At 42.5% G+C, this 122,099-nt stretch overlaps 1 protein-coding gene across 1 annotated transcript; it reads left to right on the top strand.

Moving 5' to 3' along the window:
• The first annotated feature begins 2,427 nt into the window (after window positions 1–2,427).
• On the top strand, window positions 2,428–112,317 carry Catspere (catsper channel auxiliary subunit epsilon). The gene is made up of 19 exons (XM_036202635.1): window positions 2,428–2,604; window positions 32,184–32,251; window positions 44,260–44,284; window positions 48,963–49,040; window positions 55,889–55,995; window positions 58,960–59,452; window positions 64,187–64,664; window positions 70,868–71,310; window positions 73,581–73,639; window positions 76,511–76,586; window positions 81,307–81,359; window positions 85,115–85,165; window positions 87,082–87,115; window positions 87,183–87,262; window positions 93,028–93,127; window positions 97,988–98,074; window positions 102,915–103,072; window positions 110,558–110,611; window positions 112,164–112,317. The coding sequence occupies exons 1-19, from the start codon at window positions 2,428–2,430 to the stop codon at window positions 112,315–112,317; spliced, it is 2,775 nt and encodes a 924-aa protein (XP_036058528.1).
• The last annotated feature ends 9,782 nt before the right edge of the window (window positions 112,318–122,099 follow it).

Below are 122,099 nucleotides of genomic sequence, written 5' to 3'. Positions count from 1 at the left end.
GAAAACTCAAAGCCATCTGATAGTAAACACAAATTAGGTTCATTCCTGATTATGATTAAACCTCTGTTTCTGAAAGATTGGGCTAAGCCCCACCTGTACCCTTAACTACAAATGGCTCTGTACTGCCTGTTCTAGGGAACAGCAACCATATTTTTGTTTCAAAGAGTATAATAACCATCTTGCAACCCTACCTTAGTTTCAAAAGGTTATTTTGCCACCCATGGCTACCTTGTTGTGACTACCTGCTGTTATGACTCCCTTGTTATGCCCACCTTGCACCCATGTCTTTGTTTCAGGAAGTTGTTAGGAGTCACTTGTTATGCTTATGCTCAGCTCCTGTAACTCTGACTATATGGTAGGATATTATTTTAAGGTGTGTTACTTTTTTTTTTTTTTTTTTTTTTGGTTTTTCGAGACAGGGTTTCTCTCTGTGGCTTTGGAGTCTGTCCTGGACTAGCTCTGTAGACCAGGCTGGCCTGGAACTCACAAGAGATCCACCTGCCTCTGCCTCCCGAGTGCTGGGATTACAGGCGTGTGTTACTTTTGTTTATGCTCTGGAACATTTGTTTAATGATGCAAAGACCTATTACATTTGTTCGACTGAATAAAACTAGCTGACAGGAAGTGGTAGCGAGGAACCAGGTGGAGAAGGGCTTTTAAGCGAGGGCTGGGAGATGGATGCCGCTTTTTGGGAGATGGCAGCAAGAAGAAATTAGCTACTTGCTATTCCACTTCTCTGAGAGAGCAGAATTCCACCTCAGCCTCTGAATCTTGAGTTTTTAGATGGACAGATTTAGATAAATTCGCTTGTAGCTTTGAAAAATCAGTGCCTGAGGGACCAAAATCCCTTCAGGCTGCGGCCCTTGCTGACGATTCACTGCTGGCAGAGGCGGCATTGCAGTTGCTATAGGAAAGCCATTGCTTTAAAAGGCAGCCACAGTTATAAAGAAAAACAAGATGACTACTTTGCCACCAAGTGCCCCATTTGGAAGTCCCCTACCAGTGAGTGACCTATAAAATCCTTGTCTTCCTCGTGTCCAGTGCTGATCTCTCAAACCCTGCCTTAGGGGGAGGCAGCCTGTATACACAAATTAAAAAAAAAAAAAAAAAAAAGCTTGCTTTCATTAATCTGGCTATGATGATTTGGGTAAGTGTTCTTTCTCCCATCTTTGGAATGAACACCTTTAGAAACAGTCTCTTCAGAGACAGAATTCAATGGATAAGAAAAGCACACCAGCCCACACTTTCCCTAGTACTAAACTTAAATAGTTCCAAGACCTCCAAATCACATGTAGCTGTTGGATGTGCTCCTCTCTTAACTGCCACCACACTTGACTCCCTCCCAAAGGATTGTGTTTTTCCATTTAACCAATAAACTAACTGCTATCCTTCCCAAATTCTTTTCAGTGGCTGCTTCAATGACAGAGGTGGATCTGCTAGCAACACTGGGTTGTGTCTCCTGCTTATAGTGACTTAGAAAAGAATAAAGATACAATTGCTGCTTTCCACAAGGAAACAAGTTATAATGCTGCATGATAATTGAGTTTGTCTCAATTGTATCACGAGATTACAAACTCTTTGAATGCAAGAATGCTGTCATAGGTGTTTGGTTTTTAATTGCAGGAACACACATGGCATTCATTCCTGTCCATTATTTCCCCTTGAAAATAAGAAAAATGGTTTTGTTCTATTTTTAAAGTTAGATGTGATATTTTTACTAATTACTTGAGAGTCTCATACATACATACATACATACTTTTGTCAACTTAACACAAACTAGAGTCACCTGGGAAGAGGGACCTTCAACTGAGGAATGGCCTCCATCAGATTGATCTATGAGCACATCTGTGAAGCATTTCCTGGATTAACGATTGCTGTTCCAGGGCACAGCTCATTGTGGGTGGTGCCACTCCTGGGCAGGTAGTCCTGGGCAAGCCAGTAAGCAGCATTCCTTCAGTTTCTGCTTCAAGGTTCCTGAGTTCAAGGTCATCAGTTACACAGAGTTTGAGGCCAGTCTGTGCTACATGAGACTATATACAGGGGGAAAAATCATCTGTAGTTTCTCTTTTATCGGGCCAACTCGGAATCTTCAAGGTGGAGGGATTTTTTGTCTGTTTGTTTGTTTTTTTGTTTTCCGAGACAGGGTTTCTCTGTGTAGCTTTGTACCTTTCCTGGATCTCGCTCTGTAGCCCAGGCTGGCCTTGAACTCACAGAGATCCTCCTGGCTCTGCCTCCTGAGTGCTGGGATTAAAGGCGTGCACCACCACCGCCCTGCAAGGTGGAGTTGTTTGTTTGTTTTTTGAGCTGAGTGTCGACCTAGGGCCTTGTGCTTGCTACGAGATGGAGTTTTTGTACTACAAATTGGGCTTATTTATGAGTTCACCCAGTGGCTAACTTTCTACGCATCCTGGGGGCATCCCCGTGCGCATGTGCACTCGCTCTCTCGCGCCGCGCGTGCACAAGCCGCCCGGGACCCCAGAGCGTGCTAACCGGGTGGCGCTGCTGAGGCGGTTGGTTGCTCAGAGGTGGAGTTGGCGCCATGTCGGTCCGGGAATTGATGGTGCTGCTGTGGTGGTGGAGCAGCTGCGGCTCCGCACTGTGGAGGTAGAAAGATGCACCCCCGGCTGCTGGCCTTGCAGACCCCTGCCTGGTCCCCAGCTCCCCTCCTGAGAGCCTTGAGAGATGAGGGGCCGTCAGCCCTCTAACGCCGGCTTCTGCCGAAGGGCGGTGGTACTTTCATTAAAAAAAAAAAAGTTACTTAATGATAGACGGGTGATAGATGGAGATACACACGTAAGGCCATATTCATGAAAGTATATGACGTATTTTGAGCCTGTCCTCCCCATACCTTGCTTCTGGGAATTGATGCCCAGCCCTCACCGCCACCCCACCTCTGCCCCCCATGAATTCTTAGGTTCTCGCTGTAGCTGTATGTACCCAGAGATGGCTAGGGAGGGGCATTTTACTTCTGACTTACTTTAAGAAGTTGAAACAGACTGGTTGGGGAGAGAGTATTTACTAACATAGAAATGCTGTATAAACGTAAAGAGTTTAATTCCCAAGTACTGATCTAGAGACTGAAGATGCTATAAAGTCCCGAGAGATCCTTAATGCAGGTTTAGTTGCTTTTGTTGTTCACTATTCAGTAATCACCAGCTAGAAGGGATACCAAAATATTTTAGGTTTCAGCAGGGTTAAAACTCACCTTTAAGCGGTGCGGTGGTGGCACACGCCTTTAATCCCAGCATGCGGGAGGCAGAGGCAGACAGATCTCTGTGAGTTCACGGTCAGCCTGGTCTACAGAGTGAGTTTCTGGACAGGCACCAAAACAACACAGAGAAACCCTGTCTCGAAAAACCAAACCAAACCAAAACAAACAAACGTGCGCCTTTAACCAGAAAAAAATCATAATCTTCAAGTATGCTATATGAAAATAAGTCCCCCCAAATTAATACTTAACACGACCAACAAGAAATCAAACACTTGCAAAGTTTTCTTTACCATGAGGAAGGGGTTCTCTTCTATGTCCTGTGACAGGTGAAGGAACAAAAGAGTGGCCATAGGCTGGCGCGTTGGTGCACAGTAAGCCCCAGAACTCAGCGGGCCAAGAATTCAAAGCAAAGTTGAGCTAAATAGTTAAACTCTGTTTAAAAAAAAAAAAAAAAAAAAAGTTAAATTAAAAATCCACTCCAGGGGCTGCAAAGCTGTTCCGTGGTTAGGAGCCCCTGCTCTTCCAGAGGACCCTGCAGCGTTCCCAGCCCGCTGCTTACAACTGTCTGTAACTCCAGTACCAGAGGATCTGGCGCCCTCTTCTGTCCTCCGCGGGCATTGCATGTATATGGTGTACAGACGTAAGCAGGCAACACAACACACATTAAAAAAAAAAAAAAAACTCTTAAATTTTTTAAGTTAAATATAAAAAAGAGTAGCCATTGGGACAGATCAGTGAGAAGGAGCAACAGTATTGTGTTCTGATAACTTTTTAAGCCTTCTTTTCACAGTGAAATGACATGGTTGAATGAAGTCTTACATTTAGAGTGCTCAGCACATGCAAACAATAAATCATCAACCATGAGAGTACTAAGGATGGCCTGTAAACCCAGGGAATTTGTGAGCACTATTGAATTTTTGTTGGCTTGTTTTGTCTTGGACACCAGACAAGTCACCAATGATATCTAAAAGATCAGATAGCAAATATATTAGATGTTTCTTAGCCTTAAAATCTATGCTGTAACTACTGAGACTTCTGCCTTACTAAAGGACAACACTCTGGGGGGTTATATGAAGATCAAATGTATTTACTGAAAGGTACAATTTGACTCCCAGGCTACAGCTAGTCACCCCTGGTCTACCTATATTCATGACTAGGGGAATGCTAACGTCCACTTCCACGTTGATGGGGAAAATGTCATTTTTTTTCCTCAGGGCTGTCACAGAATATCTGAATATCTGAATTGTATCTTTTTTATTTGTTTGTTTTGTTTGGTTTGTTTGTTTGTTTGTTTGTTTGTTTTTCTGAGAGACAGGGTTTCTCTATGTAGTTTTGGAGTCTGTCCTGGATCTCACTCTGTAGACCAGGCTGGCCTCGAACTCACAGAGATCTGTCCGCCTCTGCCTCCCGCATGCTGGGATTAAAGGCGTGTGCCTCCGCCGCTGCCACCACCACCACCTGGCGTCCCTGTTGTCTTAATTGATTGGACATATAGTGTCTGTCCCACACAAATCTTCAGTGTGGACTTGGGTCTGTTTCTGGGCTTAATGTCCTGTTCTGTTTCATTGCTGAATATGCCTATCGCCGCATTCTGCATTCTAATGCTATCATGTCATGAACTTGGATGGCTCCCAGGAAAGTCCTCCACACTATGGCCAGAAGCCTTAGTCACCCTGGGACCTGTACACAGTCACATCAATTTGAAAATAAGTCATCAACTATTACATGAAAAATTCTTTTATGATTTTTTTTAAATGAAAATTGCAATGATTCAAAATGACATCCTTAGGAATATTACATTTTCCTAATGAATCAGCATCCTGCATCCATTTATGTGTTCTCTCTGCTGCAGCAGTCATTATTACTCTTGCTGCTGGGACAGAAATCCTGACGAAAGCAAATTACAGGAGTAAGTTTCTTTCCTCACAGTGTGAGGGTTCAGCCCATGGCGGCAGGAAGCACGTGGCAGCGACAGCTGGGCACATTGCGTCTACTGCCAGAAAGCAGGAGACAAACGCTGGTGTCCATCTCACTTCTTCCTTGTATTTAGTAAGGATGCCCCGTACTCTCTCCATAAAACTCTCCACCCATATTTAGTGTGGGGCTTACTACCTGAATGAACCTAATCTAGAAACTCCCTCACATCATACCCAGAAGTTTGTCTGCTACGTGACTCTAGATTCTGTTAGGTTGACAATATTAAACATCATAAACCCTCCTCTTTAAGGCGTTTAAGGCGTGCCCCCAGGACCAAGTGCTAAGCACTTGCAGTTGATCTGTGCCCCCAGCCCTCTCCTCAATCTGTGGTTTTACTCTATTTTTTCTCATTGAATTTCCCAGGACCTCCAAGTGACCTTTCTCTTCCTCAAGACTTCTGTTGGAATGGCAGCCCTTGTTTCCCATTGAGCCAGCTGTTGTCTGCACCGAGTACAGGATAGGTGTCCTATCACTAGGCGGGCAGACACATTAAAAACACCGTGTTTGTTTGTTTTTGGTTTTTGGCTTTTGCCTTTTCAAGACAGGGTTTCTATCTATAGCTTTGGAGCCTGTTGTGGATCTTGCTCCGTAGACCAAGCTAGCCTCAAACTCACCGAGATCTGCCTGCCTCTGCCTCCTGAGTGCTGGGATTAAAGGTGTGCACCACCACCATCCAGCAAATACCCTTTTAAATTATGAATTCACATGAAAGCTTGTTGTTTACTCTCTCTCTCTCTTGAGGCAATTGTATGAGTTTTCTCTCTGTAATACTTGTGGTGTGTGTCATCTGTAGACTTTCCTAATTACGTTAACAGCTCCTTACTTGGTATACATCCACCTTGTCATGGTTGTTTGTGTCCCTGCCTTCTTGAATTCAGTCTACAGATATTTACTTTAGGATATTTGTATCTATATATTTGAGCTTTGAGTTTTGTTGTTTGGTTTGCTTTTAAAAAGAGACATGTATTTTTATTATTATGTATGTGTAATATATGGGACATGTGAGCAGATGAGTGCAGTGCCCACAAAGGCTAGAGGTGTCAGATCCCCTAGAGCTGGAATTACAGGCAGTTTTTAGCTGCCCAGTACAGGTGCTGGGAAATGAACTTCAGTCCTCTGTGAGAATAATATAGACTCGAACCCCTCAGCCATCTCTCCAGCCCCCTCTTTCTCCACCCCCCCCCCATCCTTTTCTTTTGAGACAAGGTCTCACTATATAGCTCTGGATGATCTAGAACTTTCTATGTGGACCAGGATATGGCTTCAAACTCACAGAAATATGCCTGTGTTTGCCTATCAAGTGCTAGAATGAAAGGCAAGCATCAACGGCTCAGTATATTTGGCTTTGTTATTAATGTAACACTAGACTTATGAAAACCAGTCACAGAATGTTACCTCTTTTCCTGCTCTTTGAAAGCATCTACCTAAGACTGAGATCATTGGTTCCATGCAAGTTTTAATAACATTCCTATGGAAAGCCCCAGAGCCCAGTGTTTCGGGTGAGATCTTGAACAACTACTTTATATCCTCTGGTAGCTATAAAATATTTAGAGTCCGTTTTAATAAGATGTAATTTTTGAAAGCTCTTATGTAATTGAGACGTGTGTGTGTGTGTGTGTGTGTGTGTGTGTGTGTGTGTGTGTGGATGTGTGTGTGTGTGTGTGTGTGTGGATGTGTGTGTGTGTGTGTGGATGTGTGTGTGTGTGTGTGGATGTGTGTGTGTGTATGTGTGTGTGTGTGTGTATGTGTGTGTGTGTATGTGTGTATGTGTGTGTGTATGTGTGTATGTGTGTGTGTATGTGTGTATGTGTATGTGTGTGTGTGTATGTGTGTGTGTGTGTATGTGTGTATGTGTGTGTGTGTATGTGTGTGTGTGTATGTGTGTGTGTATGTGTGTATGTGTGTGTGTGTATGTGTGTATGTGTGTGTGTATGTGTGTATGTGTGTGTGTGTGTATGTGTGTGTGTGTGTGTGTGTGTGTGTGTGTGTGTGTGTTGAGTGGGAGATGAAGAAGCATGAGAGAACTGTGAGGGGGTAAGTGAGTAAAGAGTGCGTGAATAATGGAAAGAAAGAGGTGTGGGTGAGTGTGGAAGAGCTGCTGATTCGTAGAGGAGCTGTGCCGAGGAGCTGTGCAAGTGCTGTATGGTGAGAGCGACGTGTGAATAAGCTGTTTAGCGGTAACTGTATGGAGACAAGGAAGATGAAGCTGTATAGAAAAGGGATGTAGAAGAGAAATGTATGTAAAAGAAAGGCAGGCGGATCTCTGTGAGTTTGAGGCCAGCCTGGTCTATAAAGCAAGTTCCAGGAAAGTCTCCAAAGCTACACAAAGAAACCCTGTGTCTCGGGAAAAAAAAATCAAAAAACTAACAGTAAGAAAGAAAGAGGGAGAAAGAGAGGGAGGGAGGGAGGGAGGGAGGGAGGGAGGGAGGGAAAAAGAAAGAAAAATGTGTAGCTGTAGTCAGAAGTTTCTCCGGTCCTGCCTTGCCCAACAGTCTGGACGAATCTCTCTCACCTGCAGGTCCCACAGTTGCTTATAAAATAATCACTCAGAGGCTCATATTAATTACAAACTGTATGGCCTATGGCTTTAGCTTATGTTAGCTAGCTCTTTCAACTTAACCCATTCTTATTAGTCAGTATATCGCCACGTGGCTGTGCCGTTACTGGTCTGCTGGCATCTTGTTGCTCCTTTGGCAGCAGCTGGCATCTCTTCCACTTCCGCCCCTCTTCCTTCAGTAGCTCTGCTTGGATTTCCTGCCCGGCTGTAAGTTTTCTTGCCATAAGCCAAAACAGCTTTATTTATTATCCACATATATTCACAGCATACAGAAAGACAATGCCACGGAACTTCCCCTTTTCTGTCTAATCAGAAAGGAAGGTTTTAACTTTAACATATAAAACTATAACAAAACAGTTATCAAACAGGAATATCTAGTCTATTTGTATTTGGCAAAATTAAAGAAAATATTCTATCTATCCTATTTTTTTAAAAGATTTATTTATTAATTATATATACAGTGAGTGTTCAACCTGCAGACCAGAAGAGGGCACCAGATCTCATTGTAGATGATTGTGAGCCACCATGTGGTTGCTGGGAATTGAACTCAGGACCTCTGGAAGAGCAGTCAGTGCTCTTAACCTCTGAGCCATCTCTCCAGCCTTATCTATCCTATTTTTGTGAGTCTAAAGTTTTATATCTAGTTTTCCTTTTATCATGACTAGGAAGAACTATAATTATAACTATCTAGTCTCCAACTCTATCAAAGACCTCAGAAGGATATAATATTACCTGAGTAAACAGGAAGTGCCTTGCTGCTTACTTCATACTTCCATATGGAATTACTTGCATAATTCTAGAAATGACAGAGACATCTGGCTGCCTGGACAGTCATCCAAAGTTCCTGTGCAATGTTGGGGCATCAGTCTTCCACCTAAAGACCTAGAATCTCTGGCAGACTTTTCAGTGAAGTAGGAAATTCAAAGGATTGTCGCTTTTCCCTGTGTCCTCTGTGAAGCAGGAACCTTTAGGACCATCTTGCCCTGTTTTGTCAAAGTTCAGTGGTCATTTTCTCATGAGTCCTGCATGTCCAGTTTATATAACATATTGCCAAGCAGTCCAGGCAAGAGCAGTTTTTGGCCCAAATGGCTAAAGAAAGTAAACTCCATATAGAGTTTCTTCAGTGCTCATCATCTTCTCTGAAGTAGATTGGTGCTGCCAGGAGCAGACATGTCTCAATGTCCAGAAAAATCAAAGTTCTTAAAACATTTCAAATGCCATATTCTGTAGGTCTTTGAAGTGTTTGATGATTACTTACCTAACTAAAAAATATATATGTATACCTAGAAAACTTAACTAATATTATTATAAGTTTGATTATCATAAATGACTAATTATTAATTTGTATTTCTTAATTATACATTACAATTTTAAATGTAATGTATAATTTACATAATACTTTAAACAAGAGTAGACATATATAGACAGTATAACAAAATGAACTTTAAATCTGTATCAATAAACTAAAATCCATAGTAATGTGAAACATTTCAAACAAGTTGTTTTTAAAAGTAGATTCAATAATCTACCCTTTCATCCTATGATATCTATTTCCTACATTTCTATATCATATTCCCCCTTCCTTCTTTTAGAAAGAGATTGACTATGATCAATAACAATTTGTAACCAAACCCCTAAACAAAGACAAACATTCATAATCCATTTTTTGGGAATATGAATGTAGTATTCTAGGCTACTTCCTACTGATTGGGGGTGCTATTAATCTTATGGGGATCCTGAGAAAATTCAAGATAATGGTCAAGTTCTGGGAAGGCTCTGACCTTTGTTGATAGATACCATCTGTCAAGGTTCAGAAGGTCTCGCTTGATCAAATCTGATGCATTTTAATGTGGGACATATCCACAGCCTCTTGCTTCCTGTGGAAACAGAAGCAGAGCTTCCTTTCCAAAGCAACATATCCTTAGATCCAAATTTTGAAGTCAAGATACCTTTAAAATATACATGTTGGTTTAACTTAGTAGTCCTTACAACCAAATGTCTCTCTGCGGTTAAAAATACCAAAGACAACACAATCCAGACTTGCTGTGTAATTTCCATCTTTATGTGGCTTATTATATTTTTATATATTATTTTATTTTTATGACTATCTATCTATATCCTTTCTCCTCTCTCTCTCTCTCTCTCTCTCTCAAACCTATGTACCTTTTTATACACATTGTAAACTGTCTAGAGTTTTATTCCATCTGAACCTTTCTTATTGTGAATCCATAATCCTTCTCTGACCAGGAGAGATTTTAAACTGCTAAACTATGTGACTAGGACCAACACAACAGCTTTGGCTGCTAACTCTGCCTCTCTCAGCTTTTTAACATGGTGGAGGTATGCTCATCACCAACTCTGGGAAGCAGTGGGTCTGTGCCTCCATCAAGCAATGTTTAGCCCAGAAACACCCCCCTTTTTTTGTATTAGCAAAAGCTAAATTCACCACACAGTGCACTGAGCAGCTTGGAGACACCTCTGGGTACTGTGGCAAGAATTCACCATGCTGTGTTCAAGCTTGAACGCCAGAGTGTCTCTGTAAAGCAGCATCTCTGTACCACAGCCCCTGTGAGAAATATGAACTAGGAAGCTGCTATTAGCTCTGTTTTAGTAAGTTCTCTCAGGTTTTAGGTAGAAACTCTTGCCATCACGTTTGGGCATCATTTGTAATTGGAAGGTTTCCTGTGCCCCGCCTGGTTCCGAAGCTGCTCAGTCCCAAGTAAACACACAGAGGCTTTTGTTAATTATATACTATATGGCCTATGGTTTCAGTTTCTTGCTATCTATCTCTTTCAGCTTAAATTAACTCATTCCTGTGCATCTATATGTTGCCAAGCAGCCGTGGCATTACCAGTCTGCTGGCATCTTGTTGCTCCCTTCGTGGCAGCCGGCATCTCCCACTTTCACTTTTCTTCCCTCTGTGTCTCGGCTTAGATTTCCCACCTGCCTGTACGGTTTCTTGCCAAAGGCCAAAACAGCTTTACTTATTATCCAATGGAAGCCACGCATATTTACAGCATACGGAAAGACATCCCACAGCATGTAGCCATGTGAAAAGATATATGTATATAAAGATATGCAGCTATGTGCAGCAGTGTGGAGACAGAAAGAGTCAGAGACCATTCTTCAGATGAAGTAAAAGAGAAAGTTAACATCAGAAAGCATGTGTGTTTCCTTACTTCACCAGTTATAGATAGATTAAAACTTCCAGGGTCTGGTGAGGTGGCTCAATGGTTAAGAGCACTGGCTGCTCTTCCAGAGGTCCTGAGTTCAATTCCCAGCACCCACATGGCAGCCCACAACTGTCTGTGACTCCACTTCCAGGGGATCTGAAACCTTCACCCCATTGCACAGAAAACAAAATTAAAAATAAAAATAAGAAAGAACTTACTCCTAATTACCCTCAGATAAACAAGTTTCCTCTCCCTCGCTACCCTGAAGCACTCCTTTTATTACCCTGAGCTGGTTGTGGGAGCTGGTCTCCCATGGTCCGCATTACTAACTGACTTACAGGAAAGAGAACAACATTATTTAGCCTCCAGTGCATTCACAAACTTAATTACATACTTTAACTTTGTCAGTTAAAATGCCAAAACTGCCACTTATATTTTTCCTCTCTCCTAACACTTCCGAATACAATGAAAAGGATCTTATATTAAATCCATAGGAAGTACTGGGAGAGGGAGGAACCTATGATGAAATTCTATTTCATTTTAATTAACAGGGCTATATAAAAGCTTGTGTTTTCTTATTTGATCTGTACATGTCCATATAAAAGGTGCAACATTATACTGCTGGATATCTGTTGAAATAAGAAGTCAGAGCACTATTGAGGCCTGTGTAATTCTGATAAAGAAACTACATAATGTCATCCTAGCAACTTCCCCTTACTCACAAGAAAGATGTTTCCGACTTAAAATTTTAGGGGTGGACTCATTCCAATAGCAATTAAATATTTGGGTAGACATGGAGTGGGTTATCAAGGGGGAAGGAACCCGAGGGATTTTAAGATGTTTTATGAACTTGTGACTTTTTTTGTGACTTGTGAGCTCTTGAAATACACTTCAAATTGAAATGGACCTTAAATGTAATTCACACATCAGATTTCAAAGAATTAATAAAAACAATTTAAGTTTCCTTACAAATCATTACTTTACAGCGATTACATTTTGGATTGAATATATTATGAAAGTGAATTTTGTCTGTTCTTGTACTTTGTAACTACTAGACAAAGTTTAATTAATGACATGTACACAGTGCCTTATATTATATTTCCACTACATTAATGCCACCTGCGATGGATGAGTTATATAGGATTTAAGGTACCCTGGATAATGAATAGTACAAAAATGGTCATGAACAAGGGCTTAGAAGTTTTATTTCTAGTATTCAAAAATGAAAACTATTGGGTTTTGAAATTTCAGTCTTTGGTTTTCTGAATTTTAACTAATTTCATAAGTGAAGGAGCCAAACCTAACATATTCAGTAGTATTTGTTCTACAAAATATATGTAACAAGTATTTACTTTCAGCCAGGCATGGTGGTAAGTGCCTAAAATCCCAGCACCTAGAGGAGTGAGGCAGCTGGTTCATCATGAGTTTGAAGCTAGCCTGGGCTATGTAGTGATTTCCAGACTACTCTGGGCCATGTAGCAAGATCCTGTTTCAAAATCTAGAGTGAGTAAGGGGAGGATTTAATTCTCATGTCATTTTTGCCTTGTGAACTGAGCAAGCCCTAACCAGCCAGACTGATGGGTAGCGGCCATTGTTAATATTATTTTTAGCTCTAAGTTCACTTTCTAGGGAGGGTAGAGCCCTTGCAAGCCCATGTATCCCCTGACTGATATAGAAATAATAGGATGAAAGGGTAGATTAATGAATTTACTTTTAGAGAACAACAACATGTTTAGAAATGGTTTACATTGCTATAGATTTTTAGTTTATTGATACAAATTTAGAGTTGATTTTGTTTTATTGTATATATATTTCTACTCATTTGAGGTATTATGTTTATGTAACTCATTTAGATTGTGATAGATAATTAAGAAATACAGATTAACAATTAGTCTTCTATGATAGTCAAACTTATAGTCAAGCTAAGTTTTCTAGGTATACATAGATATAATTCAATTAGGGAGGCAATCTTCAAATACTTCGAAGACCTACAGAATATGGCATTTAAAATATTTTAAAAATTTAGACTTTCTGGACAATGAGACATGTCTGCTCCTGGCATCACCAATTTACTTCAGAGAGGAGGATGAGCATTGAAGACACTCTATATGGAGTTTATCTTCACTTTGGCAAAAATAGCCATCTGGGCAAGAAACTGTTCTTGCTTAGACTGCTTGATCGACTGGACATGCAGGACCCATAGAAAGGTGACCACTGAACTTTGCTTGGCAAAATGGTCCTTCAGGTTCCTGCTTCACCAAGGAAACTGCCAGACATTCTACAGGACACAGAGAGAAGTGACTGAGAGACTCTAGACCTATAGGCTGAAAACAGATGCCCCAACTTTACAAAGAAACATTAGGTGACTGTCCAGGCTGCCAGCTGTCTCTGTCTACTCTTGCAAGAGAGAGAGAGAGAAAGAGAGAGAGAGAGAGAGAGAGAGACAGAGACAGAGAGAGAGAGAGAGAGAGAGAGACAGAGACAGAGACAGAGACAGAGACAGAGACAGAGAGACAGAGATGCTGCCAGCCGCCACCATGACAAGCAACATGTAAAGATACCGGTAAGCCACAAGCCATGTGGCAACGTATAGATTAATAGAAATGGGTTGATTTAAGATATAAGAACAGTTAGCAAGAAGCCTGCCATAGCCATACAGTTTATAAGTAATATAAGTCTCTGCATGTTTACTTGGTTGGGTCTGAGCAGTTGCAGGACTGGCAGGTGAGAGAGATTTGTCCTGACCATAGGCCAGGCAGGACCAGGAAAACTCTAGCTACACCTGACCATGTATAGAATCCCTAATATGTAGAGGAGAAATTACTGTTAATATTCACATCTCATCTTTTCCTCCACAGATATTACATCAATAGCTCGGACTATACCATTTTTAGTACCAGGAGTTCTGTAAGTATTGAACATTTCTAAAGAACACTGGTATTTTTGAACCTTCAAAGAGTTAGTCATACTCTGCTTTATAGCTGTCCCATCTGTGCCTCCTTTTTCTCCTCATTATCATTACCACCTTACTGTTGGTGCCCTTGCTGATACATGTCATTAAATATATGTACACAGTGCCACGTCTCACATGGCTTCGATCTGGAACCCTGACTCAAGGGAGGACAGACATGCATGGTAAAGATGTGGCCAGGTAGGCTGTGACTCTAACGGAGTTGCACCTACTAATGCAACAACCTGGGGCCTCAGCTTGTTTCTTTTTTTTCTTTCTTTTTTTTCTTTTTTCTTTTTTAATTAAGAGATTTTCTATTCATTTTACATATCAATCACAGATACCCCTGTCTTCCCTTCTCCCACGCCCCTTTCTTTGAGGGGGTGTGTGTTTTTGTTTGTTTGTTTTGTTTTGGGTTTTTTGCAGCCTATATTTATATTACATTAAGATTACTTTTTTTAAAAAAGATTTATTTATTTATTATGTACACAGAAGAGGGCGCCAGATCTCATTACAGATGGTTGTGAACCATGTGGTTGCTGGGAATTGAACTCAGGACCTCTGGAAGAGCAGTTGGTGCTCTTAACCTCTGAGCCATCTCTCCAGCCCCAAGATTACGTTTTATTACATTAATTTATTTATTTGAGACAGGGTCTTTTTAAAAATATTTTTATTTTATAATTAATTTAATTTTACATATCAGCCACGGATTCCCCTGTCCTCCCTCCTCCCACCCCCCCCTGTTTGTTTGGGTTTTTTTTTTTGTTGTTGTTGTTGTTTTTGAGACAGGGTTTCTCTGTGTAGCTTTGGAGCCTTTCCTGGAACTCTGTAGCCCAGGCTGGTCTCGAACTCACAGAGATCCGGCTGCCTCTGCCTCCCGAGTGCTGGGATTAAAGGTGTGTGCCACCACCACCAGGCCAGCCTGTTTCTTATGCACAACACAGGGGAAGGGTTTGCTAGTCTGTGTAGGAAGTCCCCATAGGTGAGCAGTCTCAGGCTGTGAACACAAGAGGGGAAGGCTGCAGTTGCTAGTGTTCACACATACTGAACAACTGTCTCTGAACACCCATCCACGGACCAGAGGAAGATGGATTTGCCAGCTTTGAGCCTGACCCATATGGGGAAAGGCTGTGCCAGTTTCCTGTGCTCCAGAAGCCCTGATCCTTGTCACGGCTGTGCCCCTGTCTACCATACACATTCACTTAGGACATTACATACACATTCAAGGCTTCCTCAGCTCCTTATAGGGTAGCAATAAACAAACAAACAAACAAACAAACAAATAAAAAGCCCAGTGGTGGTGGTGCACGCCTTTAATCCCAGCACTCCGGAGGCAGAGGCAGGTGGATCTCTGTGAGTTCAAGGGCAGCCTGGTCTACAGAGTGAGTTCCAGGACAGAGAAACCCTGTCTTGAGAAGTAAAAACAAAACAAAACAAAAAATAAAAATTAAATAAACTTTAAAAATAGGCAGTGTTATTTTATGTGTTTTGTGATTTAATAGTCACAAAAGTTATGATATATACATATATGTTATACATACTACATTGCCCATTGAGAAAGAGAATAATAACTATTAGTCAACAGATGTAAATTTACAGCAGATGTAAACACCAGAGCTATAAATATAGGACCCTCTCAGCTATAGACCTCAGCCTCTGTATTACTTTTTAAACAATTTAATACCATATCAAGTTTATTTCTCTCTTTTTAAAAATTTTATGTATCTGGGTATTTTGCCTGCATATATGTATGTGCACTGCCTGTCTGCAGTAACCTTGGAGACCAGAAGAGGGCTTTGGAGCCCCTGGAAGCTGCAGTCAAAGGCAGTTAGTTGTGAGCTGTCATTTGGATGGTGGGAACCAAACTTGGGTCCTCTACAAGAGCTGCAAGGGCTCTTAATGGCTGAGCTGTCTCTATAGCCCCATAGTTCATTTCTCTTAATCTGTCTACTGACACTGATAATTTATGAATTCAAACGTTGCTTATTTATTTATTTATGGTGTGTGTGTGTGTGTGTGTGTGTGTGTGTGTGTGTGTGTGTACATTTTCGTGGTTATAAAGTTGTTTCCTCTGTGTAGCCTTTGTGTTTCTCTTCAGGAGTCTGGTGAGTTTGAAAGTTTTACGCCAGCCCAGCCAGCTAGAAATGCAAGCAATTGTTAATGCTGTGCTCTTGAGACAGCACTCAGCTCCAGGAACCTGTTATTGCTCTTAAGGCTTCCAATTGGCTTTGGAGAGTATTTTCTCATATTTAAAATTGATTACAGATGTAAATCATATCTACAACTTGCTATAATTAGTCAAATTCACAGGAAAATCTGCCATTCTATTTTTTATTTATTTACTTGTTTGTTTGTTTACTTATTTATTTATTTATTTATTTTTGGTTTTTCGAGACAGGGTTTCTTTGTGTAGCTTTGCGACTTTTTCCTGGAACTCACTTGGTAGCCCAGGCTGGCCTCGAACTCACAGAGATCCACCTGCCTCTGCCTCCCTGAGCGCTGGGATTAAAGGTGTGCACCACCACCGCCCAGCTGCCATTCTATTTTTAGGATATAGATTTTGTTTCTTTATTGGAAAAAAATCTATTCATTTGTTTATTTATTCAATTTACATGTATACATGTTCATGTGTGTACACACATTTTTCAGGTGTGTATGAACATACATGTTCATGTAGAGGCCAGAGGTCAACAATGGATGTCTTCCTCAATCATTCTATACCTTTTTAAAAATGATTTGTTTGTATGAATGTTTTGCTTGCATGTATATATGTTTACCATGTATATGCCTCATACTGTAGAGGTCAGAAGAGGATGTTGGGTCCCCTAGAACTGAAGTCATGGATGATGGAGAAACACCACCGGGTCCTTTGCAAGAGCAACAACTGTTCTGAACCCTGAACTGTCTCTCCAGCCCACTTTTTTTTTTTTTTTTTTGAGACACAGTCTTTCACTGAAACTTGACTTCTCTGGCTAGACTAGCTAGGCACCAATTTATCAGGGATTCTTTAGTCTCTGCTACCACAATGCTGGGATTACAGATATTACTCCCCTACCCAGCTTTTTATCTGAGTGTTGGGGATTGAATTTAGGTCTTCATGCTTGCATGGTAAGCACTGTAGGGAAATCTTTGTTTATTTGTTTAATAACTGTAGGTCCAGGGTGTAAACAGATGTTTCCTGTCCCAACCGCCTGTTCCCAAATACCCAGCAGCTGCTTCCCATATTACCAACAGAGGATTCTATTAATTATAAATGTTCAGCCAATAGCTCAGGCTTGTTACTAACTAGCTCTTATATTTTAAGCTAACTCATGTTGCTTATTTATGCTCTGCTATGTGGCAGTCCTTTATTAGCATAGCATATTCATCTCCTGTTCCCTCTGCATCTGGCTGGTGACCCTCTTGACTCCACTCCTCTCCCTCCCAGCATTCTCAGTTTGGCTCTCCCGCCTAACTTTATTGTGTTCAGCTCTTGGCTTGTCAGCTTGTTTATTAGCCAATGAGAGCAATACATATTCATCACTTACAGAAGAATTATTCCACAGCACCAGGAGAAGCTGCAAAGAAGTACGAGAACCTTCACTTAGCTTCTCTCAATAGTAACGTCTTGTATAATTATCATAAATACTCAAACCAGGAAACTAACATTGACACAACATTGAATGTATTCAGATTCATTTCCTCATGCACACATTTGAACATACAGCTTGGTGCAGAAACTGTTCTGGCACTTGAAGGCTCCTTTCTGCTGTTCTCATACAAGATACACTTGATACACCTGCTCTCCAATCCTATTCTCACAAGCTAATTCTCCTTTTCTGTATTTTGTTATATGTGTGTAAAAATGTTTACAGTTACAGAAAACATCATAATGCCCTTCTGTGGTGGGCTTTTTAACTACCCATCATTCCAATCAGGTCCAACCAAGTTGCTCATTCAGCAGTCCATCCCTCTTCTTCTTTGAACCAAGGGCCTTAGCGATATAGCATGAAGCCGCACCTCTGTTCCATTTTAGACTCACTTCCTTTTATCTTTTACATAGTGACAAGTGACCCTTCTGTCACCTCCTGTTGTTACTCCCCCAACATGTTCCTCTACCACCCCCATTGTTGTTGACTTTTCTTAAAGCCCTCTGAGTCCACTTAGCGCCACCTGGTTGGATGTCCACTGATTACGCTGGCTTGATCTTGTGCAGGGTGGCATGACTACAACAGTCATGTCCAAAAGACAGGGCTTCACAGGACTCCTCTACATCTTCCATCTCTCCACATCTTCCCATCTCCTCTTCTTCAATGTTCCCAGAGCTTGTGGTGGTTTGAGGTGTCCCATGGAGGGCTGAACACTCAGCAATCCCTTCTCAGGACTTTTTTTTTTTTTTTTTTTTTTTTTTTGGAGCTGAGGACCAAACCCGGGGCCTTGCACTTGCTAGGCAAGTGCTCTACCACTGAGCTAAATCCCCAAACCCCTTCTCAGGACTTTGACTACTTGTGATTCTCTGCATCAACTGCATTAACGTCGGTGGTTGGGTAAATCTGTGCTCTTTCATAGATACCGTATTTCTCATCGCCTCTTTTTCTGACAACTGTGTGTTTTGACTTTCTTCCTGTTGATTTTTCTCTCTAAAGGGATTTTATTTTATTTGTAATTGGATGTGTTATTATGTGCTTGGGGAGGGGCACATGCCATGGCATTCCTGTGAAAGCCAAAGGACAACTTTATGTTTGCGGGGTGTGTGTGTGTGTGTGTGTGTGTGTGTGTGTGTGTGTGTGTGTGTGTGTGTGTGTGTGTGTGTGTGTGTGGTGTGGTGTGGTGTGTGTGTGATGTGTGGTGTGTGTGTTTGTGGTTTGGTGTGTGGTGTGTGTATGTGTGGTGTAGTATAAGTATATGTATGTGTGTGGTGTGGTGTGTGTGTATGATGTGTGTGTATATGATGTGTGGTTTGGTGTGTGTGTGGTGTATGTGTGTGTGGTGTGGCATGTGTGGTGTGTATGTGTGGTGTGTGTGTGTGTGTTTGTGTGGTGTGGTGTATGTATATGTGTGTGTGTGTGTGTGTGGTGTGTGTGTGTGTGTATGATGTGTGTGTGTATGATGTGTGGTGTGGTGTATGTGTGGTGTGTGTGTGGTGTGTATGTGTGTGGTGTGGTGTGGTGTGTGTGTGATGTGTGGTGTGTGTGTTTGTGGTTTGGTGTGTGGTGTGTGTATGTGTGGTGTAGTATAAGTATATGTATGTGTGTGGTGTGGTGTGTGTGTATGATGTGTGTGTATATGATGTGTGGTTTGGTGTGTGTGTGGTGTATGTGTGTGTGGTGTGGCATGTGTGGTGTGTATGTGTGGTGTGTGTGTGTGTGTGTGATGTGTAGTGTGTGTGTGTGTTTGTGTGGTGTGTGTGTGTGTGGTGTGGTATATGTATATGTGTGTGTGTGTGTGTGTGTGTGTGTGTGTATGATGTGTGTGTGTATGATGTGTAGTGTGGTGTGTGTGTGGTGTATGTATGGTGTGTGTGTGTGTGTGTGGTGTGGCATGTGTGGTGTGTATGTGTGTGGTGTGGTGTGTGTGTGTGTGTGTGTGTGTGTGTGTGTGTGTGTGTGTATGTATGTTGGCATGGAGGGCAGAAGAAGTAGGATCCTATTAACTGGAGTTACAGTTACTTATGAGCCTGATAGGGATGCTGGGAACTAAACCCTAGTCCTCTGCACAAGAAGCAGTCTCTCCAGCCTCAAGTGTATTGACTGCTGATGTGTGACAATCAGTCCTTGTTTTTTGACATTGTACTTTGCATAATATCAAAGGAACTGAATCTTAGTTGTTGTTGTTTTTTTAAGCAATAATTGAACCCACAACTGAACACCAAGATGAACAACAGTGTTTGTTTTGTTTTGTTAACGTGAACTTTCATCTCCTTTCTTAGATTATGATAGAGTATGAAGGGCCGTCTTTTTCAGTCTGGAGACTGTCAAGAACTTGTAAAATTCAAAGCTTAAGGTAAGATTTTTTTTTTGCCATATATATATATATATATATATATATATATATATATATATATATATACACTATATATATATGTGTGTGTGTGTGTGTGTGTGTGTGTGTATCCATTTCTTTCCTACGATGTAAAAAATGACATTCATTCACATAATGCAGATGTTCAGACTCAAAGCCCTGATTTCATGTAAATTTCCTTCCACTAAGCACATGTGAAAAGAAAGGCTACCTTACTTTGAAAATAGAAGTAAAATGTGCTGTGGCGGTTTGAATGAGAAGGTCCCCTCCGCTCCAATAAGTTCATATATCTGCATGCTTCGTCCCCAGCTGAACTGTTTGCAAGGATTAGGAGGTGTGTCCTAGTTGGAGGGGGTGTGTCACTTGAGGTGGGCCTGAAAGTCTCAAAAGCCCAGGCCTAGCCCAGTGTCTCTGCCTGCTGCCTGTGGGTCACCATGTCAAGCTCTCGGCTACTGCTCCCCTGCCATGCCTGTCTGCTTCCCACCATGATGATAATAGACTCACCCTTGGAAACTGTAAGCAAACCCCCAATCAAATGCCTTCTTGTACAAGAGTGGCTTGGTCATGTGTCTCTTCATAGCATGAGGACACTGACTAAGACAGTTGTTATTTTAGAAGGTTTTTTTTTTCTTAGTCTAGCATAAATTAAATTGTTTAAGCTTAAAAGTTGTGGGTGGAGTTTTAATCAGCCTCAAATACATTTTAATGACTTCTTCTTTGTACTTTTTGAACATAGGTCACCTAGGACAAAAATACATTGTGCTTCTCCTGGCGTTCATACTTTAAGACCAGAAGCCAGAGGCCAAGTAAGTTGGTTTTAGTGACGTTTTATTGACTCTTGAAAAATAATCGCTGTTACATTCTCATTGGCCTTTCTAACACAAATTGTCTTAAATAGTCTTAGTCATAACTACAAGTAAGAGCTATTTTAAAATTACAGTCACTCTGTCATTATTTTCCATCTCAGAGTATAAATTGTGAAATGATATCTGATTTTTACTTCAGTTTCCTGTTTTATTTGTTCATTAATCCATTCATAATGCTAGAGATTGAACCCAGGGCCTTGTACATGCTTGGCAAATACTGTACCATTCAACTAACACTTCAACCCTACTATTTAGCCTTGTCATTAGTTAAGTATGCTATCGTCCTGAATGTTAATGGTACTCTCAGATGAATGTTGTGTGATATTTTGTTTGTGTTTTGACAAAGCTTGCCTGGAGACCAGAGGGCAGAGCTAGCCACTAGTTAACCATAGGGGCCCAGCAGTGGTGACTCATGCCTTTAATCCCAGCACTTGGGATGCAGAGACAGGAAGTGACAAGGTGAAGTGGAGACAGGATCTTAGCCCTTGTGGTCAGAGGATCTGGAGAGATAGGAAGTAACTGGTGGCTGCTCCTCTGCTTCTCTGATCTTTCAGTTTATTACCCCGATATCTGGCTACTGATTTTTTTTTTTTTGGTTTGTTGTTTGTTTGTTTGTTTTGTTTTTTTCGAGATGGGTTTTTCTCTGTGTAGTTTTGGTGCCTATCCTGGATCTTGCTCTGTAGCCCAGGCTGGCCTCGAACTCACAGAGATCCATCTGGCGCTGCCTCCCGAGTGCTGGGATTACAGGCATGTGTCACCAACACCCAGCTTGACTACTGGTTTTTACTGATAAGATTAATTAGATTAATGCTTTATCTGGCATCCACCTTTTAGGGCACAGATTCACGAAAAAGCCACTAGCTCATAGCTTTGCAGCCATTGGCACATACCAGAGCAGCACACAGGGCTTCCCACCAGAGTCACCACCCTACTGGCTAAGTTTCCTTCCCCCCCTCCCAAGCCCTCTTTGTGAGTCTGGGATTTTTCTGTTGCAGCCTCTCTACAGCAATCACCACAGGCACTTGGGCTCCCAATGCTACTAGAGTTAGCCTCCTTCACGCAATCCCCCAAGCAGAAAGCTGGTTCTTTGGCTCTTTGCCCCCCATGGGTTGTGGGCTTTCCCTGGACCTACTCCTCTGCTCACAGCTACACTCTAGCAGCTGCAGCTTCCCCAGCCAAGCTGTGCACCACCTGTGTTCTTCACTCAGACATGCTGCACAGCAGCAGTCAGTCTCCCCCTTCACCAGCCGCAGCAGCAGGTTTGGTGAGACAATTGGAAATTCTTAAAGGGGTGAATTAGATTTAAAGAAAAGAGTGAGTTTATTTCCCACATAAATAATGGGAAATGATATTATGATAGAGGGCGTTAAATCTCTGTATGATTACACACTGGATGGTTTTAAAATGAAACAATTAAAGGAGGGAATAATTAACTTAGCTATGATTTACATAATGTTAATTATAATCATTATCAGTTTGATAATTCTTGTTTTAGTCCTAAAAAAAGTTGGTTGATATGAGTGTGAAGATACAGGCCTTAAAAAAGGCTACTATTGGTAATATGCATGCCTTACTAATAATTACTAAGGAGAATAATACAATTTTGACTGACAAGATAAAAGCTTTAGAAATATTCACTGTTGAAGAGAACAAAAAGGTGACTGATAATATGCAAACCTTAGAAAAACTTACTACTCAAAAGTTATAAGCCTTAGAAAAACTTATTAAAACAGATATTAGAGATATTCAGAAACAGACAGAGGAATTTAAAGGAGAACCAACCACACCATTACATTATAAAATTAGAGAGGAAAAGCCCAAGGTTATCAAACAACCAACCTTAATTTATCCAGTCTCCTAATGGGAACAATTGCCAAATGACAGATATCCCCAAGGCTATGTAAGAGCAGACTGGAATCCTGCGAAAATATTAGATTTGAGGAGATTTAAGGAAGTGATAGTCTCATAAGGTGTGCATTTACCTTTTGTGAAGCAGATGTTAAATTCATGGTCAACTAGTAACAGAATTGTCCCACAAGACTGGAAAGACTTGGTTACAGCAGTCTTGGAGCCTGGTCCTCAATTACACTGGAGGACCTGGTAGAAAGATGAGGCTAGGACAATTAACAATGAAGTTAGGCTAGGGGTATTGAAATCTCCCAAGACCAACTTCTTGGAGACAATGATTATCCAGATATACAAAGACAGTCTCTATATGATGACCATATCCTGGTTCTATGCCATGCAGCAGCTTTGAATGTTTGAGACAGAATTGAAGAAGTCAGAAAGAGAACTGAGTCATTTAGTAAAGTTATACATGGCTCAAAAGAAACCTTCACTGGATTTTTACAAAGATTGACTTCAGCTGTAAATAGAAGGATACCAAAGTCAGAAGCTAGACAAGTAATAATTGAATCTCTGGCTTTTGAAAATGCTAATCATGGGGCTGGAGAGATGGCTCAGAGGTTAAGAGCACTGGCTGCTCTTCTAGAGGTCCTGAGTTCAATTCCCAGCAACCATATAGAGGCTCACAACCATCCGTGATGAGATCTGGTGCCCTCTTATGGCATGCAGGCATACATGCAGACAGAACACTGTATACATAATAAATAACTAAATTTAAAAAAAAAAACAGAAGAAGAAAAAGAAAATGCTAATTCTCATTGCAAAAGGGTAATTAGGCCTTTAAAGGCAAGATCAGCACCCATAGAGGAATGGATCTGAGATACAGTCAATATTAAGTCTCATAACCATGATGATGCTTGGACAGGAGAAGTGATTTCTAGAGGCTTGAAGAAAAATCAAAATGTCAGCTGTTTTAATTGTGGCAAACAAGGTCACCTAAAAAGGGATAATAAACAGGGTGTTCCTAGAAACAAAGTTTTTTTCTAGAATAAATCAAACAGAAAGCCCCCCCATTCTGAAGTAGATAAAAGGTGTGGCAAAGGCAGACACTGGACCAATGAATGCAGATCAACAAGGGACAGACAGGGTAACCCTTTGCCATTGAGAAATGCCTTGGGAGGCCTCTCACAGGCCCCCATGTTAAATTTGGTTCAGTAGTTCCCTGTCACCATAGGGAAACTCCTCCTCAGAGCAATTAAAGGACCTAATGCCTATTGTAAAAAAACTCTTACTGCCCTGGATGATAGAGCAGCTTTAGAATATAACACAAAAATTTCAGGAGAAACCATAAAGCAAATATTTTGGTAGACTTCCATAAATAATCAAAGACCAAAGCTAAAGGTGTGAATAAGTAACATTGTAATTAAATGTCTTGTAGACACAGTGGCAAACATAACATTATTGTATCTGAATGTGGGCATCCAAATTTTTCTCTTTAGGAGGTAAATGTTCAGCTTTTAGGGATTGGAGCTATAGTTCAGGCAAAACAAAGTCTTAGATGGATCAAATATATAGGGACAGAAGGACAGAGAGGAAAATTATAGCTATATGTGGGTAATATAGCAATGAATTTATTGGGACATGCTTTGTAACAGCAATGAATTACCCAAATTAACATTCCTCCAATCTCAGAAACAAACCATAAACTAATGTATGTTTCTGAGAAAAATATTAGAAGTTATTTTAAAGAACAGTTACCAACCATTCAGGTTGTACAAAAATAGAGCATAACAGCTGTTAATCATTCAAAGGTACCAAAGATTTAAAATGGTTGACTGACAAAACTATCTGGTTGGAACAATGGCCTTTGACATCAGAAAAATGATAGGCCTTAGAACATCTAGTATAGGAGCAGCTAAATGTACAATATATTAAATCAATCAGTCCTTGGAATTCTCCTGCATTTGTTACTAAAATGAAATCTGGGCTGGGCAGTGGTGGTTTAATCCCAGCACGAGGCAAAGATAGGCAGATTTCTGTGGGTTCAAGGCCAGCCTGATCTACAAAGTGAGTTCCAGGAAAGGTGCAAAGCTACACAGAGAAACCCTGTCTTGATAAACAAAAATAAAAAAAAAAAAAAAAACCCAATAAATAGTAATGCCTGGGGGGCGCTCACCAATCTAAGACAGAACGCCTGTGTGGCCTGGACAGGCGTCTCCATAACGGGTAAGGTGACCTGCTGATGTCCCACGCAACCTAAGTCAGAAGATCATTTTTTTAGTAAAAGGGGGGGACCTGTAGGTCCCTGGCCCCTGTTTTGGGTAACTGTTGCCTTGCTTGCTGATCTTGACCTTGATATCCTCCCTATGCTAATTCCCTGCAAGATTTCACCCTCTTGAATGCTTAAGGGAAGCTCCTTGTCTGTGTGTCCAGCATATTGGGCATTAACAGCTTAGATGCAAGATTGTAAAACATCAGGAATGGGGGGTGGGGGAGGGGAGTGGGGGGGAGGGGTTTTTGCTGAATGGTCAATGGTAGAGTGTTTGCCTAGCAAGCACAAGGCCTGGGGTTTAATCCTCAGCTTTAAAAAAAAAAAAATCAGAAGCGAACTTCTGCCCTCCAGGGTTCTCCCATTGTGCTGTAAGCCTGTATTTAAGACCTCCTCCCTCCTTCAATAAATGGCATTCAAAAGAAGAAGGAGGAGGAGGAGGAGGAGGAGGGATCAAGAACATGATGGGGAAACCCACAGAGACAGCTGACCAGTGCTAGTTGGAGCTCATTGACTCTAGACTGACAGCTCGGGAACCTGCATGGGACTAAACTAGGCCTGCTGAATGTGGGTGACAGTTGTGTGGCTTGATCTGTTAGTGGGGTCCCTGGCAGCAGAGCCAGGACTTATCCCAGGTGCATGAACTGACTTTTGGGAACCCATTTCCTGTGATGGGATACCTTGATACAATGGGGAGGGGCTAGGCTCTCCTTCAACTTGGAATGCCAGACTTTGTTGACTACCATGGGAGGCCTTACCCACTCTGAGGAGTAGATGGGGGCAGAGTGGGAGGGAGGTGAGGAGGCGGGAGAAGAGGAGGGAGGGGGAACTGGGGTTGATATGTAAAATGAAAAAAATTTTAATAAATAAATATATTTTAAAAATAAATAAATATGGGAAATGGAGAATGGTAACAGATCTAAGAGCTATTAATAGGTGATTCCAGGCTCTTTATAGTCTGGAATTCCCCTGCCATACCTAAATGGTGGTCTATAATAGTTATTGATTTTAAAAGACTATTTCTTCACTATACTTTTACAAGAAAAAGATAGAGAAAAATTTGCCTTCATGGTGCCAAGTTACAATAATTACCAGCCTGTTAAGAGATATCAATGGAAGGTTCTCTCACAAGTAGATTAACAACTCAAGAACTGAGTAATTTGTTTCAAACCTTACAAGGTGACAAGGACTTAAATAGTCCAAGAAAATTATCATCTGAAGCTGAGAGAGAATTGGCTTTAGTAGAAAAGAAATTACAGGATGCACACATGGATCATTTGGATCCAGAGCTTGATTGCATTCTGGGTATTTAACCTTCTACACATTCCCTACAGGAATTTTAATCCAGAGAGAATATAATATCTTAGATTGGAAATTTTTATCACACAAACATAGTAAGAAATGAAAGACCTGTGTAGAAAAGGTTTATCAGTTGATTCTAAAAGGAAAATTTAGACTTCATCAATTAGCAGGAATAGACCCAGCAGAAACTGTAGTACCCTTTTACTAATGCTGAAATTTCCTCTTTATGGGCAGAAAATGAACATTGGCAAAGAGTTTGAAGTATTTTTTGGGAGATACTAACAAATATCCCAAAAGCAAAATAATTCAATTCATAAAGAGAACTAACTGGATTCTACCACATATTGTAAGGGGAACACCAATTTCTGGAGCCTCTACATCCTATATTGATGGAAGGTTATAAATAAGGAAATTTGAATAAAGTAGCTCAAAGCCTTTCTGAGTCTCTTCAGAAGTCATAATTATATGCTATTCTCATGGAATTATTAGATTTTTTTCAGAACCTCAATATAGTTACTGCCTCTCAATATGTAGAAAGAGGTGTTTTACATATTGAAATTGCTGAATTTATTCCAGATGATACAGAATTGACGTTGGTATTTATTCAGTTACAAGAAATAATCAGAAATAGAAATCATCCCTTATATATAACACATATTAGATCTTATACAGTTCTACCAGGCCCTCTAGCACAGGTAATGATGAAATTGATCAACTATTGATAGGAAATGTGCTAGAAGCCTCAGAATTTTATTAAAAAGACCATGCCAATAGCAAGGATTTGAAAAAAGATTTTTCCATCACTTGGCAATAAGCCAAGGAAATTATAAAATGGCCTACAATCCAGGCGGTGATGGCACATGCCTTTAATCCCAGCACTCAGGAGGCAGAGGCAGGCAGATCTCTGTGAGTTTGAGGCCAGCCTGGTCTACAAAGCTGGTTCCAGGAAAGGCGCAAAGCTACACAGAGAAACCCTGTCTCAAAATATCAAAAAACAAAACAAAACAAACAAACAAAAAAACATACTGGGCTGGAGAGATGGCTCAGAGGTTAAGAGCACTGAATGCTCTTCCAGAGGTCCTGAGTTCAATTCCCAGCAACCACATGGTGACTCACAACCATCTGTAATGAGATCTGGCGCCCTCTTCTGTATACATAATAAATAAATAAATCTTAAAAAAAGAAAGAAAGAAAGAAAGAAAGAAAGAAAGAAAATGGCCTATTTATTCATTGTACAGGCAAATTCCACTACCTGCAGGAAGTAACCCAGAGAGTACTCAAAGAAATGAAATTTGGCAAATGGATGTGTTTCATTTTGTAGAGTTTGGAAAATTAAAATATGTATACCACATAGTAGATACATACTCAAGATTTCAATGGGCAACTGCTTTGAGTTCTGAAAAGAAGCTGATTCAGTAATCACACATTTGTTAGTAGTTATGGCCATCATGGGGATTAAGACTGACAATGCTCCAGCATATGTCTCTAGTAAAATCAAACAGTTTTTGCATATTATAACATAAAGCATATTACAGGTATACCACACATTCCTTCAGGACAAGAAGTTATAGAAAGATCTAATCAAACTCTAAAAAATATACTTAATTAACAGAAAGGGGTAATAAAGACCTCCAGAGATAGATTGCACAATGCTTTATTAACTTTAAATTTTCTAAATACTAATGAAAAAGGAGCGACAGCTGCGGAGAGACATTGGATAATAGAATAAACTGCTGCATTAAATCAGCCTGTGTACTTAAAAGATGTGTTGACCTCAGAATGGAAACTAGGATATGTGTCATGTTGGGGAAGAGGTTATGCTTTTATTTCCACAAGAGAAGAAAAGCTATGGATACCATCAAAATTGATGAAGATTAGATTCAAACAAAAGAGACCTCTTAGAAGTGGTGATAGTTCTTGCCAAAAGGAAATTTCCCAAAATTAGGGTTGGGGCAGGGCATTGTTTTGTCTTTCCAGGAGAATGAAGGCATCCAGCTAAGGAGTCTGAAGACCACTGGACAAATGAGACATCTGAAGAAAAAGGATGAATCATCCAGAGAAAATGTTCCCCCCCCTCAAAAAAAAAGAGTAAATAGGCCTATTAGTATATCTCATTTCCAACAGGATAAAATTTCATAAATCTTCCCAAATGTTTGCTTCTGCTGTTCTCTATAGACACATAATGCAAATGGTCTTTTTGTAGTCCCAGTTCAATTAAAAATTAAAGCTGGCTTTGGAGTTGGAGCATGGCTCTCTCCTTCTCTAAACCCAAGAATGCTTGTTAAAAGGAAAATCCAAAATCTCTGTCTCATGTCAGAAGAGATACCTGATATGGGACAGAAGAAAAACAAAAATTAAGGGACTATTCTATTGCCACTAATCTCATGATCCTTTGGTTTTATTTTGATTCTTCAAAATGTTTGTTAAGGTATAGTTATTATCTTAAAATTTATAAGATTAATATATTTTTTCTTCTTCTTCTTTTTTTTTTTTTTTGAGCTGAGGATAGAACACAAGGCCTTGGGCTTGCTAAGCAAGCGCTCTACCACTGAGCTAAATCCCCAACCCGAATATATTTTTTTCAACTTTTTGTCATGATATTAATGATCATATAGATTACTAATTCTAGAAAAGGGCTTCATCTAGCTTCCTGCACATGATTTTGGGTTTGAGTCTCTATCAGGTAACTAGGAATTAAGTTTTTGTACCCTGAATATACATAACAAATTATGGTCCTTCAACCTTTTTGAGATCTGTTTCATATGACATTTAAAATGTTTAAGTTTTCTGCAGTGAACCATGACCATGCCTAACAGCAACCTTTGAAATCTCCAAAAGGAGGAGGTGGCCCACAACCTGGACTGTGGTAACAGCACTAAGCTCACAAACACCACCTAAAGATTGGTTTTGAACTACAAACTGCTCAGGACAATTTCAGTGTGGCTAACTGAGATGGTCCAGCCTCACAGATTACTCTGCCCAGGACTTGAGAGAAACCCTGCGCTTTCCCATCATACAGAGACTGGACAACAAATGATACAGCTAGATCTCCCAGGATTCGACAATTATCTAAATTTTTTCAAAGTCCCCTAAAGATGTCATTGCCCCCAGACAGCAGGAAGTAATTTTAAGAACATGGTACCCATATTTCCAAGAGGTGGAATGGGTGGTTTTGGTCATTCAATGGGTTATGAATATTCCTTATCATTTAGGGGGGTTGGTTACAAGTTGTTATTGGTAATGGTCAGAAAAAAAGCTGAACAAAAGAGATTAGATTCAGGGATCTTGTTCTAAAAATAAAAAAGAGGGATATAGAAATACAATTAAAGGGTAGATATTGAATCTACTTTTTTGGGGGGGGAGTTCGAGACAGGGTTTCTCTGTGTACCTTTGCGCCTTTCCTGGAACTCACTTTGTAGACCAGGCTGTCCTCGAATTCACAGAGATCCGCCTGCCTCTGCCTCCCAAGTGCTGGTATTAAAGGTGTGTGCCACCACCACCCAGCCTGAATCTACTTTTAAACCAAAAAAAAGCAACTACTAGTTTTAAATATTTTACATTACCTTGGATTTTTGTATATTGATACAAATTTGAGGTTATTTTTGTTAGAACATACTGTACATACATTTCTTCTCTTATTCAAGATATTGTACCTATACAGCTCAACTAACAATGTAATGTAAATTTCTAGTCCTTGAAAGTTATTATTACAAACTATTTAGGATAATAAAGAAATGCAGGTTAGTAGTTAGTCACCTATTACAATCAAACTTGTAGTCATGTTAGGTGTGTTTTCAAAGTCAACCAGAGATATACTTTAGATAGGCAAGTGGTCTTCAAATACTTAGGAGACCTACAGAATATGGAATTTAAGATGATTTAATAACATAAGGTGTTTTTATTTATTTATTTATTTTCTGGAGCTGAGGACAGAACCCAGGGCCTTGTACTTGCTAGGCAAGCACTCTACCACTGAGCTAAATCCCCAACCCTGTTTTTTTTGTTTGTTTGTTTTTTGTTTTTTTTAATGATAATGAGACATGTCATCTCCTGGTAGCATCAATCTACTCCAGAGAAGATGATGGGTGTGGTGGCATTCCTGCTAAGCTGTACCTGGCCTGGCTCCAGAGAGCAGCACCTAGCCCTAATTCATCTTTTGTTCAGCAGACACCTTTTCTTTCCCTTGTTGCCCTCTATGTGAATCTTGTCTTGGAGTTTCCCAAGGATACAAAGTCCTATGCAAAACTTGATTCAAGAAATCCAGAAAACCATGATACCTGACAAATTAAGGAATTTTCACTTGGCAATGTATTGTTGGGATCCCCTTTCAGGTTGTTTTGAGCATATGGAAATTAACTGGCTAAACTGTTATGGAGAGAAATAAAAATGCCCGAGGCCAAGGGAAGGTGCTTCAGTCCTTCGAGAGTGGATGCCCCAGTAGCCAGGAAGGCTAGATTCATTCTTAAGATGCCTCTGAGTCTTCATTCCATGGACCTGCTTGAACCCACATACCTGTGTCGCGACATTCAGTTGCAGATGGGCTTTGAAGAAACTCCATATGGAGTTTACTTTCATTGTGGCAAAAATTAGCCACTGGGCAAGAAAGTGCCCTCACATCATCCAAGTGGCCAAGCAGGACAGAAAAGAATGTGACTGCCAAACTTTGCCAAGACAAGGTGGGATAGTCCTTCAAAAATCCTGCTTCACAGAAAAGTCAGTCAGATATTCTAGGCCTGCAGGTTGAAGATGGGTGCCTCAGCATTACAGAGGAACCTTGCATGGCTGTCCAGGCAGACAGCTGTTTCTGTCATTTTTTTTAATTTTTGAAGTTGTTTGCTCTGCACTTCTTGTTTGCTCAGGTCTCTGGTGGAGTTGAAGACTAGATAGTTATACTTTTCCTTTTTAACAAATTCAGAAAAGACATTCATAAAAGAGGTGTAAAGTGTATAAGGTTGAGAGACATAAAAAGATAGTTTTGGGTTGGTAATGCAAGTTAGGACAGAAAGTGATTTATGCTACACTTTGGATTCACCAAGATAGGATAGATAATGGAATATTTTCTCTCAATTTGTCAAATGCTAATGGACTAGACATTATTAATGTAATTATTGCCTATATATGTTTGTATATAGTTATTTTACTTATTGTATATAGTTTTTCTATGTCAGTTAAAAACCTTCACTTTTTATTTAGACAAAAAGGGGGAAATATGTGATATTTTGTTTGTGTTCTGACAAATAAAGCTCTCCTGGAGATCAGAGGGTGGATCTGGCCTCTAGTTAACAATAGAGGCCAGGCAGTGGTGGTGGTTCATGCCTTTAATCCCAGCACTCGGGAGGCAGAGCCAGGAAGTGATAAGGCAGATTAGAGACAGGATCTTGGCCTCTTTTCATCAGAGGATCCAGAGAGGTAGGAAGCGACTGTGGCTGCTCCCTTGCTTTTCTGATCTTCCAGGTTTTTGCCCTGATACCTGGTTCCTGGTTTTTGATTGGTAAGACTAATTAGGTTCATGCTTCTGATGAATAGGTCTCATATCACACATTCCAATGGCAATATCCAGGACCAAATGCAAATTGAAGATTTATCTTTTATTCTCCTTCCTTTTCTTCAATTCAAGAAAACCATTTGAATGCAGATGAATGAGAGTAACAATGAATCTGCTCATTTGCAAACAGATAATTTTAACACCCAAAAGCATTTCCACACATTGCCAAACATACCCTGTCTTCTGGGTGGTTGAGAATCGCTGATCCAGAAGATGAACAGACGTGTGTGTCCACGAGGGAGAAAAATAGGATAGACACAATAAGGATAGCAAGTTGCCAGATATCTCCAAAGTTTGCCATTCATTCTAGTAAATGCAGAGAAAGTGAGGCATTGAATACCTTCTGTATGAATGTTATTAATACTGGTCTAAAATCCATTTTTCTCTACTCTCAGGTAAGTAATAGTTCCCCTGTGATGTTCAAGCTTATATTCATATTTGTATCTATTTCAAATTTAACGTATTTTTTCTTTTGCATTTCTTTTTAGGATGAAGAGTCACGCAACCTGCATGTGGATAATTCTCATGTTTGCTTCATGTGGTATTATACAGTTGCGTAAGTAATGCATAGTACAAAGGTAATTAAGGCTTTTATTTAGCTACCGCTTGAAAAATCAATCACAGATTCATTATCCGCATCATGATTAGCATACAAACATTTACTCACCAACCAAAATGTCCTCAAATGTATTGCCAAAGTAGTATTGAATTAGTAGTTATAAAAATATCAACACAGTTTGAACACTTACTACATATACATGTCTGTCTGTCTGTTTCTTTATGCAGGGTCTCTCTGTATACCTCTGGCTGGCCTGTTCTTTTTCTTGATTTTCATAATGACAACAGATGTGTAAGAATAATTATCTTTATTTAATAGATAAGGAATGCTTTAGTGTCGTGCTGAAGGCAGTGCACATTTTATGGATAGGTGGAATGTGCCTTTCTTTTTATCTACTTTACATCTGTTTTCTTCAAGGAAAGCTTCCTTCCTCTTCCATAATAATATTAAATTCATGTGACTTACATGGTGATAATGCCACAACCCACTTTTCATCAACTGCATTAAGGACTGGCATATGCCCTGGTCAGAAGCAATCAGAACACTCACATCTGCAGTATATCATACTTATTGCCACTAGCTTCATTATCTTCTTCAACGGTCTCTTAACCTCAACCTCCCCAGTCTCACTGAAAAGCATGATTTGAATCTCTGATACTGATGAAAATGCCAGGCTTCTGTCCTTGTTCTTGGTCACTAGCCTCTCCTCCATGGGTTCTGAAACTACTGAGCAATTGACAAGGGAAAATTTGGAAGTAAAAACTCCTAGTTAGAGCTGGATTGGGAAATAGGACCTTCCACAGTGACCAAATGGGCTACTTTCTGCTTCTCTTAAAGGAGAGAATGTGGGAGCTACCAGAGAGGAAAACCCATCTCAATGGACTGAGTGCTTGTATCCCCCTCCCAAGTTCGTATTTTAGTAGTTGGTGTGGGGTTTTGGGGAGTGATTAGGTCATAAGGATGGAACCCTCATGAATAGGATTAGTGCCCTTATGACAGAAACTCCCTACCCTATTCACAGTGAAACACTATCATCTATGAACTGGGAAGTGGCCTACTCTGGGCAGTGAAGCCGGCAGCACACTGATGGTGCACTTCCCAGCCAATGGAGCAGTGAGAAATTAATGTTAAAGCTGCCCACTTGGCAGTTTTGTTATAGCAAAAAAAAACAAAACAAAACAAAACAAAAAAACCCTAAGATATCTGCCAAGAAACCCCAAGAATCACTTAACAGATTACCATTCTCACTGATGAACACTTGTTGCTTGATCCCAATGGCTCCCTCAGGGGAGGGAGTGAGAAGACACAGCTTCAACTACACAAATACCAGGAGTCGGTTGAAGGCAAATGGCAGACTTGTTTACTCAATAACAGAGAAGGCCTTATATAACCTCCTCCCAGCACCCAAACTCTGTCTTGCTCTAGTGGCATTGCATGGTCATCCCTCCTTGGCTAGGCATGATCAGGAACTCTTGACAGCACCTGTTGGCCAGGCCTTCAGGCAGACTCCAGCTTGGCTCATAAGGAAGTACATTATGTGCATGCCTTGGCAACTGGCTTGAGCCAATTTCCTTGACCCCATTGGCCTGTCCTACTATACACACTCAGCCCCAAAGGTTGAGACTAACCCAAAATGAGCCTTCAGGAAGCCCTAAGCCAGCTTTAACTCTTCCACAAAGCCAAAACAGATGTGCTATTCAGGGAAGTCGCTAGCTGGAACTCCCCAAGGGACTGTGTGGAATATTTAATAATGGATGAGTCCTTGCTTTTCTTTTAGTTTGCCCACTGTGCTGGCTAATTTTATGACAACTTGACACAAGCTAAAGTTATCTGAAAGGAGGGAGCCTCAATTGAGAAAATGCCTCCATAAAACCCTGCTATAGGGCATTTTCTTAATTAGTGATTAATGGGAGAAGGCATTTGTGGATGTGATACCATCTCTGGGCTGGTGAACTTGGGTTCTGTAAGAAAGCAGGCTGAGCAAGCCATAAGGAGCAAGCCAGTGAGCAGCACTCCTTGATAGCCTCTGCCTCAGCTTCTGTATCCTGGTCTCTGCCCTATTTGAGTTCCTGTCCTGACTTCCATCAATGATGAACTGTTATATGTGTTATATGGAACTGAACAAAATAAACCCTTTCCTCTCTGAGTTGCTTTTGGTCATGGTGTTTCATCACAGCAATAAGAATTCTAATTAAGACACCAACTATATATATATATATATATATATGTATATATGATAGTTATGATAGTAACAATTTCTTTTTAGTTTTCCTTTTTTTCTTTTTCTTTTTTGTTTTGTTTTGTTTTGTTTTTCTAGACAGGGTTTCTCTGTGTAGTTTTGGTGCCTGTCCTGGATCTCGCTCTGCAGATCAGGCTGGCCTCAAACTCACAGAGATCGCCTGCTTCTGCTGGGATTAAAGGCATACACCACCGCCACCCAGCTCCACATTAAGTTTTATATACCTTTTTTTTTATAAAGTTCTTAATCCACCTGGAATTAGTTTTTGTACAAGCTTCAAGGTAGAGATTCAGTTCTATTTTTTCAACATGAAAAAATTAACTTTCATACCATTTACTGAATAATGTATATACAGTGTCTGCTTGTTCACAGTACAGTTTTCCACATATGCCTGGCCTCCTGGACTGGCTATTCTGTTCAGCTGATCTATTTGCCTGCTATGTTTTCTTTATTACCATGCCTTTATTTATTTATCTATTTATTTTCAAATTATTTTTTAAAATTAGTTTACAAGGTATTAGGTATCATTATGACATTTTCTTTTTTATTTTATATGTATGAGTGTTTTATGTGTATATATGTCTGTGTACCAGACATGTGCAGTTTCTGAGGAGGCCAGAAGAGAGCATTGGTTCCCCTGAGACTGGAGTTACAGACAGTTGTGAGCCAACTTGTAGATGCTGGGAATTAAACCCCGGTCCTCTGGAAGAGCAGCCAGTGCCTCTTAACCACTGAGCCACCTCTCCAGCCCTCTTCATGACATTTTTTAAAGTGGGTTTTAATAGATTCCCCTCCCTTGCTCTCCTGTTCCCTCCTTTTCCTTCCCATGTGGCCTACACAAAGTTCTGTTTCACTTTCATGTCACGTGTCTCCTTTTGCTGCCCCTCCCTGCTTTGAACATTTTTGAGACCCTCTCCCGGTCTCCTTTCTTTTCTTTTCTTTTTTTTTTTAATAATTTATTTAACTTTATTTTATGTGCATTGGCATGAGGGTGTCAGATTTCCTGGAACTGAGTTACAGATAGGTGTGAACTGCCATGTGGGTGCTGGGAATTGAACCCAGATCCTCTGGAAGGACAGCCAGTGCTCTTAACCACTGAGCCATCTCTCCAGCCCCCTGGTCTTCTTTCTAGATTTTTAGGTTCTCTCTCTCTCTCTCTCTCTCTCTCTCTCTCTCTCTCTCTCTCTCTCACACACACACACACACACACGCACACGCGCACGCACACGCACACACACACACACACACACACACACACACACACACACGCACACACACCACAAGCTAAGATCTGCATATAAGGGACAATATGAACCATTTGTCTTTTGAGTTCACATCTTTGTTTTGAAAATCTGGTAAGTGTAAGTGGCCCTGTCATCCTTTGGGGGAGGGCTCCTGTTTTTATTGTATTCTGTTTGTTTCTTTGCTTGTTCAGTGCTGGGGACCAAACCTAAGGCTTTTCTTTTCTATACCTTCCAGTCTTGGTATTTTGGTTTTTTTATTTTCTTTTCATTTTACACACCACAAACAGTTCCCCCTCCTTCTCATTTCCCCCCGACACACACACACACCCCTCCCCTCACCCCAACCTCATCCACTCCTCAGAGTGGGTAAGACCTCCCTTGTGGAGTCAACAAATTCTGGCATACCAAGTTGAGGTAGGACCCAGCCTCTCCTCCCTGTATCAAGGCTCAGCAAGGTATCCCACCATGGGGAATGGGCTCCAAAGAGCCAGTTCATGTACCAGGGATAAATCCTGGTCCCACTGTCAGGGGACCCACAAACTACCCACAGACCAGGCCACACAACTGTCACCCACATTCAGGGGGCCTCATTTGGTCCCATGAAGACTCCCCAGCTATCAATCCCAAGTCCATGAGCTCCCACTAGCTCAGGTCAGCTGTCTCTGTGGGTTTCTCCATCATGATCTTGACCCCCTCCTTGCTCATAGAATCCCTCTCCTTCTCTTCTACTGGACTCTAGGACCTCGGCCCAGTGCTTGGCTGTGGATCTCTGCATCTGCTTCCATCAGTTACTGGATGTAGGTTCTATGATGTTAATGAGGGTAGTCACCAATCTCATTATAGGAGAAGGCCTGTTCAGGCACCCTCTCCACTATTTCGAGGAGTCTTAACTGGGATCATCTTTGTGGATTTTGGGAATTTCTCCCTAACCCCGTAATGGCTCCCTCTGTCAAGACACCTCTTCCATTGCTCTCCTTCTCTGTCTTTCCCCCAGCTTGACCATCCCATTCCCTCATGTTCTCATCCCCCATCTTTTCCCCTCTGCCCCCAGTTTACCCAGAAAATCTTATTTATAGGGTGATCCATGTGTCCCTCTTAAGGTCCCCTTGTTACCTAATTTCTCTGGGGCTATGGATTTTAGCCTGGTTATTCTTTGCTTTACATCTAGTATCCACTTACGAGTAAGTACACACCATGTTTGTCTTTCTGGGTCTGTTTACCTCACTCAGGATAATTTTTTCTAGTTCCATCTGTTTGCCTACAAATTTCATGATGTCATTTTTTTTTTTCTGCTGCGTAATACTCCATTTACCACATTTTCTTTATCCATTCTTCAGATGAGGGGCATCTAAGTTGTTTCCAGGTTCCGGCTATTACAAATAATGCTTCTCTGAGCATAGTTAGGCAGGTGTCCTTGTGGTATGGTTGAGCATTCCTTGGGTATATGCCCAAGAGTGGTATGGCTGGGTCTTGAAGTAGGTTGATTCCCAATTTTCTGAGAAACCGCCATACAGGTTTCCAGAGAGGCTGTGCAAGTTTGCACTCCAACAGTGGAGGAGTGTTCTCCTTACTCCACATCCTCTCCAACATAAGCTGTCATCAGTGTTTTTGATTGTAGCCATTATGACAGGTGTAAGATGGTATCTCAGAGTCATTTTGATTTGCATTTCCCTGATGGCTAAGGATGTTGAGCAATTCCTTACATATCTTTCAGCCATTGAGATTCTTCTGTTGAGAATTCTCAGTTTAGATCTGTATTCCATTTTTTAATTGGATTATTTGATATTTTGCTTTCTTGAGTTCTTTATATATTTTGGAGGTCTGCACTCTGTCAGATGTGGGTTTGGTGAAGATCTTTTGCCATTCTGTAGGCTGCCATTTTGTCTTATTGACCATGTCCTTTGCCCTACAGAAGCTTCTCAGTTTCAGGAGGTCCCATTGATTAATTGCTCCCCTCAGTGTCTGTGCTACTGGTGTTATATTTAAGAAGTGGTCTTCTGTGCCAGTGTGTTCAAGGCTGCTTACCACTTTCTCTTCTATCAGATTCAGTGTAACTGGATTTGTGTTGATGTCTTTGACCCACTCAGATTTAAGTTTTGTGCATGGAGATAGTTATATCTATGGAGATCTATTTGCAGTCTTCTACATGTAGATATCCAGTTATGCCAGCACCATTTGTTGAAGATGCTTTCTTTTTTCCATTGTACATTTTTGGCTTCTTTGTCAAAAATCAGGTGATCAGAGTTTTGTGGATTAATGTCAGGGTCTTCAAATTTGGTTCCACTGATCTACATGTCTGGTTTTATGCCAGTTTCAAGCTGTTTTTATTACTATAGCTCTATAGTAGAGCTTGAAGTCAGGGATGGTGATGCCTCCAGAAGTTTCTTTATCATACAGGATTGTTTTAGCTATCCTTGTTTTTGTTTTTGTTTTTTTCCATATGAAGTTGAGTATTGCTCTATTAAGGTCTGTGAAAAATTGTGTTGGGATTTTGTTGGAGATTGCACTGAATCTGTAGATTGCTTTTGGTAAGATTGCTATTTTTTACTATTTGATCATACCTATCCAAGAGCATGGGGGATCTTTCCATTTTCTGACATCTTCTTCAATTTCTTTCTTCAAAGGCTTAAAGTTCTTGTCATGTAGGTCTTTCATTTGTTTGGTTAGAGTTATCCTAAGATATTTTATGTTATTTATGGCTATTGTAAAGGGTGATATTTCCCTGATTTCTTTCTCAGCCTGTTTATCATTTGTATATAGGAGGGCCACTGATTTTTTTTTTTTTTTTTAGTTAATCTTGTATCCTGCCATATTACTGAAGGGGTTTATCAGCTATAGGAATTCTTTGAAAGAATATTTGGGGGTCACTTATGTATACTATTTTATCATCTGCAAATAGCAAAAGTTTGACTTTTTCCTTTCCAATTTGTATCTCCTTGATCTTCTTTTATTGTCTTATTGCTCTAACTAGAACTTCAAGTATTATATTGAATAGATATGGAGAGAGTGGACAGCCTTGACAGCTTTGTCTTATTCCTGATTGTAGTGGAATTGCTTTGAGTTTCTCTCCATTTAGTTTGATATTGGCTGTCGGCTTGTTGTATATTGCCTTTATTATGTTTCGGTATGTTCTTATATCCCTGATCTCTCCAAGACCTTTCATGAAGGGGTGTTGGATGCTTTTTCAATGAAATGATCATGTGAGATTTTTTTCAGTTTGTTTATATGGTGGATTACATTGACAGAGTTTGGTATGGTGAACCATCCCTGCATCTCTGGAATATAGCCTACTCTTGGTGGATGATTTTTTTGATGTGTTCTTAGATTCGGTTTGCTGGTATTTTTGCGTTGATGTTCATGAGGGAGATTGGTCTGTAATTCTCTTTCTTTGTTGCATCTTTGTGTGGTTTGGGTATCAGGGTAACTGTAGGCTCATAAAAAGAGTTTGGGAGCCGGGCAGTGGTGGCTCATGCTTGTAATCCCAGCACTCAGGAGGCAGAGGCAGGTGGATCTCCATGAGTTTGAGACCAGCCTAGTCTACAGAGCTAGTCCAGGACAGGCTCCAAAGCTACAGAGAAACCCTGTCTCAAAAAACAAAAAAAAAAAAAAAAAAAAAAGAGTTTGGCAATGTTCCTTCTGTTTCTATTGTGTGGAACAATTTGAGGAGTATTGGTATTAGCTCTTCTTTGAAATTCTGATAGAATTCTGTGCTGAAACCATCTGGCCCTGGGCTCTTTTTGGTTGGGAGACTTTTAATGACTGCTTCTATTTACTTGGGGGTCATAGGTCTATTTAAGTTGTTTATCTGGTCTTGATTTAATTTTGGTAAGTGGTACCTATCAAGAAAATTGTCCATGTCTTAGATTTTCCAATTTTGTGGATTACAGGTTTTTGAAGTATGACCTAATGATTCTCTGGAATTCCTCAGTGTCTGTTGTTATGTCCCCCTTTTCATTTCTGATTTTGTTAATTTGGATGCTCTCTCTCTGTCTTTTGGTTAGTTTGGATAAGGGTTTGTCTATTTTGTTGAATTTCTCAAGAACCAACTCTTTGTTTCATTGATTCTTTGTATTGTTCTCTTGGTTTCTGTTTTATTGATTTTGGCCCTCAGTTTGATTATTTCCTGGCATCTCCTCCTCCTGGGTGAGTTTGCTTCTTTTTGTTCTAGAGCTTTCAGATGTGCTGTTAAGTCACTAGTGTGAGATTTCTCCAGATTCTTTATATGGGCACTTAGTGCTATGAACTTTCCACTTAGTACTGCTTTCATAGTTTGGGTATGTTGTGCCTTCATTTTCATTGAATTGTAAGAAATCTTTAATTTCTTTATTCATTTCTTCCTTGACCCAGTGGTGATTCATTTGAGCATTGTTCAGTTTCCATGAGATTGTAGGGTTTCTGTAATTTGTGTTATTGTTGTATTCTAACTTTAAGCCATGGTGATCTGATAAGATACAGGGGGTTAGTCCAATTTTTTTGTATCTGTTGAGATTTGCTTTGTGACCAAGTATGTTGTAAATTTTAGAAAAGGTTCCATGAGATGCTGAGGAGAAAGTATATTTTTTCTTGTTTGAGTGAAATGTTCTATAGATTTCTGTTAAGTCCATTTGAATCATAACATCTGTCTTACTTCTCTGTTAAGTTTCTGTCTGCCCGATCTGTCCATTGGTGAGAGTAGGGGGTTGAAATCTCTCACTATTAGTATGTGGGGTTTGATATGTGATTTAAGCTTTAGTAATGTTTCTTTTACAAATGTGGGTGCCCTTGTATTTGGGGCATAGGTATTCAGAATTGAGACTTCATCTCAATGTATTTTTCCTGTGATGAATATGACATGTCCTTTTCTATCTGTTTTGATTAACTTTAGTTTGAAGTCTATTTTGTTAGATATTAGGATAGCTACACCAGCTTGTTTCTTAGGTCCATTTGATTGGAAAATCTTTTCCCAACCCTTTACTCTGAGGTAATGTCTGTCTTTGAGGTTGAGGTGTGTTTCTTGTATGTAGCAGAATGATGGATCCTGTTTTCATACCCATTCTGTTTGCCTGTGTCTTTTTATAGGTAAATTGAGTCCACTGATATTAAGAGATATTAATGACCAGTGATTGTTAATTCTTGTTATTTTTTGTTTTGGTGGTGGTGGTGGTAGTGTGTGTGTGTGTGTGTGTGTGTGTGTGTGTGTGTGTGTGTGTGTTTCCCTTCTTTGGGATTAGCTGATGTGAGGTTATCTATTGCCTGTATTTTCATGGGTGCAGCTAACTTCCTTGGGCTGGAGTTTCCCCTCTTGTAGGGCTTGACTTGTGGATAAATCTGGTTTTATCATGGAATATCTTGTTATATCAGTCTATGGTGATTGAAAGCTTTGTTGGGTATAGTAGTCTGGGTTGGCATCCGTGGTCTCTTACTGTCTGCAGAATGTCTGTCCAGGACCTTTTGGCTTTCAGAGTCTCTGTTGAGAAGTCGGGTGTAATTTTGATAGGTCTGCCTTTATATGTTACTTGGCCTTTTTTCTTTGCAGCTCCTTCTTTCTTTATTCTGTATGTTTAGTGTTTTGATTATTACGTGGCAAGGGGACTTTTCTTTCTTTCTTCTTTTTTCTTTTTTCTTTTTCTTTTTTTCCGTCGAATATATTTGGTGTTCTGTATGCTTCTTGTACCTTCATAGGCATGTCTTTCTTTAGGTTGGGAAGGTTTTCTTCGATGATTTTGTTAAATATATTTTCTGTGCCTTTGAGCTGGAATTTTTCTCCTTCTTTAATCTCTATTTTAGGTTTCGTTTGGTCTTTTCATCGTGTCCCAGATTTCCTGGATGTTTTGTGTTAAGAATTTGTTGGATTTAATATTTTATTTGACCAATGAATCTATTTCCTCTATTGTATCTTCAATTCCTGAGATTCTCTCTTCCATCTCTTGCATTCTGTTGGTTATGCTTGCATCTGTAGTTCCTATTCACTTACCTAGATTTTTCCAATTCCAGAATTCCCTCAGTTTGTGTTTTCTTTATTACCTCTATTTCAATTTTCAAGTCTTGAACTGTTTCCATCACCTGTTTGATTGTTTTCTTCTTGGCTCTCTTTAAGGGATTTATTGATTTCTTCCAATATTTTGTCTTTTCCTCCATTTCTTTAAGGGAATTTTTCATTTTCTCTTTAAGGGCCTCTGTCATCTCCATAAAGTTATTTTTAAGGTCATTTTCTTCTGCTTCCTCTACGTTGGGATGTTCAGGTCTTGCTGTTGTAGAACCACTAGTTTCTAGTGGTGCCATATTGCTCTTTATGTTATTGAATGTATTCTTACACTGCTGTCTACTCATCTCTTCCTCCAATCAGTGCAGGTGGGGCCTGTGGCTCCGGTGGTCACTGATTCCACAGGGGATGGTTGGTGGGGGAGGAGGAGGATGCTGCCTGATTGCTGGGGCTCTTCTTCCAATGGGTACAGGTGGGGCCTGTGGCACCCAGTGGTCTCTGATGCCACAGGGGATGGTTGGTGGGAGTTGGGGGTGAGGTGCTGCTCCCTGGTTACTGGGGCTGTGGTGGGGGGGAGGGGCACAGGCTGTGCCCCCAGGCCTAGAGAGCTGGAGCCCTGGGTTTTTAGAGACAAGGTCTTGGTATGTAGTACAGGGTGGCTTTGAACACATGATTCTCCTGTGTTGTGGAATATTAGTTTAAGATGTGTTATATTTGTTTATGCTGTGGAGTATTCGTTTAATGATGCAAAGATGTATGGCATTCTTTTATATTGTATTTGTTTAACTCTGTAAAGCTGTGTTACTTTGCCTACCTAAAACACATAATTGGCCTAATAAAGAGCTGAACAGCAAGTAGATAGGCAGGAGAAAGGATAGGCGGGGTTGACATGCATAGAGAATAAAGAGGAGGAGAGATCTAGACTTGAGGAAAGAGAGAGGAGGGAGAAGAGAAGGAGAGGAGTACTGTGGGCCATCCACCCACCCACACAGCCAGCCATGGAGTGAGAAGGAAAGAAAGACATATAGATTAAAGAAAGGTCAAAGGCCCAGAGTGAAAACGTAGTTAAAGAGAGATGGGATTTTAAGTTAGAAAAGCTTGCTAGAAAAAAGCCAGGCATTCATAAGTGAGTTGGTTTTCCAAGACAGGGTTTCTCTATGTAGCTTTGCGCCTGTCCTGGAACTCACTCTGTAGCCCAGGCTGGCCTCAGACTCACAGAGATCCGCCTGCCTCTGCCTCCTGAGGGCTGGGATTAAAGGATGTGCTACCACCTCCTGGCTTTGGCATATTTATTTTAACTGATAAGCCTATATCAGTGCTTTAGCACCAGAAGTCTAAAGCCTCCTTTACCAGGCAGTTACTCCTGGTATTGTGTTTTCTGAGCATAGACAAAGGCACAATGGTGGGTGTCATCCTGGTATTATACGTAATATTTTCACTATCCTAAAATACCTGTGTTCTACATGTCCATTCTTCTCTCCTACCTGGTGCCTAGCAATCAGACTTCTTTTTTTTAATTACCTCTTCCTATAGTTTTTCATTTTCTAGAATGACATGTAGTTAGAATTATATAGTCTGTAGCCTTTCAGACTAGCTTTTAAAAAAAAATCAATAATATGCATTTAAGACCCAAGCATCTCAGCCTCCTGTAATGACAAATGGGTAATAATTCCCTTGGTAAATAAGCAGATATATCTAGGGTTTATTTCGTTTCTTTTATATTTAACATCAAATTCTTTATATTTAATGTATCAAAATGTAAAAAGGATATCCAAAGGTTTAGAGACATGTATATTGTTCTTTCCACTATCTTGACATATCTTGACACCTGCAGAAGCCTGCTGGGAAAAAGACTTCTAAAAGGCAAATATGTCTGGAAGACTGTTGTGCAAGGCTCTTTTTGCTGGCTGTAAGTGAGGTCTCTGAAACCAAGGAGAGCACACAGCTCTTTTTAAAAGAAACTGAGTTCTACTTAGGAAAGAGATGCATACATATATATATATATGCCCTTGGTTCAATTCCCAGCACCACATATATATGTACACACACACACACACACACACACATACACACACACATACATATATACAGCACAATGACTCCTGGAGGCAAACCAAAAGCCAGTGTGACCGGGGGAAAGGACACTCAGTTGTAGAAACAGTGGCATGGTTCATGCCAAATTCTTTTTTTTTTTTTTTTTTTTTGGTTTTTCGAGACAGGGTTTCTCTGTGTAGCTTTGTGCCTTTCCTGGAACTCACTTGGTAGCCCAGGCTGGCCTCGAACTCACAAAAATCCGCCTGCCTCTGCCTCCCGAGTGCTGGGACTGAAGGCATGCGCCACCACCACCACCCGGCTTCATGCCAGATTCTTAACCAACCTTCCTGCAAAGGCCATGGGACACAGAGTCCACGTGGTGGTGTACCCCTCAAAGACCTCAGCTAATGAAAAATAAATAAATAAAAATGTATTTGTAAAAACAGACATGTGTATTGAAAATATAGCATTCTAACTAAGACTTACATGATGTTTATTAAAATGTATTTCTTTTTTCTCCCAACAGAGACGTTTATGAAAATTTAACCCAGGTAACTTTTGTCAATTTTTGCATATCCACCACATGTCATTATCTTATCATTTATGTTTCTAGAGGAGGAATTTCCCAAAGTACTTTTGCCATAAATTTTCCATGGAGCATCAGTTTTCAAAGTATGTTTTGAAGACTCCTTGGTTTGCCAGGAGGCATAGTCAGGGAAGTTCAACCATATATTTACACATGGTGGATTTTTTTTCCCAATATTCTTCCATTAAATAGCAGAAACAGAGAGGTTTATTCAAGTCTTCTGTTGAAACACTAAAGAAAATTTGAAACTATTAGCAGACATTTTCTTGGTTTTTCTTATTTGGTAAAATAATGATTTTTCATAAAATACATGTTAACATATTTTATGAATATAATGTAGCATGTATCATGGTTTTATAAACTAGTATCATTGAATGTTCCCAGTTTATTACATGATACACTTGATAAGTCTAACCCACATAATACAAAAGCCTTACAGGATCCAGACATGGTTTGTAGTCTGAGTAATCAGGAGGATGGTGCAGGAGAATTGGGAATTTGAGGCCAGCCTGAGGTACAAAGCAAGATCTTGTCTCAAAAAATTTTTTCATGAAATTAAATGTTTAAAGGCTGGAGATGTGGCTTATTTGGTAGAATACTTTCCTGGTTTGTACAAAGCCCTTGGTTCAATTCCTAGCACCACATAAATTGGATGTGGTGGCTGCTCCATGCCTGTAATGTCAGCACTCCAGAGACAAAGGTCCAGAGTTCAAGGTTATCCTCGGCTATACAGTGGGCTCAATCAGCTGATTATCTCAAATTTTATCAGGATATAGAACAATCAGTTTTGGGCTACCTGGCTGGCAAGACCCTGTCTAGAACACTGTACCAAAAAACAAGCAAACAAGCAAACAAAAACGAAAAACAAAGGAGACATAATTACAATTAGGCAAAATATATAATGTTTGAAACCCTCTAATAATGTTTTTTTAATAACTTATTTATTTTCATTTTATGTGCATTGGTGTTCTGCCTGTATGCATGTCTGTGTGAGGGTGTCAGATCTTGTAGTTACAGACAGTTGTTAGCTGCCGAACTGAACTCATGACCTCTGGAAGAGCAGTTAATGCTCTTAACCACTGAGCCATCTCTCCAGTCCCCTAATAATGTTTTTTAAGTCTAGATTTTTCTAGCAATATGTAGTAACTGATTTGACCACACAAAAGTAGAGCATTTGGCAGGGCCAAATTCTATGAAAGAGAGTGGGAGGAAAATTTACAGATATTTTCCAAGGCACCAGCAACAGATGGTCTCTCCTTGCTAGCCTTTACAGAACAAATGGTGCTAATGATGTCCCAGCAGATTATGACTATCTCATCTCTAGCATCTCTTAATCTAAGTAATGGGCACACAATAGCAGGCAGGACAAGTCCTTAACCTCACTATTGTGTCGCTACTGCTTGTCTAAAACATTATACAAAGCTGCTTATTCAATTTATAAATCCAGTATGACTCTAAAATGTAAAACAACACAGTTCCAAAAATTATCGACATCTTTTTTTAAATATGCAAAAAGTTGGAATAAAATAGCAAAAAGAAGTATCAACAGCAGGTAGAGGTCCTTGCTGTGCAAGCACCGTGACCTGAGTTCCATTCCCGGAACCCACTTAAATGTGCAAGGAGAGAAGCAACTCCAGAAATTGTCCTCCGACCTCCACCTATGCACCATGACACAGCCACCAACCACATACACACACACATACATGCACAATAACAAATAAAATTTTAAATGTCTGGAAGACATAAAACAATCACATACTGTTGTAGATAGGTATTATTCATCCCAGGCATCTGTCGGCATCACCTAGAATAGCATCAAAATAAAAGGATATAAAACATCATCACAGTGTTTAGGGACTTATCACTAAGATTGTCCAAAAAGAAAGACTCCATCCCCATATGGAAGAGACCTAAGAACCACAACAAAAGCAAGAAGGAGAAGCCTGCCACTCAGCTTTTCACAAGAAAACAGAGAGAAAGAAGCGAGGAAAGCTGTCAACGGCCAGACCATCTCAATGGCGAGCTCAGATGCAGCTAAAACCATCACCGGGGTCAGCAAATATTTAAAGGCCATGAATAAATTTAATATCATAATTATTGATAATACTGTAGTCAATATCTCATACTGTATACCCATCTCAAACATACGGACACTCAGCGGGCCGAACACCTCAACAAAGGCTCAAGGACTGAGACGATGGGCCACACGTTGTGTAACTGCTAGGCAATTAACTTAGGAATGAATGCTAGAATTACTAAAACAAAAACCACTCCAGGTTCAATTTTTTTGTTTTGTTTTCCTCTCTCACTAGGCAACCCAAGCTGGCTTTGAACTTGCAATCCCCCTGACTTATAAATTGCTAGGATTATGGACATTATATCATTACACCCAGCCTCCACCTTAGGGAAATTTTCTAATGTGTGAGTGTTTTGCCTGCATGTATATCTGTGCACTGTGCACATGTTAGTGCCTTCAGAGGCCAGAATAGGGCCCCTGATTCCCTGGAACTGGAGTCACAGATGTTTGCCACCATGTGTGGGAATCAAACCTGGCCCCTCTGGAAGAACAGCCAGTGCCCTTAAACACTGAGCAATCTCTCCAATCCCCATGTGATGGAGATTTTAAACACTTGTGTTTTAGGGGTTATAAAAGAAACCAAGGGGCTGGAGAGATGGCTCAGTGGTTAAGAGTACTGACTGCTTTTCCAAAGGTCCTGAGTTCAATTCCCAGCAACCACATGGTGGCTCACAATCATCTATAACAAGATCTGGTGCCCTCTTCTGGCCTGCAGGCATATATGCAGGCAGAACATTGTATACATAATAAATAAATAAATCTTTAAAAAGAAAGAAAGAAACCAAAATGAAAATTACAAAGTGTTTCTAATGTTTATTTGTTTTTATGTATATCGATTTTTTTTTGGGGGGGGGTCTGGGCACCAGGTACATGCAGTGCCTACAGAGGAGGGGGTGCTGGATCCTCTAGGACTGGAGTTACAGATGGTTGTGAGCCACCATGTGTGCGTGCTGGGAATTGAACCTAGGTCCTTTGAATGAGCTGTCAGCACTCTTAACCCCTAAGCCACCTCTCCAGCCTGAAAAATTGCAAAGTATTTTGAGCTAAATAATGACAACCTCCAGGCAGATAGAGAAGGACAGAAATGACAGCTGTCCCCATCTTAACCACAACCTAGAAGAAAAACAGGCAGGGGAAACTGAACGTGGACCTTGAGCACAGGGAGAGACCCCCACATTTTCCCACAAGACAGACCCAGAGTCAAACTACACCCAAACGCCATTCTTCGTCTATCTGAGCGGTGCGGTCAAAAGGGAGAAGGAAGGAGCTCTCCCTTAGTGCTGTGGAAGGTCCACCACTGGAACTGCTGTGCAGCAGCTGGGAAGAAGTGACAGTGTGGAGCCAGCAAGGAGGCGCAGTATGCAAGGGTGGGGGTGCTGCCGTACAACTTGCTGACTTGGGTTCAATCCCTAGAACCCGAGGGTCCTACTTAGCATCCATTGTCACCCTGACACAGCCTACAGTCCTCTGACAGGAAAGCAAACCTTGAGAGATGGCCTAGAGCAGATTGGCCCGTGGGCATAGTCAGGAGGAACCGTGCTGAGCACACCTTTGTATTCGAAGGCGGGAAGGTGAGATCTGTATTGGTTCTCTGCAAAAGTTTTCAGAACTTACAGGATTGGGACAATAGCTAAGGGGTTCCCTATGAGGGGGACCAAGTGATGGGGAGGGGAGGCTTTTGGTGGTTGTTCTATTTCCCATATAATTTGTTTTTGGCAAGGTAAATAAATTATTCAAGAAAAAAAGTAAGGAAACAATGGTATCTGTGTCTGTTGAACTGGCCATGCATGTCAAGTGCTAAGGACAAGTTAGGAATGATGTGCAGAGGGTGATTCCATTTCCTGTAAAAAGTATGGAAGTGTGTAGATGGCTGTTTATGGTATAAAGAAAGATGTGCCATCATTAATACAGAATATTATCATCAGTTCCTTCAAGGTATAGAAAACAATGTGTAACCTTTCATGGAATGCTCAACAATGTTATTGTTCTAGTTGTTAAAAACTACAAACACTGCTTTTGATGTTTGAAAATAGACAACAATGAAAACCTTTTTTCATTTTTATTTTTATGTGTATGCATACTTTGCCTACACATATGTCTGTGTACCACTTGCATGCCTGGTACCTTCAGAAGCAGAAGAGGGCACTGGATCCTTTAGAACTGGAGTGACAGATAGTTGTTAGCCGCCATGTAGGTGCTGGGAATTGAACTCAATTCCCTCTGAACAGCTGGTGCTCTTAACCACTGAATCATTGCTCCCGCCACAGTATTGAAAACTTTTGAAATAGTTAAGAACATTTTGAGTGGTTTTGTCACAACAACAACAACAACAACAAAAAGGAATTTCCATAAAATATAAGGAGTTGCAATTTTTATGTATTTTTAATATTCTTTGATAATTTTATATATACATAGAATGTATTTTGTTTATACTTACCTTTATCCCTCCCCCTAATGACTCCAAGATTCACCCTCTACCCCAAACCCCTCCCAACTTGGTGTCCTCTTTTTTTTTTTTAAATAACCTACTGAGCCAGATTTATGCCTCTCATGTTTTCTTTTATAGATTGTCACTATATGGGTATATGATCCAGAAAGTTCCAGCAAAGAAGAATTGCAGTGGACTGCAACAAGACCTTCACGGGTAAGTACAAATACCATCTTAGGTCAGATCACACAGTCTGCCTGTCTCTTTTGAGGAGTGGGTGTAAGGTATAATCAATGGATAGGATTCTAAGCTTTCTGAAGTCACCGTTACGGTGATTTGTTCAGCTGAGTCATTATAAGTGTCTTGAACTTGCACTTGATCTATGATTGTAAACCTTTCCGTCAAGCATTCTTCTCATGGGGGAAAGAGATGAGTCCTTCCTGTGCCTTAAGGATGTCCTGTGAATTTCTCTATTGTCATGCCTTAAGAACACAGCTAAGGTGTAACACAGCCAATGTGTCAGCCCTTCCTTCTATTTGTTACATATTTACTGCTTTGGAGACTTAAAAAAAATTTTTTTAAGGTTTATTTATTACGTATACAGTGTTCTGTATGCATGTATGTCTGCAGGCCTGAAGAGGGCGCCAGATCTCATTACAGATGGTTGTGAGCCACCATATGGTTGCTGGGAATTGAACTCAGGACCTCTGAAAGAGCAGCTAGTTAAGAAACCGCTGAGCCATCGCTCCAGCCCCCTGGAGACTTAAATTTTGTATTCTGTTACAACTAAACATACTGAGGAAAGTCAGTATAGGCTATTACTGTCTCATGAGCCTGTCGCTATCTTAACTGGTAAGGAACTGGGAGGGGTGTGTGTGTGCTTGCATAAGATGTTTTGAGACTGGGGACGTGCCAGGGCATGTGTGTAGAGGCCACAAGACAGCTTTGTGGAACCGGTCCTCTTCTTCCACGTTTATTTGGATTCCAAGAGTTGAACTCAGGTTGCCAGGCTTATACCACACCGACTGAGCCCTCTCAGCAGCCCGCGGAGGTGTTTTTTGACTGGCCCCAGGTCATTGGTCATGAACTCTTTCTAATTCTGTCTAAACCCATTCATTGGCATATCCATATCAGTGGCAGACATTTCATTTGGTTGTTTAACAAACCTCCTATTTCATGTTTACAGTTTCCTACTATTTAAAAATGTGTTCACATTTATGTTATAATTGAGCGCAGTAACCATATTAAAATAGAAAACTAGTGTGTAATAAATATTCTTTTTTCCTTATGCTTTTAACAAAATAGAAATATTAAAATATCCAGATATATATCTGCCTTTGAAATATAGGCACTTCACATGAAGCTTTTTGAGAGTTTTTAAAATACAGGCTCACATATTCTTACCTTCCATTCATTTGTTAAATACAGTTTTTATTTTAAAATGGTTTTATATTTATACAATTATTGCAAAGATAGTTCCTCCTATTATTCTTATACTTGTATATTGGTCATAATTTATGAAATATTGCTACAATGTTATTGACTGAAGACCATATTGGTCTTTCCCCAACACTCCAATTTTCTTTTCCCAAATCCCATCAGGGTAACACTTTACATTTGGTTGCCCAGTTTCCTCTTAGGTGCTTCTTTGTTGTAGAAATACCTAGATGCTTTTTGTGACCTTGACAATTTTGAAGATTCCCAGTCAGGTATTGTGCAGCATGTCAATAAATTGCTATTTATCTGAGCTTTTTCTCATAATGAGGCTGGAGTTAGACCTCTCAAGGAGAAATACCACAAAGGTCCAGAGCTTTTGCCATCAGGTCATGCTGAAGGTCTAGACTAACAGTGTGGCCTGGCAATGTGTATGGCAAGAGCACACATGTGGAGGCCAGAAGGCAGTTCTCCTACCATGTGTACCCCAGGGATTGAACTTGGGTCATCAGGTTTGGTGGCAAGTGCCGTTATCCTCTGAGCCATCTCCTGGGTTCACACTCAGCTGTCTTAAAGCAGAAGTTTACATAATTTTTTGTAATTTGTGTGTGTGTGTGTGTGTGGAAGACTTATGTGTTACTCATTTATTTGCTCAATTCTTTGTTTTTATCAGTACAGACTTACGTATTTAGTCCATGTTACAACCCATGGTCTTAGGTTATAACACAACACTGCCTATTTACTGGGATCCTTTCATTAGACTTAGGTATCCCTTTTGACATATTCCTACCATTGGTTCAATTTGGTCTGATTTTAACCCTTCTTTTTTCTATGTTCTGGCATTTTAAGGTGTTCCAAGACCATCTTGTAGACTGTGTTAGGAATCAAGATCTGCTTGTAAGGGTGTGCACTGATCCCCATAGGTTCATATATTTGAGTGCTTAGTTATCAGGGAGTGGCACTACATGAGAAAGATTAGAAGGTGTGGCCTTGTTGGAGTAGGTGTGGCCTTGTTGGAGTAGGTGTGGCCTTGTTAGAGGAAGTATGTCACTGGAGCTGAGCTTTGAGGTTTCAAAAGTTCAAGCTAGGCTCAGGGCTCCCTCTTCCTGCTGTCTATGAATCTGGACATAGAACCCTCAGCTACTTCTCCAGCATCATGTTTGCTTGCATCCTGCTATGTTCCTGCTGTGATGACAATGGACTAAGCCTCTGAAACTGTAAGCAAGCCCTCCACTAAATGCTTCCTTTTGAGGAGAAAGGAGTGTAAAGGCCAGAGGGGTCAAGGACACCACAGGAAGACTCACCATCAACTAATCTGGACTTACAGGGGCTTGCAGAGACTGAACAGACAACCAGGGAGCCTGCATGGGACTGACCTAGACACTCTGCATAGATGTTACAGATATGGAGCTTGGTCCTCTTGTGGTACTCCTAACAGCGTGAGCAGGGTCTGTCTCTGACTCTTTTATGGACCTCTAGGAACCTATTTCTCATACTGGGTCGCCTTGCCCAGCCTTAATACATAGAGAGGTGCTTAGTCTTACTGCAACTTGATATGCCATGTTTTGTTGATACTCATGGGAGACCTGCCCTTTCCTGGATAGAGATAGAAGAGGAGGAAATTGGGGAGGGGGAGCAGGGGTAGGGAGGGAAATGGGAGGAATGCCAAGGGCAGTAGGAGTATACAGCAGGCGACAACTAGTGTTTCACAAGTCACCCCACCAGATGTCCAACTCCCTGGTGGGGAGCCCCATCTGGCAAAGCCGTGGAGTTACTGACTGTTACTGACCTGTTGCTCCTGTATGTAATTTTTCTCATGTGCTACTGCATTTCTCTCCTAAAAACAGCTATGGGTGTTTTCCCACTGCTTGTGTGTTTATCTCGAGAACATAGTACATCTTTGGGCACACATTTAGCTGTGCATTTCTGTTTAAACTGTATAATTCTGATGAACAGAAATAATACCAGACTATTCTTTGTTACTGACACAAGAAAGTAACAATATTCTCAGTCTCAAAGATAGTCTTTTACACATTTTACAAAGGCAGGCTCAACCGTGTGAGAGCTGCAGAGTTAACTGCTGCCAAAGAGCTCTAAGTGGCGCTGGGCTTGCAATCTGTGTGTTCGACACAGAAAAGACCAACAGAAGTCTTAACCCACCCATAGCCGGTAGGCTAAAGGCAACTGAGCCATTCCCTTCCTTAACGAGCCTTACTGAAAATTGGAGTCCTTGTAAGATGATATCGCAAAAGCAAATGGAACTCGAGTTTATAAATTTATAATTTTCAAAGCCAATTGAAATGTATATAACTGTTGATTTTAATTTGTCATGCCCAATAGAATGAAAGATTAACTAACTGTGGTAGCTACTTTTGCTGCCAGGGTCTCCACTGTGCTAGCTGTAGTAACCAATTATGAAATGACAATCCCTGAAACAGTAGTAGCAGTGGTCATCACTGTTATAACAGCAACAATGGCAGCAGCAATGTCAAATTCTCTTCTGGAGCATGTGGGCATCCACTAGCATGGACACAACTCCAGGAACATGAACCGCCAAGGCCCATTTTTCTTGATCCCAGCACAACTTAAGCTGGCAGCTCTGCAAAAGAACAACTAAGAGCCATAAAGAATAAACAGGCAGCTCACAAGGAGCTGAACTAATGGTCTCATAATGGCTACATTCAGGCTCATAAATTTTAAGGTATCTTCAAAGGGGGCTAAATGAATTTCAGGAGGCCAATAAATGCTGCACAGAGCCACTCCTGAAGAGTAGGTACTGCACCAGCTTGAATGGGATTGTGAAAATGAAAAGGCTTAGCTGGCATGCTACTGTTAATAAATGGAGGTCAGTGACCTTCAAGGTTATCCTCACTCTCCAAGATGTCTTTGTGACACGTTCTCAAACATACTTGAAAAAGCAGTAACCATACATTACCTTCTGGAGACTCCAACTGCATGACTACAGTTCCTAGGCTTATGTTAATGCTTGCCAAAGCTGGCCATATTGGGCTCTCAATCCCCATTGGAATCAGAAGGGGAGAGTTTTTTATGAAGGCCCAATAGGTCTCTGCCATGTTGGGCTTCAGCAGCAGCCGCAGAGTGCACACAGCGCTCAGGAATCCAAAGAGGAACCTCATTGTCCTGAGGAAAGACACAAACAGAACCCCGGGCCCACACCAACACCAGATCAGGCCCCTTCCAAGTGCCAGTAGAAGGTCCCTTCCATCTCTCCAGAAGGTGATTTGCAACAGGAGCGGATACTCCAGCAGAATCCACCGATAAAAATTTTAAAATATATAAAACAAGGGAAAGAATAGAATGTGGAGAGGAATGATGAGCCCCTAGTTCCCCCTTTTTGCTTTAGCAAAATATGTTTGTTTGATTTTTTTAATAGTTCAAATTTTTCTTTTCTTTTTTTCTTTTTATTTGTATTTTTTAATTAATTAATTAATTTTTCTATTTTCAGCTTGATACAATATAAATTCTTAATAGTGAAATGTTTCATTGAGGCTTGCTCAGTAATTGAGTAAAACCAAAACTTATTATAAGCCACAGTCATCCTAGGGTCCCCCTGCTATGTATATAGCCTCCCTGGTTCTGTGGATTGCAGTCTGATTGTTCTTTGCTTTCTATCTAGAATCCACTATGAGTGAGTACATACCATGTTTGTCCCTCTGGGTTTGGGTTACCTCACTCAGGATGATATTTTTCTAGTTCCATCCATTTGCCTGCAGATTTCATGCTGTCATTGTTTTTCTCTGCTGAGTAGTACTCCATTATGTATATGTACCACATTTTCTTAATCCATTCTTCAGTTGACAGGCATCTAGGTTGTTTCCAGATTCTGGCTATTACAAATAGTGCTGCTATGAACATAGTTGAGCATGTATCTTTGTGGTATGATTGAGCATTCCTTGGGTATATGCCCAAGAGTGGTATGACTGGGTCTTGAGGTAGTTCAGTTCCCAATTTTCTGAGAAACTGCCATACTGATTTCCACAGTGGTTGTACAAATTTGCATTCCCACCAACAGTGGAGGAGTGTTCCCTTTGCTGTGCATCCTCTCCAACATAGACTGTCATTAGTGTTTTTTATCACAGCCATTCTAACAGGTGTAAGGTGGTATCTCAGAGTCATTTTGATTTGCATTTCTCTGATGATTAAGGCTGTTGAGCATTTCTTTAAATGTCTTTCAGCCTTTTGAGATTCTTGTTTTGTGAATTCTCTGTTTAGCTCTTTAGCCCATTTTTTAAATGGGATTGTTCAATATTTTGATGTCTAGTTTCTTGAGTTCTTTATATACTGTAGAGATCAATCCTCTGCCAGATGTGGGGTTGGTGAAGGTCTTTTCCCATTCTGTAGGCTGTCTTTTTGTCTTATTGACCATGTCTTTTGCCCTGCAAAAGTTTCTCAATTTCAAGAGGTCCCATTTATTAATTGTTGTGCTCAGTGTCATATTTAGGAAGTGATCTCCTGTGCCAATACGTTCAAGACTACTTCCCACTTTCTCTTTTATTAAGTTTAGTGTAACTGGACTTATGCTGAGGTCTTTGATCCACTTGGACTTGAGTTTTTGCCTGGTGACAGATATGGATCTATTTGTAATCTTTTACATGTTGACATCCAGTTATGCCAGCACCATTTGTTGAAGATACTTTCTTTTTTCCATTGTATAGTTTTGGCTTCTTTGTCAAAAATCAGGTGTTCATATGTGTGTGGATTAATGTCAGGGTCTTCAATTCGATTCCATTGGCCTGTATGTGGTTTTTATGCCAGTACCAAGCTGTTTTTATTACTATAGCTCTATAGTAGAGCTTGAGGTCAGGGATGCTGATGCCTCCAGAGGTTGCTTTATCATACAGGATTCTTTTAGCTATCCTGGGTCTTTTGTTTTTCCATATGAAGTTGAGTATTTTTCTTTCCAAGTCTGTGAAGAATTGTGTTGGGATTTTGATGGGGATTGCATTGAATCTGTAGATTGCTTTTGGTAAGATTGCCATTTTTACTAAGTATCCATGAGCATGGGAGATCCTTCCATTTTCTGATCTCTTCTTCAATTTCTTTCTTTTTTTTTCTTTTTTTTTTTGGTTTTGAGACAGGGTTTCCCTGTGTAGCTTTGCCCCTTTCCTGGAACTCACTTGGTAGCCCAGGCTGGCCTCGAACTCACAGAGATCCACCTGCCTCTGCCTCCCGAGTGCTGGGATTAAAGGCGTGCGCCACCACCGCCCGGCTCAATTTCTTTCTTTAGAGATTTAAAGTTCTTATCAAAAAAGGTCCTTCATTTGTTTAGTGTTAGCCCAAGGCATTTTATATTATTTGTGGCTATTGTAAAGGGTGATATTTCTCTGACTTCTTTCTCAGCCCTTTTATCATTTGTGTATAGGAGGGCTACCAGAATCAATTTCTTTAATTTTCTCACTCTGAACCCCAGGGTGGCCTCAAACTCACAGAGATCTACCTGGCTCTGCCTCCTGAGTGCTGGGATTAAAGGTGTGCACCACCGCCACCTGGCCATAAATAATATCTTAACTAAAAGAACAAATATAATATATCATTAGATACAGGAAAGTACTTCCAAATACCTTTGACTATGAAAATAATAAAAGAAACTTTATCTTTTTTTTTTTCAGCATTCCTTAATACTAACGAAGTTGTTGAACACCCTGGGACAGCAACCTTACATTCACACACTAATGAAGAAGAAAGTCTACATCCCAGATGCCCTAAGTGAAGATGGGTATTTACTTTTTTAATTCATCTTTAATTTAATAATCAGAAGCTTTAAAGGAGATTTGAAAACATTAGTGGACTTCTATGAAATGTATCTGACATGTGATTTCCAAAGAAGGAATTCCTTTATGATAACAGGGAAAAAAATTGTGACAATTTGTAGATGTAACCATCTTGTTAAATAAGAAACACAGAGCCAATTGCAGAGTTAAAAGCCAAGAGGTCAGAGCAATAGCTGAGAGCTGAAAACCTTACCCTTCACTGCTGCTCTGTCTTTCCTCTCCACAAGAGAGCTATTTCTATGTCCTGTCTTTTATATAAACTTTCTGTTCTGCCTTCTCATTGGTTGTAAACCCAGCCACATGACCTCCTCGTCACTGCCTGTCTGTACAGACCTCCAGATCTTCTATGGTTGGTATTGAGATTAAAGGCATGTGTCGCCATGCTGGCTGTATCCTTGAACACACAAGAGATCCGCCTAACTCTGCCTCCCAAGTGCTGGGATTAAAGACGTGCACTACCACCACCCAGCTTCTGCTATGGCTTGCTCTGACCCCAAGGCAACTTTATTAATATACAAATAAAATCACATTTCAGTACAAATAAAGTATCACTATAATAATTCCAACTGAAGATCAATCAACTCAGAAAATACCAGTCAGAATCTTGGATGATGGTGTCACTATTTGTTTAAAAACCTAACCTTTAATCTAAAAACCTTGTTAGGGGTGACCATGGACCTAAATGTTCCCTGCTCAGTCATGAAAGTGGGCTCTAGGAGCCTGACGGATGCAAGGGTCACTGCCTCCACCAATACACATTAACTTACCTGTTGTCTATCACACCAGTCCTCCTAGCCACAAGTCCTAACCAGAAAGGCAACATCTGTTAACTACGGAAGGTAGTACATCACCACAGGGTACAGATAGGCGCTCTTAACCTCCTGAGTGCCTAGGCACAGACAGGCTGCTTGTAACTAAGGGATACAGTTACTGTCTTCAACAAGGGAACAGAGATGGACTTGTAGAGTGAACCCAGGGTACTCTGTAACACAATGCTTGACTTAGGCCTGCAGGAGAGGAAGTAGAGAGTGCTTTCCTGAAAGTTAAGGGACCAAATCAGGGAGTCTTCTAAGTGTGTGTGGAGGGATGATATATACAGGAACCTTCAAACTGGGATTTGAGAGAACAGACAAATTCCAAGAGAGGCCGAAAACTGCATTGAATAGGTAGAATAATAAGTGCTACTCCGAGGATCTTCAAAGGAGTAAGTGGAACTCAAATTCTTCCTGCTTTTATAACACTTGGGAAGTAGGAAGGTAGGGGAAGCAGTCCCTATAAAACCAAACTGAAAGCCTTCTCTGATGGAGCAGTAGGGTGGGAAGGTTATGAAAACATGTTCCTTTCCTGTTTTTGTTTTCTGAGACAGGGTTCCTTTGTATAGCATTGGCTGTCCTAGAACTCACTATGTAGACCAGGCAGAGTCCTCTAACTCACAGAGATCTGCCTGCCTCTGCCTCCAAGTGCTGGGACTAAAGGCGTGCACCACCACCATAACAAGCTTTGTTGAATGATAACTTACCTGCCATATGATACACTGTTTTAAACTATGGTTGACACTAATTCAGAGTGTTCTGTACATTTACACTTCCCCACCCACTGCCACTATTACACAATCATGACACATGGTTTACTCAGTCTGAAGTTGATAAATAAGCGTCTTGGTTAATTTCTTCTTCAGCTGTGCTGTGTATAGTGCTGCTGGGAGCTTTTGTATGCAGATTTTCAGTTGACAATGTATTTTGTTTCTCCCCATTACATATAAAGGCATGAGACAGCCGGACAGTGGTAGCACATGCCTTTAATCTCAGCACTCGGGAGGCAGAGGCAGGTGGATCTCTGTGAGTTCGAGGCCAACCTGCTGAGTGAGTTCCAGGAAAGGCACAAAGCTACACAGAGAAACCATGTCTCAAGGAAAAAAAAAAAAAAAGAGCACTGACTGCTTTGCCGGGCGGTGGTGGCACACACCTTTAATCCCAGCACTCGGGAGGCAGAGCCAGAGGTGAATCTCTGTGAGTTCAAGGCCAGTCTAGTCTATAGAGCAAGATCCAGGACAGCACCAAAGCTACATAGAAAAACCCTGTCTTGAAAAAACAAAAACAAAAACAAAAACAAACAAACAAAAAAAGGCGTGAGACTTCTAAGTCCTATGGTGTCTTCCATATTTGGTTTTTGAGGAATGGCTAAACTACATAGTCCCAAAGTCACTGCCCTGTTTATATCTCCCTCAGCAATATATAAAGTTTCCTATTTCTCTACACCCATTGCATAATACCTGCTATTGTCTGCTTTATATATTAATATCCATAGAAGGACTCACTGACAAAATGAATAAGTAAGAGATAGTTAACTCCAGAGATAAGGACAGGCATAGCGAAGGGACCTGCCGAACGAGAAAGCAATAGGTGATAGGTAAAACTGTATGTTAAGGAAGAAGGGGATGGGGCTGGAGAGATGGCTTGGTGGTTAGGAGCACTGGCTGATCTTCCAGAGGACCCAGGTTCAATTCCCAGCACCCACAGGGCAGCTCACAAATGTCTGTAACTCCAGTTCCAGGGGATCTGACACCTTCACACCAATGCACATAAAATAAATTTAAATTAATTTTTTTTAAAAAGAGAGAGAAAGAGGGGGATGGGACTGTTTATGTGGAGTTAGGGAGACACACTGTAGGAGAAAAAAACATCAAAAGTCAAGATTATTTTCCTCTTTCAGAGTGAAGAATAAAAAATGGAGCCATGGCAGCCTATGTTGATAAAAGCTTAGAATTCTTTAAATGCATATAAACTATGGGAGATGCATCAGAGGGAGGAGAGATCATCTTTCTTCTTCTTCTTCTTCTTCTTCTTCTTCTTCTTCTTCTTCTTCTTCTTCTTCTTCTTCTTCTTTCTTCTTCATTTTTTCTCTCTTAGAACCTGGGTCGTCCACCTGCCAATGTCATCAGATGACTTAATGAAGGAGATTCGAGGAAACAAGGTAGCGTTCCAAGATTGCTTCATCTCAAACCTCAAGTTCTTGCTGACATTTCCTGTGGTCACCATAGCTGAGAACCCTAAAGATTTACCACTCATGCTGCCACATGGGAGTCCATTGATGTCTACCTGGGATTCCTGCATCCCTACATTTGCTGTCCTGGTCACTGACAGGGAAACCTTCCAAACAAATAATTCCTTCCATACCTGGACCAGAATAAGAGTCCCCCCAGGTATCCTGAGTGATGCTGAAAGGCGCAATGTGAGCGATGTGGCCCTGTTCAAAAATGGAATTATGTTTCTAATAAATGGTGCTATCTATCTGAAAACTAGAAAAACATTTGAAAAACTGGACTCAAGTAAAGGTGTTCCTGAAACCGAAATTATTGGCATTCAAAGAAGAAGATGGTGCACGGTCAAATATTTATTTAAGGTTAGTGAAAGATGATATATGTGAGTATGTGTGTTATCAAACATATATTTAGACATATTACTATAATGTCCAGCTATGTATCAGGGGCTCTACCAAGCAGCTGTTGCATGGTTATTGTCTCTCCCAGCCAAGTATTAACCCCACATAGCTTCTAAGGCCATACGTGATCCAGCATGTTCAAGCTCATATGGGGCTATAGACACAGTTACTTTATTTAAAGGTGTAGACAGTTGTATCTCTCAGATTCGAGTTTTCTGAGGTCTCTTAGCAGTAAAGATGCATCCCCAGGGGCAAAGAAAAAAAAATCTTGTATGCTGTCATGCAGACCAATGCAGTCATACCGTGGGGACAAAAGCACCCCCGTATATGTTCCCCCAAGACTTTTGTGTGCCTTCAAAAGTCAATCAAATTACCACAATATTATAGACAATAGATACCAAAGCATTCTCACTAACATTGCGGGCTTGGGGATTTAGCTCAGTGGTAGAGCTCTTGCCTAGCAAGAGCAAGGCTTTGGATTCGATCCTCAGCTCCAAAAATAAACAAAACATTGTACAAAAATGTAAATGTTCTTTTAACTACACTGTTGGGCTCCTAAAGAAATATACTATAGTAAAAAAACAAATACATGAGTTGAACATTAAAATGTATGAAATAGCCAGGCTGACCAGGAAGGATAGGTCTGAATGATATGTGACTACAGTTCCAGTTGCCTTGAATCCTGGTCAGGAGATGGGCTATTCCTGGTAGCAAAGATGGGGCAGGGCTTTCTTACAACATTCTCTACTTAGGTCAAAGAGCTTGGATGCGCTAACACTCACCTCTTAAACATTCATAAAACGTTTTATAAATCCACAACACCAGAGCCAACAAGTGCTCCCTATCTTGGGGCAGCCCACTCCGTTCTTTCTTTGGGGGTACTCTGCTTAGCTTTACCAACTCCACTAATGCTTTAGGACATAAGCCTCTGCCTAACCTATGTCTTGACTGAATTCATTCCTTGAGGAAAACAAGAATCAAGGGACACACCACCACTCCCACCTCCTCTCAAGTCCCCACAGGAAGAGAATTCTGGGAGGAAAACACCTGTCCTAATGGACTGGTCCAGAGGAAGATGCAAATTCCAACATGTTAGCTATCCTCAGGGCTGGCCTCCAACAGTCAGAGTTCAGACACCAGAAGGCAAAGCCTTAGGACAGAGCAAAGTGGGGGATCTGGAACAATTTTTTTTTTTTTTTCGTAAAATAATGACCTTCAAAGAGATCCTAACACATCCAAACCTATTATCAGCTTTCGTTACAGAAAGAGAAGGACTGGAGAGTTGGCTTAGCAGTAAAGAGCCATGGGCCTCTCTCCCAGAGGACCTGAATTTGATTCCCAGCACCCACATGCTAGATCAGAACCAACTGTAAATCCAGTCCCAAGGGATCCAATGCCCTCTTTTGACCTCTTTATGCATCAGGCATGCATATGAGTGCACAGACATGTATCTATGTAAAACATTCATATGCATGAAATAATAAAATAAATAAATCTAAAAATTAAATGTTCTAAACCCTAGGATACTTTTTAAAATGACAGTTTAAGAATATATATATATATTCTTATACACACACACACACACACACACACACACACACACACACACATATATACACATACATGCATCTAGCAACAATGGAAGAGAGGTCATGAATTTGAAAGAGAACAAGAAGGAGATATGGGAGGATTTGGAAGAAGAAAAGGGGGAAATGATGTATATTATAATCTTAAAAATGAAATAAATATTTTTTAAGTGTTTCCCTCTGGATTTCCTAAATGGCAGCTAACTCACAGTCACTTAGAAGTTTGAATTTACAATATCAATGTGGGTTACTTACGTGTAAGACCTGAAAAGGAAAATCTATTGAGTAATTATCTTTATCAAGTTGGCCTCTGGGAACCTTCTTTCTTGTTAATTGATGAAGGCCAAGCCTAAAAGTAGGCAGGACCATTTCCTAGGTTTAAGTCCTGAACAGTGTTATGTGTGGACAGTGCCGATCACAAGTTTGCATGTTCTCATTCTGGCTGTCACTACTCTGGACTGTGGATGTAAGACTGCTTTAGGCTCCTGCCTTGACTTCCCTACAGTAATGGACTGTAACTTGGGACTGTGAGCCAAATAAACCCCAAATCTTTCTCTCTTGGAGTTGATTTGGTTAGAGGTTTTGGTTGGGGGGGGGTGTTTTGTTTTGTTTGTTTGTTTGTTTTGGTTTTGGTTTTTGGGTTTTTTTGAGACAGGGTTTCTCTGTGTAGCCTGAAACTTGCTTTGTAGACCAGGTTGGCCTCGAACTCACAGTGATCTGCCTGCCTCTGCCTCCTGAGTGCTGGGATTAAAGACGTGCACCACCATTACCCAGCTTGGTTAGAGTTTTTGATCATAGGAATTGGGAAGACAAATCTCTGTATTAGAAAAGAAGAAATGTCTCAAATCTCTGTTTCCACATTAAAGAAGTAGCTGAGGGATAGGAAGGGATGCCATAGTAGTGTAGACAAATTTCTTATTAAACAGTCTTATTAAATAAGAAACACAGAGCCAAATACAGGGGTGAAAGCTGTAGAAATCAGAGTGATAGCCACCAACTAACCTTAGCTTACCACATCACCGTAGCTTCCCAAGAGAACCTCTTCCTGTCTAACCTGCACCTTTATTGCCTTGCTGTTCTGCCTTCTCATTGGCTCTTAACCCAGCCACCTCACTTCCTCATTACTGCCTGTCTATGGTTGGTACCGGGTGGGATTAAAGGCATGTGTCGCCAGCATGACTGTGTCTTTGACCACACGGAGACTCTGCCTGCCATGTGATCAGATAAAGGGCATATGCCACCACCACCTGACTTCTGTTTATGGCTGGCTATGACCTCTGATCTCCAGGCAAACTTTATTAACATACAAATAAAATATCACCACATTTCAGCACAAATAAAATATCACCACATAGTCGGGTCTTTCTTCTATTACATATCAATGTCAATATTGGTTTTAAAAGCTGTAGTAATTACAAAATACTTATAGCAGAATTTTTTTCATACTTGGTTCCGCCTTAACCAAACTTTGGCATATCCCATCTCTCAACATTCCCACTCTTAGTGGGTGTGAAATAGCATTTCACTTTAATCTTCTTTATAGACATCCTGTTTTTTTTTCTTTTGCAGAACTGGGATTAGGACCCAGGACCTTACATCCAGCCCCTGGCTCTTAACTATTCCTTGCTCATGTTTTCCTTTTCTTTAACCATCACCTTTCTGTCTGTGTATTTAAAGGAGAACTTCTTAGAGACCTACAAATTTTTGTGTTGTTGGTTTTTGGGTTTGTTTGTTTGTTTGTTTGTTTAATCCATGGTGATAATCTCTGCCTTTGAGTAGAATCTATTTAGATGTAGTGTTAACTATTGCTAATGGCTGGATTAAGGCTACTATTTGGGAGGCTGGCGAGATTGTTCAGTGGTCAAGAGTGTTTGCTGCTCAATCATGAGGATCGGAGTTTGAATCCCAGCGCCTACAATGGGCAGCTCTCATAGGCCTACAGCTCAATACCGAGAGATCCAATGTATTTTTTGGTCTCCCTGGGCACCTGAACACCTGTGAGCATATCCTCACACAGACATAGGCATACACACACACACACATTAAACCTCTGGGGGGAATAAAAGACCACTATGTTGGCTTCTTTTCCCCTCTCCCAGGGATCGATCTAGGCCCTTGTGCATCCTTGTCAATCATTGTACCACTGAGCCACCTCCCAGCAGCAACACTGTCCATCCTCCCATTCTTTGTCTCTCCACTCTTGCCTCATTCTAAATAGACTGTAAATTTTTTCAGTATTTTTATGTTGTCTCTTGTAGACTTTTTTAAAAACAGAAACTATTTTTAGTAGCTATGCTGAGATTTATAATAATCATCTTTAAGTTATCAGGGTTTAATTTTAAGTAGCGTTCTATGTCACACCACAGTAGGACCTTATGACTGTGTCTTTGTATTTATACCCCAATCCTTTGTATGGTCTCATATTTTACTTCTCAATATGCAATAAATCTTACAACACATTATCAGTATTGTACTTTAAGTAGCCTAGTGTCGTAGAAACACATAGATAACTGGTATAAAATGATAAAAATTAATCAAAGATTTTTACTGTTGTTTTCATGTTTCATGGGATATTTGGGTTTGTTTGTGTGTATGCTATTGAGACAAGGTCTCGCTCACTGTGTAGCCCAGGCTGGCCTCAAACTCAGAATCTTCCTCCCTTAATCTCATAACTTCTGGGATTACAGATATATACCACAATGCTTGGCAAGAGTGATAAGTAAGCAAGGAAAGGCTCATGTATTTAAAAGTTTGAAGGAAAATATTATCTATTCTTTCTGCTGCTAAAAACATAAGAAAAATTAATGGAATTATTTCTTTTCATGATATGTAATATGACATGTTTTTTTATTTAATGGATTTTAGTGCCTAAAGTATTATTCTGAAATATTGCTAAAAGAAAACTTGGCAATTATTTCTTTTTTATTTTCTTACTTTTGATGCTGGGGATGGAAGCCATGATCTTGGGAACCCAGGCATCTGTGCCATCATGGAGCGTCTCTCCCAATCTCTACTCTTGACTGTCAAGTGGAGGAAAAATAGAAGACCAAAATTGCTAGGCCACTCTCTGTCATTAAAGATCTTCCTTTTTTTTTTTTTTTTTTTCTAGAGTGCAAGAAAAAAGAGCCTGTTGGCAATATGGACAAGAAGTGAACTTTACCTTGGATATTCTGAATTTAGATTTATGAAAATAATGGATAGTTCAAGACTGAAAGAAGCTCTACAGCTGAACCCCTCCGACACCGTAGTAATACAAAATGTTGAGTACACATGGCACCCTCTGGAGCTGGCCCTGATACTGTACTACTGTTCCTCATGCTCTACCACCAAACACACTCGCATGCTGCTGTATAACGAGGACTCCACAAGGTGGACAATTCAGGACTTCCAATTAGAATTGCCCATGAGCAGCAAGATAGTCACGCATTTTCTCTACTCAGCACTGCCGGATTTAATCCTGTGGGATGCACACAGCGTTTACTATTATTACAAAAACTTCACTGTTAGTGGGACTATGGGAACAACTGGAGGAGAAAAGAATCTGTCAAAGGTATCGAGCGGCAGCAAAATCCACAATGTCGTCGTAGGTGAGGAATTCTCAACCCTGTTAAAAGTATATTTATCGTTATATTGATGATAGAGAGATTGTAAATGTTCCAGTATGTGGCTCTTTTGATGGTTACTGGCATGTATTTAGCACGTAACGCTTAATAGATTTTAAATGTGACCAGCGTTAGACCATGATCCCATGTGGCAGAATGGCAAACTCAAAAGTTTCATGTCACGTGCTTGGCAGATGCTAAGGAGGCAGTTTATATATTTGTCAGAGTAAGAGGTGTTGTACTGTTTTTGTTTTGTTTTATTTGAGGCAGGGTCTCTCTGTGTAATAGTCACTGGCTGTCCTAGAACTCACTTTGTAGACCATGCTGGCCTCGAACTCTGAGAGATCCGCCTGCCTCTGGAAGCATTATACTGTTCAATGTTCCTAAGGTTCACACAATAAGAATCTTGAGCTGTGTGGCTCCTGCCACTGCCCTAAAAGCTAGTTAGGAGCCAGAGATCAAAATGCCAGCAGGACATGTCTTTCTGGGACCTGGGATTAGGGGGGGGGGGGGGGGGGGGTTTTCTCTTGGTTCCTGGGTTGTTGTTTTTTCCCTTGTCTCACAGATACATCTGTCCAGTCCCTCCTCCCGTCACCATACTGTGTCCTTCATGGGTGCCTCTGTTTTCATGTTTTCACCTTTTGAAAAGACAGAACCAGGCCAAGGAAATGAGTCCATGTGGAAAAGCACTTGCTGCACTAGCCTGATGCCCCAAGTTCAGATCCCCTCTCCTTAAAATGCCTTTTCACTTGGCTCCTAGGGACCCTCTTCTCCCACCCCCACTGCTCCTCCTTCCTCCGTCACCAGTTTCTGCCCCTCAGCCTTTGGTTTTGTTTATTTGTTGAGACAGGGTTTCTCTGTGTAGCTTTGGAGCCTTTCCTGGAACTCACTCTGTAGCCCAGGCTGGCCTCGAACTCACAGAGATCCGCCTGTCTCTGCCTCCGAGTGGTGGGATTAAAGGCGTGCACCTCCACCGCCCGGCTTTTTTCTTTTTCTTTTTCTTTTTCATTATCCTCAACATCATAACTTCTGAAATAGCCAAGCGTCCCAGAGCATGTTTTATTGACTTCTGGGCTCTGTTGATCCTTGTGGTTTGCCCTGCACCAGGAGCCCCAGCCTGATCTCACTGCTCCTATTTCCAGCCGCCTTCCTGACACATTTATGTGGATGAGCAGCGGGCATCCCAAATCTCACATGGCCACGATATTTACATTGAAAAGTGCCTAAGGAGATTTGTACAATGCCTCCTGCCCAGCCCAAAACGAGCATCCTCCCCTTCCTTCCACGCGCTCTTGCTGGCGCGACGGTGAGTATCGACTCAGGCCCAAAGTCAGAGAGAGTCAGCTCGCTAGAGACTCAGCCCTCAACCCTTAAGTCAAAACAAATCATTCCTCCTCCTAAACTGTTTCTTTCAATAATGAGAACGTGACTAACAAAACCAAACCAACCAAACAAACAAACAAACGGTACCAGACAGATACGGTCATTGCCGTAGCCAGGCTTGACTGTACTTCTTAGGCCTCCGAGACTAGACTAATTTGTAGGAATAATTTGGAAGAGTTTGGAGGTACAGGCTTGAGAAACCCTGGAATGTTACATACAAGGCTGAAGATTTATTTTTATTTTGTTTTAATTATGTATATATGTGAGTGTGTGTGTGGTGGGGCATGAGCACATGAGTTCAGGTGCCTAGGATGCCAGAGAAGAGTCGCCTGGAGCTGGAATTATTGGAGCTGCCCATGCATGCCACGACGCTCTCAATTGTTGAACCATCTACCTCTCCAGCTCTGTACACCAAGCTCAATGGGCTCAATGAGCTCTCGTGAGAGTTCAGAAGACCAGACTGTCATCAAAATGTGGGCAAGAAGCCGGGCAGTGGTTGGCGCATGCCTTTAATCCCAGGCCTTGAGAGGTAGAGCAGGCAAATCTCTGTGAGTTCGAGGCCAGCCTGGTCTCCAAAGTGAGTTCCAGGACAGGCTCGAAAACTACACAGAGGAGGGGCGGGGCTGGGGTAGAGTGCTTGGCTAGCAAGCACAAGGCCCTAGGTTCGGTCCTCAGCTCCGACAAAAAAAAAAAGCTACACAGAGAAACCCTGTCTTGAAAAACCAAAAGAAAAGAAAGAAATACAGGCAAAGAGATTGGGATAAGGGCTCATGTCTAGAGACTGCCCATATCCAGAGGCTGAATTTTAAAGTAAAAAGCAAATTAATCATGTGAAGGGAATGTCAAGGCAGGCTTTGCTGGCTGCTTTAATAAGGCTCACCTTGAGAACAAGGAGCAAAAATAATAGACGCCTTTGTTGTTTGCACAGAAAGGTCCATGGGAATGTAAGACTGAGGAAGGCCTGCTTTCTGAAGAAATTGCCACCATTAACTAGAAGCCATGGCACAACAGGAAAAGTTACCTTGGGAACTGGGTAGGCCTCACCCAGTGCACACTCAAAGGTATCAAAGAATAAAATCATTTGAGAGGTTTTTTCTTTTGAAAAGAGAGCCTGCAGGGTACCCTGCTGGTACAGAAGACCTCAGAAGTTATTCCTCAAGATTCATTTCACTATGCTCAGTCACATAGGTACTCAGAGGCCAGTGTGGCTGTGGTCCAAGGGATCCTGGCCACCCCTGAAATTGGCAACAGACCTTGGCTTTTTCCTCTTGATGCCAGTTTTGTAGGCATGCAGACTGCAAGAGCTAATGGGGTCATGGAGGCATCTATCAAACCCCCCTAAGAAAGCCTGGGAGGCCAGGCAGTGTGACATCCTTGTTGTCCTGACAGGTAGTCCCTGAGGAAGTGATGAGCAGAGCTATGAGGGGGAAGCCTGACCTTCCCTGGAGAAGCCAGGGTATCATAGCTTTCAGGAATGTAGACTATCTGCCAAGAATGGCTGTGGAGCCAGCTCAAGAGAGAGGCCATTCAGGCTGAAGACTCTAAGGCCACCCCAGTGTGGTTGCCCTAGACTTTTGGGGGGCCCACATCCCACCGCCACAATGTGCTTTGAATACTGGGAATATTGCTGTAAGGTTCAACATTCGTCTTGACTGCTTTCCCATTTTGCTTTCCTCGTCTTTCTCTCTTGGAATAGGAGTGTTTATTCTGTGCTAATGTGCCTCAAAAGTATATGATTTGTTCATGTTTACGGCTAAGAGTTGGCCTTGAATCTCAGAAGAAGCTTTAAACTTGGGAGTTTGAGCGCTGTTTGGACTTTGAAGACTGGGATGAATCTCAGTGTGTTTTGGTTGTAAGATAAAGAGACACAGTCATTACAGTGTCTGGGGGGATCCAGCAGTGGGTTATTTTGGTTGAAGGTTGAATGCCAAATTGACAAGCAGTGGACTTTGATGGTTAATCATGATTGTCAAGTTGACTAAGAAAGAGATGGCTCGTAAAGCATGAGACTAGCAAAGAAAGCCCCTAAGTATTTCCAGATAGGATTAAGGGGGAGATGCGTACTCCGAGTGGGGCAGCGCCATCCCATAGATCGGAGGCCCAGATGAACTAAAAGGGGAAAACATGCCAGTATTAGGCAGTCTCTCTAAACGCCTCAATACCTGAATTGAGGGTGCTGAAGTAGTTGAAATGCCAGGTAAGGATGCAAGAATCTAGTTCTTTGTTTGGTTTTGTTTTTTTGTTTGGTTTTGCTTTTTAAATCAGTAACCTTAAAGGGAATTCAAACAAGCAAGTGAATGAAATAAGGAAGTGGATATAAGACAAGGAAACCAACATGGAAATCCAGCAAGGAAAGTGAGATTTGGGAAAAACAAAACAAACAGAAATGTAGGAAATGAAAACACAGGGGAAAGCATCGCCAAGAGATGGGACCAAGCAGGAGAACAACAACAAGTCAAGGACTGAATGTAAAAATCCAAGACACAGTGCATTCAGATGGCAAAAGCTAAAAACAAAATGAGCATGTATTACTGCAACTTGCAAGGACTCTGGAACAGAAGGGTGGATCAGGAGCTGCCTTCACATGATGCATGCAGTGAGTGGGAAGAGTGAGGGAGCAGAGAGACTGTCCGAAGAGCGAGCAGAGGAACGCAGGAGGTCACAAAGAGAGTGACACCCTCCAAAGTATGGGAGAACTTCTGCTTTCATACAGTATCTGATAGGTACCGTTGGTAGAGGGAATGTGTGTGAATCTCATCTTATTACATAGAGTTCTTATATCTAAGAATTAAACCTGGTCTGTGCTTATTGGCCTGTCTGTACACTTTCTAGTGATCCTATTAGTTGTTCTATATGAGGTATATGTCAATGAGGTTTATCTTAGCAACACGAGATGGTCATATATCTCTGGCCTATCTCACTGTCACTTAGCACCATTGCCAAATGTGTCCCACCCCACTCTCCCCCTCCATCCCCACCCCCCACCCCCCACCCCCGCTGATCACCACTCTACCCTGCTCAAGTCACTTTGAGAGGCTTGTACCACATTTTGGAAACCCCATCATCTAGACATAGCCAGGTCTCTCTCCCACCTGCAGACTCACATTTCTTTGTTATTTGTAATCTTTACTTTTGAGACCCCTTCCTCTCCCTTGTTGCAAAACATTGCTATGATTTGTGCTTTTCTGTTTTTTGCTTTTTTCCCCCCTTTTGAAAAGAATTCAGTTTTATTTACCAAAGTTTCTCCTGTCATTTAGTCCCCTCCTTTTGACCTTTCTTCATGAGCAGTCCTTCCCTTTCTTCCTTCTCTGTGACTTGAGTGTCCTTTCTCTGCTTCTCAAGTGACGTGATTAGCTAATTTATTCTTTCCTGTCTTTGTCTTCACTAAAAGTCATAAATGAGGACGAGTAAAGCACTTCATTAGGATCTGAGTTCTACTACGATGACCCACACAATGAATGCCACAGGCTGAGTGCTTGAAACAAGACACGTAAATTTCCTCATGTCTCTGCCAGTCCAGGATCAAGGCACCATCAGGAATGAATGCCAGTGAGCCAATAGACAGTCTCCTCCTCACTGTCCTCACAGGAACTTGTGTGTGTGTGTGTGTGTGGAGAGAGAGAGAGAGAGAGAGAAAGAGAGATCTCCCAGAAGGGTGTATTCTTTTTCTTTCAAGGATGCCAGTCTCACTAGGTTAGTGTCCTCTGCTTGTGGCCTCATTTAACTAGAAGGAAGTACTTCCTTAAAGGCTCTGTTTACCCCCAATGTATTTACAGTGGGGATGAAGGCTCCAGGAAATGGGAATGCAGGCTCCAGGAAGTGGGGAATGAAGGCTCCAGGAAATGGGGATGCAGGCTCCAGGAAGTGGGGATGAAGGCTCCAGGAAGTGGGGATGAAGGCTCCAGGAAATGGGGATGCAGGCTCCAGGAAGTGGGGATGAAGGCTCCAGGAAGTGGGGATGCAGGCTCCAGGAAGTGGGGATGAAGGCTCCAGGAAGTGGGGATGCAGGCTCCAGGAAGTGGGGATGAAGGCTCCAGGAAATGGGAATGCAGGCTCCAGGAAGTGGGATGCAGGCTCCAGGAAGTAGGGATGCAGGCTCCAGGAAGTGGGGATGAAGGCTCCAGGAAGTGGGGATGCAGGCTCCAGGAAGTAGGGATGCAGGCTCCAGGAAGTGGGGATGAAGGCTCCAGGAAGTGGGGATGCAGGCTCCAGGAAGTGGGGATGAAGGCTCCAGGAAATGGGAATGCGGGCTCCAGGAAGTGGGGATGCAGGCTCCAGGAAGTGGGGATGCAGGCTCCAGGGTATGAATTTGAAGAAAACGCAGATCTGACTGTAACATTACCCTCCCTAGTAGTCCTGTCCTTACCATATTCATTCTTTACTTAAAACACTGTATATATGATACGATATATAAAAGAGGCATAGTGAATATGAAGAGAAACGCACTCAGGAATTAAGAAGTCCTCATATGAGTTCAAAGGTAGGAATTCATGCTTGTTCATTCTAATTTTTTTCAAGATAATCATTATACAAGAAATTATTTTTATTAAAAGTATACTTCAATAAAAACATGACTTATGATTACTTAAAATTACAAACCTGGGCCAGTGAGATGGCTCAGCAGGTAACAGTGCTCGATGCCAGGCCTGACAATCTCCAAGTTTGATCCCCAGAACCCACCATTTCATAGATTGTCCTCTGATCTCCAAATGTGCATTATAGCATTTGCATGTACACACACACTGTGCACACACACACACAAACATTAAAAATTTAAATAACGTAAACTTTTTTCTCTTTTCCAGATCATTTTGGGAGTATTTTGATAAAAATGGAAAATAATGTAATGTTCTTTTCCAAGGCTGACATTACAGATGCAATCAAGTTACCTATATGGGCAAACAACACAATAAAGTCAGCCCTTTTCTTCAACAGATCTTCCAAAGTGTATCTCGTATATTTTAGTGAAAATTACCTGGTGCAGACACAGGAATACCCCTTATTTCTGGAGATAGAAAGTAGAGTTTACAATAGCAATGATAAATGCCCATATCTGGCATTTCAACACAATATTTTTAGTGATTTTTACTTTATTGACAAAGGAGAAACCCTGACAATTTGGACTCAAATAGTCTACGCAGAAAATTTGGGTCTCCATATTATTGTAGAAGAGTATGGCCCAAATATATTAACCTGGACACAAGACATCTCCTATGAGATTGCCTCAGGACTCTGTACTAAAACTATGGTAAGTTAATTTTTTTATTTATTTGGGATGAATAAATATAAAAACATTAGCTTTTTTTTTTTCTTGAGAGACAGGCTATATCACTAGACAGGTAGGCTAGGCTAGTTGACTGGTGAGCCCAAGGGGTCCACCTGTCTCTGCACACTTGTGAGGAATTATCTAGATTAGGTTAGTTCCTGGGCACGCCTGTTGGAGGTTTTCTTGAATAAGTTAATTGAAATGGGAAGCCTTGATTGTGCGTGGCATCCGAGCTTCAACCCAGATAGAAGTGAGTCAGAAGGGAAACCTTTTGCTTTTACCTACTTGCCTTTGCTCTCACTGATGAGTTTATCCACCTGGTTTATGCTGCTGCCACTGCTGCCACTGTCACCGCAGCTACCACTGTCATTGGTGACCCCAGAACCCAAATTCGTTGTCCTTCCCACATGGAATGAAAGCCAGCAGCTCTCCAGGAAACCTGCAGGCTCTCAGCACCAGATTGGGACTGCTGAGCCAGCCAGTCTCCTAGACTAAGCAGCTGGTGGCCTCTCAGCCTCTTCAACATGAGGACAGGCACTGTTGGACTATCTAGACTGTATCGTGTAAACTGATCAAAAACATCCCACTTTAAAAGTAGCCACCAGGCTGTTACTGTCTCCAGAGTCTGGAATACAGCCACTGTTGGACTACCCAGCCCACATCATGTAAGTTAATCTAATAAACTGTGATTTCTGTGCCTCTGGAGGGATCTAATACCCAAGGAAATAGACTGCCCCTTAGACAAACAAGTTACAACACACTGCAGAGGAATATGCACACAGAGTATGCAGAATTATTGCAACCATATTTCCAAATCTACTACAATAGATGTAAATATAAGGTATATATTATTGCATATTATATTTTAATATTGTACAGTATTATTAATACACAACATATTATCATACAGTATTACATTATTATATATAATGTATTGTTATACATTAAAATATATTAATTATCAATATACAACACAAAATGTGGAGGATTGAAATTACGGAAGAGCATATTCACAAGGTGGATGGACATTTTTAAAAATACTCAAACAACAGAAGAAAGGGTTCTGGCAAATACTCTCTGTACAGTGGAGTGAAGCAAAGAAGACGTGTACGATGGTTCAGAGAAAAGCACTAGAAAGCAAACTTACATCCTGGTCTTCTGAGCTACTAAAAAATTAGGAGCCACTAAAAAATGAGAGTGCTACAGCAGCCAGCGCCAAGTGATGGGTGCAGAGAAGTCCAGTGAGGTAATTAACCAGGGCGAGGGAGATGATCCAGGCACAAGGACGCGAGTTTGATCCCCAGACCCCGCATCTCAAAAACAAAAAAAAAACTAAGCATTGGTAGCACATACTTTCAGTCCCAGCATCTTGTTCTCAGAGACAGACAGACATCCCTATGGCTCACCACCAGCCAGCCTGGCCTACTTGATAAGCTCCATGTCAGTGACAGCAAGCCCCTGCCTCAGGAGGGAGGGGGCAATCTGGAGAGATGGCTCAGTGGTTAAGAGAACCCAGGTACCATTCCTGGCACCCATGTGGTAGCTCAAAATCATGTGTAACTCCAGTTCCAGGGGGGACTGATGCCCTCTTCTGGCTCTGAAGGCACCGTAGGCATGTGGCACACATACATACATACATGCAGACAAATACACATCAAATCTAAAAAAAAAAAAAAAAAATTAAAGAACACAAATGGTGCTTGAGAAACAACATCTGAGGTTGTTCTCTGGCTTCAACAAGGAACACATGGGCACATGCACGTGCACACAAACACACACACACACACACACACACACACACACAAGTAAAAAAATGTAACAGTAAAATAATATATACATAATTGAGATTTTATAAGAACAAAATTTGGAGGAAAAAACAAAGGCCAGTAATGGCTGAACCCGTAAAGTCACTTACCACCAAGTCTGAACTCAGTTTGACCCCAGGAATCCACATGGCAGAAGAAAACCAATTCCCGCAAGTTGTCTTCTGACCTTTACACGTATGTATGCGGTAGCACATGCATACCCCTACACATCACACACACACACACACTCAATAAATACATCTCAAGTATATCATTTCTCTTTAGATGTCTAAATGCACACAATGTGTCTTAGAGAAACTTGGTTTGCAGTGATGAACTCTGTAGCCTATTGTAGTGTATCTAGATGTATGAACCCGAATGATACTAACTTGAGGCCCCATTTCCACCTTTTCTGCTCTACAGAAACTTGTCAATTTTCTTTTTCAGTATACAACGTTTTTTCAGACCACAAACTACGAGTCAGTAAATGATTACTTCAAGCTAGAGTAAGCATGACTTTTAAAAATGTTACTTGAGTTTCTCATGTGTGTGTTTTCTTTCATTTAAATGAACTCACACCCTTTCAAATGTCCAAATTTTAAATTCTTTTGCATGTCTAAATATATGTGAAATGAATATTCAGCCTTTAAAATGTAAATGCTCCATGTAATTCAGTGGCAAGTGACCTGAAGGTTCTCCTTCACACTGCTGAAGAAAATAGAAGACTGCCTCAGCTTAGCTTTGCAGCTGTCATGAAACATCTGGAGCAACCAAGAGCAAGTGGGTATTTCGAAGTTTTGAGTTCATGCCTCCCAAGCCCCCATTGCTTCTGGAACTGTGGCAAGGCAGTTGCGTCAGAGCAAGAGCAAGTGATGGATCCCATGAGCCAGGTGCCAAGGAGGAAGAAACCAGGGTCAACAGTCCCCCTTAAGGACATCACCCCCTTCAGGTCCATCATCTCCCAATGGTGCTACCATGGGGACCATGCCACATGTGAACCTTTAAGCCATTCTGATCCAAACCAAAACCGCTACTTGTTAATTTAGTAATTTTCATGCATGTTTTATCATTAATTCCTAACTCAAAGTCTCTACATAATATCCCCAATCAAAAGGAAGACATTTTCATATCAGTGAAAGTCTTTAACTATGAGTAGAAACAATGAGTACCCACACATCAGAATCTCTCTCCCATGGGAAAAGACAAATGCTAAACAACTAAGTAAATGGAATAATCCTGAGTGCTGATGATGAGCGCTGTTAATAAAATCAGGGGCTGAGGAGGTGGCTCAGTCAGTCAAGGGCCTGCTTCATAAGCATGAGGACCTGAATTTGGATCTTCTGCGCCCATGTAAAAGCTATGCACATTGGTACATGTCTGTAACCCCAGCACTGGGGGTAAGGAGACACAGGATGATCCCTGGAGCTCATTGGTCATCCAGTGTAGTCCAATCAGTGAGGTGCTGGTTCAGTAAGAGAGCTTGTCTCAAAAACCAAAGTAGACAGTGATCAAGAAAGATATCTGTTATTTTGTCTTTTTTTTTTCCCCCAGAGCTGAGGACCGAACCCAGGGCCTTGTGCTTGCTAGGCAAGTGCTCTACTGCTGAGCTACATTCCCAACCCCAAGAAAGATATCTGATGTCAACCTCTGTCCCATACTAGCACATACATGAGTACACATGTGCGTGTACATGCAGGTGTACACACACACACACACACACACACACACACACACACACACACACCAGAGAAGAAAGAAAAGACAAGATGGTGGAGCAGTGACCAGGAAGAACAGGGAGAAAATGTTTCTTGTAGACAGTAGTCAGAAGAGGCTCAGTCACCCTTTCTTGTTCACCCTCTGGCTTTGAGGGATGGCTAATCTCAGCTGTCAATTGATGAGATCTGGGTGTATTCTAGGAGATGGTCTCTGAACATGCCCGTGGGGGATCATGATCCGGTTAACTGAGGTGGAAAGAGTGGACCACTGTGCATGAATGGGAACATTCCCTGGTGTGCTGGCTCATTTTAGGTCAACTTGACACAAACTAGAGTCCTCAACTGAAAATGCCTCTATAAAGGTCTAGCTTCAGGGCAAGTTCTTAATTAGTGACGGGGGAAGACAGCCCTCTATGGGTGGTGCCATCCCTGGGCTGGAGGTCCTGAGTTCTGTAAGAAAGCAGGCTGAGCAAGCCATGTGGAGCAAGCCAGTAAGCAGCACCCCCTCCATGGTCTTTGCATCGGTTCCTGTCTCCAGGTTCCTGCCCTATTTGAGTTCTTGCCCTGGCTTCCTTTGATGATGAACTGTGATATGAAAGTGTAAGCCAAATAAGTCCTTTCCTCCCCAGATTGCTTTGGTCATGGTGTTTTATCACAGCAATAGTGACCCTGACTAAGACACCTGGAACGTAAAAAGGGAAAGGTACACCAGGCGTGGCATTTTTCCATCTCTGTTCCCTGACTGTGGATATGAGGTGACAGTCTGCTGTTCCAGCTTCTTGCTGCCTTGACTTCCTCGTCAAGATAAACTCTCCCTATGAACTGTGAACTCACACAGGATCTCCTTCCCTTAAGTGGCTTTTGTCAGGGCACTTTATTGTTGAATAGAAAGGTGACTAATACACCTGCCAACGGTATATAGAAAAAATTAGATATTTTTGTTTTTAATGGATATTGACTGAGAATTATATTGTAGACCACACATAAAATTCTCTAAGATATTTTATGTTCCCTCGTGATCCCCGCCCAAAAAGCAAAATCTTACCAGGAAGTAGTGTCTGAATCAAGCTTTCAAATGTTCTGTTTCTGTTGTCTTTAAACTTCTGTTTTGCCCATACACAAAATGATCTGTGTTACACAGGTAACTAAGAAAGGCATTATAGCTGACCTTTCTTTGAGTTCAAATCCAATGAGTTATGCAACTTGATGAGGTTAGGAGGCGAATTGCTCTTCATTGTTGCAAAGGTATTGCCAGTGGGATGGGAACTCTGTAGAGCAAAGGGGAGAAAGCAGGTCAAGGCATCAGGTAAAGAAGCTCAGGATCCAGGCACTGAGGGTATCTATAAAGGGAGTGAGAAGTACCTAAAATGCTGGTGGATGCCCACTCCTGTTTCCTGTTGTGCCAACCTTCTGGTCAAAGCAAGGGATATAAAGGAGCAGAGAGGGTTTGGGGGTGGGTGGAGTGCTGGAGCTGCCACAGGACATTACCATAGTAAAGAATTGCCTTCCCAGAAGTAACCACCTACCAGGCCTCTTCAGCTCCTCACAGGGTTCAACCCCCACATGTAATAGGGCTTCACTTTTGCTCCCCATGAAGACAGATTCCTATCTGTCTCCTGTTGTCATGGTTATACAATAACCTGTATGAACTGTTTTTCCTAGGGACAAGAACATGGGTCTCATGCTTGTTCAATTCCGGCCTAGTGAATTTTCAAAAACATGTCCAATGGCCAAACAGGTGGGTGACTGGTTTAGAGATCAACTATTTTCCTTCAGAAGTATATAAGTCAGGGGCTGGGAGGTGGATCACTAGATAAGCACTTGCCACAAAAGCTTGAGGACTAGTTTGGATCTTCAGAACTCACAGAAATGCTGGGTGGGTATGGCAGCCCACCTGTAATTCCAGCACTTGGATGATGGAGTCAGGGGATCCCCAGAGCAAGCTGGCTGATACCAATCTAAGGCCTCCACACATAAGTACACACATGCATATTCACCTACACACATATGTACCTACACATATATGGGCACACACACAAGCACACCACACACACATACACACACTAAAAAAAGGTATGGTTCATAAACTAAATAATACATATTATGTTCATACAGTCCTCATCCCTCTACTTCTCATGTTGCTGGGGTTCATGGGGAAGATAAGCATCCTTTGTTTTGGAAGCAGAAGATAGGATTTCTGTCTTCTATGAGTCTCTCACCTAAAGTGGGATTGCATAAATGTATGCAAGAGGGTAGCACTGTTAGTTTTTTAAGGTTTGAAGATAAATTGTGTAAAGGAAAATCAGAATTAATGGGAACAAATGCAATTGGGTAGGATTTGTCAAAGGAGTCCGCCAGACACACCCACATTGATCGTGCATTTTCATTCATCCAGAGGGACTCATTTGTTTTTTTTCCAGAAGAGCTCACTATATCCCATTATATTCTGGTTTTCTGTCTGTGTACTTGGTAATAGGAATTATAAAGTGTCCTCCCTAGAGGGAAATACATCTGCTGTAAGACAGCACGGTGCACACAGTCACCAAGTAGCTCAGAGGGGAGAGAAAGCAACTTTGATTGAGAGGGAAAAGTGAAAAAAAGAGATAGATGAAATGTATGATTGAAGAATAAGTAGACACAGCAGGCAGAGGCAGAGGGACTCCACGACAAGGCACCCAAGACAGCACCAAGGTGAGAAACAGCCACAGGATGTTCTGGCAGCCGCCGGTACTTATCTCCTTTGGGTCTGTGATCTGTCAGTCCTTGTCAGTCTAACCAGCAGCCAGTGGGTGTACAGTAAGCACACGAGGAACACAGGCACACAAAATGGAATAGGGCTTTGGGACCTCTTCTTTAGGATGTCAGGCAAGACCCTGTTTGTATCAGGGCAAGGTTTAACTGGGGTAAATGTGATGTTTAGCGGTGCTAGTACATGCTGCCTTCCTAGCACTGTGTTAGCTGTATACCCCCACTACACCACCCATATTCACCAGCTGCACCACTTACCCACCTGTACTGTGCAGTGGAAGCACAAAACTGCAACTCAGTCCAGGCGGTGGTGGCGCCACCCAGCACTCAGGAGGCAGAGGCAAGTGGATCTCTGTGAGTTCGAGGCCAGCCTGGTCTACAGAGCTAGTCCAGGACAGGCTCCAAAGCTACAGAGAAACCCTGTCTCAAAAGAACAAAAAAAAAAAAAAAAAAAAAAAGAACAAAACTGCAACTCTGACTAAGTCTGGACTTTCTGCCTTGAGAGGTTTGGCCCTGACCTTTGTGGATACCTGTAGAAATCCAATGGAGTATTGTGCAGCAGCCCTCCTAAGCCACAGGAAAATGTGATGCTGTAGAGACAGGGAAGTCAAAACCTGTACACCAAACAGAGAGTATGTTCTCACGCACAGAGTCCCTTCTTTGCGCTCTGGAGCCACACTCATGAATTACTAAATAAGTCATTGCCCTCCTGGGAAAACAGTCCAGAGACAGACAGCTCTACCCTCTTCTCCATCCCATGATGTCAGGCTCTTGTTAAAACTGCCAGACCAAATGACCTACAGTGAGCCATTTGGATTGGAGCCTGCTATCTTTGTCATTTGGTCTCATTGCCTGCAGCAAATAAAACTGTGATCTCCAACAAGGCAGCATGTCAACTTTCAACCATGCACCAAGAGTTGAACATGCAGAAGTGTAGGCCAGCCCCCAGGTGTCCCTGCTAATTCTTTGGGAGAAGAATTACTCCATGAAGGGATGACAGCTCTAATATATTGCACACCAGCATGTCAGTGACAATGACCACTAGAATTCCCATGTGGGACCCATTGTTCCATAAGCTGGGTCTGCTGCTGAGGGAATGCTCGGTGACTAAGCGTTCAGTTCCCAGGGTTTAGTCCCTAGCACCCACATGGGCTGGCTCGCAACTGATTGCAACTCCAGCTCCAGGGGCTCCCATGTCCTCTTCTGGCCTCTGTGAGCACCTGAATACATGTGATGCACACACAAACAAGCAGGCAAATACACAGATACATAAAATAAAATTTGCTGGGCCCGACCCTGAGCTGAGGCAAGAGCAGTCTTGTCCTGTCTCTGAACTAAAGAGAAATGGTCTCTCTTGGGCTCTTGATCAGATTGTCTCCAAGCAGATGTCCAGAAGGCCACGTGCCTAACCTGTGCTGTAGTTTCCTTAGAAAACAGGCTTCCTCTTTGCACAGCTCCTTTTCCAGGTACACCTGCAAGACAATTCATATTTTTAACCCTAGCTGTGGTCACTGGTTCTGGGGCTTGTGATTTTTGACAGCTGAGACCAGGATGCGAATGGGGTATTACAAATGAAACCATCGTGTGAGGGACACCATTTGTCCTGACCACAGTAGAGTTGAGTAGTACAGCCACCCTTTGATGGGATATGGACTGCTCAATAAACATGAGGGTGGGACCGTGCAGCTGCTGGGTGAACTTCGCAGTGAAGAAAAGACTGAATGAACGTAGGTAATAAGAGATGCCAGTCAGCTTTGTTGGGAAAATAAATCATATCCTGTGGGTGAGACGGTTAGCAAATGAGATCCAAGAACTCCCCCTGTGGAAAAGGCCTCTGGCAAGAGTACCAGAAGTTTTCAAGGAGGGGAGAGAAAACCAGGCCCTTGGCTCTGACAGGAACACGGGCAGTTCTACGAAGTTGAAAGCAGTTATCTGCTACTTTTCTTTCTTTCTTTTTTTAATCTGCTATATTTCCAACCCTGGCTGTCTTCTTAAGCTTTCTTTTTTTTTTTTTTCAAGATTTATTTATTATGTACACAGAAGAGGGTGTCAGATCTCATTACAGATGGTTGTGAGCCACCATGTGGGTGCCGGGAATTGAACTCAGGACCTCTGGAAGAGCAGTCAGTGCTCTTAACCTCTGAGCCATCTCTCCAGCCCCTTAAGCTTTCTTTAAGGCTAATATAGTCCTTACTTTAGTCCTACATAAGCTGTGTGTAATTTTTTTTTTGCTGGAGCTGAGGACTGAACCCAGGGCCTCGCACTTGCTAGGCAAGCATTCTACCACTGAGCTAAATCCCCAACCCCAGCTGTGTGTAATTTTTAAGCAATATATTTCTAAGCATTGACAGAGTAAAACTTTGGCCAAGGGTTGTTTTTTTTTCCCCCGGAGCTGAGGACCAAACCCAGGGCCTTGTACTGGCCAGGCAAGTGTTCTACCACTGAGCTAAATCCCAAACCCCTGGCCAAGGGTTCTTAATGGTAGAGATTCAATGACGTTAACCTTTGAATTTTAAATACGATGCATCTGGCTACCAGGTATGACTAGCAAAAGAAAAAGCCTCTTTTATTTTTCTTTAAATAGTCATCATTCTACCATGTCCTTCCTGGAAAAGCATTTGACCTTTTCAACAATGGAGGGATTCAGGGGCAAAAAACAATATATTTTTCAAATCAGGGTCAGGCAAAAAGCAAGAGGATTAATTGAGTTCAAGTGTTCAGAGAGAGCCTGGACAGTGGAACAAGACCCTATATCCAAAAAATATGGGGGGAAACAATATATATATATATATATATACATGTATATCTTACACACACATCACATCAGACTGCAATAGATTTTGTATATATGTATATATCTGTGGTGTATAGGCACATGTACATGTATGTAGGCACATGCATTTGTGTGTTCACAACTGTGGAGGCCCAAGGTTGATGTCAGATGTTAGCTCGATGCAGTCCACCTTATATTTTGAGGTAGAGTCTCTCTCGCAGTGGAGTTATATTTGGTTCTTTTAATGTTGCCCTTTTCCATGTGGAATGTCTATGATGTCACTGCTGCCTTTCTCACTGAATGCAAGAGTTTCTCCTGGTAAGCACCAGCTGTGTTAATAAGGCCTCTCACAGTCCGGCAGACGTTGTGCTGGCTGCTAAGCAACCGTATCCTCGGTAGTTCGTATACACACTGGGAATGTGGAAACACACGGCGCCTGTAAATCACAGCACGTGGAAGGAAACAGAAGGATATCACACATGTGAGGTTAGGGTGTTTAAAACAAATATCCATAGGTCTGGTTTGTAGCCTATCAGAAGCTGACCTGCTACTCCTTTGAACAGAGACTAGCGCTGTGTAAACCAGACGTAGCAAAGCAAGAGAAGGTGCTGCATGTGAGGCTACTCAGTTCCCTGACAAATTACTGCGTGAATGAAGTACATTATAGATGCCATTATAGATGCTGCAAGCATGGAGTTGGTAGGCAGAGGCACAAGATGAGATCCAATGGGGCTCACCTCCAAGGTACCTCATTAGGTATATGCAAATACTCTAAAATCTGGGATACTTCTGGTGCCCCACGCGTTTCAGATAAGGGATATTCAGTCTTTGTTTCTAATCTAAAATGCAATAACTGTGTTTGGCTCTAGAGCTAGCTAGCTCAGGTCGTGCGAGTCCGAGTCGCTGAATTCACTTTGTAAAATTGCTTCATTTTCAGGTGTTTGAAATTGCTGTTGGATGTGATGCAGATAAGTACATTCAGGTTAAAGGGCAAGTATATCCCTTCCATTGGTTGGGTCTTACTCTTAAGCTGTAAAGCAAATGGTGCATGGAGTGGTAATCATCAGTTGAAAACACCAGTCCCTAACTGGCATGTTCATGATGAAATCTGAAGTTGAACAGGAACTGGTGTCCAGCTCTGGTTTGTTTGAATATTTTGTTTGATGTGTATGAGTGTTTTGCCTGCATATATATGTACACTGCATGCTTGCCTGGTGCTCTAAGAATCCAGAAGAGGGCATCGAGTCCCCTAAAACTAGAGTTACAGACAGTTGTAAGCCACCAAGGGGGTGCTGCAATCAGACCTAGGTCCTCTATAAGAGCAGCCCGTGCTTGTAACCCCCGAGCCAGTTCTCTAGACTCTGGTTTGAAATGATTGCCAAGTCACATATACATTTGAGGCAGCATCTCTTTGGATGCCACTGTGGTAGTTTGAATGTAACTGGCCCCCCATAAGCTCATAGGGAGTGGCACTATTAGGAGGTGTGGCCTTGTTGGAGGAAGTGTGTCACTGTGGAGGTGGGCTTTGAGGCCTCATATATGCTCAAGCCACATCCAGTGTCTCAGTTCACTTCCTGTTGCCTGTAGGTCCACATGTAAACCTCTCAGCTCCTTCTCCAGCACCATGTCTGCCTGCATGATGCCATGTCCCACCATAATGATGATGATGGACTTTAACTACTGAACTATAAACCACCCAATGAAATGTTTTCTTCTATAAGAGTTGTGGTGGTCATGGTGTCTCTTCACAGCAATAGGAAGCCTGACTAAGACAGCCACTTTCCCTCCTCACAAGCCGGTCTCTGTGTTTGCTGTTACCTTGCAGTCTGCAGCACAGTCTCAGAAAACAAGAGGGAGAAGCCCTTCCCCTACTTTCCTTCCTACTTAAACCACTCACGATTTTCCCCTCATCAGAGAGTTGTCTACACCTGTGCTAGAGAGGCTTCTTCCTGCACTCTTTCCTGGATAGGTTTATTATTATTATTATTATTATTATTATTATTATTATTATTATTATTATAACCTAACAGAACCACCAACGATTCCCTCAGAGCATCCTAAGGTCTGAATTTCCTCCCCCTCACAATGAGACACACTGTGCTGCCCGTGTGTAAAGCTGTCTTCTGAATGGTAGAGAATCTGAGTCAACACATACAAGAATGTTTGACTGAGGTCCAGTGCTTAATGAAGACAACAGCTTCCTTTGTGAGGGTGGGAGTGTGAAGTGTGAATGGTTGGAGGTCATGGATTTACATCTTAGTATTTAGGAAATGGCTTGCTCTAGTCCAAAACAAGTGTCTATTCCTAGCTCCCAAATAATTACCTGGAGACTTATTCTTACTTTTGAATGCCTAGGTTTGTTTCTAGCCAGCTTTTCTTTCCACCTACCTTTTGCCTCTGGGCTTTTACATTTCTACATGTCTATCTTAATTTCTCACTCTGTGGCTGGCCCTTGGCATCCTCCTCCTCTTCTCCCACTTCTCACTCTCCCTTCTTCTTTTGTCTTATAGTTGTTCTCTCTGCCTGGCAGCCTCACCAGTTCTCTCTCCTGCCTCGCTGTTGGTCACGCCGCTCTTTACTAGACCAATCAGGTGTTTTAGACAGTAAAAGTAACACGGCTTCACAGAGTTAAACAAGTTCTGTACCGCTAATGCCCTGGCATATTTTGCAGGCATGACAGCTTGTAGGTCAAAGGTTTTGTGGCTGGGTTGGTTTCCATATTTCTCTTTCGGTAGCCTGCGAAGTATCTTTCCACGCCAAAGAGACTAGAATGTAGGGGTGAAGGTTCCATGTAGGCACCAATTCAACTTCTCCACATTTAGTGAATTGTGTAGATGTTGTCCTCAGCAATGGGGCCCCCACTGTCAGTTTTCAGAGATCAACCTTTTGGCTTAATATCAGCCTGGGTTGTTTTGGGAGTTCCATGAGACTCACTTGGCTAATAACTCAATTGAATGCAACCTTGCCTGGCTACAAGAGATGGCCAGTTAAGACTCCATGTTCCCCATTACTAGAAGTCCTCATTAAGGACCACCTTCAGTTATCCCAGCAAGTTTCCACTGTACTAGGTTTCCACATGACACCCCAATGTCCCCAATTCCAACCAGCTCTCCCTGTACTCTCTCCCTCCATCCCATCTCCTCCTCCCGCTCCAATCCCTACCTGTCGTCCCCCGTCTACCACAAAAATCTATTCTATTTCTCCTTCCCAGGGAGATCCATGGTTTGGATAAGGGTTTGTCTATCTTGTTGATTTTCACAAAGAACCAATTGTGGTTCATTGATCCTTTGTATTCTGTTTTGGAGAGTATGACGGCTGTGTGTTGCCTGTTTTCCTGGTCTGTTCAGCTAGTGTGTTCACAGGGAGTGGCTGCTGGTGTTGGAGGCTGGGATGCAGTGACAAAAGAGGAGAGAGAGGTTCAGTCCATAAGGGGATGGTCTGTGGGATCCACAGGAGATGTGGGCAGTGGGGAAGGAAGCTGCAGCTGGTGTTCCATTATAGCTTTGATGAGACTCTGCCTTTGGCCTTTTGTGAATATTTGTGTACACATTTTTATTGAAACACACTTTAGATTGCTTCAGGTTTGCACTACAAAATGAAGATGCTGGATCACATGTCAGTCTGATCTTTAATTTATTGAGGAACTGCCAAACCATTGCCCACAATGGCTGTACCATGGTTACAGTACTGCCTCCTATGTATGGAGGCCCCAATTTCTCCATACCCTCTCCAAGATTTGTTGCTTTCTGTTTTGTGTTTCACTTGTTATTAGATAAAATTGTATTTGCTGTGTATAACATGGTGTTTTGATGTCATTGTGGAATGACTATATCTAGCTAATTAATGTTTGCATTGTCTCCCATAGTTATCACTCTGTAGTGAGAACACTTCTGTTGTCTTAGCAGCTATATTAGTCAGAGTTCTCTAGAGTAACAGAACTTATAGAATGAATCTACACAGAGAGAGAAAGGGGACTTGTTAGAATGACTTACATGCTGTGGTCCAGCTAATCCAACAAAGACTGCCTATGAATATAAGGTCCAAGAATCCAGTAGTTGTTCAGTCCACACAGCTGGATGTCTCAGCTGGTCTTCAGTATATGCTGGAATCCTGAAGAAGTAGGCTGTAATGCCAGTGAGGGGATGGTCTTGCTAACGAGGCAAGAGCAAGCCAGCAAAGAGAAAAAGCAGAAGGCATGGCCCAAATTGGAGGTGGACCTTACCACCTCAAAAGATCTGGATTAAAGGTGTGTCTTCCTGCCTCAAAGATCCAGAGTAGAAGTGGATCTTCTCATTTCAAATTAAGCAAAAAATCCCTCAAAGATGTGCCCCTCCATGGGGGCAGGTGTAGTAAATTCCAGATGTAGTCAAGTTGTCAACCATTGTGTGTTGCCATCACAGCAGGCTTCAAAAACCTCAATATATGGTTAACTATGGTCACAATGTGACATAATAAACCTCTGATACTTAATCCTACCTAATTGATCATTGTAGATTTTTAACATTCTCTTCTCCTTTATTTCTTCTAATATTTTAATAAGTATGTACAAAATATGAGGTAAATCAGAAAAGTTTGTGAAAATGATTTTTTTAAATAGAAATGCTAAGGCCACAAACTGATCCCAGAGACTTTAGTAAATTAATTATGTAACAATCTCCAGTTTCAGAACCACTGGGTTCAATGATGAATTGTTTACACATCTATGAGGAATGACCTTACAACTCCACTATGTTTTATTTTTGTAGATTTAATAGAACTGAATGTCATCGCCGTGATTTTTCTTATATGATTGACAAGTAAGAAATATTTTTAACATAAGCATATTAATGTACAGCTAGTAGTTCATAATCAGCTAGTACTTTGTGGTGGAAATACCACTGGCATGCATGTATTCGGCTTGGCAGTTTCCAAATTTAAAAAAAAAAAAAAAAAAAGCTGGAGATATAACCTTTAACCTTCTCTGAAACACGTACAAGCACACTTATCATTGTCCTCTCTGGTTCAATTCAGTAAACAAAGAAAGTATCATTTAGTCTCAAATCTCATATTGTTCCTAGTGTTCCTTCTCATTTAAGGAAGACAAATAGAATATTTCCCACCTTCCTTTTCTACATGACTCTGTAATTACCTAGTTAGAACTTACAGACATCTCTTGAGTTCACAGAGGAAGAAGATTCCATTACAGGAATAAATTGAAATTAGGGAATTACCTGGGGCTTTAAAATAGACTACAGGGGCCTAGAGAGATAGTTCAATGAGTAAAGTCCCCCAAACCCATGGAGTTCCAGGCACAGTAATATTTACCTTAAATCTCAGGGCACCTACAGTGAGATCAGGAAAAGAAACACGAGATTCTTTTTTTTTTTTTTTTATCAGAGCTGAGGACCGAACCCAGGGCCTTGTGCTTGCTAGGTGAGCGCTCTACCACTGAGCTAAATCCACAACCCTGAAACAAGAGATTCTTGCAGACCAGCTAGACTGGCATACTCAGTGGCAAACAGCAGTAAAAAGACCCTGTCATAGGCAATATGGATAACCTGGGCCAACACCAGTGGGTGTCCTTTGACCTCTGTATGCATGCCATGGTATATATGTTTCTGTACTCATACAAATGTATATATACACACTCACATACATCATACATGTACAGTAAATAAGTCAATTAATTAAAATACACATCTAAAGTAGGCATGTGGTTCAGTGGTAGAGTACTGGCCAGGCATGACAAAACACACACACACACACACATACACACACACACACACACACACACACACACACACACACACACAAGACATGGGAGCACACATCCATAATCCCAGCATTTTCAAGGTGAAGGCTCAAAGAGTTTGAAGACAGCCTGGGCATCAAGAGACCTTGTCTTTAAAAACAAAGTATGTTGTTTCTGACTCCTTCATTTAGTAATTGTGGTGATTTAAATGAGAACGGCCCCCATAGGCTCATATAATGCAATACTCAGTAACCAGTGAGTGGAACTGTCTGGGGAGGATCAGGAGGTGTGGTCTTATTGGAGGAGGTGTGTCACTGGGAGTGGGCTCTGAGGTTCCCAAAGCCCATACAAGACCCAGTCTCTCTCTCTCTCTCTCTCTCTCTCTCTCTCTCTCTCTCTCTCTCTCTCTCTCTCTCTCTCTCAGCCTGCTGCCTGTGGATCGGGTTATAAACTCTAAGCTATGGCTCCAGTACCATGCCTGTCTGCTCCCCACCATGATGTTCACAATTAGCCCTCTGAAACTGTCAGCAAGCCCCCAATTAAATGCTTTTTAAAGAATAAGTCTTGCCTTGGCCACGGTGTCTCTTCACATAAATAGGAAGTGACTAGGATAGTGATGTTCTGGGGACATGGTTTTGGGATAACACAGCGAATACAGACTTTCCAACCACGGATCCTTCTCACTATTGAAACAGGGTTTGCAATCTTGAATCAAGTTTCACACAAGTTCTGAAAATGGTTCCATGTCTCCAAATGAAAGACAGTGGCCTGTGCCTGGTTGATTGTTGGTGGATGTGAGACTGTATTTACAGAGATGGCAAAAGACATGGAAAGTGCCAGTTTGTAGGAAGCACTTGCTAGTTTAGAATCCTGTTTCTCTACTTGGCTTTTATGACCAGCCTAAATAAACTATGCTTTTATTTTTTCAATCAGAAAGGAGCAAGAATAAGCAGATAATAACAGGTGTCTTTTTTTCCACAGGGAATATCTGAGAGATAGTCCACCTGAAAATATGGTAAGAAAAGCATACTTTTTGTCACTGGGATAAATGGACACAAACTAAAGCATTTTTCTTTTTCTAGAAAGTCAGGTATGATGTGGGAAAATATGGCTGCCCTCAGAGACTTGAATTCAATGATCCATTTCACCCTGTGATAGAGCTGTAAGTTTATACCCACCTAGGAAATTAATTTGTGTGCTGGAGAGATAGTTCAGCTGTTAAGAGTGATTTCTGCTCTTACAGAGGACCTGAGTTCAGTTCCCAGCACCCACACAATGACTCACGACCACCTGTAATTCCCGGTGCAGGGGGTCTGATACCCTATTCTGGCTTCTTCAGACTTAGGGGATGACTTGGGCTGAGAAGGGCTTGGCTTCTCTCTGGTGGAGAGGGCAGCAGTGGTGGTACCTCACTTGAGATGTCCTGCTGGGGCCAGAAGGCTTCTTCTAGCATGCTAGCTTCCCCACCCAGAGTACTTCTAAGGTTATACCCTGTGCCCTCTCCTACCTACATCATGAAGCCACAATCACTCATCAAAACCACTATGCATGGCCCTAGTCCTTGCGAGTATTAACCTTCTAGTTTTCCCGGGCACTGAGACTCTCCTTCCCCTACTGAGACCTAGTTTTGGTTTTGTTTCCTTGTTTTATGATGCTTATTTTTCCAGGAGTAAAAATAAGTAAACAATAAACATCAAAAAGCATACGTTCTATCCCAGTAAAGCATGCTCTTCAGTTCAGATCATCATCATTCATTGCCCACTTTCCACCAACTACCACACCAAATACTGGCCAGGCGGTGGTGGTGCACACCTTTAATCCCAGCACTCGGGAGGCAGAGGCAGGTGGATCTCTGTGAGTTCAAGGCCAGCCTGGTCTACAGAGTAAGATCCAGGACAGGCACCAAAACTACACAGAGAAACCCTGTCTCGGGGGAAAAAAAAAAAAAAAACGAAAACCAACCAACCAACAAACAAAAAACCTGTACCAAATACTCTGCAAGTACTGTGCCAAGCACAAGATTCAAGGACAGGCTCTCTACCCTAAAAGATGGACCAAAGAGACACAAGAGCTGATATGCCAAGTTGAGTTATAGACAAGAATGAAATGGGTATCAGGTATTGGAACTCAAAAGGAAAGAATCCACCCCAGAATTCTATGAGGAATGATAGGCTCTGAGAGATATTCTGAAAACGTGCACTGGATCCTAAAGGATAACAACTAGCTGGACCTGAAGGAAAGGTGGAAAGGGGAAGGGTAGCAGTGAATCCCTCTGGGTAAGCTTTCAAGCCAGAGGAGCGCTTTGAGGGAGAAAATGTGTAAACACACAACGCTGGGCCACAAGTCAAGGGAAAGCATCAGCAGAAGGGGCAGGAAGCTGTTCCGGAGAGTCGAGGCCATGCAAGGCTTCCCTTCCCTTCTTCCAAAACAGTCCAGCGAGTGAGTGAGTGCTTGAGCTGGGTCTCTCTGGATTCTAGGGAGAGGAGTCTGAGTAGGGAGACCTGTTGGGAAAATGATATTTAGGAGGGTGGGGAATGATAGAAAAGGTACCATGGACCAGGAAGTTCATCTGTGCTACAAACTAGTGATTGTAACCAGAGAGAGTTGACTGATGGTTGATATGTGAGTGGTAAGGGAGAGGATGATGACGAATGAGTCAAAGGTGACATCAATCAAATGTCAACTACACGTCATCTATACATCTTTAAGCATCTGTACCATGCCCTCTTAGTCACCACATGTCTAACTTCTATTGTTGTGATGAAACATCATGACCAAAAGCAACTTGGGGAAGAAAAGGTTTGTTTCAGCATACAGTTTGTAGTCCATCATCCACAGAAGTGAGAGCAGAAACTCAAGCCGAGTAGGAACGTGGAGGCAGGAGCTGATGCAGAGGCTATGGAAGAGTGCTGCATACTGTCTTGCTCCTCATGACTTGCTCAGCCTGCTTTTTTATAGCAACTCAGGACCACTAGCATGGAGGTGGCACTGTCCACAGTGAGCTGGACCATCCTACATCAATCGGCTTGCACAGAGACCAATCTGATGGCTGCATTTCCCTAATTGAGCCTTCCTTCCCCCAAATGAACCTAGTCTGTGTCAATTTAACATAAAACCTAGCCAGCACAGCATAGGTGAACTGTCTAAAGCCTGTCTCTCCCCTTAGGAAAGAGGTTGACAGTCCTTTTACTAATTAAGAACATTGATCCTGATTGCTCCCCTCTGTCTCCCAGATTGTCTCTCCCCTCTCTATCAGAGTCCTCTGAGGACCAGAGCACATAGACTGAATATATATTAAAAGGGAGTTTACTTGACTGGCTTACAAGATAAGGCCTGGGTATTCCAGCAATGGCTGTCTTCACACTGAAGACACTGAGAACCCAGAAGCCACACGGTCTAGGAGATGGGATGTCTCACAGTCCTGGTCTAGCACTGAAGTCCTGGAGGTCTCCCAGAAAGCCACGGTCTTCAGTCCACATTGGAAGGCTGAAGAGGCTGAGAGCACTGGCCCCAGCAAAGGAAGACTCTCACTAGTAGAGCAAACAAGGCCAGTGAACACAGCACCAAGACACAAGGGCAAAGAGGTGAAAAGTGAAAGCTGGCCCTTGGTCCTCCTTACATCTGGGCAGCTGCTGGAAGATACTATCCACCTTCCGGGTGGTAACCAAGAAAATCCTTCACAGGCATGCTTGGAGATTAACCTGAACTAAATTCATCCCTCACCTGTGTGCCCAGAGGCTTGCCTCACGGATGATTCTAGATCCTGGGGAGGTGACAATCAATATCAGCCATCACGCCCTCTCTACTAGATCACCATGCAAATGTGTACAACACAAAGAACCCTCCTGATTGAACTGCAGCCACTGTGTACATGGTCACCAACTCTTGCCTTGTTCTCTCCCAATGTCCCTCTGTCTAGCTTTTATGCTACCCTAAACACAGATAATCAAAGACCTAGTTAATAGAATGCATCATCCCCAAGTTTAGAATATGCAGATCAGTAATGAGGTCTCTCCAATTCCCAAAGCTGAATTTCCATAGAATGATTACCAACTGTTGGGAATTTATCTGCCAATTAGAGACATCCCTGCATTCTCAGATTTAATTAGAATTCTATTCCACACTAATGAAAATTTATTAAAACAAGCAAGCTCATGTAAGCAAGGCTTTCTGTCACATAGTCACAATGAAGCAAAACCCCAAATGATAGGTCATGCAATGCACACTTGGTACACAGGATGGCACTGTGGCTCTTTGCACTAACTGTCCTGGTACCATTGAGCTCTTTCTGTCCTTGAGCAAGATACAACTTTACACCTAATTCTAAAAAAAGGCAAGGAAGGAAGGAAGGAAGGAAGGAAGGAAGGAAGGAAGGAAGGAAGGAAGGAAAGAAGGAGAAGGAAGGAAGGAAAAAGAAAGAAAGAGAGAGAGAGAGAGAGAAAGAAAGAAAGAAAAGAAAGAAAGAAAGAAAGAAAGAAAGAAAGAAAGACTGATTGATTTGTGGGGAGAGGGCGTCAGGTATCAGAGCCAGTTCTCTCCTTCCACTTTGCGGTTCCAGGGATCAAACTCAGGACACCAGGCTCTGTAGCACATGCAGAGCTCTGCCTGACCAGCCATTTCATCTCATCAGCTCCTAAGTCTTAGTAAATCAGGAGTTCTGCCGCTTGCTCACACAAGATACAAATGCTTCCACCCACACTGTGAGCTTGAGAGCTTCGCTCCTCCTGAGTGTCCTCACACTCTTCTGTGGCGAGGGGCCAGAGCACTCACGTGAGCTTTCCATTTTTCTGTGATTTTTCCCTAGCCTGGACACCACGCAGCTGCTCTCCGTCACGCCTGTTTAGGAACTGAGCTTCAAAGCTCTTTACGGTTTCTCAGAACCAGTAAACACAGAAACAAACACGGCTCCCCAAGTACTGCTTTCTAACGCTGAAGTTGTTGAGAACGAGACAGTGAGACAGTACCAGATCAGGCGAGCCAGTGTCAGGGAGCCGCAAACTTCAACCAACCCGAGAGCCAGGTTCAATAGCTTCAAAGTGAAGCAGAGATCTGGGCAGGGAACAAAGAGATGCTGTCAAGGATCTAGTATTTTTTGTAAATCAACACAGAGCTAACAAATGATAAACTGTATTTGAAAAGAGTGCAAGAATCAGCAGCCTGGAAGCAAGAACTCGACACTCAAGTCTGAGTCTCCGGGGAAATGTCCATCCAATGAGTTTATAAGGACAATTTCATTCGGAAACGTGAGCAATAAAGAGCAAGGAAAGTCTGTAATCACAGCAGTTGGGAGCTAGAGGTAGGGGGCTCAGGAGTTCAAGGCCATCCTCAGCTACATAGTGGGTCGGAGGACAGCTAGCCTGAGCCCGTGAGACTCTCAGAAAAAGAAAGAGAGGGAGGGAGGGAGGGAGGGAGGGAGGGAGGGAGGGAGGGAGGGAGGGGCAGGGGGGAGTGGGGAGAAGGAGGTGGAGAGAGGGGAGTGTAGTTAGAGTTTTCCTGCCTGGCCCAGTCAGGACAAATCTCTCTTACCCGCCAGTCCCACAGTCGCTCAGACCCAACCAGGAAAGCACACAGAAACTTACATTGTTTAGAAACTGTATGGCCGTGGCAGGCTTCTTGTTACCTACTTCTTCTATCTTAAATGAACCCATTTCTGTTAGTCTATACTTTGCCACATGGCTTGTGGCTTACCAGTGTCTTTACATGTCGCTTGTCATGGCGGCGGCTGGCGGTGTCTCTCCCCAGCCTTCTACTTCCCAGAATCCTCTTCTCTCTTGTCCCGCCTATACTTCCTGCCTGGCCACTGGCCAATCAGAACTTTATTTATACAGAGTGATATCCACAGCAGGGGAGCAATAATTGGTGGAGAAGGAAGCTATGTAACCATCTGTATGGTCATGAGTTCTACAATGCAAAGGTGTAAATTTATTAATAACAACTTTACCTTTGCTCTTGAGTGTTTTTTTTTTCTTCATATAAAGTACCAGATCTCCTTTTAAACTCCTTGGGTCTAAGGGAACTACCCTCAGCTTGGTGGGGCTGGTATGTCCGGTCCCAGCATCACAAGGGAGTAACCTGTCCATGTAGGAGTGTGACAATGTCTGCTGCTGCTGTGGAGATGACTGTCTCCCAGCCCCACCTCAGCTCTTCCGATTCAGCCCGCTTTCCAGCTGGCCCCTCCTGAGAAGTCTGCACAGTTCCACCTTCACTCCAGGAACTCCACCACAGGATATGTGATCTCACGATACCAAGAGACCCTTGTCTTGTCCTTCCTCCCATCTTATTTCCTGTCTTTCTCCATGTTACCAGGGCCCCGTCTATGCCCAGCTCATCAATCTGTGGCAATGAGGAAAAGTTATGGTTCCAATTTCTCTTCTTCTTTACTGTTAGGTTTTTATTTTGAATGACATCTACTGTCTGGGACTGGACATGGTGGTGTACACCTGTAATCTTAGCACTTGAAAGGTGGAAACATGAAGAGCAGGAGTTCAAGTCCAGCCTTGGCTACACAATAAACCCAAAAGTTCAAGATGGTTGTGGGCTGCACAAGATCCTGTCTCAAAACAAGGCTCTCTTATTTCACTCAGTGGGGGAAAATAACGCAGCCATTAGATACAATTATATCACAGATAAACACTTGTAGGAGTTGGTGAGTTCCAGTAATTTCCCCAGGATCCCAAAGCTAGTAAGTGATAAAGACAAGATTCGACCACTCTAAATGGCATATGCTTGTGATCCCAGCACTTGGGAGTGGAGACAGAGGACCAGGGGTTCAAGGTCATCCTTCACTACATAGTAAGCTTGAGGCCTACCTGGGCTATATACGACCCTATCTCAAAACACAGAAAGGATTTAAGCCTAAGCCCGTCTGACGTGGAGCTGCAGGCGCTGTTTGACACTCAACTGCTGGTTTTTTGTTTGTTGTTTCAGGTATGATGAAAACGGCTTTATTAAAATAGTCGAAGCAAATTTTATTGTGTGGGAAATCCATGGCCGGAATGACTATACCTTTAATTATACTATGAAGCAGGTACGACATTTTTTGAATTTAAACAGAACTTAGCATGCAATTAAACATATTCTTCTGATTTTCGATTTATATGTAAATTAAGGGAAGTGAACCAGGCCATAGTAAGTAAAAGATTACATCAACTCTGTATTAAAGTCAATGACTACTGAGACTCATTTCTGAAAAAGGGGCTGTTGTCCCATAAAACAGGCAGAAGAATGGTCAAAAAAACAAAACAATGTAACAGCAGGATGATGCAATTATATGTGAGTATTTCCTTTTCTGTCGGAATTCTGTTCACTGTTTAATTATTTATAGGTCTGCCTTTGGCTTTAAGACATTGGTACTAAATCAAATGGGTGCTCTTTTTTTTAAAAAAAATAAGATTTATTTATTTATTACGTATACAGTGTTCTGTTTACATGCATCCCTGCAGGCCAGAAGAGGGAGCCAGATCTCATTACAGATGGTTGTGAGCCACCATGTGGGTGCTGGGAGTTGAACTCAGGACCTCTGGAAGAACAGCCAGTGTTCTTAACCTCTGAGCCATCTCTCCAGCCCCAAATGGGTGCTGTTTAGGTTCATCTTTCTCCATGCCTTTGCATCATTTGACCCTACTGACTCCTCATTCCCTTCCATCCTCCAAGACCAGCTGATGTCGGCTGGACCATCCTCCTACCCTGCCTTTTGCAATCACTCTTCCTACGCCCTGTGGGTTGTTTTTGTCTTGAAGCCTTCCCATGGATAAAGAGCCTTCTAGAAGTTGACAGCATGAATTTCCTGAGATTCCCTTGAGATCTCAGACCCAAAGAAAACCAGAGTGACTCCTTTCTATGTGACTTTTTTCTCATTAGAGATTAATTATCGGTGTGAGAACCCAGTCTTTCAATTATATAACCAAACAAATCCATCCCACCACACATTCCGCTGGGGTTGTTCAGCGTCCAATATGGAAGACCTTGTGGTCTACTTCTTTCCCATTGATACATCATTAAATTACCCGTGTGTGTGTGTGTGTGTGTGTGTGTGTGTGTGTGTGTGTGTGTTTGAACATGTGTATGAGTGTGCACACGCACATGAGTACATGTGTGTGGAGGCCAGAGGACAACCCTTTCATCCATTGCATTGCTGAGGGAGAAAAAAAAAAAAAACTAGAAACAAAGACTACATTTCCCAGACCCTGTTTTGTGGACCCATGACTGCAATGTGAGCAGGAAGTCTATCTATCATTCTCCCATGGACCTCCATACTTCCTGTCACATTATTCATTACAGTATCAGTTGTGGATGGACTAGACATGAACTGAAAGAAACAATCCAGAGGAGGAACTTCAAGGAGCCACCATGTAAACACCCGGCTTCCTAATTCATGCTTCAAGGAGAGTCACTCACAAGATATGAGTAACCAGGGACAACTGAGTTAGGCTTTGTATAATCCAGAATTAAACTTTTGATTGGGTGTGATGAGACACACCTGCAATCCTAACACTTGGGAAATGAAGAAAGGAAGACCAATTCAAAGTCATATGTAGGTATTTATCAAGTGGTAGGCTAGCCGGGGCTATCTCTGTCTCAGATAACAAATGAGCCATTTGGTTTCAGTGAAGCTGAAACAAAGTAGAACTCTTATCTAGTGTGCTGGGTTAGATTCTTAACATCACAAAGCAGGCATGGTGGCACACACCTTTAATCACAGCACTCAGGGAGGCAGAGGCAGGTGGGTCTCTGAATTTGAGGCCAGCCTGGTCTACAGAGTGAGTTCTGTGACAGCCAGAGCTACAGAGAAACCCTGTCTCAGAAAAACCAACCAACCAAACAAACAAACAAGATTCCTAACATCACACTGCAGAGAAGCAGACTTTAACAGTGCAGAGACCTGGGATTGCACAGAGCCATTAGACGTCACGGCTCACCCACTGTGCTGCAGCCTTCTTGCCAATCCTGCTCCTCCTTGACTTCCTGTTTGTCCCCACATGGCTGAGACACGATCCTGGTGAACCCTTTGCTTCTCCCTCTCCGTCATTACCAGTCTTCTCTCCATAGCTTATTCTGTCACTGGCTCTCCCCGCCCCCCCCCCCCCCCCCCGTGTGATTCCTGCACGCTGCCATGGCAACTGTAAATGCTCATCTTTCTTTTGCCCCGCCCATGCCTGTGTCTGGACTGCTGGTCACACAGACAGGACGTATATGACAATACCTGTAACTAAGCTAGCTGGATCATTCGACTACAAAAGATTTCAATCTAGTAGCTGACAATGTAAAACACTGTACCAGGCATTTGAAGAGTGTGTCCCCTCCAGGGCACAGAAGTGATTTACTTCATACAGGATCACTCAATGAGGGAAAGGCAGTCTACTGAACAAATAGTGCTGGGTAAACTGACCACACACACACACACACACACACACACACACACACAAAGTGCAGGGGCTGGAGAGATGGCTCAATGGGAGAGGATTCCAGTTCAGTTCCCAGCTCCCACAGGGTGGCTCACAACCATCTGTGACTCCAGTCCCAGGAGATCTGACCCCTTCTGGCCATGGTGGGCATTGCACATGCATGGTGCACAGACACACATTCAGGCAAACACTAATGCTCATTAAAAACAAAAAGCACAATGGAACTCTCATCTGATATCATGTGCAGACAGTAATTCAAAATGGATCTGTGGTCTAAATCTAAGACCACAAACATTTTCTTAGAAGAAAATGAGGGATTAAAAATCACCCCAAAATTGGTTTGGGCAATGATATGATATCAAGTCACAGATGAAAGAATGAGAGAGGAAGAGAAAAGAGGGGGTGAGGGAAAAGGGAAGGAAAGAAATGGGAGGAAGGGAGGGAGGGAGAGAGAGAAGCAGAAAGAGGGAAGGGATGACAAAGTGGATGTGATGAAAATCTAAAACTCGTGTATATCAAAAGACATAAGAACGCTGGGCAGTGGTGGCACACGCCTTCTGGGCCACAGAGAGAGTTCCAGGAGAGCCAGGGCTATCACACAGAGAAACCCAGTCTCAAAAACAAACAAACAACCAAAAGACACAAGAGCAGAAAGACAACCCAGAGAATGGAACAAAGCATCTGCAGATCATATATTTGATAGGAGAATTCCAGAACACACAGTAAACTCCGGTAATTCAACAACTAAACAACCCAGTTGGGGATTGGGGAGAAGGACTCCATTAGACATTTCTCCAAGGACAATGTACAAATGTCTAGTTGACAACTGAGAACATTCAGGAAATGGAAATTAGATCTACAGTGAGACACTATTTCACACACACACTAGCATCACAAGAATACAGACAAGCAATAAGCACTAGCGATGGAGGAGAAATGAGGACAGACGCATTATTGGGGTGTAAAGGGCACCTGCATGCTGGGAGACAGACAGCAGCCAATGAGATTTCAAAGCATGACCGCCGGTGCTCACCACCCATGCCTGTATGCTCAAGAGTGGAAAGAATGTTCTCCAAGACTGTAAGGAAAGGGAGAGAGGGGAATCTTGTTTAACAGCCATCAAATGGTGTATCAAAAGATGTTGAGGGATAAGACTATATAATGTGTGGAGATGCACTATCTGGTGAGGAGTGATGCCTAGAAGAGCCAGATGGTGACTGGAGAATGGAGAAGCCAGGGAGACTTTCAGAGAAGCTTGTTGGGACCCCCAGAAACAGTCCAGATTGGTGTGTGTTTGTTTGTTTGTTTGTTTTGTTTTGTTTTGTTTTTTAGCTGAGGATCGAACCCAGGGCCTTGTGCTTTCTAGGCAAGCGCTCTACCACTGAGCTAAATCCCCAACCTGTTTGTTTGTTTGTTTTTTAATTAGGGGTAGAGGGGTTTTGCAGTTGTGTGTGTTTGTTTTGGCATCTGTGTTTCATTTTTTTCAGGTTCAGAAGGGTTTAAAATAAAAGGAAGGGAGGGTTGGGGATTTAGCTCAGTGGTAGGGCGCTTGCCTAGCAAGCTCAAGGCCCTGGGTTTGGTCCTCAGCTCTGGAAAAAATGAATAAATAAATAAATAAATAAATAAACAAACAAACAAATAAATAAATAAAAGGAAGGGGTTTGTGCTATGGAAAACAGTCTGATAATTCTTCCTAAAATTCTACAGAAATTCTCACATGATCTAGCAACTCCAGTTTCACAGGGAGGCCCAACGGATACAGCTCACCATCAAGCCTGCGACCTGAGTTCAGTCCCCCCAGGACCCACACAGTGGCAGGAAGGAACCCACAAGTTGTCTGTCCTCTGGCATCCACATTCACCCTACAGCATGCACTTGCACACATGTACACATGCACACACAAATGTAATTGTTAAAAAAGAATTAAAAGCAAGGACTCGGATACTTATATACCACTCTACATGATAACAAAAAAAAAAGAAACAGTCAGCTTGAGGAACCAATGGATAAAATGTATTCTACGGTTCCAGTGGGCTGTGGCCTAGCTGTAAAAAGGAAGGAAATTCTCACACATGTTATGCCATGGATGGCCTGTGAGGGCATTATGCTAAATGAAACAAAGCTAGTTGCAGGCAAATACTGAACTATTCTGCTTGTAAACATTAGTTAGTTTAAAAAAAAAAATCAGCAGAAAGTAAAATTTGGTTGCCAGGGACCGCAGGGAGAAAGGAGTGAGGATCTGTTTGACTCAGTGCTGGCAGTGGGCGTGGTTACACACTGGGAACGAACCTGATGTCACTGAATTGAACATTTTCAGTGTTTAAAACTATTGCATTTAAGGAGTGAAAAAGAAAACCGTACTTTATTTAAATGAAAGTTTTTTTTAAAGACAAATTGTTCAGTGGTATCAAGATATATTAGATACTCCAAAACAAGCCAATGCGAAGCCTCCTTCATGATCCTATGTGGCCATCTTTCGGCAGAGTGGTTGTATAAACGAAGCGCAGACATTCAAGTCCATGATAGAGGAAAACAAGGGCCTCCCACTGGATGACGTCTGGGGGCCTCAGGTAAGAAAAGGATTGAATTTGGCATTTGAGGTTAACAAAAGCTCGATGGAAACACTTTGGGTCTAAATTGTTTAGGGTAAACCGAATACTACTTTTCAATTATTTCAAAATTTCTTGTCTGTAATTTTATTTTCTTCTGTGCACTCTTTAGTACAAATTTAATATTCACTGCTGAAAATCTGCATTTGCATGTTATCAAAAGACCACTCCACATAAAAGTATGGAGACTGAGCCTTTGAAAAGACTAGTTGTCTTGCGGGGCCGGGGAGAAGGCACATGGTTAAGAGTACACAGTGCTCCTACAGAGTAGAAGGGTCCGTTCCCAGCACCATGTTTGGAGGCTCTGAAATGCCTGTAACCAACCCTAGGTCTACAGGAACATGATATCTCTGGCCTCCACAGGCACACACACATGCACACACACACACAATATATAAAAAATAATAATAAAAATAAATGTTTTAAGAAGAAACATAAGACTACCTCTTTATTTCTTTATTTAAAAATTAAGTAGTCTGTGAGCTCTCCCCTGGCATGATTCCCTTGAGAGCCTTCATCTCTCTTCCCTGATTTTCTCCAGTATTATGAACACTTATGACTATCTGACACATTATGCAGCCTAGTTTAAAAATCTTATTACCTACCTGACCAACTAAAATGTAAATACTAAGGGCTGGAGAGATGGCTTGGCAGTTAAGAGTATGTACCTGCTCTTTCAGGAGACCTGAGTTCTGTTCCCAGAATCCACGTCAGATGGCTCCTATAAATTTCGAGGCCTGTAACTTCAGCTTTAGGGGATCCAACACCCTCTTCTGGCCTCCAGTCACACAAAGACACACATAATTCAAGCTAAAAAATAAATCTTAACCGAAAGCAAAAATAAAATAAAATGGAAGCTCCAATAGAGAAGGGAATTGTGTTCTTCCACTCACTCTATATTCACAGTCCCTAACTCACTGTAGATAATTAATATGAATGTATAGAATTAATTAATAGTTAATGCATTACTACATTATGTATTTATAGAACTAATTAATAAACTATAGCTCATCCACCTCTACTAAGGAATACTTATTACTTCGAATCATGAGAAATTAAAATAATAGTGGATTCGGTTCAAACCAAACTTGCCTTCCTGGTTATTTTTGTTGCCTATGAAAAGGCACCCAAGGGTCTGGGGTCAAGCAAAGGTGCAAAGAACACTGTAAGAACAGATCTTACGGAGGGCATTTCAGTACTCTGAGATGCCATTTAACAGCAACGTACACGAGGAAGCAATGGGTAGGTCGGTGGTTAACAATCATGGAATTTGCCTGAACCAGCATGGAATAGTCTGGTGGTTCTCAAGCTTCAGCAGACACCAGGAATGATCCTCCGGGAGGCTTGTTGAAATAGATAACTCACCTGGGTTTCTGATTCAGTAGATCTGAAGTAGGGCCCCAAATTTTACCCCTCCCCTTCTCCTCTGAGCTCCACTCTACCCTCTTCCCTTCCCTTTCTTTCTCTACCCAACACTGGAGATTAAACCCAGGGCCTTGTGCGCTGTGGAGATCGCTCTGTATAAATAAAATGCTGATTGGCCAGTAGCCAGGCAGGAAGTATAGGCGGACAAGCAGAGAAGAGAATTTTGGGAGGTGGAAGGCTGAGGCAGGGAGACGCTGACAGCCACGCCACAAGTGAGATGTAAGGTACCGGTAAGCCACGAGCCATGTGGCAACTTATAGACTAATAGAAATGGGTTAATTTAAGATAGAAGAACAGCTAGCAAGAAGCCTGCCACGGCCATACAGTTTATAAGTAATATAAGTCTCTGTGTGTTTACTTGGTTGGGTCTGAGTGGCTGCAGGACTGGCAGGTGAGAGAAATTTGTCCTGACCAGGCAGGAAAACTCTAGCTACACTTGTGTGAGCTATGCAAGTGTCTGAGTGACAATCCAGCCCCTAAACTTGCATTTCTAAAAGTTCCAGATGAAGCCGGCATTGCTGATCTAGGGACTATGCCTAGGAAACCACTGAAATAGTTTACAACCTGCAAAGATTCCCGAGGGAACATGTCAGGCCCTCATTCTCCAGAGCTCATCATGAACAGCATGAACCCAGCTACAATTTGGGAAGTGTGGAAAGCTGGTTCTTAATGATACTAACTAAACTCTGGGAAATCAGGCTGCTCCTCCTGCAGGGCATCACAGCACATTAACTCATCCTTGCAACCACTTACCCTCTCTTCCTGGAGCATACAGCTGCAGTGAGACAGACAGCCTCCATTTCTCAGAGCTGCACTGATCGCTGTCTGCCCTTTCTGCTTCTAAGAGGATGAGTGGAATATTTACCTGAGGAGTTGGAGTCGGACTTTTTGTCGGGACCATTGGATCCCCAATAATGTCCTGGAGACTTATTATTAATTATGAAATCTTGGCCGATATGTTAGGCTTGCTTCTAACTAGCTCTTATAACTTAAATTAACCCATTATTAATTTACTTTCTGCCTCATGGCTTTATTACCTCATCTCCATAGTGCCCACCCTGCCCACTATGCATCTCCACTCATCTCTCTCACGTGCCCAGATTCCTCCTCCTACTTCCTCTATCTCTACCAGGAAGTCCCACCTAAACCTTCTGCTTAGCTATTGACCATTAGCTTTTTATTGGACCAATCACCTATCTTCACACAGTGTAAAGGGGTACCCCACAACAAGAAATAGCTCTAGGCACTGTAAGTTCTCAGAGAAAAACATCTGAAAGACTCACAAGCAAAAGTGACATTTCTGTAAGTCTTTGAGTCAGTGTTGGAATAGATTGGAACAGCACCGTCTGCAGGGCTGATTGCTTTTCTATGATACAGGATGGGGTCTGAATCTCTGAACATGACTGAGAAGTCCTTGGCTAGAAATGAAGTCAATTTGTGAGTCTAGGGGAGATTTGTTTTGTCAGATACCAAATAGCTTGACCAAGTGATGGTTTACAAATGAAAAGGGAGGGGGCAAGGGGAGTCCAACAATATGACAGGAAGCATCAAATGTGACACAGAAAGAGGTGCATCCATTGGTAAGTATCATCCTTTGTATTAAGAAATAACGAAGAGGGGGCTGGAGAGATAACTAAGAGATCAAGAGCACTGGCTGCTCTTCCAGAGGTCCTGAGCTCAGTTCCCAGCAACCACATGGTGGCTCACAACCATCTGTAATAAGATCTGGTGCCCTCTTCTGGCCTGAACGCATACATGCAGGCAGAACACTGTATACATAATAAATTTTTAAAAATGCACACAATGATGCAGGTAAACAGGTCCTGGTGACCAAGGCCCCTTTGTGATGATGAGCAGATGCCCAGTTCTCACACATAGTGCAAATGTCTCATATTCTTTTAATCAAGTTCATGGCTCCATTCATTTACCCACTCAGTAGACAAGAATTCCCATAGTCCAGAAAATACTTTGTATTTCCTTCCTTCCTTTCTCTTTCTCTTTCTCTTTCTCTTTCTCTATCTCTCTCTTCCCTTTCTCTCTCTCTCTTTCTCTCTCTCTCTCTCTCTCTCTCTCTTTCTTTCTTTCTTTCTTCTTTCTTTCTTTTGTCTTTCAGGGTCTCTCTACATATCCCTGGCTATCTGGGAACCCACTATATAGACCAGACTGAACTCAGACTCAGAGATCCACCTGCCTCTACCTCTCCACTGCTGGGATTAAAGCATGTGCCACCATGCCCAGCATATTTTGCATTTTCAAGTTTACATAAAAAACTATTAACCTTTCATTTGTTCTTCACTCATATATACCCCACATACTGTTTTATAAATGTGCCAGACATGCAGTGACAGGAAGGTAAACAGAGATGAGAAATGGTAGAAGATATGGATTTTACTACTAGTTTTGCATTTCACAGGCATCATATGAATTTATAGCATAACTCACCTCCAATACCTAGTATATTGAAGATAGATTATACTCATGGTAGCACTGCCTCAAAATGTAGGAGCAATAAAGAAATCAAGAAATAAATACCATCAGATAAATCAAGTGCTATTTATTCAACGACTATAAGTAGAACTTGGCTGCCATAAGCATCCATGATATGGAAATAAGTATATGATCCAGGATGGAAGCATAAACTTCCAGACCCAAATAAACTTGCCAGGTGGTACGGTTGTGGGTGACAGTCATTCTAAGTGGGTGAAATCCCATCCATTCCTAGAGGAGCCCAGTAGTCTCACTCTAAGGGCAATCCTACCCATTAGGATTAGACCCGCCTTGCACATGGGCTGAGCCGGACCTCTGCCTTGATGTTATAGCTATATCCATAGCAAACATATCCCTTTATAGCCTTGACCCCTGCTGAAAAACTAACCCTCATCTGTGTCCAGTGAGGCTCCTGTTCCCACACTCCTACTTGACATCCTGGTCTTTCACCAAACTAAGGATATCTTGGTCGATGTGAGACATCCCTTCAGAAGTTCCATGAGTGAGGGCTGGTAGGGGATGTTCAAGGCACTCACTGGTACTGCAATGGCAGAATACCAGGGGGTAGCCATTGAATCTCTTAGTGATTTTCCAAAATAAAGATATGAGAATCTGGGCTGGAGGGAGAGATGAGTGGGTAGGAGCACCGGCTGCTCTTGCAGAGGACCTGGTTTTGGTTCCCAGCATTCACAAGGCAGCTCACAAGCACCTGTAACTCCAGTTTCTGGGGTCCTGGTGCTCTCTTTTGACCTACACAGGTAGTGCATGTATATGCAGGTGAAGTACTCATTCACATAAAATTAAAATAAATAAATCTCACACGTATGAATCAGATTCTGTTAAAGTCAGAAAGTAACTTCTTTTTTTTTTATCTTTGCTTCTTGCTCAGAACTATAAGACTTGTTTTTCTTACGCTGTTGGGAAGCCAGGAGACCTAGACCAACCGTATGAGATTTTAAACCATTCTAATAAAAACCATTTACTATGGCCCATGGACCATTCCGGAATGTATGTGTTTCGTGTGAAAATCTTGGATCCAAATTTTAGGTGAGAATAAATGTTTTATGACACTTTTCCCTTAACATTAGTTTTTTTGATTTTGTTTTTGTTTTGTTTAATTTGATGCCAACTAAACATCTAATTTTGGTTATCCTTATTATTTATATGTTTGCTTTTCATTTTGTAGTAATCATATCAAATACTCTAAGAAAGCAGGCGATCTCACATCAACTGTTAATTGGATCACTTAGTTTAAAATTCCGTTCTGGTATTACATCCCTTACCGCATGTATTTGTTATTTTTCCTGTTGACATGACCAAACACTGGACAAGAAGAGCATAAAAGAGAAAGGATGTATTTTGGTTCAAAGTTTGATAGTAAAATCTATCCTGGCTACAGCGGCATAGCGGCCCAAGAGTGAGGCAGCTAGTCAACAGCCGCAGACAGGAAGCACAGAGCAATAGATGTCGGGCTCAACTCTCTTTTCCCATGAACCCCAGCCTATGCAATTGTGCCAGCCATGTTTAATGTGGGTCTTCCTCAGTCAGGCATTTCTGGAAACACCCTCCTAGATATTCCCATAGGTGTGTTTCCATGGTGATTCTAAATCCAGTCAGGCTGACGATGAAGATTAACCATCACACCTAGTATGTGCAAGGCCCCGGGTTCCATCCTAGCACTGTAAGAAAACAGAGCAAATGGAAACCCATGTGCTTAGCCCTGGGAGACAGATTCATACAATACCATGTGGACCGTATCAAGCCGTAATAATTGAGTGGGAGGCTAGCAATTGGCACTACTTTTTGGGTTCTGTGAGTTTTTCTGCTTCGAGATGAGAGGTGCAGAACTTTGACACTGTGAAACACCACAGGGTGTTTCTTCCCTCCCATTACCTGGCATGCAAACACTCCTCACCCCGCATTCTTCACAGTGATCTGTCTTTGGTACGCTAATAAGTTCATTGATGGCTGGCAGCACTTAGGTAGTTCCAGATGCAGGCTGGTCAGTGGACACACAAAGAATAATTAAGAGAATTATGATTTTTCAGTCCTACACCCATAAGCCTCCAGTGGATTTCCAAGGAGGCTGGGACTTCCGAAGAAGATCAACAGAGAGGATTTCCTTCAGAAGTTCTGAGTGCTGTGTATTTCTCTCCTGCACACAGGGATGAAAATGCTTCCTCCCAAGCAAGGGAACACCTAAGGGGACCGTTCCAGTTTCAGAGGCAGCTTCAACAGTGCACTGGCAATGGGGTGGCTACAGAGTGATGTGACAACAGAAGGCACTGGCTCTTGCCCATGCCAGGAGAAAACATGGACACCTTCTGGTGGCTTCCCTTATGTACCCCATGAAAGGAAACTAGACTTTGGCAGGGTAGCAGTCCTAGCCTGGCATCCCAGCTACTCAGGATGCCGAGTCCACTAGATCCTCTTGATCCCAGGAGTTCAAGACCAGTCTGGACAAAAGTCTCAACATAACAAATAAATATATCTATTAATAAGGGAACTAGGCTTGAGTCATGATACTAAAAACCACCCTGCCACTTCAAGGGTAAGATAATCTCAAAAGAAAAAGAGTATGTGTGAAAACTGCAAGGGATCCAGGATCTGAGAAATGGTTGGTAAGCGGTCAAATAGAGAAAGTATTGCCAAAATCCTGAAAGGCTGTGGGAAACCCGCACTGAGGTGGAGTGTGTAGCACACCCCGTCCATCTTCTGGGTGCTGAGAGCTAATATTCACCCCGTCCATCTTCTGGGTGCTGAGAGCTAATATTCGGGCACTTAGTACATGAGACTCTGAGCCATCACAATGGTCACATAAATTTTTAACGTATTTCCATTCCCTTTTAATAATTTCATACATGCATCCCGTGGATTTTGATCATATTTGCTCCTTGCTCCTCCCTCTAACTCCTTCCAGACCCAGCTCCCACCCACAGCAGGTCAGGTCTTTTTATTATTATTATTATTATTATTATTATTATTATTATTATTATTTCTTAAATGGCCCACTGATTCTAGTTTATGCTACCTGCATACTCATGGGTGTAAGGCTGGCTGTCCATTGGACTATAGTTGACTTACCGGGGGCCATACCATTAGAGGAAACGGGCTCCCCTCCTTCCCTCAAAAGCTATCAGCTGTCAGTGTGATGGGGGGGGGGGAGTGTGATCTTTTTGTTGGTGGTGGTGGTGGGGTTTTTTTTGTTTTGTTTTTCGAGACAGGGCTTCTTTGTAGCTTTGGAGGCTGTCCTGGAACTCCCTTTGTAGACCAGGCTGGCCTCAAACTCACAGAGATCCACCTGCCTCTGCCCCAGTACTGCCCGGCAGGAACGTGATCTTAATGAAGGCATCATTAGTGGGGGGAGTGTGATCTTAATGAAGGGATCATTAGTGGGGGGGAGTGTGATCTTAATGAAGGGATCATTAGTGGGGGGTGTGATCTTAATGAAGGGATCATTAGTGAGGGGGGGAGTGTGATCTTAATAAAGGGATCATTAGTGAGGAGGGGAGTGTGATCTTAATGAAGGGATCATTAGTGGGGGGGTGTGATCTTAATGAAGGGATCATTAGTGGGGGGTGTGATCTTAATGAAGGGGTCATTAGTGAGGGGGGTGTGATCTTAATGAAGGGGTCATTAGTGAGGGGGGGAGTGTGATCTTAATGAAGGGATCATTGGGGGGGTGTGATCTTAATGAAGGGGTCATTAGTGAGGGGGGAGTGTGATCTTAATGAAGGGGTCATTAGTGAGGGGGGAGTGTGATCTTAATGAAGGGGTCATTAGTGGGGGAGTGTGATCTTAATGAAGGGATCATCAGTGAGGGGGAGTGTGATCTTAATGAAGGGTCATCAGTGAGGGGTTTATTTCTTCCATATCCTCACCACATACATAACATTCCATTCCTGCCACAATTACGGCACAGCCCATCATCCTCTAGAGAAAGCAAGGAGACAGCTATATGAAGCTTTGTACCCTGGAAGGCCTGTTCTTGTCCACTGTCCCTAGGCAGAGCCATACTGTTCCCATCTGAATTCACAGCAATCTGCAAATCTCTTTCCTCTTTCTCCTTCATAGTCAGTAAGTGACACCACGAAGAACTCTCAAAGTCCCAGCAAATGGGAGCTATCCATCAACTGTTAGACGCATTCGAGGCCATTTTTATACAGGTCACTTGCCCTTCAGGAGAGAATCACATCTGCTACAGATCACATCTGACTTAAACATTAGAGATAACACATGTCTGAAGGCAGCCAAGGTTTCATGGTCACCCAGTGCTCTGGGGGCAGGTCAGGAGAGCCAAGTCTCAGCACTGTTTGCATCACCTATAACATGTAGAAAAGCTCTCTTTGCCCTGGGTTCCAGTCTCGCAGGGTTTTTCCTAAACACTTACAGATTTATGTTTATATGTGTGTGTTTTTCTTTCCTCTGACTTGGCAGCTACACCCGAACCTACTGATACTTTAACTACCTTCTGCGGCCCTGCAGTCAGGATTCTGACACTCAGACCTCTGCCTGGCAGGATTTCCGGTCCTACCAGTCAGACGTTGAGGTGAAAACCTGATAGCTCAGAGAGGCCGAGAAGCAACCAGCTGACCTTCCTTTTGGCCAGAGACCCAACAAGAGAATGTCTCTCCATTTGTCCCAAACCAAAAAGACTGTGAATCTTCTGTCCCTCCTTACACTTTCCTGTGTGTCTCTCTATCTGTGTTCCAGGGTCCTCCATACTCTCTATGGCTAATTCTTGTCAATCAGTTGCTGGCTCTGCCCCAACCAAGATTGATTCTATTAACAGAGTCTCAGGGTTTCACAGTGCAATCAAATATTCTGCAACATATATGTTTATCCAAGTGTGGTATAGGTTATCTCCAAAATCCGAAGTGGATAAAAATAAAGCAATAGCAGCAACAATAAAACAAGCAATCTTTTTATCTGGACACGAGCAGAGGGAACAAGGAAGGACTTGTCTTTCACCCTTAAAGGTGTATCATGTGCTCCATGTGTGTGGAACTTACTCATGATCACCACCTGAACATATATATATATATATATATATATATATATATATATATATATATATATATATATCTGTGTGTGTGTGTGTGTGTGTGTGTGTGTGTGTGTGTGTGTGTAGCTGAGGATCAAACCCAGGGCCTTGCACTTGCTAGGCAAATGCTCTACCACTGAGCTAAAGCCCAGACCATGAACTTGTATCTTACAGCATTATATAACAGATTAACACAATGTCCCATGAGATACTGTTCAAAAGCCAACTCGCTGGCAGTAGGTTCATAGAGTAGATATAGTCCTGGGGGAAAAACAGTTTCTGGTTTTGTTCTATCTATGAGACTAGTGGAGCAGTGACGGGGAGAAATACTTTATAAAATGAATGGCTGCTTATTAGCTATGTGTCCATGGTTAGATAACCCTGAGAAGAGCCTCTGCTGAGCTCATGAAAATCTCATCGGTGCTCCAGATTTGCCAGTCTTCTGGGCAGTTGGCCGGATGTCCTAAAGAGAGGTGGTCTACATTTTACAGCTCAGGTTTCTCAGGAGGCAGACGTTGTGATGTAGACTGAAGTGTAGGAGGTTTATTGGGAAGTGATCGAAGATCACCACCTTTAGAGAAAGTGAAGGAAATAAGATTGGGGTGAGGCAGAAGCAGGCAAAACCTCAGCCCCAATGAAGCCTTCAGTTGATTTCACAAAGAACACTGGGGTGGGGGTACCAGACAGAGCTGTTCTGAACTGGGGAAAAGGGGCAAGTTCTTGGTGCCTCTGAATCGCTAGCCTTTGGGTTAGACTTTCCCCAAAAGGGGGTGTAACTCTGGCAGAGGGCAAGTCCTGGCAGATACTGGTCCCCTTGAGAGGAAACAAAAGCTTCAGTCCTGGAAATAGAATCTCAGTGGCACACAAACACTTGGCAGCATCCCCACTAACCCCACATCCTTTGAGGTCAATGTCCTAGGTGTACTATATTGATTTTATTTGGTTAATTTCACTTGTTTACTTCTTTGCAATACTAGAACTGAGCAGAGGCCTCACACATGCTAGGCAAGTAATCTATTGCTATGCTAGAAAACTGAGCCTTTGTTATATCAGCCAAAAAGGGCCCATAATCAAGTATCCATACCCAAAGATTCATTCCAGCCCTGTCATTTGAATAGGGTTGTCTCCGATGATAACCGTGCTTTCTTTCTCCAATTATAAAACCAACCATTTGGCTTTTGCTTCATCCTAACCAAAATGGAGGAGCCCATTTCTATGGCAGCTTCCCCGCTTCCTGAGACCTCCAGACTCTGCTTAGCTTTTGACAGGGATGCGATTTTCAGTGCTGTTATTTACAATTTCTTCTCAGCCCTGCCTGAAGGTGGAGGAGAAACTCATATCTCATAAAGTCACCCCAACAGACCTCTTTAAGCAGCCCTACATTTTGTCATGCATGGTTGAGAGTGTCAAGTCGACCAGATATAGACTCACCAGAGACAAGTCTCTGGGTGTGCCTGTGAGGAGTTTTTCTAGGTTAGGCTGAGGTAGGGAAGACCCACCCTAAAAATGTGGGCAGCACAATTCTGTGGGCTGAAGTTCCCAAGCAGATGAAAAAGAGAACATGAGCTGAGCTCCAGCATTCCTCATTCTCTGCTTCCTCACGTGGGTGCCTTGTGCCGGGTGGCCATGCTTCCCCACCATGATGATTATACAAGAGCCTGCACTCGGAGCCACGGTAAACCCCTCTAGTTGTTTTTATCAGGTGTTTGACGATAGCGATGAGAAAAGTTGAGACAGACTCATTCCCCCACAGCAGGGTCATGAGTCTCTAACACCGCAAACTTAATCTGAAAGACATATTTTCTGCATACTTGCCCTGTCCCTTTCTGAAAGAGGAATGTCAGTGTCTGATTCAAAGTAAGGATTTGTCAGCCGGGCGGTGGTGACGTTAGCCTTAATCCCAGCATTCAGGGGCAGAGGCAAGTGGATCTCTGTGAGTCTGAGGCCAGCCTGGTCTATGTAATGAGTTCCAGGACAGCCGAAGCCTCACAGAGAAACCCTGTCTGGGGGCGGGTGGGGGGTGGGGGGGAGAGAAGTAAGGGTTTGTCTACTTCTTTGTATTGTAAAGTTGTGTCTTTTTTGAGACAACTTCTCGTATGCAGTAACATTTGCCTAGACCTTGCAGTCTCTTGCCTCCGCCTTCCAAGTCATGTGATTAGACACATGTCCTAACCTGCCGAGTTTACCATATCATCTGTCCATCTGTCACTACACAGTGAGCTCTTTCTTCTTCTTCTTTTGTTTGTTTGATTTTGTTTTTTGAGAAAGGGTGTCTCTGTGTAGCTCTGGCTTGTCCTGGAACTTGCTCTGTAGATCAGGCTGACCTCAAACTCACAGAGATCACCTGCCTCTGCCCCACCCACACCACCTCCAGTGCTAGGACAAAAGGCGTTCACCTCCACCAGCACAATGACACCTTCCAAGTTCTAATCACACAAAGCAAAATTCAGAACTAAGCAAATTGCCAATTTGTTCATAAGTGGTCAATAATGCCTATCTTTCCAATATTCTGAGAAGTACATTAAGCGCCTGGGTGAAAAGCCCCAACTTTGCTGGGCATGCAGTAAATGCTTACTAGAAGTAATCGCTTTTCTTCTGTCTTCTCCCCCAAGAAGATAGGTAAAACTGTGCCATAAATGTCTGTTTAGTCACATCCCATCTCATTTAAAGCACTAAACTAAGCCGGGCGGTGGTGGCACATGCCTTTAATCCCAGCACTCGGGAGGCAGAGGCAGGAATATCTTTGTGAATTCGAAGCCAGCCTGGGCTACAGAGTGAGATCCAGGAAAGGCTCCAAAGCTGCACAGAGAAACCCTGTCTCGAAAAACCAAACAAAAAAAAAATCGCTAAAACTAAGCTATGAGATGGACTCAGTGACTGGAAATGGTAACAGAAGCAGTCCAGTTCCTGACTCTCTCAGCTTCCTGAGGGGAACCAGCCTCCAATCAGATGGATCTCATTCTGTTAGCTCAGGAAAACCAGATTTCAAATTCCCAGAGCTGCCACTCAGAGCACTGCAAACGTCTCCTGGTTGCCCAGCCCACCCGAGCCTCAGCAACCTTGTCTGGATGGAAGGGTTCTCAGGAGGATTAAGAGTGCATGTAAGCATTCTGCACACCACCAGGCATGTAGTAAATGCTAATTTATCACCCATCTTCAGTGAACATAGGGCTCAGTATGCAATGGTTAACCATGTAGTACTTCTGAAGATGCTTAAGATTGTTCATTATTATTAATGTCATTATGACCGTTGCCTTGGAAACTACCACCCAAAGTGTGTAATGCTGTGAAGACAGCGTGGTTATCTAGCATAGAGATGCTCCAATGGAAAAGCCATCATAACTGTTCTGTAAGTGCATCTATCTATTGTGTCCTTGTCAAAAAATGATACCTTAGTAAGGTTACATATGATCTGTTACCATAGAGATGCAGAGGATATTTTAAATACATTTAGCTTTACCTTTAACATCACTTTTTCTGATTTGCAGTTTCTGTAACCTAACATCTATTTTTGCGATCGAGACCTTCGGAGTGATTCCCAGGTAATGAGAATGCTGTCGTGTTTGTGTATTTGCTTGTTTTAGTTTTATTGTTTCCTGGCTTTACTGTTGGGGCTGGCCTGGAACCCATGCTCCCTCCATTTCAGCACAATGCCTATCAGAGAGAAGATGGGGTATGCTGATCAAGGTCCATAAAGAGCCATTTGCTTGGCCACAGAAGGGAAAAGATCACATTAAGATAACTGCAGGCCAAGAAAAACTGTAACACTACCACTAAGTATTCTAATAAGACAGCAAAGTCAACTCGAAAACAACACTCAAAGTGTCTAGACTAAGAAATAAGCCCCCTCTCAAGGGATGTCCTACACAGAATCCCAGGTGAAGAGGTCTGAAGGGCCTCAGCAGAGAGTAGCTTCCAACACACACACACACACACACACACACACACACACACACACACACACGCACACGCTCACAAATATACTCATATATATGCCCACACACTCACACATGCCCCCTCACACACATTCACAAATGCTCAGTTACCACCAGCGAAATAACCAGGCCCTGAGCCTGTAAGGGTGGCACCCCTTACTCTGTAGCCTGAGGCAAGAGGATCGCTTGAGCCCAGGAGTTCTAGGACAGTCTGGGAGCACACTAAGCCCAGCTCTCCCTGTGTGTCCCCTTCCTTCTGAATTTGCTGTCAGTGAGTAATGACACCATCCTAATAGTGACTCTTCCCCACACATGGCGGTTCTCTTTACTCCTTCAAATCCCTGAAATGCCACATCTTAACAATCGCCAAGACAAATCCAGTCTAACTTTTAAATATATCTTGACCTAACCACTTCTCTCCATTTCTTCACTCACACCACCACTCACAAAAACCTTCAAACTGGTCCACGCCCTTCTCAGTTCATGCTTCACGCTCGGTCAGCACACCACCCTTTTAAAAGGGCCACCCTGTTCCACAACCATGAAACTCTTTCTTGCCTTTTGCCTAAACTCCATATTCTCTCCTTACTGTAAGCATTTTCTGACACATGCCCATCTGTTTGTCCCCACTTTGTTTCCTCAGGGCTAGAAAGCAAACCCAGGCCTCATTCCTGGTAGACAAAGGGCTCTACCTTTGAACCACATCCCCAATCCCCTTGGTACCTGTCACTCCTCGTTTCTCACCACACTGACTCTGGAGTTCCAGTCACACTGAACTGGGTTCCATTCCAGAATGCTCTGAGGACCTCAGGGTTTCTTCATACTCCTGTGGCATCTTCTCCATGCATATACATCTCCCTTTGCCTAAGTCACTTGCTCCACTCCCAGGCATCACTAGCCGACTCCTACCCACAGTTGGGTCCCTCCTCTGCTCCACTCCCAGAGCTCCTTCATAATCCCTCCTCTCCTGATGGTCACACTTCTTCCTGATCAGCCTCAAATATTTAACTACCTTAAGGACTGACGCTAGGACTTATCACTCTGATCTGTGTGACCAGCAAGGCAGTTAACCGTTCTTAGACAGCTTGATTGAGTAAATTAATGGGCAGAGCGTGAATAACGGCTTCTGATGGCTTCTTCTTTGTCGTTCTTATTCTAGCCCAAGTGTCTACCTGATAGTCGCCTTCCTTTTTGTCTTGATGCTCACATTCATCAGCATTCTAGTCCTGAGCTACTTCTGGTACACCAAGATTTACAGACAGTTTATTTTTGAGCCACTTCACAAGCCTCCTACAAAACTGAAGAAGAATTAGGAAATTGAGGGTTAATTCTGGATATATATACATATATATGTAGGTAGATAATGTACATATATGTAATTATATTAAGAATGTGTGTTTGGCTAAGAAATATTAAATGTAAGCTCATATTATTATTAAATTCAAATCTGAAAAATGTTCTTAAATTATTCCTCCAAATAACATATATTATTGTTGTTATTCATTTTAAAAATAGCATATACGCTGTTACATTGCATTTAAAAAATAAAAATCAGAAGCTGGCTGGTGGTGGTAGCAGTAGCAGTGCACGCCTGTGATCCCAGCAAATGGAAGACCGAGGCAGGCGGATCTCTGTGAGTTCCAGGACAGCCAGGGCTACACAGAGAAACCCTGTCTCATGAATGAATGAATGAATGAATGAATGAATGAATGAATGAATACATAAATAAATAGAAGAAGAGGGAGGTGGGGGAGGAAGGAAGGAAAAAAAAGAAGTAGCCAGCTCTTCCAAAGGACCTGGGTTTGGCTCCCAGCATCCACATAGTGACTCACAGTGACTCCAGTTTCAGGAGATGTGACACCCTCTTCTGGCCCCTAACAGCACTGCATGCATGCGGTACATAGACATATGTGCAGGCAAAACACCTGTGCACATAAAATAAGAATAGCCGGATGGTGGTGGTGGTGGCGGCGGCGGCGGCGGCGGCGGCGGCGACGGCAGCGGCGCACGCCTGTAATCCCAGCACTCGGGAGGCAGAGGCAGGTGGATCTCTGTGAGTTCGAGGCCAGCCTGGGCTACCAAGTGAGTTCCAGGAAAGGCGCAAAGCTACACAGAGAAACCCTGTGGGGGGGGGGGGGAATAAAGGAAAATAAATAATGGATTTTTTTTTTTTTTTTTTTTTTTTGCTTTTGGAGACAGGGTTTCTCTGTGTAGCCCTGGCTCACCTGGAATTCCCTTTGTTTACCAGGTTGGCCTCGATCTCACAGATATCCACCCACCTCTGCTTTCTGAGAGCTGGGATTAAAGGAATGGGTCACAAGGCTCTAAATAATGGATTTTGGGGAGGGGGGTGAGACAGTGTTTCTCTGTGTAGCTTTGCACCTGTCCTGGAACTCACTCTGTAGCCCAGGCTGGTCTCAAACCCACAGAGATCCACCTGGTTCTGCCTCCCAAGTGCTGGGATTAAAGGTGTGTGCCACCACCACCTGGCTTTAAATAATGGATTTTTTAAAAGAGATTTAATCACACTGATAACAGTTTATGTTGGAGAGGATGTGGAGCAAGGGGAACACTCCTCCACTGTTGGTGGGAGTGCAAACTTGTTACATCCACTGTGGAAATCAGTATGGCAGTTTCTCAGAAAATTGAGAATTAATCCTCCTCAAGACCCAGCTATACTACTCTTGAGCATTGGGTACAAGGAATGCTCAATCATACCACAAGGACACATGCTCAACTATGTTCATAGCAGCATTATTCATAACTGCCAGAACCTGGAAACAACCTAGATGCCTCTCAACCAATGAATGGATAAAGAAAATGTGGCACAAATACACAATGGAGTACTACTCAGTAATGAAAAGCAATGACATTTGCAGGCAAATGGATATCCTGAGTGAGGTAACCTAGACTCAGAAGGACAAATATGGTATGTACTCACTCATAAGTTTCAGACTGTAACCCACAGCTCCAGGGAGACTAGTTAGCAGGGAGAACCCAAAGAGGGACTCATGGATAACCCTGGGAAGGAAAAATAGATGAGATCTCCATGAATGAACTGGGTATGAGGGGTGGACAATGGAGGGTAAGTGATAGGAGATGAGAACATAAGGGAATGGGATGGTTGAACTGGAGTAGGCATGGAGTGGGAGAGCAATGAGAGAGATACCATGATAGAGGGAGACATCATGGGGATAGAGAGAAACTGGGTGCTAGAGAAGGTCCCAGGAATCCACAAGGATGACCCCAGCTTAGACTACTAGCAATAGTGGAGAAGGTGCCTGAACTGGCTTACCCTGGCAATCAGATCGGTGAATATCCTGTCATCATACAGCCTTCACCCAGTAACTTGTGGAAGCAGATGCAGAGATCCACAGCCAAGTACCAGCTTGAGCTCCAGGAGTCCAGTCGAAGAGAGAGAAGAGGGATTCTATGAGCAAAGGGTGTCAAGATCATGATGGGGAAACCTACAGAGACAACCAAACCAAACTAGTGGGAACTCATGAAATTTAGATCAACAGCTGTGGAGTTGGATGGGACTAAACTAGGCCCTCTGCATAAGTGAGACAGTTGTGTAGCTTGATCTGTTTAAGGGGTCCCCTGGCAGTAGGATCAGGATCCATCCTGGTACATGAGCAGGTTTTTTGGAGCCCACTACCTACGGTGGGACACCTCGCACAGCCTTGAGATATGGGGGAGAGGCCTGGACCTGCCTCTACTGAATGTACCAGGCTCTGCTGACTCCCCATGGGAGGCCTTACCTTCTTGTAGAAGGGAATGGGGGGCGGGGTTGGGGAAGGGAGACTGGAGGGGCAGGAAGGGGGGGGGAGAGGGAGATCTGTGATTGGTATGTAAAATGAATAAAAAAATTCTTAATTAAAAAAAGATTTAATCCCATTTCTCAGGAGAGGGGCAGAGCAAGTTGATGGGGAGTTTAAAGTCAACCTTGGCTACATAGTGAAACCCTGCTTCTTAAAAAAAAAAAAAAAAAAAAAAAAAAGCAGTAGCCTAGTCGCCTAGGTCAGTTGATTGAAGCCATCCATGGCTGTCTCCAGATATAGAGTAGTAGTGACATGATCAACGACGATCAAAGACTTTGCCAATCACTTTCCTTTCCATCTCAACAAACTGGTAGTTACTGCCAGCCTAGCAAGTCACCCCAAATGGAAGACATCTAGGACAAAGGCTGCCCCCTGAGATTTCCAGCTATGCTGTCTCTTCAGGGGGGCTGGCAATTCTGAAACGGGAAATGGACTATCTCAAGGCCTACCAGTGAACCCGTGTGCTATTCTTGGCTACAGATCCAACTGAGGCAGTCCGTGTAGTCAGCTAATCACAGTTGATCTAGCAGAGAATGAGCCAGAGGGAGCCAGAGAGGAGCAGGAGATGACCTCTCAGTTTCCCCGTGATTGATCAGAAAGGAAACCAGTAATTTGGAAAACAGGTCATTGTCCCTTTGGGCCACTACCTCAATGGAGGTGACAGAACTGTATTCAGGTGTAACCAGACACCTGTAAGCCAGGATCTAAGAAAGGAGGGATTTATTTGGACTCAGAGTCTGAGAAGGTACAGTCCATAAGACAGGGAAGGCATGGTTTTGTTCAGAGCAGTGGGAGTGTGTGGCTGCCGCTGTTCCCATCTCAGCAGACCAGGAAACAGAGAAATTGAGATGGAAGTGGAACCAGGCTGTCACCCCTAAGACCTACCCTCCAGTAAGGCCTAGCCTCACAAAGGTTCCACGGCATTCTGAGACAGTGTGCCAACAGCTGGAGGCCAAGTAGTGGAACTCCTGAATGTGTGGGGGGACATTTCCCACTCACACCATATCACTGAGTTGGCCAGGGGAATCCCCACTTCTGGTGCTCAGACACTCAATTTGGTTGCTCCCCTCACCTTTATCAGACTTAGCATAAGCAGCAGAATAAAACAGAAGCGATGGCTGGCCACTTCCTCCTCGGCCGTTCCCCTACTCTCTCCTGCCATGTCAGGAGCAGCCTTAGGAAGCCACAAATTAAAGGCTCCCACAGGCAAAGCGACATGAAAGCCTATCTCTATTCCTCAATGAAGCCAGCAGGTATAGGGCGCTCCCGACACAGTGGACAGCAGCTCAAGAGACTTGGGTAAGAAACATCCACTAAAACTGCCATTGTACTCCTAGACTCGGGAAACAGAAATAATGTTCATTTTAAGCTGCTGTGCATGTGGGCTGATTTGGTATACAAGAAGACACCGCCAGCAATAGATTGCAACTCTACCAGCTTTTGAAACCCTCGTGGCTTTGGGACTGACCTGACTAAGGTAACAACAAACACAAATACACAGGAACGGGGATGGGGGCGGGGTGCTCCGGGGGAGACCCGGCACACTTATGCAGCACACGCAAGGAGGCAGGTGAGCTAATCTGTATAGTGGTCTCTGCAGGGGGCCAGTCTCACTCAGCCTGCAGTCATGTGGGAGAGGAACCTGCAAGCTGTACATTGGCGCACCACAGGAAGCCCTTGCCATTCACATGACACTAGCATCTTTGACATGCTCATGTCAACGATACACATTCACTCCCCACAGTCTGAGATGTTTCCTCCAGGATATAAGAAATGGGTTGTGACTGAATGTCTGGCCACTACTGTTTCTGTTTCAAATGTCTTCCCCTGCTTTGCTTGTTGTTGCAAGGGGCCAGTGAAAGGTAAATGGTGCTGGTGGTGGCATTGGTTTGCGGCGTGGAAAGGTCACGGTCACGGCAGAACCCAGTGTTCAGAGCTTTATTAGAGAAGAAAAGTGAGGGGAAGAGAGGGGACCAGGCCTGGAGAGAGAGAAAGATGGTGGGGGAAGAGGAGAGCAGAGCAGGGAGCAGAGAGAGGGTGGGGTCCGCATCAGGCTTTTAAGGGGACTACACTGAGCACCTACAGAGTCGCCAGTACCCCCTGATGATGTAAGATGCAAGTCCCTGAGCTGCGCATGTGCAGGAGTGAGGGCAGGATCCTAACATTCAGGACTCTGCAAACTACACATCTGCCACCCTGTGGCTCTCTGATGGTTCCTCCAGGAAGGTTCCAGAAGGAGACTAGAAGGCAAGAGAAAGGACGTCCTGCTTCCTGCCTGCCTCTGTCAGTTAGTTTTCTGTTGCTGCAATAAAGCATCATGATCAAGGCACCTTAGATAGGAAAGTTTTTTTTTCTTTTTTTGATTGGTTGTTTTGAGCTTCTAGTCTCAGAAGGCTAAGAATCTTAGCAGAGAGACACAGCAACAAGCTGCAGACATGGCAGCAGAGCAGGAAGCGAAGAGCACCCATCTTCAAAGGCAAGCAGGAAACAGTGAGAACTGGAAGTAGGTTACCGGTCTATTGCTGTGACGAGACACCACGGCCATGTCAAAGAAAGCATTTAATGGGGCTTGCTTACGCTGTCAGAGGTTTACTCCATGATCATCATGGCAGGAAGCAGCTGAAACAGTAGCTGAGAGCTTTACGTCCTGACCCACAGGCAGCAGGGAGGACAGAGACACACACCGGGCCTAGCATGGGCTTTGGACATCTCAAAGCCCACTCCCATGACTCACCTCTTCCAACAAGGCCACCCTCCTCAATCCTTCCAAGCAGTTCAAGTGGGGACTAAGCTGGGGGCCATTTTCACCCAGACCCCCACATTCTACTCCCTGGCCCCCATAGCCTTGTAGCCATTGTGGTAATGCAAAATGCATGCAGTCCAACTTCAAAAGTCTCCAGTCTTTTACAGCCTCAACATTGTTTAAAAATCTGAAGTCTCTTCTGAGACTCACGGCCATCTCTTAACTATAACTACCTCTAAAATTAAAAAGCAAATACTTCCGACATACAATGACACCAAATATATATTGTCATTTTAAAAGGGAGGAAAAGGGTTATAGTGAGGAAATACTGAACCAAAGCCAGGCCAACTGACACCCAGCAGGACAAACTCCAAATTCTGCATCTCCACATCTGACGTCAAAGTGTTCTTCAGATGTCCAACTCAGTTCCACTTTGTCGACTGAAACACACCTCTCTCTTGGGCTGATTAGGAGCTCTCCTTGGCCCATAGCTCTGGCATTTCCAACATTTGGAGGCTCCAACACAATACAGGTTTCACTTTCACAGTTTCATACAATGGTCTTTCTGGGCCTCCATGCAGGGACACCCCTAACACATGTCTGGCCTCAGAGGCTTTCCTTACTCCGAGAGGAAGGTTTCATAACCTTCTCCTGTATCCTTCTGGACTTTAAATTCAGAACCACATTGTGGAAGTTGCCAAGTTCCGCTGCCTGCTTGGGCTGATCCCTCTTTGTCTTCCATTTACATTAGCTTTCTGCTGTTGTGTATAGTCCTAGGAAATCCCTCAGACTTTTTCCATTCATAGGTTGCAGGATTAGCTTAGTAGGGTCTTGCCTAAGGTCACCATTCCCTTTATTCCGTTTAGCATCAGGTCTTTCCTTAAACTGTTTACCTCCTTGAGCACAGGACTTGGCTCCAACATCACATTTCCTGGTGCTCCTTTTCTCCTCAAATAGCACCTTTTGTATTTCTTTCTGCCCAATTTTTCGTTGTAGATTTGATAATAATAACTACACAACACAGACAATACTAGGCTGTCTTGGAACCTTCTATGTCAAGGACATTAATCCAAAACTCTTCAATTGAGCCTCAGGCAGAGTTTTTAGGCCAAGGGCAAAAAGCAACCACGTTTGCTAAACTATCACAAGAATGGTCTCTAGGCCACTTCTAATATTCTGAAACCTCTTGAGCTGGGCCTCCACTGCTCTCAGCGATGTCCTGTCTTCCATGCTCCTACTAGGATGGCCCAGTAAGCCCTGTTTAAATGTTTCAACCACTTTTCTAGTCCAAAGTTAAGTCTTCTGTATTCCTCCAAACAGCAATATGGTCAGGCCTGTCACAGCACTATATCACACTCCATGGTACCAACTTCTGTCTAATCAATGTTCCACTGCTGTAGAAAGACACCATGACCAAGGCCGCTCTTATAAAGAAAGCACTTCGCCCGGCGGCGGCGGCGGCAGCAGCAGCAGCAGCAGTGGTGGCACATGCCTTTAATCCCTGCACTCCGGATGCAGAGCCAGGCGGATTTCTGTGAGTTCCAGGCCAGCTTGGTCTCCAAAGCGTGTTCCAGGAAAGGTGCAAAGCTGCACAGAGAAACCCTGTCTCAAAACAAAACAAAACAAAAAAAAGCACTTAATTAGGGATTGCTCACACTTTCATGTTGCACAAATCTTAAATGGTCTTATAATAAAAACCTGGAGTCAGATACTGGGGTCAATGCTGAAAGATCAGAGAGACAAAGGAACAAGCCACTAGAGAAACTTTGCCCCACCACCAAATCCTCAGACTGAATGGAAGGCGAGATCCTGTCTCCACGAATCCTCTGACTGCATCCCTTTGTGTCCTCAGCTGGAAGGCTCTAGTTCTGTCTAGTTCTGTCTCCTCACGCCTTCTATGCCTTTCCCACCCAGCCGTTCCACTTCCTTCCTAGTGCTGAGATTAAAGGTGTGTGTGCTTCCCAGATACTGGTAGCAAAGGCATGAGATCTCAAGTGCTGGGATTAAAAGGGTGTGACTCCCAAAGGTTAAAGGCGTGTGCCTCCACTGTCTGGCCTCAATATTTAATCTAGTGGTTGTGTTAATATTCAGACCCACCCCTTGGGGCCACCCTGCATCCTGATGTAGAAGCCTCATCTTAAGGAAAAATTCTGCCCCTTCCTCTCTCTCTAGCTCCACTCCCACAAGGTCTGCACCCCTCAACCCTCCCCTCTCCCCCCATTCTCTTTTCTTTCCTATCTTTTCTTTGTCTATTATAGTAAACCATTTCTGCATGGATGTAGTGTCTGGGTTGTGAATGTCCACCTGCAGCCCCACCACCATGCCCGCATGGAGTGGGTTACAGGCCAGCCTGCCACTGCATCTATGGCATGCCAACATGGTTCCCTGCTTGGATGCGATACCCTGGTCTAACCAACTGGGCGTTTCCCACGAGTGCATAATAAATAACAGGCTAGCTCTGTCCTCTGATCCTCTGATCCTCAGGCAAGCTTTATTTGATACACAATATATCACCACAGTTTCAGAGAGTTAGTCCATTATTATCATAGTGAGAGCAGACTGGCATGGTGCTGGAGCAGTAGCTGAGAGTTTTACATCCAAATCCAAAGATAGGAGACAGACTAACACTGGGCCTGGCATGGGATTCTAAAACCTCAAAGCTGACTCCCAGAGGCATACCTCCTCCAACAAGGACACAGCTCCTAAACCTTCCAAACAGCTCAGCTAGGGATTAAGTATTCCAATAATATGAGCCTAAGGGGGCTACTTCATTCAAGCCACCACAGGCTGTTACTCTCAAAGTCTCCAGGAAGGCTGTACCACATAAGCTTCCCTAAATAGGGCCACCCAACTAGGGACCAAGTGTTCAAATGTGAAGACCATGGGGGACATTTCTCATTCAAACTACCACACTCCCTGTCCTTGGTTAGTTTTATTGTCAATTTGACTCAACCTAGAGTCATCTGCGGAGAGGGAATTGTAACTGAAGAATTGCCTCAATCAGATTAGCCTATGTCCATGTATCCCAGGAATTGTCCACAGAAACCTGTAGTTTCTCAACTAGGAATGGGGCCTTAGGAGTCCCCTCTCACTCATGCTGGAGTATAGTATATTATTATTATTATTATTATTATTATTATTATTATTATTATTATTATTATAGGAGTGCAACTTCCTATCATGTCTCTAAGACATGTTGTAACTGCCCTCCCCAACCTCTAGCTCTTACAATCTTTTCACGTCTTCTTCTATAGCAGGCCCTGAACCTGGGGGAAGGGGATCTTGCAGACTACAAAAATATAGAGAGATTCAGCTGTGTATTAAAGCTGTACTTTGACCGGCCAAGGGTCTGTCAAATAGGAAGCCATTTATCATGGAATATTTGGCGTTATACAGCCTTTAATATTTCAGCTGTTTTCTGCGATGAAATTCTTGCATGCCCAAATACTCCCAGACCATTTGGCAAACAGTTCAGCTTCTCAGACCTGCTGAACCTCTAGGTAAGTAGCTCCCCGACTGAGCCTAGGAGACAAGTGGGCTGTAGATGCATAGCTTTGTTCCTTATGTAAATGAAGCTCAGACCATCCCCTTCCTTCAGGCCTAGGGGCATGGCAGAGAGATTGACTGAGGACAATAGGGCTTTTTGCACAACCAGGTGCAGTAAGGACTGGAGCAGATTTCCAGAGGCAGACACAGAACTGTGTGGCCAGAGAGAGAAGAGGAGGGCAGAGATTTGGTAGAGGGTGAGGCAGACCTCTTGTAGAGTTTTTCAGGGCCAGGAGTAAGGAACCAGGAAGGATAGATGGAGGATGGAGGAACAGAGGACGAAGATGAGGTCAAAAGCAGAGGAGCTTACTAAAGCTGTGAGGACAGGAGAACTGGGCACAGAGAGGAGCTGAGTGTGCATTTAGTGTTGAATCCCACCTTCAGAAAAGTTTAAATTCAAGCCAGGCGTGGTGATCCCAGCATTTTAGAGGCGGAGGCAGGCAGATCTCAGGGAGTTTGAGGCCAGCCTGATCTACAAAGCAAGTTCTAGGGCAGCCAGGGCTGTAATATAGAAAAACCCTGTCTCAAAAACTAAAAAAAAAAAAAAAATAAAGAAGAAAGGTTCACCTTCCAGACTCTTTTCATTGTTCAATGAGCCTAGTGATGTTTCTTTCTGCATCTCCCGAGTCTTAGTGGTCCCTTTTTGTATTTTTTTAAAATATGGGGGGTCTCACAAAGACCTAGGCAGGCTTCAGATTCACTATGTAGTTGAGAATGACCTTGAAGTTCTGACACTCCTGCTTCTACCCACAACCTACACCAAATGCTGAGGTCTGTGCCGCCATGCCCAGTTGTCTTAGTTAGGGTTCTATTGCTATGAGGAGACACTATGACCACGGCAACTCCTATAAGGAAAACATTTAATTGAGGTGGCAGGTTACAGTTTACAGTTTCAGAGGTTTAGTCCATTATTGTCATGGCTTGGAGCATGGCGGTGTGCAGGCAGACATGGTGCTGGAGAAGGGGCTGCTACTGAAAGACCCCC

Source organism: Onychomys torridus, chromosome 11, assembly GCF_903995425.1.
Source record: "Onychomys torridus chromosome 11, mOncTor1.1, whole genome shotgun sequence".
Taxonomy (NCBI): domain Eukaryota; kingdom Metazoa; phylum Chordata; class Mammalia; order Rodentia; family Cricetidae; genus Onychomys; species Onychomys torridus.
Note: the sequence above shows the minus strand (reverse complement) of the source record. Positions and strands in the feature narration are given on the sequence as shown.

Coding starts and splice junctions, on each gene's coding strand:
- Catspere (XM_036202635.1), top strand. CDS start 2,428: ATGTGCACTCGCTCTCTCGCGCCGCGCGTGCACAAGCCGCCCGGGACC. Junction 32,252..44,259: donor ATGTGGTATTATACAGTTGC/GTAAGTAATGCA, acceptor TTCTCCCAACAG/AGACGTTTATGAAAATTTAA. Junction 44,285..48,962: donor TTTATGAAAATTTAACCCAG/GTAACTTTTGTC, acceptor TTTCTTTTATAG/ATTGTCACTATATGGGTATA.